This window comes from Equus przewalskii, chromosome 29 (assembly GCF_037783145.1).
Source record: "Equus przewalskii isolate Varuska chromosome 29, EquPr2, whole genome shotgun sequence".
Taxonomy (NCBI): domain Eukaryota; kingdom Metazoa; phylum Chordata; class Mammalia; order Perissodactyla; family Equidae; genus Equus; species Equus przewalskii.
Genome location: NC_091859.1, coordinates 36,020,415 through 36,159,054, shown reverse-complemented (window position 1 = coordinate 36,159,054; position 138,640 = coordinate 36,020,415). Strand labels below are relative to the sequence as shown.

At 53.7% G+C, this 138,640-nt stretch overlaps 4 protein-coding genes and 1 long non-coding RNA gene across 27 annotated transcripts; 3 read left to right on the top strand and 2 right to left on the bottom strand.

The window, feature by feature from the left end:
- The first annotated feature begins 1,745 nt into the window (after window positions 1-1,745).
- Window positions 1,746-22,149, top strand: DDX17 (DEAD-box helicase 17). 2 transcript variants are annotated; one of them, XM_070600019.1, is made up of 13 exons: window positions 1,746-3,437; window positions 7,619-7,769; window positions 8,445-8,544; window positions 9,179-9,312; window positions 9,616-9,681; window positions 10,924-11,065; window positions 11,428-11,588; window positions 11,676-11,848; window positions 12,191-12,301; window positions 12,549-12,610; window positions 13,840-13,899; window positions 17,850-18,086; window positions 19,045-22,149. In XM_070600019.1, exons 1-13 carry the CDS (start codon window positions 3,388-3,390, stop codon window positions 19,548-19,550), a joined length of 1,953 nt encoding a protein of 650 aa, XP_070456120.1. In that variant the 5' UTR covers window positions 1,746-3,387; the 3' UTR covers window positions 19,551-22,149. The 2 variants fall into 2 exon arrangements, with proteins under 2 accessions (XP_070456120.1, XP_070456119.1); XM_070600018.1 differs by having other exon boundaries at window positions 17,850-18,092.
- Window positions 22,147-33,691, bottom strand: KDELR3 (KDEL endoplasmic reticulum protein retention receptor 3). 2 transcript variants are annotated; one of them, XM_070600026.1, is made up of 5 exons: window positions 33,403-33,691; window positions 28,759-28,859; window positions 24,837-24,995; window positions 23,939-24,191; window positions 22,147-23,081 (listed from the first exon to the last, which is right to left on the bottom strand). In XM_070600026.1, exons 1-5 carry the CDS (start codon window positions 33,491-33,493, stop codon window positions 23,041-23,043), a joined length of 645 nt encoding a protein of 214 aa, XP_070456127.1. In that variant the 5' UTR covers window positions 33,494-33,691; the 3' UTR covers window positions 22,147-23,040. The 2 variants fall into 2 exon arrangements, with proteins under 2 accessions (XP_070456127.1, XP_070456126.1); XM_070600025.1 differs by lacking the exon at window positions 33,403-33,691 and adding an exon at window positions 29,767-30,041.
- A 9,994-nt stretch (window positions 33,692-43,685) lies between these two features.
- KCNJ4 (potassium inwardly rectifying channel subfamily J member 4) lies at window positions 43,686-66,970 on the top strand. Of its 4 annotated transcripts, none has more exons than XM_070600021.1 (3): window positions 43,955-44,083; window positions 63,720-63,904; window positions 64,813-66,970. In XM_070600021.1, the coding sequence occupies exon 3, from the start codon at window positions 64,852-64,854 to the stop codon at window positions 66,184-66,186; it is 1,335 nt and encodes a 444-aa protein (XP_070456122.1). In that variant the 5' UTR covers window positions 43,955-44,083; window positions 63,720-63,904; window positions 64,813-64,851; the 3' UTR covers window positions 66,187-66,970. The 4 variants fall into 4 exon arrangements, with proteins under 4 accessions (XP_070456121.1, XP_070456122.1, XP_070456124.1 ...); XM_070600023.1 differs by lacking the exons at window positions 43,955-44,083; window positions 63,720-63,904 and adding exons at window positions 58,035-58,244; window positions 59,289-59,702; XM_070600020.1 differs by lacking the exon at window positions 63,720-63,904 and having other exon boundaries at window positions 43,686-44,083.
- Window positions 66,971-79,226: 12,256 nt separating this feature from the next.
- LOC139080258 (uncharacterized) lies at window positions 79,227-89,913 on the bottom strand. Its single transcript, XR_011534600.1, has 4 exons — window positions 89,879-89,913; window positions 82,402-82,563; window positions 80,349-80,474; window positions 79,227-79,805 (listed from the first exon to the last, which is right to left on the bottom strand). It is a non-coding gene; the product is annotated as an uncharacterized lncRNA (long non-coding RNA).
- Window positions 89,914-93,802: 3,889 nt separating this feature from the next.
- Window positions 93,803-129,794, top strand: CSNK1E (casein kinase 1 epsilon). Of its 18 annotated transcripts, none has more exons than XM_070599755.1 (12): window positions 94,538-94,631; window positions 108,765-108,852; window positions 117,194-117,304; window positions 117,450-117,598; window positions 119,207-119,435; window positions 120,091-120,261; window positions 122,043-122,191; window positions 125,415-125,475; window positions 126,300-126,492; window positions 126,591-126,730; window positions 127,484-127,549; window positions 128,556-129,794. In XM_070599755.1, exons 2-11 carry the CDS (start codon window positions 108,777-108,779, stop codon window positions 127,498-127,500), a joined length of 1,296 nt encoding a protein of 431 aa, XP_070455856.1. In that variant the 5' UTR covers window positions 94,538-94,631; window positions 108,765-108,776; the 3' UTR covers window positions 127,501-127,549; window positions 128,556-129,794. The 18 variants fall into 18 exon arrangements, with proteins under 18 accessions (XP_070455861.1, XP_070455856.1, XP_070455870.1 ...); XM_070599751.1 differs by lacking the exon at window positions 94,538-94,631 and adding an exon at window positions 105,590-105,750; XM_070599763.1 differs by lacking the exons at window positions 94,538-94,631; window positions 125,415-125,475 and adding exons at window positions 105,622-105,750; window positions 110,142-110,265.
- Window positions 129,795-138,640: the final 8,846 nt, after the last annotated feature.

The following is a 138,640-nucleotide window of genomic DNA, read 5'->3' as shown; positions in this document are numbered from 1 at the left end:
AATTGGCAAAAAAAAAAAAAAAAGTCAAGAAGAGAGATTTGCTGAAGCAGGAGGGTGGTGAGAGGTTGGGGCCAGAATTTGGAAGGCCTTAAATGTCAGACTATGGAGCTAAAGTTGGGTCTTTAGGTCATGGGGAGCCATAGAAAGTTTTTAAGCAAGAAACTTACACAGAATAGCAAAATTGAAAAATGCTTAGTGAGGGTGGTATTCCATTCTTCTATGTCTCTCTAATACAGAAGTCACTAACACACATGTTCAATCAGAGTCAACAACTAACACCTCTGGGCCTAAATTTCTGCCTGGCAACAACTGGCTGGACAGTGAGACACCTACTTTAGATGGAGCCTGGCTCTCAAGTCCGTCAGGCCCTACCTGGTCTGTGTTCACCTCTTTAGATTAGCGCTCTTCAAATATTCCCCCACTAAGAAAATTCTGAGAACATATTTTAGGTTTTGGATGTACCACAGTTTATCCATTCACCCACTGAACGACTTCTTGGTTGCTTCCAGGTTTTGGCAATTATGAATAAAACTGCTATAAACATCTTTGTGCAGGTTTTTGTGTGGACATAAGTTGTCAAATTTTTTGGTAAATACTAAGGAGTATGATTACTGGAGCGCATGGTATGGTTAAGTTTTCAAAAAAAAGGATGAACTTAGCAAAGCATATTTTCATTTTTATCAACAGTCTTGACTGTTACTAATGAAATTCCTAGGTTCTCCGACCTCCCAACTTAATGAACAACTTTCTCTGTGTCTAGAAAAAATGTAATAAGCTTCAACCATTTCTGGTAGGAAGACATAGAGATTAGATCACGAATGAGAAATGCATACTATGGATTCACTTTATAATCAGAAATTTGTCTGCCAGAGGAAGACTAAAAGTTCACTTTTTCTGGAGGGCAGGATTAATCAAATAATGACAGAACTATATAATTACTTACTGTGTAAAGCTTTATGAATACAAAGGAGCTATGAATTGCTAAGACAGGGACCTGATCTAGTAGCAAAATATATTATTTCCCCCTGGGAAAATGTAGGGAGGGTTTCAGTGGACATACCTTACTCTATAAATAATGTATTGCTATATAGAGAGGCTCAGATTTAATTACTTGGCACATATGATAAGTAGACAAACCAGTTGCAATAACTCCCTCAGTGCCTACACAGTCTAAATCACAGTAGGAGCTTAACTGTTGGCCAACTCCTACCAGATTCATCCTTGATTCTTCCTTCTTTCCTATCCCACCCATCAGCAAATCATTAGCTCAATTTTCAATCAGACTTTTTCTCCCTTACTGGTTGCTATTAACCTGCACCAAGCTCCATCATCTCTTACCTGGATCACTGCACTAGCCTCCTAATTAATATGCCTGCTTCTGCCCTAGCTCACTACTCTTAATTTTGTCACTCTGCTTAAAACCTTCTAGAGATTTCCAATTTACTGAAAGGAAAAGATAAAGTCCTTACAGTGGCCTACAAGCCCTTCTTATTTCTGGCCTTCTCTGACCTTTCCTCCTACCTCTACTCCACCCACATTCTGCCGGGGGTTCTTTGCACTTGCTCTTTCCTTGTGTCAGCAAGGCTAGCTCCTTCGCTTTAAGGCTCTGCTTAAATGTCACTTGACCAGGAAGGCTTTCCCGGGACACCCTATGTAACACTCCATCACCGGCATACTCCCCCCTACCAGGCATACATACACTCTCTATCCCTTTCCTCTGCTTTATTTTTCTTTCTTTTCATCTTAGTTGGCAACTGCCTGACAAACAATAATTATCGTCTATCTCCCCCGCCAGAGTGTAAACTCCGTGAGTACAGGAACTCGTTTGTTCACTGCTGTGCCCCAGTTCCTAGCACACTGCTCAGTCCATCAGGCGGTCAACACGTGTCCCATGAATCTGATTGCCCATCTGAGTCTATGGCCCAAGAGACATCTGACCGGCCTGTCATGAAGCTCTGCTCCTTATGCTGCTTTCGTAAAAATTTGGGAAACAGAACAGCGTAGGAGACACCACATGCAGCCCCCACGAGGGCCCGCCGATGTCCCCTCTGATCCGTCTGTAGAAACAGAGATGTCGGACGAGCAGCTCGCGAGCCTCCCAGCGCAGCTGCGGGGAAGGCCGCGCGGGAGAGGGAGGCGGCTCCCAAGGAAGCGCGAGGTCGCGGCCTCGAGGGGTTAAAGCATGGCCCTAGGCCGCCACCTTTTGCGGGTCTCAAGGCCACCGCCCTGACACCTTTCCGTCTCGGGCGAGCCGAGGGCCTCCACGGGCTAATGGCGGCCGAAGGCCCGCGGCGGCCACCGTAAGAGGGGCTCCGCCCACATCCCGGCTCTTTGTTAGCCGACTGTGCTTGGCTGGGGCCGGCTCAACGTTCTGTTCAGAAAATGCACGTCCGTGGGAGCCGAGCGGAGCGGAGAGCGCTTTAACCCGGCCGGGAGGTCGTCGCCCGGCCAACTCCCGAAAGAACGGACACGGCGCATCCATCATGGCTGCCGGCGACAGCGCGCCGAGAGGCGACCGAAAGGAAATGGCGCCGGGCGCGCGGCCAGTCTCGGCAGGCCCAGGGCGGCGGGGCCGAAGAGCCGGCAGGGCCACGAAGGAGCGCCAGCCAGGGACCCCAGAGACCCTCTTGGGCTTTCGGCACCTGAAGGCCCTGAAACCTGACGACAGCAATATGGAGGGCAGTTATTGTTTCTGCAAAGAAACTTGCACAAGCATCCCCCGGTTCCGTCCCGCGGTCGGAACCCGGCAAAATCCTCTATTCTCCAAACAGAATGCGTTACGCACACTGCGCATCTTCGCAATAGTGGGCCGGCTAACGACGCAAAGAATGTTACGTCGCGTCGGAGGCTCTCCCCCCACCCTACGTTCTAGTTCAGGTGGCGCGAGAACTCTACGCCAGATCCGTACTTTGTTTTCCTTCTACCTACTGCAAAGTGCGGCCATCTCCGCAACTGACGTAAAATGCTTCCAAGAATACCCCTAGTACTCCGCGAAGCTCTTGGGCTATTCGAGACGCTGTTTACGTATCGCCTCCGACGTACGTAGCGTTAAGCTGGAGCAGGCTCAGCGCCGGCCGCCATTTTGTGCAGCCGCTGGGAAGGAAGGAGACGCCTAAACCGCGGCACTGCCGGGTTTGAGCGTAGCCAAACCTACCCACTGTTTTTATAACCCCGATTCTCTGTGTTTTGCTCCCGTCTCCGACGAGAGAGGCGGCGACGGTGGCGTCTGCGACGGGAGACAGCGCGTCGGAGCGAGAGAGCGCCGCGCCTGCCGCCGCCCCAACAGCGGAGGCGCCGCCGCCATCGGTCGTCACCAGACCGGAGCCGCAGGCCCTCCCGAGCCCGGCCATCCGTGCGCCGCTCCCAGATCTCTATCCATTTGGGACCATGCGCGGAGGCGGCTTTGGGGACCGGGACCGGGATCGTGACCGTGGAGGGTAAGGGGGGAGGAGAGGAGAGACCGCGTGGGGCGCGGGGGGGCTGCTTCCTGCGGAGCCGGCGCCGCTCCCGACTCCGCGCCGTGCCGGCGGCCTCGGGTGGGCCTGGCCCGGCTCGCTGATGACCTGGCGGGGCGGCGGCCTGGCGGCGCCCCAGCCGCTCCTTGCGGACGGCCGTCGTGGCGCGGAGGGGGCTGGCCGCGGCGGCCCGGCCGGGGCGGGCGTCACCTGATCCCCAGGCCTCCGCGCTCGGCCTGGAAGCGGGGGCTGTCGCTGCGGCTCCGGGGGGGAGGAGGAGGAGGGCTCCGAGGTCGGCCCGGGGAAATCTGCTCGCGAAATGGCCTCCCCAGTGTGAGCCGTCGCCCGCGGTAACTGTTCCCGGAGCTGGAGGCTCAAAGGCCGACTTGTAGTGTTAAAAATGTTCCTATCACTTTTAGTCGCCTTCTAACTAAACCGGAGGAAGCACAAAGAAACGAAATTATTTGCCATCAAATGGTCGTGTGTGGGGAGGGAGGGTTTTTTTGTTTTGTTTTTTTATTACTCCAGTCTTTTTTTTTTCCTCTAGTTGGACTGGAGCATTAGCTTCGCAGCCTAACCGGAAAGTTTTTGATTTAGTAGAACTGGTAGCTGGGTTGGACGTTAACAGGATTAAAACTGAAGTTCTCCCGGATGCTAAGATTCAAATCTTAATGTCGGTTAGACGAAAAAGTTGCTTAAGAGATCCATGTCGATTTATGCTGTTACTTTTTTGTAATAAAAGTTGTATCTCTGGATAAAAAAATAATGTGACGTCACTGATTAACGTATATATCTCTCTGACCATGGGCAGGATCCTGAACCTTTGCGAGCCTGTTTTCTCATCTGAAGATGGGGATAATAATTGCCTTTATTTTGCATTGTTCTAGGGAACTGGGATACTGTGTATAATTGTCTTTCTGTAGTAGATGGTCTTTAGTATTTTTTCAAAACATTTTGGCCTTTTGTGGTTGGAATACGCAAGTACCAGGCCTTGTAGTCACAAGCACCTCACTTATCACTTATTTTACAAAATAAAAAGGATTATTTGATTTATACCTTGTGAGGAAGGAAAATTTTTGATGTTAGTGTTAAATTTGGAGGGTGAGGAGTGGAATGTTTGCTTAGTGTTTCACAGTATATCTAAATTTGGAAGTGAATTTTGATACAACAGCTTAGGAAAAAGAACATTACCTAGTGGAGAATACAGTACAGCAGTGAAAAAGGAAAACCTTGCATCACCTTGGATGACTCACAAACATAGTATTAAGCAAAAAAGCAAATTGTGGCAGAAGGATAACATGTATAAGAATACCTACAAATATGGTGAGACTATGAAAAGCAAGGGAATGGTTAAAATTCGAGATAGTTGTGGGGGTTGTAAACTTGAAGCAGGCACATGGAGGTTACTAAGGTGATGGTAATGTTCTCTTTGTTTAACCGTAGGTGTTTGGTTTAATATTTCTTTTCACCATATATATGCTTTAGTAATAAAAATAAATTTGAACAGAGGAAAAAGTGAATTACTGATCCATACTTAGTTTGTCCCATCTTGATTCTCTGAGTATCAGGTGACATTAAAAAACAAAACTTTAAAAATTATTCATTTGGAACAAAAGGGCACTCGTAAAGTCTGTGCTCTACCTGTCTTTATCATGAAACTTCCTTTATGCTTTGCATTGCTGTTGTTTCCTTCTTAACTGAATGTTTTCAAGTGAAGTGGATTATTATTTTGCAAAGGGAATGGGTGAGATTACTATATGTACATTTACAGTCCAAAAATGGTGTGCATTGTACATTTTAACTAGTATGATTTGGCATGCTATTTTGCATGCATAAATCTTCCAAGTTGCATTTTACTTTATTGAAATATAATTGACATGTAGCACGTTAGTTTCAGGTGTATAATGTAGTGATTGAGTGTTGGTAGACATTGAGAATGGATCGCCACAGTAAGTCTAGTTACCATACAAAGTTATAAAAAAAATTTTTTCTTGTGAAGAGAACTTTAAGATTTACTCTCAGCTCTTTCGAATATACAATATTATTGACTGTAGTCACCATGCTGTACGTTACATCCTCGTGGCTTATTTCAAAGCTGCATTTATTGCAGTCAAATTAAACTGTATTAATTGTTGATGAAAACATTTCGTGAACAGCATAGTGTGCCAGGGCTTAAGGTATGTGCATCTTTAAGGGATGGCACAGATGTGCTCAAAAACCATACAAGAGTGAAAGCCTCTCAAATATTGAAGTCAGCATTAATTATGAAGATAGAAGACAGCATGTTTATAAAGAGCCCCATGTTTCAAATTAAATCTTTATAAAGTAGGGTAGTATGTCTTGGACAGTTAGCCAAGACAAGAGAGAGAAAGGAAGAACATCTTTTTTTCTTTTAAGTAAAGGTAATGAATAAGCCTTAAAAGGAACCTTACTTTCAAAAGTTTAATTTTAAAAGTTTAATTTGTTTAAGGTCTGGGATGTTTGGAGTGCAGCAGCAAGAGCATTGAAATGGCACCTTCTAGGAACCATGTAAATGTATATAGACTAGGCTGCCAATCTCTAGAAATTGGTCTGGTCCTTTTTATCTTATCTCTGATAAATGTATTCCTATGCAATATGCTTTTCCTGTTTTGAGTCCTCATTTGTCTTACCAATTCAGCAGTATAGAAATAGAATCCAAGTTCTGCCTATTGAATGTTAGTACTCACTGGTCCCAAGAAAATTTCCTGCCGCGAGTCTTTGTTTGTATTTAAAGAAATGCCTAGCTGGGTCTTTAATCCAAAAAGTTTAGGAATACTTGGAATGCCAGGAAATTGAGGCCCTTTAAAGTAGTTAGTACAGGTACTGCCTGTCGATTATCAAGTAGAGCCATCTGCCACGTGATGTTATGAGTGGGTTAGAGTGGAAGAGGAAAATTAAATTCGGTATAGTGTTTTCAAGGCTAAGGAAAAGGTTTGAAAATGTGCTGTATACTATTTGTACACCAGACAAAGCCCTACACTTTAGTAGGTTGCAATACGGAAAAGAAGACTATCATAGTGTTAGGATTCTTCTAGAAAAAGTAGAACATTTCAGGTCCAGCTAGTGGCCATATTTGTATTCCAGTTGAACTTGTCTGTTGTGAAAGATAAAGCAAAAATTCATTTTAAATCTGTTCGAGTTTTTAAAACTTTAAATAAGACACTGGTTTTTTTGGGTAAATTTATAATTAAATTAATAGCACTATCTGCCTAGGAACAGAGAGAGAACATGAAGGGGAAGGACGGGGTTGTAAACCTTCACTCTGGCTCCTCTTCATCAGTGTCAGCTGGAGTTGAAGACTAGCCCGCCGGTCTTTTAGGGGTGCTAGTAGTTTTCCTTAGCAGATTAGTGGGCAAAAGGAGTGCTTGTCTCAGTAAAAAGGGTAAGGGGTCCAAGAAGTTGTTCCAGGTATAGGGTGACTTGGTTGAAGTGTTTTTCTCCCTGTCCACGACCTTGCATTTAATTCAAGCTTACATTAATGTCTTCCCTTAACTCCATGTCTGAATATTACACAAGAGTAGAGGTTTCTGCTTTATTCAGTTTAGTGTCTCCAGGAGCACTTAAACAGTACCTGGTACGTAGTTGGTACCCAGTAACTATTTGTTGAGTGAGTACAATTATGCTAACTTGTACTGAGTGCTTACTGTGCCGGATACTGGTTTAAGCCCTTTACACGTACTCATTTGATGTTCACAGCAACCTCTGATGTAGGTGGTAGTAGTAGTCGTCCTTTACACAAGAAACTGAGATACAGAGAAGTTAAATGATTTCCTCAAATCACACTGTAAGTGACAGAATCAAATTTCATACCTTTTCTGATTCCATAATCTGGTTGTAATCCCCATGATATGTCTCTAAATATGAAAGCTTTTAATTTTTCATCATTGTGACCATCATGGTTGTAATCCCCATGATATGTCTCTAAATATGAAAGCTTTTAATTTTTCATCATTGTGACCTGTAGCAATATTGTTGGATAGTAAAGGAAGTTTCATGAATTTCACCTGCCTTCAAATAAGAGTAATATTCTTTTTGCAGAGAGCTGGTAGTATCCTAAGAGTCCTATGTTTTTGCATATTTTTTATGGCATATAAGGTATTTTGCTTTACAAATACTATAAACTTTACATTTGATGTTTCTAGGTTTGGGGCAAGAGGTGGTGGCGGCCTTCCCCCGAAGAAATTTGGTAATCCTGGGGAGCGTTTACGTAAAAAGAAGTGGGATTTGAGTGAGCTCCCCAAATTTGAGAAGAACTTTTATGTGGAACATCCAGAAGTGGCAAGGCTCACTCCAGTAAGTTCTTGCGGCGGGCGGGGGTGGGTATTTGTTTAACTTTTTTTCATACACAGAGTGAACCAGGTAGACCTATTAGCCAGAGTTTACTCAGATACTGCTGTTGCTGGTATATTTTACTCTGGTGCGGTGGTGCTTTCCTTAGATTCTTATTAAGACTCCTGGTGCTCATAAGAGGAACCACTTTAAATTTGTACCTAATGTATTGCTTCGTCCTCATTTGTTAGGCTTCCAACCAGTTTGTCATATATGATTTTAACTGTGTATTACATCTATGAAGTAAGTTAAATGGATTTAAAATGTTGCCGTTATTTACTCCTTTTGTTGTTTTTAACCTCATTATGATGGTTTTGGACTCTACCCTTGAAATGATTGCTTGTTCAGAAGAAAGTCTAACGGAAAGAGCGCCTGGTCCTAAGTTCTACATTTTCTCCCTCTTCCTAGTTCTGACCTCAGGCAAATTACTTACTATTTCTGGGTCTCTGTTTTCTTATGTGGAAAATGGAACTCTTATCACCTACTTCATTGACTCACAAAGCTGGGAGGATCCTCACACGTATTTTCCATTGTAATCATGGACTGGCTATGGTAGTAGTTCCGCTGAATTGGACCGTAAAGCTTTGTGTGTTTGGAATAACTTGCTTGCTAACTTGTCGTACCTGGTTTCCTCTGTAGTATGAGGTGGACGAACTGCGTCGGAAGAAGGAGATCACAGTGAGAGGGGGAGATGTGTGTCCCAAACCTGTGTTTGCTTTCCATCATGCTAACTTCCCACGTAAGTGTTCTTCCGTCCAGGATCGTGACTCTTAATTTTGATTGAGTGGTAAACATGGGTAATAGGCTATTTAAATAAAGGTTTTGACCCAGGCTTAGGATTTTGTTGAAAAGACAAGTAGAGAAACCTTTCACAAAGGTAATAATTTATTTTATGTAATTGTTTTTTCTTAAAACCTACTCAAGGCTAGAAATAAATGTTATGTTGTTGTATACTTTTTTTTTGTGCTCACCTTTCTGATTAGAACTTTTTTAGAGAGTTTTCATGTTCTCCTGGGGGTTTTGCCTTTCCTTTTACAAAAGAGCACAATGAAATTGTCTTTTAGCTGCATATAGTTTGAATTTGGCAAACAATAAGTACCATATGCCCACTTTCTGTTAGATACTTTAGGGGGGTAGTTTTTCAAGTTTTTGAGGGGAACGGTAGATGGTTTTGGCAGCAGCCCTCTGAGAGAGGGAGTAGTCAGCGGGTCAGAGAGAGTAACTAAAGAAAAAAACAACACTTCTCGTGAAGAAATGTAAAGATGGATAAATCTTGCCTTCGATAAGCTTAGTTTTTTGAAATTCTTTAAAAAAAAAGAATTTGGCTGTTTCCTTAGTTTTACTTAAAAGCAGTAACACCTGTTCCCTTACAGAGTACGTAATGGATGTGTTGATGGATCAGCACTTTACAGAACCAACTCCGATTCAGTGCCAGGGGTTTCCCTTGGCTCTTAGTGGTCGAGATATGGTGGGCATTGCTCAGACTGGCTCTGGGAAGACATTGGCGGTACGTTACCAACAAGGGAAGATTTTTAACATTGTGTTAACTTATGTTGCTATTCTAATTATCCCGTATGTTCTCAATTCTTCATAAAATTCTAATTCAGATAGTGTAGGTAACGTCAGCTTTTTTAGCTATATGACATATGTGGAAGCATTTTGTGTTCCAATTTACATTGCACATTTGTGTAACAGTTGTGAGTTGTTTTCACTTTCTTCTTTAGGCATTATAAATTCCTGTGATAATTTAGAACTATTAAAATAATAGCTTAGTTTTGGTATAAAGACTGTCATTCTTTTTTCCCTCCAGTATTTGCTGCCTGCTATCGTTCATATTAACCACCAGCCATACTTGGAAAGGGGAGATGGCCCAATTGTAAGTGTATTTTAGTTTGTTTTATAATTCTAAGAACAGCTACAATTTAATGATTTACTGTGTTTCAGGCACTGTGCTTTATGCACGTTTTCAGATTTCATTCTCAGGCCCTCCTTTCATATCTGGAAGTGCTATTAATCCCCCATCTTACTGATAAATCTTAGACGTGGTGCAGTTAAATGACTTGCCCAAGGTCATACAGCTATTAAATGGCTGAGCTTGAATTTGAAACACGCTTAATCACTGCATACTGTACCTTCATATTTGGGCATTTACTGTGCAGTGAATCCAAGTGTAGTTTTTAATTGCTTGGTGATGCTGTGAGGAACACAAAAGAGATAGGAAGTTGAGGTCCTTCCCCTGTGGATCTAAGTCAGGTTCAGGGTGTGTATTGTTTGTGGTTGAGTAATACTTATATAAATGTTTATATAGAGCTGTCCCAATTACGTGGTTGGATTATTTTCACTTAGGCTGTTTCCTGTAAGATTTGAGTAGTGGTCTTCAAACATTTTTAATGTACATTCTTACCTGTTTTTTAAAAATTGAGCTTGCACTTCCTATGTGTACTTAAAAACATGTACATTATTACTCTGTGTCTAAAATAATTACAAAAAGAAATAATATATTTGCATTATGTAATACATTCTATGTGGCTAATAAAGTTAGCTTTATTATCATTAGCTAATATCTAATGGATCAGTACACAGAGCAAAATTCATTCCTAATAGTGTATGTGATACCTGTTTCAGAGTGTCTCCATTTTGTATTGTTTTGGCCAACTGCTTCTCAGATTGTATATGAGTCATTGTTTTTGCCTAATGTGGCTGGCTAAGAGCTTAAACCAGAAGTCAGGAAAGTGTCAGCTCTGTTCTTTCCTTATTCACCTGTTTCTTACTAATAGTTAATCCATGGTTTTGTTGCAGGAATATTTTAGAGCCACTTGTTCATTTTGTGAGAGCGTTTAGTTAAAACTGGATGATACAATCTGTAAATCCACTTATATAGCACACATGAACTGTAATGAATCATGTGTCAAAAGTAAACCATCATTCCACATGCTAAATATTATTTTCTCAGAATTTTTTACCATACTCCAGTGTACTGTCTACACCCCTACCTTTCCAACCACTCTTCCACCTCCCCGTCACATACTTTGAAAGTATGTACCAGATTAGACAGTAGAGCACTTTTGTACTTTTTTTAAAATTTGGGATAAGTGTCTCAAGTGTGTGTTTGTTTCAGTGTCTAGTTCTGGCTCCTACCAGAGAGCTTGCCCAGCAAGTACAGCAGGTGGCTGATGACTATGGCAAGTGCTCTAGATTGAAGAGTACTTGCATTTATGGAGGTGCTCCTAAAGGTCCCCAGATTCGAGACTTGGAGAGAGGTAATTTTTTTTAAACTTCAGCATATGAGAATTACTAGTTTATCTCATTTTACCAATTTCTATGGATGAAATTGAAGAGGAAAACAGTAGGTTCTTGTAAAAAAAAATTCAGTTTTTTCAGCTTCTTAGAAATTCTCAGGTATGGTTAAAATGCTATTTTGGGAAAGTCAACATGGCTAGAGAGTTAAACTTTTTGGAGATTTGATGATTATACCTGTATTCTCCATAAATCATGCTTTTCCAGGTACTGTGTTAAAGTTTAGCTAGTGCTCTGCCACCAGAGCTGTGCTGCTTAGTTTCCTGAGGCTTGGACAACGTATGAAGTGTTCTTGGTTGGCTAGATCTTTGGTTTTCTTTTACAGGTGTTGAGATCTGTATAGCTACTCCTGGACGCCTGATAGATTTCCTGGAGTCAGGAAAGACTAATCTGCGCCGATGTACTTACCTTGTACTGGATGAGGCTGACCGAATGCTTGATATGGGCTTTGAACCCCAGATCCGTAAAATTGTTGACCAGATCAGGGTGCGTAGAGCTGATGATACACTATCTTTATGCCCTTTGCCTGTCACAGTTCCTTAGCCTAAAAGAAAGTCTTTCCTTTCCTGATAGCCTGATAGGCAGACATTGATGTGGAGTGCAACCTGGCCAAAAGAAGTAAGACAGCTTGCAGAGGATTTCCTGCGTGATTATACCCAGATCAACGTAGGCAATCTGGAGTTGAGTGCCAACCACAACATCCTCCAGATTGTGGATGTCTGCATGGAAAGTGAAAAAGATCACAAGTATGAGAGATTTCACTGTTTTGATAATGCTGATGAACCTTTCCTAATAATCCTCCAAAATTAAAGTGTTAGAGAAGCCAAGATTTTTTGAGGCCTCAGAACATTAAAAGCATTGCTAGCTTTCCATCCATTCTTCGTATCATTCATCAGAGCATTGTGGTTAAAGGCAAGGATTCTGGATCCTTAGATTTGAATCCCAGCCCTGAAAATTACCAGCTGTATAGAAAGTGATGAGAAAAGAAAGCATTGTAGCGTTAGGGGGTTGATATTGCAGCTCTACATAGCTTATGTATAGTGTATAGGGAGGTCTTCTCTGGGTGACTACATTGTTGTTGGTCTCAGGTTGATCCAACTCATGGAGGAAATAATGGCTGAAAAGGAAAATAAGACAATAATATTTGTAGAGACAAAGAGACGCTGTGATGACCTCACTCGAAGGATGCGCAGAGATGGGTGAGTGTGGCACCGAGGTAATTAATTAGCTTCAGGTTCAGTAGGAATTTCTAAATTGGTATTGCGAATGTCGTGTACTGTTTCAATAATGTTTGTCATATGCTTTGTTCTTTAAATGGACACAGTCATCTAGTCAAGTAGTCTAACATTCACGATTCCATATGATAGCACACCTTTTTTAAGCTTAGTTTTCCTGTTGTTTTTTTTTTTAAGATTTCTAAAATATTGGTCACTTTTCTTCTGACAGTTGGCCAGCTATGTGTATTCATGGAGATAAGAGTCAACCAGAAAGAGATTGGGTACTTAATGGTGAGTTCAAAGCTGAGCATCGTCCATATTCTGTTTCACAGATTGGTAGACTTTTTGTAAAGGACCACGTAGTAAATGTTTTTGGCTTTGTAGACCAAGTGGTGGTTCACATAACACTATTCACCTCTGCTGTTAGAGCACAAAAATGGCCGTAGACAATATGTACAGAAACGGCCTGCCTGTGTTCTAGTAAAACTCTGTTTGCAAAAACAGGCATTGTGCTAGATTGGATCCTCAGACCAGAGTTTGCCTAGCTCTACCATAGTTAATTGAATATTGGTGGCATTTCTAGAGTCTTTCCCTGTCGTTTAAGGTTAGTCATGCTGGCTCTTTACATTTTTTCACATCTTATATCACTTTTCCTTTATTTAATAAGTTCTTGTCTTTATAAATACATTCACCAGCCCAGAAGCTCCCAAACGCTATGCTTTTGGGATATTTATGGAGGTTTCATCATGTAGGCAATGATCAGTTATTAACGCAATCTCCAGCTTCTCTCCCCTCTTCCGAGGATAGAGAGTGGGGCTGTAACTTCCGAGCTTCTGATTATGGTTCGGTTTTTCTGGTGATCAGCCCCTATCCAGGAACTATCCTGGATCCCACCAAGTGTTACTTTATTAGAACAAAAGACAGTCCTATTACCCAGGAAATTCTGAGGGATTTAGAAACTCTGTGTCAGGAACCAGGGTCAAAGACTGATTTATTAGAACAAAAGATTCTCCTAGCATCTCTGTTTCAAGGGTTTTAGGAGGTCAGTGCCAGGAACTGGGCGCAGAGACCAATATATAGTTTTCTGTTATTTCACAGGGGGAAAGTATGGTTTCTCCTTTCCACATCTTTTAAATTTGCTCCTCCCACCCCTGTGGTGTGGAGAGACCCACTCCCCCACGTTTAATACTTTTGGTTTAGTTTCATTTGGGAGATAACTTTGGTGTCATAATTTAAAGGGAAAAAATTCTGCCCCGTGTTAGTTTTATTACAAATTGCCACACTGTTTTAATGATATTTCATTATTAGAGTTAACTTTTTGTCTGTTGCCCCAAAAGAAGTAGTATTTCCCTTCAATTTAAAAGAGCTTGACGTGTTCTAACACCATTGCTTGAAATTTTAATGTGGTAGTTGTAAAAAGGCCAAATAGCTGGGAATGTTTATTTAGTCATTTTCTTAAGATGTATCACTTAGCCTTGATTTTGTAACTTGGCTTTCATGGTACCACTCTTGTTTTGCAGAGTTCCGTTCTGGAAAGGCTCCCATCCTCATTGCCACAGATGTAGCCTCCCGTGGGCTAGGTTTGTATAGATAGGTGTCTCTGTCAATGGTATATGTATCTTTTGGTTTAAAGATTTGTCTGTCATTTCAAATTAGAATTATATATACATGTGTTTTAGATAAATATTTAGAAGGGAAGACTACAAAGTGTGAACCCCCTCTCCCCCCACAACTTTTTTTTAGCCTTGGTGTTTTTTTTTTCCTTTTTTTTTTTTTTTTTTTTATTCTTTTCAAAGTCTCTTCCTGCTCCTAACAAACAGGCTTTGGTCTGCAGCAAGGCCTAGGCATGACTGTTTCAAAAGTTAGAGGGAGAGGAGACATTCAGTTGAACAGCTCAGCTTCTTCCTGGTTTTATTTTATTTTCTGGCTGGGTAGAATGAGCCCAATTGAACCTAGCTATTAGAGGCTGGTTTCTTTGGTTATTCTTTTCCCTATACCAGTCTATCTATGCTAGATATGTATGGAGGTCCAATTCCATGAATGCTAACACAGTATATTCTTGGGATTTAATGAGTCCATAAATATTATAGCATTCCGCAATTAAGTCTGCGTTGCGCAGTTTTGTTTACTGAAGTAAAATTGGCATGGGCACTTGCTTATCCCCTCCTCCCACCCATACTGATAGCACTGATGTGCTGGCTTCCAATTTAAGGACTTAATTTGAAGCTGATCTTCTTGGAGTTTTTGACCCATTATGATTTAAGATATGTGGAAATATTTTGTGGTACTTTACCCCTTGTTCTGAGTTAAACAGGTCTAACTCAAAACTCTTATATTAAACGATGAGATTATTTCTGTCACAAAAATATCTTTAGATTTTTGGCAGGTATTTAATTTTTTTTGCCCAGTAAGGCAAGAAGTACCATATTCCCTTATAAGACTTAACATAAGGAGGACAAGCATTCAAAATGGAATACAAAAGTAATGAAGGCTTTTTATATGTTGCGCTCATCATTCCCTCCTTCAGAGGTGGTGACCTGCAGCCATGACTGAAAAGTGTCTCTGCCCTCTGAGGTCATGTCTGGATCTGTGCGGTTAGAACTTGGGCCTGTTGGGAGAAGAGGCTGAGGCCTGAAAGCAGTTTACATAAAAGCTTTCAGTGATCGTGGTTTTTAAACAGGCTTGCTATGTGCTGGTAGCTTCTTTGTGCATCTTGCCTAGACAATTAAAAATATTGGTTCCACGTCCCCTACATTTCTAAACCAAATCAATTGGCTACCATTAGAATAACGTAGACTCTTCATCCCACCCCCACTCATCCAAGTGAGGGGAGAGGGAAGGTACCTGAGTCTGTTTCTTGTTACTCGACATCAGTGCTTGTTTTGGGCCCCTTTGTTTGCTGCCTTGTAAAAATCAAAAGGAGGGGGAAAACCCACCAAAATGGCAGAATGCTGACCAAGGTCCTACAAGATCCTGGAAAGTGAAGGCTTCTACCTCATAGACAGGGGTGCAATTTTCAGCTGAGTCACCAGGCCTTTTTTCACTTCCTGTCGAGCGATGGCCTCTTAAATGTTCCCTTCAGGTAAGTTCTTGGATTCCCATAATTTTGTAATAGTCATCCTTAGGAAATCACTATTCCCTTTCCACTGGGATATTTTTAATTTTTCCTTTTTTTGTTTAAACTACACGTTGTTAAAGTAAAAGTATTGAATTTATTTTGTTTTGTTTTTTAACAGAAGCTTTGATATCAGCTGCAGATCACTGTACATGGCCGAGGCAAAATCTACATTGGCCCGAAGCAGCTCTAGATGAGCCTGTTGGCTAGTCTCAGTCCCTCCCAGTTAGTGATTGGAGATTCAGGCCATGTCATAGGGCTTGTCAGACAAAGAGTTCTTATGCTAGGCAGCTGGCCTAAACATTAACTTTTCAATTTCTTATCCTGCTACAGCATCTTCACTAAAGGCAGCAAGATAATATTGTGGCAGTGCACAATAACATCAGGGCAGGCTTGACTGGAGAAAAACCAAATCCTGCGCTTGCTCTTATGTGCCCTCAGCCAGCTCTATGTGTGCACACACAGGACACCTTTCTAGTGTGAAGAACTTGCACCATGTCTGTCCCCTATTGAACCCCTCCAGAAATACTCCCAAGTGTTAGTATCTGAACTGTTGACTCCAGTCCCCAGTGCTTTCTGCTAGGAGAGCACACGTCTGTGCATCCACCGCAGTAATTCACCTTGCTCTGCTGCCCATGGCCGTACACAGTGGGACTGACTAAGGAGCATTATCCTAGCTCTGAAGATGTGGTCATGGAGCGTAATTTCCCATCCCCCCATCTCATCCATCCTGGCCCTGTAAATTTTTGGTTTTCCTTTGTTGCATCAACGACCCTAGCCGGAGACTCACGCTGCCCCCTGTGATAACTGCCTTCTCGTCTTTCTGGTGTGATTTCAGGACTTTAGGGGTCAGTAAAGACTGAGGAGCCTTTATTGTAATAAGAAACAGACATAATGCCCCTTTCTTCACAGACCCTTTAACAACAGCTGAATTTTTTTTTTAATCATCTCCCCATGCCCCCTGAAATTAATCCAGTCTGGGCAATAGATGCAGTCTGACCCTTTGGATGTAACTTACATTTTTTTATTAATTATTTTTTTCTACAATCACCCCAATTATCCTTGGGGGAGGCGTTGGAGGACCTGAAATTTTTACCCAAACCCAGGTTCTCCGGCGCTTGGCAACCAAATGGGGCTACAGAGAAGCATCTAAGCCAGTTCACAGAGCGAGCGTGTGTGGGGACTTCTCACTGCCACGGACCCTTGATGCATGCTCCCCGCGCTCCAGTGGTCCCGTGTCAGAAGGCGGAGTTTTCGAAAGGAGGCCGCCAAAAATAAAAGGCAAAGAGACGGGATCGGCTGCAGCGGTTTCCCAAAGGAGGAGGGAGTGTGCATCGGTCTGGTAACAAACAGAGAATGTTTTTTAATTATTTATATCACAAAAATCTGTGTTTTATCTAGGATATTTTCTGAATATTCTTTGTAAAATGCAGATTTTTTCCACAAAACATTAGGATTCTTTGTTATATTCTTAAATTTGTTTGTTTAAGTAGGTAAAAATAGACATTTAGCTGAAAGCATTACACTAACATTTACATACTTGAAGCATTAGGAGGTTATTCAGCCCAATTCCCAGCAGTGGACAGAACATTGAACTTGTGTCTCAAGGTTTCATGGTTTTTCCCACACTCTTTGGCTGTTTAATTTCCCAGGTTACATAGACCATCTTTGTTAATTGAAGCAAGAATCAAGTTGAAGTAACCTTGAGTTGAGCAAAAAACCTCATTTGGCAGAGCTGGGCTTGGTAGTACAGTGAAATTTTAGTGTAATGTGCTCTTGTGGTAATTGAAAGGGGAAAGATGATTTGGGTGTTTCTGCAAAGGAAAATAGGTGTACTTGGCTCTGATCAGTTTTTTAAAATATAAGAGCAAAACTTTTTTTTAATCTAAATATCTTGATTAAGTCTCTTTTAAAACGTAGTCATAAGGTATATGAAGTTTCTTTTTTCATTTTGCTCTGTGACTGGTTTAAAGGTAAGTTTGTTATGTTACTGGTAGATTTTGCCAGGCTTCTCCCAACAGAGTAGAAGTGATTTGGCCTTGTAAGTTAACGGTGGTACCACTTTTTTCTACGTTCCAGTTTTGAAAAGGATAGAACTGGAATTTGCTGCAACTCCTGTCAGTGTATTGGTAAAAATACAGAGGAGGCGGGAGTTTGGATGGTTGAATGGGATTTCCTTAGGATTTTGCAGCTGATAAAGATGCCACTTCCTGTGCATGTCCCAAGAATCATTAATCCTCTTTTACTCTGTTGGGATGAGTCTTTTTTTGTTCCTATGCAGAGTGGTCACTAACTTAGTCTTCTCTCCTCTTGCTGTCATCTGCATTCGTGCTTCCCACCTGTTGTTGGCATGTCCTTTACCTTCTCTTTCCCTGCCACATCAACCTACACACTGACTCATCATTGGCTTTGAAGATGTGGAAGATGTCAAGTTTGTGATCAACTATGACTATCCAAACAGCTCAGAGGATTATGTGCATCGTATTGGCCGAACAGCCCGTAGCACCAATAAGGGCACCGCGTACACCTTCTTCACCCCAGGAAATCTAAAGCAGGCCAGAGAGTTGATCAAGGTGCTGGAAGAGGCTAATCAGGCTATCAATCCTAAACTGATGCAGCTGGTGGACCACAGAGGAGGCGGCGGAGGAGGGGGTAAGGGTAAGTCCTGGAGTTCTCCAGGTACTGCCAAGGTATCTTTTTTTCATCATTGTGTCTTGTTTTTTAATTCCTGTGAAACCTTTAAGTATGTTGCTTGCTAATAAAGGACAGTGCCTAGTAGGTTTTAGTAATCTCTCCTAAGTAAGACAGTGTGAAGTTTGGGGGCAGTGTGGTCAGGATTGTCCTACTTTTGCAGCAGAGTATTTGTGTAGATAACAATGTAAAACTGACCTTTGTATTTTGAAGTATATGGTGTGTATTCAGTATTGAGCTGAATTATGGTTGCTTTTAATGCCTTTGAAAGCCTCAGTAGTGTGATTTAATCTGAAAATTGGACACTTGCAAAATATACTAGAACCTGGGCTTCCTGACGACCCAGTTTGGTATTATATTTTCCTCAGCCTATTGCGTGTTGAAGCTCTGCATCAGGATCACCTAAGAGGTTTTTTAAAATACAGCTTTGTTTTTTTTTTAAGTGGCTTTGGAATTGAGCTAGGAATCTGAGCCTTTTTCCCTAGAGCTTGTGAGATGATTCTGGTGCAGTTAGGTCTACAAAGCAACATTTGAGAGCCACTGTGCGCTAAGAGAGGGTCCCGTCATGGTGATATTAGCTGCTTGTCATTTTTTTTTTTTTTTTTAACCTAAGGTAAGTCACCTAAACCTCTTTATCATTGTTCCTACATTTTAAAGATTGTGCTTCTTGGTAATCCTCAAATAAAGAAAGGACTGAAATGGTGGGAAGTTGGGTATCTTTTAATGTTTATCATTCTTTGGAATGTGTCCTGTTAAAGAGTCAAATTATGGGTATATTTTTTAAATACTGATTTGGAGGCTGCCCTAGCTAAAGATTAAAAAAAAATGTTGAATACTTTTGTACCTAGTAGAATTTTTACGTATGGTTATATTTGAATCCTGTATCTGGCATTAAAAATTCCTTGTATCCTCCCATCAGGAGGTCGTTCTCGGTACCGGACCACTTCTTCAGCCAACAATCCCAACCTGATGTATCAGGATGAGTGTGACCGGAGGCTTCGAGGAGTCAAGGATGGTGGCCGGAGAGACTCTACAAGCTATCGGGATCGTGGTGAAACCGATAGAGCTGGTTACGCTAATGGCAGTGGCTATGGAAGTCCAAATTCTGCCTTTGGAGCACAAGCAGGCCAATACACCTATGGTCAAGGCACCTATGGGGCAGCTGCTTATGGCACCAGTGGCTATACAGCCCAGGAATATGGCGCTGGCACTTACGGGGCTAGTAGCACCACCTCAACTGGGAGAAGTTCACAGAGCTCTAGCCAGCAGTTTAGTGGGATAGGCCGGTCTGGGCAGCAGCCACAGCCACTGATGTCACAACAGTTTGCACAGCCTCCAGGAGCTACCAATATGATAGGTTACATGGGGCAGACTGCCTACCAATACCCTCCTCCCCCTCCTCCCCCTCCTCCTTCACGTAAATGAAACCACTCAAGTGGTAGTGACTTGTGCAAACTTAACTACATTTAAAGGAGCGCTGTCTTTCCCCTTTTTTTCTCTTCCCCTTTCCTTTCTTTTTTATTTTTATTTTTTCCCCAACCATTGTGATTTGTCTTTCATGCAGGTTAGTTAGAATTCACTGCCAGGTTTCTTCTGCCCACCAAAATGATCCAGTCTGTAATAACAGATTTTGTAAAAAAAAAAAATATATATATATATATATATATACACACACACACACACACAGCCGACTGGAAGATTTCCCCCCCCCCAACTTCTTGCATGTTGAGGATATTTGAGCTATTTTTCATCTTAAAAGAAAAAGTAAGGTATTAGGCCCTTTTGTGGGAGCCCATTTTTTGTTGTCCTGAGTTGGGGTGGGGGAGGGTGGAGGGTTGAATTCTGCAGAAGAAGATGGCATCTTTGCTTTAAATTGCTCTCATTACTGGGTTAGAAAACCGAGAGGGAGCTCCCTGCACATTTTCTCTAATGCTTTTTAACATTTTTCACGCTGGAACAGGGTTCCTCAAGGCCTGATGAGTTTTTCAGACAGTGCTTTGCCATGTTGTTTTGGCTGATTGCTTGTTAAGTGCATTTGACAGTTTAAAAAAATTTCTAATTGGTTTTGTCTCCCTTACACCTTGCCTTTCCCCTTCCCAATTACTGAAAAATAACCGTTTTAGTGTCAGGTTAGAAATTGAATTGCTGAGTCTGAGTTTTTTAAGTGTATCTTTTAATTAAAAACCCCAAGTGTTTATTGCAATGGTTAAATGTAGCATCTCAGCATCTGGTGGAAGCTGCCTATTTTTCTTCCCCGTATAACCAGGGACCATCTGTGAAATTCATTTTCCAACCAGACAGCTGCTGTAAGCAGAATGAACATACGTGCTCACTGGAAATTTATTTTATTAGCCAGTTAAGTATGCATTCACCTGCAGTGTAAAAACGACCTTTAATTATAAACCGAATATACTGAATGGGCAAGTTTTCTTTTTAAGCTCAGTATCTGTAGAGCTAGAATAAAAGCAACTCTTTGCCAGCTAGTCAGCCCTTTTGGCCAAGTTATCTTGAATAAAGAATGTTAAGGGTTTATTAAGAAAGAACTCTTAATTGTGTTCACACTCTGTTCTCTGCAGTGCTTTCTAACAGCTTTGGGATGCAGGTTTTCCTCGGCATCCTTTTGCACTCAGCTTTGTTACAGGTAGGTAGTGCTTAAGAAAAGTGACAGAGGACTGAAGCCGGAGTCCTTTCGCTTTTCCTCCATCTGAAGGGAGGGGAGTTTGCCCCTTCACAATAATACTCTTTTCCTGAGACTTCGTGTAATAGACAAGCCTAGAAAGAATCTTCTGCTCTTGTTTTCACCATAACAGAACAGGGAGATCAGACAGCCCCAGAAACCTCTTTCATATCCACTGTGGGACTATTAGTTTTTTTTATGCTGTTACCAGTATTGTTCATTAATAATGTAGTTAAAGGAGGGAGGCTCCATTGCATTCTTTGGCTAAGGCCTGAGAGTGCTTGCTGGTTTGTAAGATCTAAATATTTGGGATTTTTGTTTTATTTTCCTTTTAAAATTCTTCAGGGAGAGAGAAGGGATTGTTTCTGAGGGGTTCTGAAAGTATGGTTGAATGTGCAACGTACAGGTAGGTTGTCAGCATAAGCTGAAATATATGCATGTAAGAACTTTGACATCTTTTTTGTTTTTTTTCACTTTCTTCTTTCTTAACTTTACTTCTCTTTTTCCCCGCCTTCTTACAGAAGTTGAGGCCAAGGGAGGATGGTAGGCACAGGAAAAACATGGCAAAACTGCTCTGTGTTTTCAAACCAAAGTACCCGCCCCGCCCCCCCCCCCCCCCCCAAATGTTGCCTAAGCACTGACCAGTCCATTGTAGACATTTCTTTCTACACCAAAACTCGTTTTTTGTTTTAAACACAGAGGTACTACCACAGGGGGTGTCCTCCTCTTGCAGGTCTTAAAAGCATCCCTTTGCAGGCAAGGTCTCTGGGCAAGCAATGGGTCTTTGGTCTGCTGCTTGCTTCCTTTTTTCCACCAGAGATGTTGCAATCATAAAGTCTAAATAACAGCATATTCCAAATCTCAAAAGCTATAGTGGCCTGAGCACAGCTGAGATCTAGCAGTTTTTCCTGTATAGCTCTGGAGTAACTCTTCTGCCTCTGTGTCTGTCACTTATGATTCAGGTTCTCTCTGCTTCAGAACATGAGCAGAAGAGTCCTCATCTGATGCTAGTTTTTGCAGTCATGGTGGAGACTCATTTAGAAAAGATCTCAATGTTAAGCTATGGGGCTGCTACTCCCCAATCCCTCCCTAACAGTTCATTTTGTGGACTTCTCTAAAAGATGGCTGGCTGGGTGGTTGGTGGCTTTTGCTTGGGATCAGTGCTCTATTCATGTCTGCTGGTCTCTGAACACATTCCTGTTGTGTTAAGACTTGAAAGGTTTGTAGATGTGTGATGTTCAGGCACAGGATGCTAAGAGCTATGTTACTATTCTTAGTTTGTAAATTGTCCTTTTGATACCATCTTGTTTTCTTTTGTAGGTATAAATAAAACACTGTTGACAATAAGGTGTGAATTTTTTATTGCTTAAAAATTGACTATAGTCCAAGGGTGGTCCTTATAAGTTTTTATTTGCTTCAAGACCAAAGTTGAGGATGTTGGATTGACTAATCACCTTTGCACTTAAAATGGTGGAAGGGAGGTGGGATTGATTGCTCTTAATGTAAAGGTTTGAATTAGAAAGCAGCAAGGCAGACTACCTGGTAGGTAAAGGCTTAGGTGTCCTTTTCCTCATCAGTAAAATGATCGTCATGCTGGTGGTACCCACAGAGGTGGTTATTTGGACCAAAGTACTGATTATGGGGCTACTGTGAGTGACAGTATGAATGAAGTCAGTTTTAAAGGTGAGACATGAAACTACTTAAATCTAACCAAAGGTGGTAAGTTTGGTTTGCTTGTGGCTTGAAGGCAGGTTACATTTCACACCTGTAGGCCATCACCTTTGTGGCTTGACTCGGTAAATTTGGTGGTCTCCTACCCAGGAAGTGAAAAGTGCCACAACAGCGTGCTTGGGATACTGGACTGTGGCCTTCCTTTGGGACATCGGCCGTATGCGCGGAGGTGTGTCTCTTCAGATGGGGGCTGACCGTTCCTTAGCCTGAGTCTCCCACTAGGCCCTTGGAGAGCAAGTTTATTTGACCCTTTCGAGGGTTTGTCACCTAAGGTTTCTTGATGTTGTGAGGCACCATATTGGTGTGATTGGCCCAGGTTTTTCATTACCTCTTGAAGGGAGATACTGATGAGAATGTCTTCTAGATGGAATGATCATGCTTTGCTGAGATCCACACTAAGCATTTTTCTGGCTTTGATTGTAACGTTTGGTCTGTGTAAGTCACCCAGGAGAACATTTCATGTAGTTTGCTCTCTGTCCTTGAGGTGTAGAACGTCTCTGAGGGCCCTCAAATTGGCATTGGAAGACTTAACTTCTTTCCTTTAAGGACTAGAAGGAAATGGAGATGAAATTGGAGTTTACCACACTGATGGAAGGACTCCTTCCTAACTTTGTGCATGATCTTAGTATCTCTAATGCCCAGCTCACAGTCAACAGTCAGGTGTTAAAGCCAAGGGGGAAGCTGCATTGCAGGTTAACTACAGACTCACTGACCCGTCTTGGTTGCTGATACCACCACCACCACCACTTCCCTCCTTAGGCCATAAACTTAGCAGGTGGCCTTTTCCACACCACACATGCAGTCCATCAGTCCTTCATAACTCCACTCAAGATCTGTCCACGTCTCTGTTTCCACTGAAGACCTCTTCCTGGACAGTTGGAGCTGCCCCATAACTAGTCTCCCTGCTTTGGCTGCTTGTTACCCTGCAGGGCATCTGGTGGAGTGGTTCTTTAAATGGCCTTCCAGTAACACTTTGCCATCAATACAATGCACACCCCTTATCCTAGCTTATGAGGTCCTCTGTGGCTGTCCTTGCTTGACCTGATTCACTCTCCAGGTTTATAGGCTTTTTGTTCTTTGTCACACCAAACTGGTTCCTGCCTTGGGGCTTATACATACGCTGTTCTCTGTAGAACGTTTTTCTCCTATATTTTCCTAACCAAGTATTAGATCAAATGTTAGCCCCCAGCCGTCTTCCCTCTACACACTGTGTGCACAGTAAATACAGTATGTTCTTGGTCTGTATTATTTTTTTCATGGCGCTTGTTTCCTGAAAATACTTGTTTTCTTCCCACATTAGGATGTAAGCACCACGAGGTGCCTCTGTTCTCTTCCACATCCCCTCGAATTGAATAGTAACTCCGTAGGCCAGTGCCAGCAACCACCCTGTTCTCCCAGCACCTACCTTTGGTCACATACAAGTAGAAGAAGTCACAGTAGAAGATGGTTTGTACTACTCCAGACACCACTGCGATTTGGTCATAGAAATTCTCGGTCTGGTACCGCCTGATCCAGTTAGCCAGGTAGAGTGCCCGGTACAGCCCAAGAAAGAACAGGTAGTGAGTGGTAATGGTCTCTGCCTCGCCAGTCTTGCTGATCATGAAGAGCTGGGGTAGGATGGCCACTGATTCCAGGTAGATGGAGAACGTCCAGAGGATCTGAGCCAGAGAGAAATGGCCAGAGGAAGCTGATGAAGGCCAAGAAGGGGACCATCTTTTTAAGAGAACTTAATTACCATAATACGTTAACGAGAGTACAGTGAAGCGAAAAATCACATTCTTGAAATTTTTAATAATTTTAATCGGTACATCATTCGACCCCTTTCTCTGTAAATGCAAAATATTTTTTAAAAGGTTCAAGTATGCTGCTCTCTTCACAACATAGCGTGAACATTTCTATAGAACACTGAGTTCAACACCCCGCGAGTAACAGCATCCTCCATTCCACGAATTCTAGGAATAAGATGCGCGGAACCCTAAAAGGACATCTCTGATACGGAGGAGAAACGGAACTCGCTTTGGTCAAATGTCTTCTGGGTGCTGGGCACTTGGCATACCTTAGCTCATGTGGCAGTGGTGCTGTGATGCCTGCTTTAAGAGCGTGACTGTCTAGACGTGCCCATTTTCAAGTGGAGCAGTGTGAATAGCTTGTTGCCAATTTCTAAACTTAGAACTGAACAGTATGTGAGTAATAGTCACAGTTGTAGCAGAAGGCGAGCCCAGTTGTTACTAAGGGTCCAGAGGGAAGAATGTTAGGGAGCATGTTTCCCTTGGGGTATTAGTACTCTGGGTCCCTTCCCTTACCTCCAGGGGAGTGAAATTGTAGTTCTCAAGGAAAGAGAGGCCAATGACTGGGACCAGAAGAAACTCCAGGCGGAATGTGTCATTCTCGCTGTCAAACGTTTTCCGAAATTTCCCATAGATCATGTACACCGTCACATAGGCACAGAGGAGAAAAACCACCTGAAAAGGGAGACGCATGGGAATCAATGAAGTCATTTCCCAGCCTATTTGCTGGGCTTCAAGGCCACCCTGAGTTGGGGCCTACCAAACTCAAGGGCTAGTGCTCTGCCTTCAAGTGGGAGAGGTGATATGTGTCCACAACTTCTCTTAGGTCAGTGGCCTAGAACCTGAAGCTCATGACCTTTCTGTTGAGTGACTCCATGCTTCTAATTGGGACTGATTGTGCTACCGTGAAGACTCATAGGCCTAGGAGAGCGTTAGGCAAAAAAACCGGGACTGGTCTTCGTGAGGAATTCAGCAGTGGTGTTCCCAGGCTTTTTTTTTTTTTTTTTTTTTTTGTAAGAAAGATTGGCCCTTAGCTAACATCCATGCCAGTCCTCATCTACTTTGTTATGGGACACTGTCTCAGCATGGCTTGATGAGTGGTGTGTAGGTTGGCGCCCAGGATTTGAACCTGTGAACCGTAGGCCACCGAAGCAGTGTGTGTGAACTTAACCACTACGCCACTGGGCTGGCCACTGCATCAGTGACTTGTGAGCATTCTTCCCCAAGGACCAACATCCCTTCAATCAGTTGATCGTCGCTCCTACAGAAAAGCTCTCTCTAATTACAGTAGCTGTCCTCCATCATATAAGGATTTTATGATCTAGCCTTTACCCTTCTGGGCCAGAGGTTCTCAAACTTGAATGTGCATCAAAATCACATGATGGCTGCCCTTCCCCTGCCCCCAGAGTTTCTGATTTAACAGGTCTGAGTGGGTCTAAGGATTTACATTTCTAGCAAGTTCCTGGGCGACGCTGATGGTGCTGGTCCAGGACCACATTGGCCTAGAGAACTCCTCTTTGTACTTCAAAACTCAGGTTACATTATTTCCTCAAATTCTTTTCGCACCAGAATGAAGCACACGTACTGTCACCATAGCTCCATGTGAAAATGCTCACTGCCGCCAGGATCGCATGTGCTCTGTCTACGTACAGTCTGTCTCCCCTGCGAGGGGAACTCCACAGGAGGGTCCGTATGCTGAGCACGTCTGACTCCCAGCCCCTAACTCGGGGCCTGGCACGAAACAAACGCTGGAACGAGTGCATGATTCAGTCAAGTGGTGATCACATCTGTGTTTCACGCAAGTGGAAACTAGCCTCTTTTTTTTTTTTTTTTTTGAGTGATATGCCAAAATTTTATTTGTAGAATCTTAGCACTGTCATTAAAGAAAGAATAATAGGGCCGGCCCGGTGGTGCAGCGGTTAAGTTCCCATGTTCCGCTTCTCGGCAGCCCCGGGTTCGCCGGTTCAGATCCCAGGTGTGGACATGGCACCACTTGGCAAGCCATGCTGTGGTAGGCGTCCCACATATAAAATAGAGGAAGATGGGCACAGCTGTTAGCTCAGGGCCAGTCTTCTTCAGCAAAAAGAGAGGATTGGCAGCAGTTAGGTCAGGGCTAATCTTCCTCAAAAACACACACAAAAAAAACAAAACAAAAACAAAAGAAAGAAGAATAAAGTAGTAACTGACTGTTGGAGCTATAAAGGACCTGAGTATAGCGGTTTTAAAACTTCTTCATCAGATGTTTTCCAAATATTTTCATCCAGTCTGTGGCTTATCTTCTCACGTTTTTTTTTTCTTTTTTTTATTGAGGTAACGTTGGTTTAGAACATTATATAAATTTCAGGTGTACATCATTAATATTTCAGTTTCTGTGTAGACTACATCATGTTCACCACCCAAAGACTAATTACCATCTGTCACCAAGAAATTGGCCTCTGAGTTTCCTAGAGCTCATGCAGCCATGCCAACAGCTGGGTCTGCAGTCCCTGGCAGGACTGCCCAAGGCAGACCCTTGGCTTATGGTTTTTGCTACTTGTGTGTTGGATTTAAGTAGACAGTGATTTTAAGACCTCAGACTGAAGTTGACACTGAGTTCAACACCTCGCAAGTAACAGCATCCTCCATTCTACCAATTCTAGGAATAAGTTGCCTGGAACCCTAAAAGGACATCTCTGATACGGAGGAGAAAGAGAACTCGCTTTGGTCAAATATCTTCTGGGTACTAGGCACTTTACATATATTATCTCATGTAATCTTCACAATAGCCCTGCAAGATAGGTAGGTAGGATTCCCCCCATGTAGCCTTTCTTCCTTAAAAACAGGATTCCTGTTAGACAATGTGCCCAACTAAAAACTATATTTCCCAGCTTCCTTTGCAGATAAGGGTGGTCAGTAACATGTAGATGGAAGTCACTGGGTAGAGTTTGGGGAAAGCACTTTAAAAAGGGCTTACCTAGCTGGCAGGCACCCTATTGCTAGTTCTCACCTTCCTCCTCCTCCCCACCTAGAATGTGATATGATGGTAGGAGCTCTAGCACCCATTTTGTGACCCTGAGGCAAGCTGGACAATAGCTATCACATTCAGGACCAGCTATATCATTTGCAGGGCCTCTAGTTCAAAAATTAAGAATTCCAAGATGGCAAGAGCAGAGCATTCAACCAAGCATGGGGCCCTTCTGAGCAACTGCATAGGTCAAACATCCATGAGTCCTGTCACAGAGATGACAGGGCAGAAAATTAAAAAGAAGCTGCCATCCCAGCCCTGGAGCCCCCACCTCCAGATTTCATCTTATGAAAACCATTACCTCTTTAAAATAATTTAAGTCTCTGTTATCAGAATCCAAGCAGTTACATCCTACTTTTCTGACTCTGAAACCTGGGCTCCTTCTTCTATGTTGCCTTAAAGAGCAGGATGGTTGGTTACAAGCTCAGAAGCATGACCTAACAATTACGGCCCAGGGCCTGGGACATCAGAGCGGAAATGAGAGATGCCCAGTTTCTCCTTCTGTGAAACGGCCGTGCTTCAAAGCAACAACTTCCCAGCACAAAATTAAGTCTGAACTGTTAACCTGCGCCACCTGTCCTCACCCAGCCCTCTGCCAGCATCCCCACCACCAGCGGGCAGACCTCGCCTGCTGAGCTCCCCACGCGCCCGCCTTCTGTCTGTCCTTCGAGTACCCTGAGCTCGTATCTGTCTTGGGGGTCTTTGCACAAGCTATTCCTTCTGCTTGGGAAGCTCTTCCTTCACACGGCTGGTTCCTTGTGCCGCTCAGATCTTGGCTTTCACGTCAGCTCTTCGGAGAGGCCCTCCCTGAGCACCCTCCCTGAACAGCCCCCTCTTCATTCTCCATCACGTAACCCTATTTTTAAAACTTTTTTTAATAATCGAAGGAAACATCACCCTATTTTAATTAGTTTTTAATTATCCCTAACCCTAAACAAAGTTTTTCTTGCTTGTTTTATTATCTGTCTCCCCACTTAGAATGTCGGTTCCTAGAGAATGGGAGCCTCCTCGTCATCTTCAGGTACCTGGCTCACAGCAGGGGCTCGATAAATATTTTTTGGATGGATGGATGAATGAGTTCTCTGAAAGCTCAGGGTTCCACGTTTGATTTTTTGTGTATTTTTTAACCATTACAATGGCTAACCTTTATTGAATGTTTAATATATGACAGCTATTGCATATTTATATTTATTTCCTCATTTAACCTTCACAACAAAACCCTCTGAGGTAAGTACTAGTATCTTCATTTTGCAGATGAGGAAACTGAGGCACACAGAGGCCTTGCACAAGCCTAGGTCCCGCAGCTGCTAACAGCAACAAGCCCAGAGTCAAACCCAGGTCTGCCTGGCTCCACGGCCTGAGTTCCCAAGCCTGCGGTCTCAGGGTTGGGGGTGCTCGGCAGGCCCCACCGCCACGGCCACCCATCCCCCTCACCTTCATTACTGTGTTGTAGATGGAGATGAAGTTGGTGAACAGGTCTAGGTACCTGGTGGTGAAGACGAGAGCGAAAAGGATCTGACTCTTCCCCGAGATACCTATGGCCAGATGGGGATAGAAGACAATGAGAACACCGACTGCCAGGCCCACACACCCTCGAGGAGCCCCGAGCCTGAGCTCGAAGGGCCCATAGAGCGTCCAGTCACACTTAATGACGACACCCTGTCCAGGGCACTGTCACTCTCCGACACTTAGGAAACACCCCTTCCAACTGGATCACTTGAGCCTGTGTTCCTCTCATTAGGCTGTAATCTGTCTCCCGGTCTCCAAATAAAGACACGAACGCCGCGTTCCCAGCGGCCTCTGGTGCGCCTGCCTCGGTTCCTGCTCTGGGGAGGGCGTCGGGGGGTGGTGTGAGCTGGGCTCGGTGGGGGGTGTCGAGGCTTCTCTTCGCTCCACCCGCAGAGTTCCACTGACAGTCCCCAAGGCTCTATCTTTTAGAGAACAACTCACTGATTTTACAAGGTGTTGATTCACCAGGGAGACTGGAGCAGGCGGAGGAAGGCACGGGGCCAGGGGAACATTCGATTTTATTTTCCAAATTTTAAGGATTAAAAATGCACTTTCTACTTATAAAAGTTACAACTATTTTTACCCTCTGTAAAACAAAAAACAGATAATACATGAAGATATAAATAAAAAACCCAGCAGTCACAAGAACCCCACAGCCCCAGTGTGCATCCTTCCAGATCTTCGCTGGCGCACACGTGCACACGACACATATGTGCACGCATATGACATGTACGGACGCATCGAGCTGATAAAACCGGGCTCATACTTTCCAGGCTATTTCCTGACCTGCTTTGGCCTCTTTCTTTTTTAACTGTTTATTTTGAGTAATTCTAGGTTTACTGAAGAGGCGCAACGGCAGTCGAGAGAGCTCCCATATACCCTTCACCCGGCTTCCTCTCACGCTAACATCTCGCATAATCACAGAACATTTACCAGAACAAAGAAGCTCCCATTGGTACAGCACTATTGACTGAACTCCAGACTTCATTCAGATTTCACCCGTTTTCCCACTGACGCCCTTTTTCGGTTCCAGGATCCAATCCAGGACTCAAAGCTGCATTTAGCCATCATGCTCCGTTGTCTCCTTTTGGCCACCTTTTTGATACATCATGGAGGTTGCTGGCCGAGGCCAGCGGATGCCCCGCCGCGTCTCCTGCCTTGTCAAGCCCACACCAGTCTGGATACTTCACCAAACCACTCCCATCAACGCCACCCACGGCTTTGCATCCAAAGGTCAGCTCTGTCCTCCGCCGCCCAATCTCAAAAGCCAGCTGAGCGCTCCATCTGCCTCAAGCCACACTCTTCCCCTGGCTTCCACGACTGTCCAGACTGCTGGCTTCTCACCTCCTCTGGTTGCTCCTGTCCTCCTTGCCACCTGGTCCTTGGAGAGCGACATTTCTTCTTCCCCGTCCCTGTGCCATCTCATCCCACATGCCAGAGACACTCTGGCTCTGGACTCTCCTCCGAGTTCTGACCTATATACTCCTGTCATCTCCCCTCGAACCCCCTCCTTCCCCTGTCTCCCCTCCTTCATAAATGCCACCATAGTCCCGTCTGTGCTCCAGCTAGAAAACTGAGGGCCATCCTTGAGTCTCTCTCCCCTTTCTTCCTCCCCCTCCATATTGCTCAGCCCCACTGCCCCCACTCCAGTGCCCCTCACTCAGCCCTGCCGCCCTACCCCAATGATCCAACTGGTGTCCCCAAGTCTGCCCTCGCTGCCCACTCCTCCCCTAATTCCACCCAGCAACCAATCGGCTATTTTTAGAATAAAATTCTGCCTAAAGTCCTTAAGTGGCTCCCAAATGCCCTTAAAATAAAGACCCAAATCCTTATCCTGGTTCGTGAGGGCCTGCCTGGGCCACTCCCGTTGCCTCGCCGGCCCGATCTGATCACTCCCCCCTCACCCCCTCCCTCCAGCCATGGTGATAGTCTGGATTTTATTCTAAATGTAAGGGAACGACTGGGGAGTTTGGCACCGAGAAGTGACATTACCTGATTCAGGGTCTGGGTCCTTTGTATGCCTGAACTGTGCCTTTTCTAACGATTCCTCTGGTGCTGGACATTTTGGGGAGGGGGACAATTTGAACCCCTGAGGATGAACGCCGCTGAAGCCCCTAACATTCTGGAGAGCGCTGGGGCCCTGTGCCGGCTTTCGTCCTCGCATGGCAAGCGTGAGCTCACCCTCCTCATCTGTGAGATGGGCAGCCTCACACCGACGCGCAGACTGACAGGACGAAATAGGATTCGGTGAGACCGTGGGCGCCTCCTTGCTGGGGGGGCTTGCTGTGGGTGAAGGAGCCCCCTCGGGGGTGGAGTCTGGGAGGCAATAAGGACCCGAGGCAGCTCTGCGGGCTGAGCCTGCTGCTCTGCCACCTCCCTGAGCCCCCTCGCAGAGGCCTGGCCAGGAGGCCCACAGCCCCATTAGGGGGGTGCAGGAGGCAGCCCTGGGGGTGACGCTGGCTACCCCCTCACACCTCACACGGTCTTCCCCACCCTCCCCTCTTTCCGTCCTCAGCCTGCCAGGCCCCCAGGCTTCGCTCACATTTTCCTGAGTGCTTTGGGAGCCCCGGCGATCTTGCGCACTGCGGTTTCCACGCTCTTCTGAAAGCAGTGATTAATTTCCACCAAAGCAAGCCGCGCAGGGAGACCCAGGACGCAGAAGAGAACAGGAGCTGCCGCCTGGCCAGAGTCCTTCGGGGGTCCACTGAGCACACTCGGGACCCGCGGACTGGGTGCAGCCCTCCCTCCCACTTGACGGATGGGGAAACTGAGGCCCAGGGTCACACAGTGAGTCAGTGGTGGAGCGAGAACGAAGCCCCAGTCTCCTGCTTTCAGGGCTGGGTCAGTGGGGGTCACCTCAGGGCTGACAGGGCTGGCATGCAGGCCCCTCAGCTCCTCAGATCTCAAGCAGGCCTGTGCCGATCCCTCTCCACATACACACGCCCCGCCACCCAGCTGCCCTTTTCCTTTTCCCAGAGCGCTCACTCCTCTAACAAACCCTATCATTTACTCGGTTGCTGGGACTGTTGCTTGTCAGCACTCTCCCACCGCTAGAGTCAGCTCCACAGGCCAGCATCTCAGTCGGCGTTTCACCCCACGTGCCTAGTCCAGTGGGATGGGGAACAGCGCCCCCTCCCGGTCGTGGCTGTTCACCGGGCCCAGGGCCGGCCGTGCAAGCACAGGGACAGGTCCCTTCCCCTTGCTGGAGCCTTCTGCCCCTGATCTCCCCTCTCAGCATCCCAGCCCACTTCTCCTGAGTGGGAACCTGAAGGGCCGTGAGTGCCTTTCTATCCGGAGACCCCAAACCTGAACGGCCTCCAGGTCTAGAACCACTGCCTCCGACTGACTTCACACCACCCTCCCACGCACCAAGCCGCCCAGGCTGGCAGCCTCCACACTGCTCTCTCCGCCTCCTCTCTCCACATAACTTCCAGAGTGACCTGCCTCAGGTCCCCTTCTGAGCCCCGTCCCCTGCTCACAAACCTTCCATGGACCCCCAGTCCCAACCCCCTAGCCCCTTCACATTTGGACCACCCACCCCCCTGGTCTCATCTCCTCCCCAGACCACCCCCGAATCAGGCTGCTCACCCTTCCCTGGACATGCCCTGCCCTCTGTGGCCCCTGGGTTTTACACCCCCAGCGCCCTCCTCACAGCACACCCCCTGCCTGGGCGAGGCCCTGCCCATCTGCCAGGAGCCAGCACAGAGCTGCTGCCTCCATGAAGCCTTCAGGGGTCTGCTCTCTGCCTCCTGGACCCCCACCAGGAGCCTGCGTTCCTCTCTACGTCCCGTCACCTCAGTGCCAAGCAGAAGGCCCGCGCCTCCGGGACACCAGCGGATAAAGATGGCTGCAGGAGGCTTGGGCAGCCTCTTAGGCACTGGGTCTGCTTGGCCACCGCCAGGCCAGCCCTGAAACTTCCCCAAACCCCCAGCAGGGCAGTCAGACTGCTGGGCAAGAGGAGGACCCCTCCCGCTCTCCCTGGGCTTCTGCTCAAGGGCAGCTCCATGCCCACCTGGGCTGGGCTTGTGCCCGCTTGCCACATCACAGCCGCCTGTGCCACGTGCAGTGGGGGAGGGAAAGGGGCCCAGCCTGGGAGGATGTCTGGGAGGGGCGTAGGGGGTGCAAGAAAAGAGAAGACTAAGAGTTGGGGGCCACTTCCTGTGTGCGTACTTCCCCAGTCCCCCCACCTCAAGTCCCCCATCCTGGCCTGAGCGGGAATAGAGAAAACAACGGCCTCAAGCGGGTGCTGCTCCTGAGGAGCCAAGGGGAGGACTGGCTGGAGGGAGTCCACTTCCTTCTCCTCCTCCTCTTTCAACTAGCAGTGGCGACGCCAAGGGTGGGAGGGAAGGAGGGAAGCAGGCGCAGCCCACCCTCCGTAGTCTTCAGGGTCCTCCTTCTCTGATGAGGTACGACTTTAAGTTTTCTTTGGAAACTGAGCTGTGCAAAAACAGTTTCAAGCACCCCCAAGCCGAAGCCCCCACCCTGAACCGATTCAGGGGCCCCCATGGGGTTGGCCGGCGGAGGTGAGGTCCCTCGGGTCGCGCGCCTCCCGCCGGGGGCGCCCCTCACCTGCGCAGCACTTGGACCTCCAGATCTTCCCCAGGAGCAAGATCATGGCCAGGAGGTGGCTCAGGTCCCCGAGGATACGGAACACGTTCATGGTCCAGCCCGCCGGCCCTGAGCCCGCGCGCAGGCAACTCCGGGGAACTTCGTGCGGGCGAGGCGGCTGCCACGTCCCCGGCCCTGGGCCCCGCGCGCCCCTGCCCGCGCCCCCGAGCTCCGCGCCCCGCCCGGGCGCCGCCGCTCCTCCCGCGCGCTCCTGGCCGGGCGGTGACGTGGCCAGGCCGGCCGCCGCCGGGGGAGCCAGGAAGCGCCCCGCCCGAGATCCCGCCTCCCGGCCCGTCCCAGCAACTCGGTCCCGGGGCGGGGCGGCCGGGCCAGGCCGGGGGGCTTCCGGCCCGCTGCCTGCCGCCCAGGCCACCCTGGGCCTGCGAGGTCCCGCGCCGGCGCGCCGGCTCCGAGAGGTGCCCGCGGGAGCCCGGGCCTCTGCTGCCCCCCTCGGCACCCGCGGTCCTCCCGCGCACGGCCTTGGCAAGCCGCTGGGCCCTCTCTGCCTCAGTTCCCTCTTCTGTACACTGGGCTAATAACTCCGGTGCCGGGGTGAAGGGGTCCGGCGTGCCAGGGCTGGGTATGAGCCTAGCAGGCTGGAAGCACCCCATCGACGGTGACCCACTGCTATTATCATCATCCTGGGGTTTGAACTGGTCATCCATCGTTGGGTGGGGAGAGGAGCTGGAGCCGGGTGCCCCACCCTCTCGCCTGTTAAATTGAACAGCCGCCTGGTCCCGCCCTGAGCTATCAGAGGTGAACAGTGGGATCAAAGTCTCTCAGGAGGGGAGTCAGCCTGCCCTCTGTTCCAGCCTAGGTGCTGAGTACCTTCCCCTCTTGGCCTCGGTGGTTTCATCTGTAAAAGGGGTTACTGCGAGTATGAAAGAGGCCCAGGCGGATCCAGGGCCCTCACTAGCGTCTCCCTCTTCTTGGTATGACAAGATGTTACAGAGGAGCACAGGCCAGGAGAGACTCCAGAGGCAAGCCAGGAGGCAGGAAGAGTGAAGGCTGAAGGACCGCCGGTGGGCAGACGTCCTTCCTGAGCTGTGTGGCCTGAGCAGGTGGGCCACCCGCTCTGGGCCTTGGTCTCTGCATCTGTAGGAGTGGACAGCATGAGGTAAGGGCCCTTACCGCCTCCCTCCTTTTGACCCCTGTAGCCCCTTCTCCCATTCAGGACCTTCACCTCTCCCTGAACTATTGGCATCCTCCCACTCCCACGCCTGGCCACAGACCACCAGAGAGGCTTTGCCACGGTGAAATCTGTCACTGCTGTACTCGTGACCCTTCCACGGCCCCCTCACCATGACTCCCAGGGCAAGGCAACCCCTTGAGACTCAGAATGTGGTCCAAGGACCAGCAGCATCTGTATTACCTGCTGGGAATGCAGAATCTCGGGCCCTGTCTGGACCTACTGAATCAGAATCTGCAGTGAAACAAGACCCCTGGGTGATCTGTGTGCAATGAAACTTGAGAGGCAATAATCTAAACAACACTAGGAGTGAGGTACTCTTATTATTTTACACCTGGGAAACTGAGGCACCGAGAGGTTAAGTAATTTGCTTAAATTCACACAGATAGTAAATATTGGAGCCTGGATTCCGACACATAGTCTGACTCCAGGGTTACATTACACTGTGGGTTGTCATGGGAGGTGATGAGCTCCCTGTCATGAGAGAGGGGTGAGTGGAGGGTGGGTGCCCATTTGTCAGGGACGCTGCAGTGGGAACTCCTGTCCTGGCAGGGAGATTGGGATAACAATAGCTACCAAGTGTTGAACATCCACTGGGTAGCAGGCCCGGGACAGGCACGTTAGTCAGAGTCTCTCTGTTCAGCCTCAGTCAGCACCCTCCGAAGCAGGCTTCAAATCCTCACTTTGCATTGAGGCCCAGAGAGGTGAGGGGCATGGTCCACGTCCCTCTGGGAGGGGCTGTGACGGGTTCTGAATGAGCCGCTCTGCTCCCTGCTCCCCCAGCCCTGCCCAGATGCCTCCCATCCAGCAGGTGCCCAGAGAAGGTGGTGGCTATTTAAGTCCCTCAGGTGTGGCTACCATTCTCCCTCCCCAACCAGCTGGCATCTCCTCCCCAGCGCCCACCTCCTCCCCAAGCCAGGGAAGGCACGTGCATTTGCCATTTGGTGAAACATCTGTCCTCCTGAGAAGCAGCCCCGACTGCCAGCAAGGGGCTGGAACAAGGCTGGAAGCCTGCTCCTTCCTCTGTCTCTCTGGGAGGACCACAGCGGAACTGCCCAAGGCCAGGGGAGGGCTGCAGAGGGACCACCATGGTAGCGGAGAGGAAGGAACCCAGGCTGGGTGGCCCCAGGGCCAAGATCCAGTCCTGGGCCTGCCACAGGGGCCTTGAGCTTGCCAGGTCCCGTCCTTGGGCCTCAGCTTCCCTGTCTGTTAATGAGGATAATAAAGATAGTATTGCCGGCTGATTACTCGGTCCTTCTTGCATCTGGCCTTCCCTATCTCCCTATGAAACTGATACTCCCTATGTCTCAAGACAGGGAGCTCATCGCCCCCATTTTGCAGATGAGGAAACTGAGGCTCAAACTTGTCTCTTGCTCCCCCAGGTCACACAGACCTCCTCTCCCCACTGCGTCCTTAGTACTCAGCCCTGCCCTTGTCACACCTACCCCATCTTCAAGGTGGAGTATTTTTCAAAGCTCCCAGTGGAGAAGTAGGAAAATGCGCCCCCACCCCCCACCCCCGCCTTGGTCTAGCCGGAGCCAGTACTCTGGCAGCCTGCTCCATCAGCTGATGCTGTCCCTGCTTCTGGCTGGTTCTGGGCAAATGCCTCACCCCTCGGGCCTCACTTTCCTGATACCCAAAAGGTGTCTGCTATAGGAGTGAACAGAGGGGGCGCCAGGAGGGGAAATTTCCTTCGTTCAAAGGGCAAGGATTCTTTTTTCCTCATTAACAAAGCAAATTGTACGTTCAAAGTCAGATTTACGGGGTAGAGAATGGGGGGCTTGCTTGATTATAGGGAAAAAATGCATATATAATCTTTTTTCTTCCCTTTGTTACATTTCACCGCTATATTGCATATCCTGCCAACTCCCTCAAATTCTGCGAGGAAGGAAAGTGTGGATGTAAAGTGAAAATCACGATCCTGAGGACACTCCACCGCTTAACCGGCTGCCTATCTACCGGCAGGGCCCTGGAAGGAAGGGGGAGCTATGCGTCCCTAGGGGCTGCGATGGCTGCTTCTGCCCTCGGCGCGTAGACGCTCCCTCGTGGAAGGAATGAACTCTCCCCAGGCAGCCCCGAGGACCCGCCCGGGAGGCGCGGACGAGTCCATTCCCTAACCGAGTCGGGGGACCAAGGGCAGCCTTTCTCTTCTTGCAGTTCCGCCCCAGGTGCTCGGAAAGCTCTTTCCTGGCTCGATATGTTTTGAGTGACACGCGGCAGGGCCAGTGTAGGGTCCCCTTTATACAGAGATGGAAACCCAGATTCCAAAACCTCTCCTCCACGTTCAGTTCCAAGTACATTTATTGAAGACCAGCTGTGTGCTGGGCGCCCTGCAGGTTGAACGTGGACGCAGCCTCGAGGAGACCCCGGGGCTCTGTGGGTGGCGGCTGCCTGTGCACGGTCGGACAAGGCTCAGAGAGACTACTCTGGGTTGCAGTGAGTCGCGAGGGAGTATTGCAGTTAGGAAGGCTTCAAAGGATGCCCTAGTGGGGTTTTGAAGGATGAGTAGGAGCTTGCCTCAAGGACAAAACCTGGGGGAAGAGGGTAGAGTCCCAGATAGAAGGAACTGCATGCGCAAAGGCGCAGAGATATGATACGACCCGCCTTGCCAGAGCCTTCTGTTAGTACCGCTCTTCAAAAGAGGCCAACGAACACGAAAAAAAGAAAAAAAGGAGAGGATGAACGTCAAGGTTAGACAGGCCTTTGTCCGAGTCTCAAGCCCCACCACGGACGAGCTGTCCAAATTTAGGCAATTTATTTAATCTCCTCGGGTCATAGTGTTTCCATCGGTAACCATCCGGTATAAACCAAATGCTAACTCCTTCGACTCGTTACCAGGGTCACAGTTAGCTAGGTCTCTAAAGCGCTTTGCAAGGAATAAACCGCGCAACAAACTCAGTCTCTTGCTCCCCTTTAGAGGACACGAGGCCCAAAGAGGGCCGGGCAAAGCAGAGCCGGGAGAAAACACGGAAATTCCGTGTCCTCCGAAGGCGATCACTCCCTCGCCGGTTTATTCCCGGAGAAGTGCAAAAAGAAAGGCAATGAAAAATAACCTCCCGGCCCCAGGAAGGCCGCTGGGGCGCTGGAAGTGTGCCGTATCTCGACGCGAGCGGCGGTACACGGGTTTATACATATGTAAAAATTCATCGAGCTGTGCTCTTAAGATAAATGTATTGCTGTTTGTAAGTCACCTCAATGAAAAGAAAAACATTCCTCTGGCCGCGATGCCCCCTCCCCGCGCCGCTGGCGACAGGTGTCTTTCGGAGACTGCAGCGGCGCTCTCGGCTCGCGGCGCAGGCCCGGCTCCCGCGCGCCGCGCTGGTCCTCCTGCGCCGCCGGCCCCGGAGGTTCCCAAGGCAACCGCAAGCCGCTCACCGCGTCTCCCGAGCGACGGGGCGCCAGCAAAGACCCGGAGCCCGGATCGATGAACCGGAGCACGGAGCGAGGCTGGAGGGAGACGGCGGCCGGCCAGGCGCGGAGGGGAGCGGCTCGGCGCCCTTCGTCCTTGCGCTGGCTTTCCGAGGGCAGCCGGCAAGCACCCCTCCCCAGCCCTGACTGTGGCCACAAACTGCCGCTTGAATGCACCCCTGGGGATTCACTCTCAGCTTTCCAGGTGGGGAGATGGAGGGCTTGGCTGCTCCCCAACGTCATGGGGCGAAATGAGGGCCAAAGCGGAGCCCTCGTGGCCTGCTTCCCAGCTTGCGCAGCGCAGCCGAGCGGAAGGCACGTAGGACTGGAGCTGGCACCTCCTCGTGTTCTGGTTCCAGCCCTGCTAGTAACTTGCCGTGTGGTCTTCAAGCCCCCTCTCCTGTCTGGGTCTCAGAGATGGGGACACTACCACCAACCTCAGAGCAGCTGTTACCAAGTATGTGAAATAGCGAGTGTAAAAGCGGCTTATAAACTGTAAAGTGCTGTGCACGTGTCAAGGACCATCACCGTTGTCACTCTGTTGCCTTCTTATCCTCATCATCACCCCAGCCCCAAGTGCAGCCTTGGTAAGAACCAGCTGCACCGTGAACCTGAGGCTCCGAATGCTCCGTGTCCAGAGGTTTCCAGTCTGCAGGCGGGAGTTCCCTCCCCCCATTTTCTGCTTCTGAAGGAATGGGCCAGGGCAGCTCTCCTGGGCACCAGCGAGCCTTTGGTCCCCAGACCACCCACTTAGAGGGGTCCACAGAGACATCAGCCTCCACCCACCCTCTGTACACCTGCTAATCTTCCACTCTGTGCTGGATAGCAGAGGTTCCCGCTAAGTGAGGATGTCTGGGGGGTCCCAGGACGTGGCCCTGGACAGAGCCCACGGGTAACTCACTCAGTGCCCTTTGAATGCTACATGCTGGGCATCTTTGGGCAGTTGTGCGTTCGTGTACTGTGAGGTTGTATATACATTGGTGTGTGTGTATGTGTACATGTGTCAGATATGCATACATTGGGGTGTGTGTGTGTGTGTGTGTGTGTGTGTACTTGGAATGAGTATTTAAGGATGTGTATGTAAATGTGTGTATTTATGGCTGTGCGGTGTGTGTTCGCAGGTGTGTGTTGTGTATTTGTGGCATATGTGTTTACCCATGCGTCTATTTGTGTCTTTCATGGTGTATATGAATAGCTAGGTGGGCATTTGTGGGTTTGTACGTGTGATGTGCACAAGTGGATGTGTAAAAGGGGGAGGTCTGTGATTGTGCATGTGTGGGAGCGTGCTGGGGGTCTTGGGTGCAAAAGCTCTTTTTTCCTCGCTCTCCCCTCATCTGAGTGACTTTCCTCCCCAGCTGAGGACTGTGGCTGAGGCCACAGCCATGCTCAGGCTAGCTCTTCTCCCCTCTGCAGACCTGTGGCTGCCCGGGTCTTGGACTTGCCTGGGTCTTTGGCCAGTGTGGGCATCAGGGGCCAGGGAGGGTGGGTGAACCTGGGGCCAGGGCTCGTGTGCCACCCCCTCCCCGCCTGGCCTCCTCCCCTCCCCACAGCAGGAGCAGCAGCAGGAAAGGTTGGCGGAGGGGGGCTATTTTGGGAGCGTCTCCTTAGCAACAGCTGCCACGGCCGTCTGTGGCGGTTTTTCTATAGGTGCTAAAATATTCCACCCTGGTGACTACTGAGTGCTGGGGGGTGAGTGAGGGGGGAACAGAGGGTGGGAGAGACCCCTACAGTCCTCTGTCCCCAGGGCACAGCCTGCTGGGATGGTCCTGGCTCGCTGGACCCCCAGTGCCCTTTTCCCCACTTCTGGTCCTCACCCCTCAGGGCTGCTGGGACTTGAGCATTCTGAGGCAGGCCAGCTGTGTCCTGGTCTAATTTCTTATCTAAGCAGCTGGGCAGCCTCAGTTTGTCCCATCTGTAGAATGGGCTGGTCTACTTTAAGAAACTCTCTTGGCCAAAAACCTCTGGGCTCTATGACTCTGGTATTTTGAAGTCCCCTCCCCTGCTGTCCCACCTGCCTGGCCCAAGTCCGCCTCCCCTCCGGCCCTCCCAGCCCTCTGCACAGGCTCTCAGGGCCCCTGTGGGACCAGGGAGGCCTGACTGGGCTCCCAGAGTGAGCCAGTCCGGGAGTGCTCTGCTGGCCTGGGATGACCTTTCCCTAGAAACTAGGAGCTGGTCAAATTCGGACTCGGACCCAGCTTACTCCCTGAGTGACCTGAGCAAGGCCCTCTCTCCACACCCCCATTCAGCTTCCCCCACACCCGCCCGGAACTAGGGGTGGTCAGAGTCTCCGCCTCCCAGAGCAATGAGAGGATTGAATGGGAGCGTGGAGAACGGGCAGGCAGCTTTGGCAAAACGTACAGATGGGCGAAAGTTTTACCATCATTCTCCATCACACTTCAGAGTGTCTCACCCTTCCAGAGAGTTTTCCCTGGCCACCCAGGCCAGACCACCCACATAACAATACAAACCGTGCCTCGGTTTCCCCATCGGTAACAAGCGTCCACATCATAGAGTTCTCGTGAGGATTAGATGAGACAATGGTGTGACGGCCCAGGACAGGGTGGGCTGAGAGGACCCGCTCAAGGAATGCCAGATCTCCTCGCTCCAGCCGGGGGGCTTCTGTGTTAGATGATGACAAACTCTATGTGCCCTCTGGGGACCCAGTCCAGACTATCCTGTTACGGAAGAGGCCTCTGAGGTCCACAGAGGTCAAGCAACTTGCCCAGGGTCACCCAGGTTCTGACACACAAGCCTTCTCCCCCCAGCCCCCACACCTGTCTCACATCCCTCCCCCTACCTCCCCACCCCGCCCCGCCTAGGGCTAGCAGCCACTCGAACACTGGAAGGGATGGACAATATCAAATTCTTCCTTTAGTCTTTGATCATCCTCAGAACAGCCCCTCAAAGGGTCATCCTCCCTTTTACATATGAGGAAACTGAGGCCCAGAGAGGAGAGGCGAGCTGCCATGCTGAGAGTCACACAGGGGTTGGATGGTGGAGAAAGAACTCTTTTTCCTGGGGTCCGTGAACCTCTCCCTGCCTGGAACCACCCTTTCTGCCTCTCCCCCACCTCCTCGCAGTCCACCCTCAGCCTCCGCAGGACCCTGCTTACGGAGGATGAGCAGTGGGGGCCCCAGGCTGCAGCCCCAGGCCCACCAAGGTGACATTACCAGATGTTTTCCCTGTGACATCACAGCCACCAGGCCTCCTCCTCCCCTCTCCCAGAAGTCACTGCCCCAGAGCCCCCACCCCTTCTTTAAAACCTGTGCGCAGTGACCTAGCGTCGGGTCTGACTCCACAGAAGCACATGCTCTGGGTCTACAGACGCGCCTGTCTGCATCTCCTCCTCCTTCCCGCCCCTCCTCCTTCCCCGGCACCACACAGTCTCAGGGCAGCCACCAGGTGAGGCCTCTGGCCAGGGGAAGAGACCACAGGCCATTTGCTTCCCCTGCATCCTCTGGCTTGGAATCCGCGGGAAGGTGACAGGCACCGGGCCCACATCTACTGCTGCCCTGGCATTTGGGTTGCTTGAGCTCCCCCATCCATTCACACACCGAGGGTTCATGCAACAGAACAGCAGTCCTGGCTGCTGGCCTGTGAGGACCCAGCAAGGCAATGAGGAAGAAGGGCATGGAATGGGGTGCACACTGTGGACATCTGCAGTGTTGAAGGCAGGACTGAGACGGGACGGTCAGGTCTATTGGGTACTTACTATGAGCTGTGCATTTCTTGTGCATCCACCTCACTGGATCTGCCCCTGTGAAGGGAGGGACGGTTAGGGTCCCCATTTTACAGACAGATTAAATAAAAAACTTGCTGAAGGTCAGGCAGCTCCTAAGTGCTTTCGAGCCCAGGTTGGCTTGACTCCCAAGCCCACTTCGCGCGAACCAAACTTGTGCCCAGGGCTGCATGAATGAACGAGTGGGTGATGAACGGCTTCTGCTGGGGCCTCGGGAGGCCTTCCCAGGGGAGGCGTGAGGAGGCTGGACTTGGACAGCAGCAGGAATTCTCTGGCAGAGAAGGAGGCAGGGCATTTCAGGCAGGAAGAACAGCACATGCAAAGGCAGAGAGGTGTGGAGCATCTGGTGTGTTCTGGAACCTGTGGGAATCAGGGTGCATGTGTGGGTATGTGGGGTGTGGGGTACGGCGGGGCCTGATTGCACACCTTACAGAGAAGTGGGGACTGGATCCCCTGGGGGAGGGTCTGCGGGGAAGGGAGACACTCACGGGGTTCGTGTGTTGTGGTTCCCGGGTTGGAGGCATCTTTGGGGGGTCAGCTTGAAGGAGGAGCTGGAGGAGACTTCATATTTCCATAAGTTCGCAGTCTGGCTTTGGGGTGCCTCAGTCTCTCCCTCTCTAAACTGGGGCTAGTCAGAGATGGCCAGGCTCCCAGGGAAGTTCTTCTGGCTATCTGACTGCAGGTGTTCGCTCATCCCGCCACACTGGAGGAGGAGTGCTTTGCCTCCCGCTTCCTCAGGGCGTTGGAGTGAGGTGACAGGATGGTCACGGAAGTGGCTGGCCCCTTGTGGGGTGCTGGGGTCTTCTCCCCACAGTTCCGAGTGTGGGGCCTAGACCTGGGCACACTCAGGGCAGGGAGAAGGGCGCCATCCTCCCTTATAAGGTCACTTGGGAGTAATGGGGACGCAGAGAACAAGAGACTGGGGTTTGGTCCGGCTCTGCCACCTCTGGGTGGCCTTGGGCCAACTTGTGACCCTCTCTGGTACTCAGTCTCACAGTCTGTAAAATGGGGCGGTGCTGCCTCGGTGATTGTGAAGTCCCTCCAGCAGGGCCACCTGCGTCTCCCGGAGCGGGGTGCGTGTGGAGGGAAGGGCACCGCGGAGGGGAGTGGCCCGGCGCCACCGCACCCGGCGCCACCGCACCCGGCGCCGACCCTCTCCCACCGCTGCCCTCCCGGGATCCTCTCCACCTGCCCCTGGGGGCTGGAACACCCGGGAGCGGATTCTCGGAATGGGTTCTGGGAGGAGCGCTCCTCCAGGGAGGAGGAAAACCCGGGCAGGATCCGGGGCAGGAGCGGGGCCGCGCAGCCCCCAGCCCCTGCCCCCGCCCCGCCCGACCGGCCGGTGGCAGGGCGTGGCCGCCCGGCTGGGCCGCGGGACAAGGGCAGGGCCGGGCCCGCGGGCCCCCGGGGCTCCCGGGCTGGGGCGCAGCCTCCGCAGTGGGGCGCGGGTCACGTGTGAGGAGGGGCGAAAGTCTGGCAAAGCGGGCGGCGGGCGGCGAGTTGGGAGTTCTCGGCGCGCCGCGGGCGGCGGGAGCTCGGGCTCCCGGGCGAGCCGGGGACGCGGCGGCGGGGCCTGGGTCCGAGACAGCGGGGCCGCACCGAGAGTGGGAGGGAGAGAGGGGCAGAGACGGGCAGGGAGACAGAGAGAGACGCGCAGGGGAGACAGACCGGGCAGAGGCAGAGGGAGGCAGGGGAGAGACCCAGAGGGCGACGGAGACGGAGACCCCGCAGGGAGAGACGGAGCCCCGCAGGGAGAGACGGAGACACTGGGAGAGAGACAGAGACCGGCCGCGGGGCAGAGGCCAGGGGGCAGGCGGGGCAGGTGGCGGCCGAGCCCGGGCCGCCGGCCGAGGGGTCTCGGGGCGGGAGGCGAGCGCAGCCGGGCAGGGAGCGGAGCGCAGGGCGGGGGACAGCGCAGAGTGACAGCGAGGGGACAGCGGAGGGCGGCGGGGGGCAGGCGCCTGCGGGTGGGCGGGGGGCGCGAGCGCCATGGGCCCCCGGAGCCCCGCGCTCTGAGCCCGGCAGGGCCCACGATGCTGACGCCCAGGCGGCGCCGAGGGCGCGGCGCGGGTCAGCGCTGAAAGTTGGGCGGCCCGCGGGGAGCGGCGCGGGACGGCCCCGAGGCGCGGGGACCCGGAGACCCGCGGACAGAGCCGCAGGCGGGGGAGGGGCCGGCCCGCCGAGTTCGCGGGGAGGGGGCGCCGGGACTCCCCTCTCCCCGCCCGGACGCCGCCCGCCCGACCGCGCCGTGGGATGTAGCGCCTGCTCGCCGCCTCCCGGACACTCGTCGGACCCTCCGCCCCGCGGTAAGCCGGGCCCGCGCCCGCCGCTGGCGCTGTCCGTCCGTCTGTGCGGCCGCGTGCGTGTCTGTGTGTCCTGGGCCGGCCGCTCTGGCCGCGCCCGCTGAGCTCCTTATCCCCGCCCGGGTTCTGGCTGCCAGGCGCGCGTTCAGCGCGGTCCGGCGACTCCTCCAGAGCCGGGGAGCCCTGTCCGTCTGTCCGTCGGGAGCGTCGAGGTCTGGGTTGCGCGGCCAGGAAGGAGGGGAGAGGTGGGTGGAAGGGGCCTTGACCTCCTGCCCCGGCTACGACCTTCGCCTGCTTCCACCCACCCCCAGTTGTCACGCTGGGTTCGGTTCAGAGGAGCGTCAAGGCAGGTGACTTGTGGCAAAAGGGGGGGGGGTCTCCTTTCCACCTCCCCAACTGCAGCCTGTTTGCATATGGTCCTGCGATCTGACAGAGGACAAAAGCCCACTTCTCGTCTTTGAGCACCTACTTTGGGCCAGATGACCCTAGAAGGGGTGGACGGGGAGCCGATCAGTGAGGCAGCTCACAGTTCCCGGAGGTGGAGGCTGCGCTGTGGAGAGAGGCGCAGACCGCGTTTCCCTCCCTAGGGATCCCCAAGGAAAGAGGTCGGAACAACCTGGAGCAGGGAAACTTCCCCTGCAGCGTGCTGAGTGTCCCCCACCGGCATCAACATCCTACTTCTGCCCCCAGGGCCCAGGCTCCAGGATGGGGAAGGACTCAGAGATGGCAGGCGGGAGCGTGGAGAGACTAGAGGCAGGGCCGCTGGCAGAGCCGGCAGGTGAGGGCCTCCAGAGCGCAGGACATCGTGCATCAGGTTGAAGGAACAGGGAGCTGAGGGATGGAGGGGGGCCCGGGGGCCATGCAGGCAAGGGCCAGAGGGAAACCGGACCCTCTGTGTGTGTGCATGTGTGTGTGTAAGTGTAAAATCTCTATTCTGTTTCTCCCCACATCCAGTCCTATGACCTCCAGAGCTTCTGGACTTTTAAGGGGCTGTTGGCAGGACTTTGGGGACCTGAGAGCCACACTGTGGCCCCAGCTTGGCCTGGGATGAGGGGAGCAGAAGGTGGAGGAGGATAGTGGGGTGAGGCTGAAGTGCAACATGGCAGGAGCAAAGGCTGCTGGCCGTTGAGCTGACCCATATCCGAATCGGAGCCTGGAGGGCTGAGCCTAGAACATTCCATTCTGTTCTCCACTAGGAGGAAGGGCTCTTTCTGGGGTTTTCCACACTGGGCAGTGGGCCTCATATATCCTCCATTCAGGCTCCTAGAAATCAGCTCAGCTACCTGAGGAACCAGCACCCTGGGCAAGTCATTTTCATCTGTGACCCTCAACTTCCCTATGAGGAATGAGGACACCACTGCCTGCCCCACTGACCTCCAAGGCAGGCCCTGGGCTCGCGTGAGCCTGGGGAAAGTAGATGGGAGTACGGACTCATTTTACCTTTGGGAAGATGGCTAGCTGATGGGCAGGGAGATGGTCTGAAATAGACGGCTAGCCAAGCAGAAAATCATCCAGGAACTAGAGGGAGGATCTGAGGCTGGGACGCTCTTCCTCAAGAACCCTTGGGTTCCCCTTGAAAAGGAAGCTCCTCTCCCAGAAAAAGCCTTTGGGGTGACTGGGAACACACAGAGCTGGCCTTGAGTTTCTGCTGGGTGACCTTGGGCAGCTGGCTTGACCTCTCTGAGCCTCAGTTTCTTCAACTGGAGAGTGAGGATGATGGTATTGACTTCTCTGGATTACTGCATGATTTAAAGATCTCTGAAAGCGGCTTGCACAATCCTGGAGCATAGTAGGTTCTTAACAGACATTTGCGGAACGGAGAATGAAGTGGCTCTGGGAGATGCTGCGAGATTTCTCAGCTTAGGATAAGAGGGAAGGGGAGGAGGAAGAGTGTAGGCTTGTAGGGCGGGCTGGTTCTTAATGTGGATCTGGGGGAGGCGGGGGCGAGTGCTGAGGGGGGTGTGAGGAGGAGGGGGCCCCTCCGCGGGGACCACTGAGTCACGAGGACATGTAAGCGACATGACAACCAGCAACATGGTAACCAGGAGACTAGCGGCGGTGGGAACTGGAGCTGGAGCGGTGTGCTGGGGGGGCTGGAGGGGCCGGGGAGTAGCCTAGCTGGTCTCTTAGAGTGAGGAGGGGAGGCCCCAAGGCCAGGTGGGCTGGCGAGGTGGGGTGGGTGGAGGCTAGAGTGGAAGGAGGGGAGGCGACTCAGGGTCTGCTGGGCAGGGGGCTTCTCCTGTGCCTCCCCAGGCTCCTCGCTCGCTCCTCTCCTCCACATCTCCACTTTTCGTGCTTCTCCCCCTAGGATGCCAAATTTGGCTCACGCAATCTGTCGTCTCTCTTCTGAGATTGGCACCGGGACCAAAGCTGAGTGCATTACATCACCGCCGCTCCCCCTGCACGAGGAGAGGGAGGGACAGAGGGCCGGGGGCACGCGGCCAACCCTCAACTTTCTTTCCTGTCTTCCTGCTCACTCTTCCCGCCTCAGTCCCAGGTGTCGGGGGCTTCTGGGAGCAGCCAAGCAGGGCCTAGAGGCAGAATAAGGGCTCCAGTCTTGGGGAGATCCCAAGGCTGGGGCAGGAGGCCAGACCATGCTGCCATCCCCCTGGCTAGGTAGGGCGTGGGAGGCAAGGAGCCTGGGTTCAGGACCCGGATCTGTCATTGCCTTGCTGTGTGACCTTGGGCGGCCCCTCGCCCCCACCCCGTGCAGAGTCTACATGTGTATAGAGAGCAGTTGGCCACTGCAGATCTTTGTGACTCTCCTGAAAACAGACACCCTTGAGTCCCACTGCTCTCCTGGGCACAGAGGAGAAGTCCTGAAGCTTGAATGGCTCTCTGTGACCTTGAGCAAGTGACTTTGCCTCCTTATGCCTCCATCACCTCACCTATAAAATGGGGACGCTAGAGTGCTCCAAGGCACCAGATGTGAAAGAGGTACTGAACGTGAAAGAGCGGGACAGGGGAAGAGACAGGGTCTCTGGCCCTGAAACCACAGACCCGCGGAGGCCCCATGGCTCCCCGCATGCTGGGCTGGGGGTGGGGGGCAGGCCAACCCAGCCACTGGCGGGGGCAGTAGAACAGTGTCTCAATTCAGACGGAAAGCTTGGAGCTTAAATCACTGCTCTGATGCCCTCATTTTGCAAAGGTGGAAACCGAGGCCCAGAGAGGGAAGTGGACGCCCCCCTCAAGGTCACAGAGATAGTTTGGGGGTGGAGGGAGCAGAGCCGAGGCCTGAACCCGGGGCTCCTGGCTCCCAGCCCTGCCTGGAAGTGGACAGGCGGACACACACCCCCTGTGGAACACAGTGGACAAGCCCGGACAGGGCCCAGGAGCTTTGAGTGCCAACTTCTCGCTTTGGCCTCCTCCTTTGTCCCTTCCTGCTCCCTGTCTCCCCCTCCCCACCATGCCTGGGCATTAGTCCCACCCCTCGTTTGTTCTATTTGAAGAGTTCCCTTTCAGGCTCATTTTAAAGCCCGTTTCAGGCAGTCCCAGGCAGGGACAGGCTGGATTTGGGGGTAAGCTGGAAGATTATGGCCCCTTCTAGAAGATTCTTAGAGCTGGAGTTGGAGAAGGATGGGGAACATCGGTGCATGTTTTGTGAAATAGTGAGCTCCTCATTCCCAGAGCTATTCAAACAGAACCAGATGAGTACCTGCCAGGGATCCTGACCCGGTGACTCTTGCTTTATGGGTGAGGTTGAATGACATCCCCACCTCCAAAATCCCAGGAGTCTTTGATATCCCCAGGAGGAGCTGAGAAGCAGCGCCCATCGCTTACCCACTTCCCAGCAAGGAAACTCACGTTGTCACCCCAGACATTGGGCTAGGAGCTTTTTGCAAATCCCTTCTCATTTAATCCTCCGAGCAACCCCGCAATGTCGAATTGCCGTCCCCGTGTTACAGATGGGGGAGCCATGGCTCAGAGAGTCTGTGTGATCCGCCCAAGGTCACGCAGCAGGGGAGTGGAAGAGCCTGGGTTTGAGGCTGGGCCAGGCTGGAACTTCCTTGGGAAAAGAGTGGAAAACGTCCCTCCCCTGGGCTGCGGCTTGGCAGGAGATGGTCTGTCGCCCCCACAGCATGACACCCCCTCAGGGATCCTCTGGGGGCCCCATTCTGAAGACACAGATCTAGTCATGCACCCAAGGAGAGAAGTCATTTTACAAATGGGAAGACTGAGGCTCAGAGAGAAAGAACGACCTTCTCAGAGAGTTAGATTGGGGCCTGGGCTCTGTCCCCTGCACCAGTGGGCAAGGAGCGGCATTTGGGCTGATGGTGGCCTGAGGTCTGGGATTGGGGGTGCAGACTGCTGGGTGGTTTGGCAGAGGACTGACTGAGAGAGTACTGGCTCTAGGCTGGGGCTGCGGGTGCGGAGTCAGCCTCAGAAACAGCAAGAGGAGAACAGGAAGGGAAACCAGCAGGGACAGCAGGTCCACCTCTGTCCTCCGTGGTCCTGCCCCAGGGCCACCCACAGATGTCAGTGTTATACAGCCTGTGAGGTCAGGGGAAACCAGAGAGTGTCTTGAAGCCAGCAGCCTTGGGTGTGGCTCGCTGTGTGACCTTAGGTCAGTTCCTCAGCCTCTCTGAGCTTGGTACATCCATCTATGTGACCAAGAATCTGGACTGAATGATCTATTTCCACAAAGTAGCTGCCATTGGGCTGTCATCTCAAAGTGCTCCTCCCATCCCCACCAGGACCCTGGGCCCTGGGCAAGGGACAGGCAGAAATCCTGGGGGTTGGCATAACCTTTCAGCCTCCTCGGGGACTCGGCCCTCCTCGGGGTGTGGGGAGATCTCCGGGCGCAGCCCTTCTTCTCCTTTTCATCTTTATTTTTCTCCTGCTCCCTCTTCCCCTCGCTACGTGGGCTGATCGCTGCTCAAACTTTTAATTCAGATGGTAATTGAAATAATAATATGGGCTGAGGCCCCTCTGCTTGTGACGCCGCAGCTGGTGGAGCTCAGCTATGAATAGACCTTGAGTCACACACGCGCTCCTGCCGGCGGGCGCGCACACGGGCGCTCACAGGGTGGTAGGTGGGGTGCAGCCTGGGGGGCAGGGGGGCTCGGGCTCCAGCTTGCTCTGGGTCTCGGCGCCCCGCTCCCAAAGGCCTGGGCCAGTTCTTCCCCTGCAGCCCGCCGTCTGGTCCTTGTGGAGACCCCGGAAGATGTGGGGCATCCGCAGTTCTCTCTGTTGACAGAAGGGGAAACTGAGGTTCGGCAAGGGGGAGTGATTGGCTGGAAGCAGGTGGAAAGTGACTGGGACCGGATCTGAACTGGTGGGCTCTGCCTGATTCCAAGACGCCTCTTCTTTTTCAGGACACACAGGCCGGGCAGATGGGTGAGAGGGATGCTGGGCTGTGGCCCCTGCCTCCTCCCTTTGCATCCCCGTGCCTCGCCTCTTCCCAACACACACACTTGCACACTCAGACTCTTATACACACACACTCTCTCACACGCACACATGTGAGCTGCTCAGATAGAAGTGCTTTTGCTTGGCGGCGGGGAGAGCTTTCCTCAGGGGTCCTGTGCAGGAAGGGGGACAGGCCCCCGGGGGCCAGGCTCTGTGCTGGGCCTTATGTTCACGATTTCACTTAACCCTCCCGCCACCCTGTGAGGACCATCACTCCCACTTTTCAGATAAGAAAACCGAGGCTTCGCGAGAAGCAAGCCTTTGCCGAGGTCCTCTGGCGGCCATCTGACCTCTGTCTGATCTCTGCGCCCTGTCCCAGCCTCCGTTGGGCCTCCTGGAGGAGGGAGGGTGCATCTCTCCCAGCCTGGGCCTCCCCTCTCTGTCCCTGCGACAGTTCCCCCATTCCTCCCTGTGGCTACCTGGCCAGTCGTTGGCCAGCGCTAGAGACAGCAGCTGGAACATCCAGCCGCAGGGGGACGGGGAGGTGAGGTACCCATGAGGGGCATTGGCAGGTCAAGGAGAGGATCCCTAGGGGCCTCCAAGAAAGGTGGTCCTCGTGGTCCTTGGTGTTCCCGACCCCAGCAGGAGCCCTGTGGGGAGAAGGCGGCGTTGTCATGGTGACCTGTCAGCTGGGAGCTTTGGTCTAGGCCTGCTCAGGTGGGCCCAGCAGGGGCCCTCCAGAAGGGCAGAGGGGAGACGGGACAGGGCACAGGGGTGCAGTTGGGCAGAGGTGCTCCCTGGGCCTGGGACGATGGAGAAAATGCTCCCGAGCTTTCCCCAGTGGCCCCAGTCTGCCCCTGTGTCTGATTTTTCTCCTGCATTCTGCTGGGAGACGGAGCAACTGAGTCCAGAGGCCACAGTGATTTGCCCAAGGTCACCCAGAGCTGGGGGCAGCGCTGTGGCTGGACTGGAGCCCAGGGCTCCTCCTGACTCCTCTGCCCCACGCCCTCAGGGCTGCAGACACCCTGTCCCCCTCTCTCTCAGACACCCCCTGTGTCTGCGGGGTTTGGAGGAAAGGAAACCTAGATGGCTCCAACGCCCTCTCCCAGGAAAATCCCCAGGTTGGAGAGAGGGGGAGGGGCAGCAGCAGGTCTGGGGTTGATCCCAGCTCCACCACTCACTTCCCCCGCATAAACTTGACCAGGTCCGTGTCCTCCTGGGAGCCTCTCTTTGCTCCTCTGTGAAATGGGGACAATCTGTGGTGATGTGGGGTGTGCCTGGCGCTTTCCTTTTGTTGCCCCATCTGTTCCTGGAGCCCACCCAGCTCCACCTGGGCTGCAAGGATGAGAGGGGACCTTAGCGAGGCCAAGGGTGTGTGCACCGTGGGGGATCGCTCTCATTTCACTGATGGGGACACTGAGGCCTCAGGGAGGGAGTGTGCCCCACCCCGACTTGGTGGCAGAATTGGCACCAGGTTTCACCACCTGGCCTCTGGGATGCCCCAGCAAAGTCTCTCTCCCAGCCTGCGCCCCGAACTCCCCGGAGGAGCCGCTCCCCGCTCCCCCCACCCTGGCCCCCGTAGGCCTGGGAAGAGGTCCCGGCCCACCTGCCCTGTGAGAGTCAAGGTGCTGCTCAGCCTGGGCGACAGATGGAACCGGGTCAGCGATTCGGGAACTCCGTGGGGCCATACAGGGGAGGAGGCAAGCACAGAGCTAGAGGGGTCCTGACTGGGGGTGACATGGGGGGACAGAGGGGGCTCCAGTCACTCTGACACATGGGCATCAGAGTCCCCCACAACTCGCTGGTTGGGGAGCTTACCGTCTCCCAGGGCAGCCCACTCGTCTCTAGAAGGTTCTGCTAATTGATTCCTGCCTCCCACTTTGCCCTTCCCTCTGCACCCTGAGGCCGGAGGGTCTCAGCTTGTTCCTGACAGGCAGGGAGGCCCACTTCCCTCGGCCCTCTGAGGTTCTCTCCTTCGGCCTCGGTGGTCCCAGTGGAGGCCTGAGGCTTGGAAAGAGAAGATGTATGTTCAGGTGTGCTTCGGCTGCTGTGTGGCCTTGGGCAGCCTTTCCTCCTCTCTGAGCCTCCATCCTCTGACCCGTAGGGTGGGCTTGTACCCCTGCATCTGTGGGTTGCTGGGAAGATCCCGTGAGCCTGTGAGTGTGACATGGCCTGTTGTTGACATGAGCTGCCTGAGTGTGACTCAGTGGCAGCTCCTGGCAGGTTTCCGGGCCCCCAGCCCCCACGCTAACTGGCCATCACGTTCTGATGCTGCTTCTCTGGCTGTCTTGGGTGTCAGCGCCCCACCTCCCTGCTGAGCCCTCCAGACCTGCCTGGGTGGGGGTGGGGTGCCTAAGCACCAGTGCCAGGCGGTGCAGCTGCAGGTCCTCAGGCCACCTGACCTTGGAAAGAGCCTCTCTCTGGCTGGGCTCCAGGGCCACCCCCCAAACAGGGGACAGGAGCTGGGCAGCAGGGAAGAGAGGGGACCGGGCGGGGCAGAGAGTGGGCCATGGTCTCACACTAGAGCTAGCCTGGGTCCCTGAGACCACAGGCCAGGAGACAGAGAGGGGACTGGAGAGCCCACCATGGGAGGGAGTTACACTCACCAGCTACACTGAAAGCACAGCGGAGCCTCGCTCCCCACACTCTAGTGGCTGCCTGAGGAGGGGTGAGCCCCTTGTCATGGGAGGTATGCAAGCAACTGCTGAGTGACACCTGTTAGGGGGACAGCAGTGGGTTCTAACACAGGGCCAGGGGAAGGGATTGGACGCAGAACCCAGAGTCCCTATTGTTTAGGACACTAGAGGTGACTCAGGGTCTAAAAGACTGTTCCAAGAATTCTCCCGTGACCTCCAACAGCTCCCCTAAAAGCCCATGGCCCAAGCGTGGTCAGTCGCAGCTTCAAAAGAAGCCCTAGGTCCCTGTGTCAACGCGTCCACAGCTCCTGGGCACCCCCAGCTCAGTGTTTTTCAAATTGCGTGCGGTCCTGACCCGTTCGTGGCTGTAAAATTGATTTAGTGAATTCACTACTTATTTTTTTTAAACTAAAAAAGAAAATCTCAAGCACTTTTCATGCAGTGAGGGTAAGTATCATTTTGTGATGCTCTTGCTTCAGCTTTTAAAATATATCTAGTGTATAATGGGTAGCGATGTACAATATGTCTGCGCCTACCCTGGGTCTTGGGCAGAAAGTTGGAGAGCTGGTGCCTGTGTGGAAATCCTGGGGGCCCCACTGACAGGGGCTCGGGTGTGCAGACTGCTCTTGTCCAGGATATAAATGCTGAGAATTCCCGGATGCCCCTGCTCTGTCCTCAGACCTCCCTTCCTTTGCCCAGCAGCCCACTTAGCTCCAGGCCCCCGAGCCCCACAGTCAACCACCCCGCGCCGGGGCCTGGGCCCCACTCTGCCCAACCTGGCCCTGGTCCAGCCCTGCTGCATCTCTGCGCTCCCCACTTGCCCCACATCTTCCTGGGGACCGACTCGCTACGCCCTCTGGCCGTGCAGACCCTTTGCCTCCTGTCCTCACATGCTGACACGCAGTTGTGTCTTGCTCTCTGCTCTTCCTCCAGCCCATAGTAGGCGCTCAATACATGTTGGTCCCCTCCACGTGACTTATAGAGCGCCCTCAGAAGTGAGGCGCTCTGCTGTGTGGAGACACATCAGGCAGGGGGGCAGATGCCGTTTCAGCTCAGCGTGTGTTCAGGGTAATGAATGAATGATGAGTGAGAGGAGCCTGAGAGTGTCTGGCCTGAGGAGCCCACTGGGCAGATGGTCAGAAATGGTGAGTAAGCACGTAGCGCTTTGCCTGCACGTAGTAGGCACTCTGATAGTGACGGTCACTCGTGGATGAGCAGGAGTGTCAGGCAGAGCGGGCCAAGTGCTCCTACGCCATCTCTGGCCCTTCCAGGACCTGCCTGCCCGCCCTCTGCAGCTGGGCCCTGCACATGCCCCCCCATGGACCCAGGACCCTGCGCTGAAGCCAGGATGCCCTGCTCACCCCAGGAGGATGCCAGGGGCTGCTGAGGAGAAGCCAAGGCCCTGTGGGAGGTCGAGGCAGAGGCCCGGGGCCTTGGATGTGCTGCCCCCACTCCAGTGCCACAGAAGGTCTCCTTCTGGTCTCAGCTCAGAGGCCACCTCCGCTGAGAGGTTCTCCCTGACTGCGGTGACAAAAATAGCTCCTCCTTGGTCACGTTCTGTCACATCGCCCTGCTTGGGTCCTTCACAGGGATTATGACAGGCTGAAACCGTCTCGTTTCCTTGTCAGTCATCAGATGTTTATTAAGCATCTTCTGTGCACCCGGCACTGGGGTTCAGGGTGAAGTGAGAGTCGAGGTCCCCGCACTTAAGGAGGCTGCCGATGGGCTTGGCCTGGGTCCCGGCATGCCACAAGGAAGAGTGGGATGCAGATGGGCGTGCCCAGAGGAGGCAGCCTTTGCATCAGGACCTGAATGGCAGGAAGGCTCGAGGCTGGGAGGATCCCAACCAGAGGGACAGCCAGTGTAAAGCCTCAGAGACAGGAGCGAACTTGGTGCGATCAAGGGACAGGAAGAAAGGCCCGCATGGCCAGGGGTGGGGGTGGGGAGTGGAGGGCGAGGTCAGAGAGGGCAGGACCGCACTGTGGGAAGCCTCGAGGGCACTGAACAAGGAGTGACATGGGGCCTCAGCCCGTGTGGAGACGGGACTGCGGGAGGAGAGGACGGAGAGGGAGGCGCAGGGGGAGGCTGTGGAGTCGTCTGGTAGTGATGTGGCTTAGAACAGGGAGGACTCTGCAGGCTGGATGGACTAGGGGTGGGGCCAGCGTCCAGGTCCTAGTCCGGAGGGTCGTCTGCCTGGGGAAGCTCCTGAGCCCCCAGTGGGAATGAAAATGACGGGGCTCACCCCCAGGGGGTCAGAGGACCAAAGGAGAGGCTGGGGCTTGGCCTGGAGTAAACACTAGATGTTGGTCCTTATACCACATTGTGACCCCCGGGCCTGAGTGACCCCCTGGGAGGTCACAGCCTGAGATGGGGACAGCGGGGGAGGGGCGATCCTTCTGTCCTGGCGGAGCTGGGTTTGATGTGCTGCAGACGCCAGCTTGTCACTGCTCCAGAGAGTGATTGGGGCGCTGGTATTTTAAGCCAAGGCCGAGCCTGGGTGCTGCGCGGGGCCCCTGGCCTGGAGGGCTCAAGGAGGAAGGCGAGGGCGAGGCAGTGGCCTCCGTCAGCGCTGCTAGGAGGCCAGTGGCTCAGAGGAGCCTCAGAGGGGTGGAAGAGGGGGTTGGGAGGTGACGGGAAATCACCCCCTTCCAAAAAAGGTTCTGCACTTTACGGTTTATAAACCTTTCCCTCCACCGTCACTGTTCATCTTTGCAGCATGCCTGTGAAGTGGGTGTTATTCCTCCCCTTTTTGTGGATGCGACTCAGAGAGGTTAAGGCATTTTTCCATGGCCACACAGCACATAAGTGAAGTGTTCTCAGTCTTTCTGGGATCACAGTCCCTTTTGAGGACCTTATGAATGCTATGACTCTTCTCAGAAAAATACACATATGTACACACTAATTTTAAAACTTTCTATGTGTCTTTTTTTCTGTAGGTAATACATTCATATGGTTCTAAAATTAAAAAGACACAAACGGGAATTCAGTGAGAATTCTTCCTCCCACCCCATCCCCAGCCACCTGCTTCCCCTCCCCGGAGGCTGCCAGTGTCACCAGTTTCCTGGGTCTCCATCCACAGACAAGCGCAGACAAGCAAATACGCGTATCTATAAATTTCTTTTCTCTCCTTTTTTATGCAGACGGTAGATACTATACTCAGCGTTCATCACTGTTGCCTTTTTTCGCTGAAGAACGCATCTTGGAGACCCACACCCCTCCTTCCAGGGCTCCCTCTCCCTTTTTTCTGGCTGCGTGGCATACGAGTCATGGATGGGCATCGGGCTGCTTCCAGGCTGGTCTGGGCACACGAGGCACCCGGCTATCTGCACGCGTGACTGGCTGCAGGCTGAGGTCCCGGGGTGCACCCGAGTGCCATAGGCAGTCAAAGTCACCCTGGGGTGGCCCCTGCTGAATTACCCCCTGCAAGGGAGGGAGCGAGCCTGGCGCGCGGCTGACCCCCTGCCCCACTCCTTGCCTCTCCCACGCCTCCTCTGAGGTGCCGCCTGTGGGCCCAGCAGAGAATCCAGGGCATCCTGTGTGAGTCGGGGAGACATCAGCCCCCACTGCCCAAGATCCTGGAGGCCCTCTTCTCTGCGCAGCAGCCGCAGCTCCTGGAGTCGTGTTTGTTGAGAGGCCAAGCGCAAGGCAGTGTGGGTGGGGGGCAGCGATCTCCACGCCTGCCGCACCCCTGGCTGGGGTGCTGGGAGGGGGAGGCAGCCCTGGGCTGCGCCGAGGGCCCCTCTGCTCCTGCCCCCCGCCCGCAGCTCCCCCGCCCCAGCACCTTGCCTTCTCTCTGCCCAAGAAGAGTCTTCACCCTTTCTGGTGGGGGAGGGAGGGCATCCGCGTGGAGCAGGGAGGTGGGCCGCTGGCCTCGGGTGGTGTGGGCTGGTCAGAGCTACCCGGGCAGCTCTGCTAAAGCTCCCTCTTCTCCGGCTTCGGGGCCCGCCGTCCAGTTGCCCCTCTCTCCGCCGCTTGGCCTCCATCTGCCGCGCCAGCTTCTCCTCCACGAGCAGGGGATGCCCGGGCTGGGTCTGAAGCCCTCTTCTCTTCCCGTCGGCCTTGTCGCTCCAGGAGAGCTCATCCGCTCTCACAGCCCAAAGCATCACCCAGGGGGTCGAGATCTTACGTGTCTAACTCCTCCCGGATCCCAGGATCTCGCATCCGTTGGATGTCTCCATCTGGATACCCCAAGGCCACGACACACTAGAACCTGCAGTGATCCTGGAAGCCGGTCCTCTTTCAGTGTCCCACCGCTACCTGATCCTGACACCCTTCCTCCCAGCCCCACATCCAGGGCACCACCACCCTGCGGGCTTTTTGTCCACAACAAGTGTCCCGGGGCAGCTCCGAGCCACCATCATTGCCAGCCTGGCCGCAGCGGTAGCCCCCTCACCGGGCTCCACTGTGCCCCCCACGGGGTCCTCACACACCTGTCCCAGTGCGCACTCCACACTGGGACAGAGGAGGCCTCCGAGGCCAGACAAGGGCAGGGGGTGCCCCTGGGACCGTACTGAGGATGTTATACTTCTTAAGCCTGGTGGTGAGTACTCAAGGGTTTATTGCATTATCCCTTATTTCTACTTAAAGATTTCCCGTGAAAATTTAAAAGACCAAACGAGGCAAAACACGGCTGCCCGCCGCCTGTTTCCATGGTCATGAGGATGAAATCTTCACCCCCAACCCGGAGACCTCATCCTGGGCAGCTCTCCCTTTTGCTCACTTCGCTCTTGCCACCTGGCCCTGCTGCTGATTCTTGACACACCAAACTCTGTCTGGAATGTTCTGCACCCCCCCTTTCACACAGACACACAATTCTCTTGACAGACTTGGCTCCCACTTACTGCTCAGGTCTCAGTTTAAACGTCACTTTCTCAAAGAGGCCTTCGGGGACCCCCATCCTACTAGAGCCCCTGTCGTCTCTCTGGCATCATGCTGTTTTTTTCCTTCCAGCCACTTACCACAATTTATGGCTGCCCGCCTGTGCAGATGCTCGTTACGGGCACAGCATCTCTCCCCAGCTGACCCAGAAGCTGGGCAAGTCCGCGGCCTGTGCCTGACCCGCAGCAAAGGTGCAGTAAATAGTAATTGAACGGGTGACCTTGGAGGAAGAGCGCGCAGCAGGCCAGATCCTCCGAAGCCACAGCAAGGCAGTGGGGGTTGAATCCCACCACTAGCGAGAGAGCTGAGGTTATTCTAGAAAAGGGAACTTCGGGGATCTGCTCTGCCTTCACATCCCCCTAGGGAAGAGGGACACTGTGTCTGGGGTGACCTCTTTGGTGGGGCTGTCTGGCCAACAGCAGGGGCCCCTGCGGAAGTGGCGAGCTCTCCATCAGGGCCGGGGCCAGGCGTCGGCAATGCAGCAAAGGGCACACTTGCAAGTTGGAGCAGTAGCTTTTGGGTCCTCCAGCCACCAGCTCCTGCCATTTGGCCCTGACCGGAAGGCCCGGCTGGACATTTCGGGGGAACCTGCTTTCTGAGCCTGTTCACCTGCTGGCTGAGTGGTTGGGAGGGAGAGGGGGTGCAGAGCGGGAGGAATGAGCCAGTTCACCCCACGCTGCTCAGAGCCCCTCTGGAGCTCAGTCGCTTGTGTGCCTAGACTCTGGCTGGACCCGAAATGCAGGACCTGGGTCCTGGCTCCAACTTGTCCTATGACTCAGTTCCTCTTTTCCCAATAGAACTGACCTCACAGAACCTGGCACATAGTAAGGCTTGATAAATGTTTACTAAGTGGAAGAAACATGTGATGTGACAATGTTTCTTTGAGGCAGGAGAGCAGCGTGTCTAATGAATGTGCTCTGATATTGACAGCCTGTTTCCAAATCCTCACTCCGCCGCTTACAAGTTGTGTGACCTTGGGCAAGTTGCTGAACTTCTCTGTGCCTTGGTTTTCTTACTCCTAAAGTAGGGATGATAATGGTAGCTTCCTCTGAGGTCACGGTGCGGGTGGCAGGAATTGATCAGTGTGAAGCACTCAGAACAGTGCCCGCACAGAGGAAGTGCATACTGAATTCTCTGTGTGGATTTCGCAATGTCACACCGTTGGCCAGTGGGGGAGGGGCTGGACCCAGGGTCCAGAAGAAGGCGTGGGGGAGGAACAGTGTTGGCTGAGCACCACTGTGTGGCCTGCACGTCTGTGACAATCGACAAGCTGCTTCCAGCCCTCACGGCCACCCTGCAAGGTAGGGATGACGGTTCCTCTGCACGTGAAGACGCCAGGCTCAGGGAGCTCGAGGGACCTGGGGAGCCGGGCAGGACCGCCCACTACCTGCCCGCCCTGTGAGCGTCTGTCCCCTGCTCCCTGGCACTGGTGCGGGAAGACACGCCGGGCAGGGCCACGGGAGGGGTGTGGGCGCTCTGGGACGCTGCATCTGAAATTCCGGGGAGGCCGAGGGAAGGACTGTTCGCCCTTGGGAGTGATTCAGACCACTTATCAGTCACTTACTCTGTGCTGGGCATGTGATGTGCACGATCCATGTATCCCTCATTACAATCCTATGAGGTAAGGACTGTTATTAGCCCCGCCTAAAGATGAGGCGTGCAGGGGCTAGAGAGGTTAAGTAACTTGCCCAAGGTCACACAGGCAGAAAGTGGCACAGAGACTCCAGAGTCAAAGGCACAGCACTGGGAGGGGAAGATGTGGGCTCTGGAAATTCATGAAGAGGCGTCAGTCAGACCTCCCTGGGTCTGAGGAGCAGGACCAGGCCTGCAGAAGGCACAGGCAGGAGGAGACACCCTGCCACAGTTTCCCCCGGCCCCAGATCCAGCCTCAGTTCCCCTTTGTTCTTTGAGGAGCACAGCTCACCCGCCTAGGCCTTGAGCCCTGTCCCTCTGCAAAGCCCTGTGTGTTGGAGCTGAGAGGGCCCCCATCCAGGCCCCGGGAGGCGTCAGTCAGAGCTGGAGGAGGGCAGGCCCTGGGCCCTCATGGGGCTGGGAAGGGGGACCGTGGTGTTCATTCCTTCCACGTCCCCCAAGGAAGTCTTCGCACCCTCTCGAACCACTTGGGGTGCACTGTTAGCCCATTGCCCTGTGGGTGCTCCCTGTGGGAAAAGAAGAGTCAACCCCCCACTCCAGGCCCAAGAGGGGCTCAGGGATGGGTGGGCTGATCAGACTCAGGACACCCACTGGATCACCCGCCTTATTTCAGACTCTGTGCTGGGCGCCTTGTTTCATCACATCTTCCCAACCCTCCTAGCAGGGAGCAATTACGGTCGCCCATTTTGCAGATGGAGCGAAGGAGCAGCTGACTGGAGAAGTTAGTGGTGGAGCCAGGACTTGAAGCCAAGCTTCCTGACTCCCAGTCCAGTGCTCTTACGTTGCCATCACCATCATCTTCATCATCACCATCATCATCACCTTCACCATCATCATCATCTTCTTCTTCATCATCATCTTCATCGTCATCATCTTCTTCATTATCGTCATTATCATCACCATCATCATCATCATCTTCATCATCTTCATTATCATCATCATCAACCTCATCATCATCTTCATCGTCATCATCTTCTTCGTTATCGTCATTATCATCACCATCATCATCATTTTTTGCATTTTACCTGTAATGCCCTGTGGGACCCTCAGCCGATGTCTCTATTCTGTAGTGGGTATCATGTTCGCCTCAACAACGGCCTGGTGAGGTGGGTACTGTTATCATCATCTCCATTTTGCAGATGAGGAAACTGAGGTCCAAAGAGGACATGCTAGGAGGTGACAGAGCTGAGACTGAGAACCAGGTCTTGCCACCCAAACACGAGGGTTTGACCAGCACGTATTTTCATAAAGTTGGACAGGAGCCAAGCGGTGCAGACAGACAGTGAGGGCCGGGGGCTCAGCAGGGCTGGCGGCTGGCAGGGCAGCCAGCGAAGGCTTCAGAGAGCGGAGGGCGCTTGGGCTGGCCAGGGCAATGGTGGGAGGCACAAGGGAATCCTGGTGGAGCGGAGCACGTGGGGACCAGAGTGATCTGAGGACCTGGAGCCAGCTAGGCCTGAGTCAGAACCCTGGCTTTGTCGCTTCTGCTGTGTGACCCCACCCTCCTCTCTCCCCCCACCCCTCTGCCCCAGCCTCTGATTCTTCAGCTGGGAAGAGAAATAATAACCCTGCTGTTGCTGTCATAGGTGCTTAATAAATACTTGTTAAATGAACAAAGGATTGCAGTGACGCTTCAGCGAGGCAGGCCAGGCGGTGCCTGGCAGAGGGCTGGCACTCCAGAGTGTTCGATTCCTGAGAATCGCCACAGAGAAGGACAGCGGATTCCGCTGGGCCCCACGGCTGAGCTGTGTGACCTCGGGCAAGTCACTTCATCTTGCCTGTTGTCCCACCCAATAACAATGGGATGCCCAAGGGCCCTGCGAGCTGGCGCTGGCTGAGTGCTCCCTAAGTGTGGCCTTCTGGCCCCTCCCTCCTGCTGTCCAAGGGGCTGAGAGCAGGCCCCATCCGCCCCGGGTCTCAGTAACTGCGGCTGCTGTCTGGGGCCGGAGGGCCCGGCTGAGGCGCACCTGCGGCTGCCGCCGTCGTGTCTCCCCTGAGTGGTGAGGGTGGGAGCTGAGAGATTTGCCCTCACAGCCCACCTGGGGTGCTGGAGTCCACCGAGGCTGCCACTTTATCAGCTTTTCTTTTGAGAAAGGAGTTATGGGTAAGGAGGGGGCGTTTAGGGTCATAAAATCCAAGGGAAAACCTAAGAGGTGGTCTTCCTGCCCCCTCTGGACCCCTGTAGGCAGGGCCCAGCCCTCCTTGACTCCTCAGCAAGGGGCAGATAGCGAGGGTGCCAGCAAGTGGACGGCCCTGCTGGTCACCTTCACTGTCTCCCTGAGGCCCAAGCGTCCTTTACCAGCTGCTGATTCACCATGCCACAACCCTGCTCTCGGCCTCAGTTTCCCCAGTTGTCCAGTAAAGTCTGGACTAGAGGCTCCAGATTGTGGATCTCCACAGCACAGCAAAATTAAAAGAGAAAAAGAATTTGGTAACCGGACCAGCATTGTCAATCCTTCACTTTGGCGAGAAAGGACATTCCGATTTTTAAAAGCAGCCAGCATCTCCCATGCCCATGATTCCCAAAAAGAAAGAAACTTTGCTGTGAAAAGAGTCCCAGGATGTCCTCTTCGAATAAAGGACAGCGACTGGAGGAAGAACCAGGCGGGCAGTGGAAGGACTTTTGAGGTGACCCAGCAAGGCAGCGAGAGAACCTGGCCTCCCAGAGCCTCCAGCCTAGAAATGTGCTGACCGCTCTCTCCTCCCTGATGCTTGCAGGGCACGTTCGGAGCAGAGGAGTCGAGAGCTCCCTCCCTCCCAGAAAAGCACAGCTGAACTGCAGCCGATACAGGTGCCTAGACAACCAGAGTGCTCGCTCGCTCGTTCTTTTAGTAAAACCTCCACATCCAGAGGAGGCTGGCACGCAATTGTCAGGCTGGCATGCAGTTATCAGTGCCTCTCGCCCCCTTCTGCCTCTGTGCCCCTTCCCTCTTTCACTTTTCCTTCCGGCCCTTGTGCCTTGGACAGGAAGCCCCGTGTGACAAACAAGGGAAGAAAATCTGGTCCTCTCCCAGTGGTTGTCACATGAAAGCACAACGCCAAGCTTCGTACTTATCACTTTTGGGTCCCAGATTGTGTGGGTGCGGGCGGGCCTGTCGTTTCAGCCGAGGGAGTCCTTGGTGACGGGAGTGTTCTCTATGTGAGCGGGTCCCTGCGACGGAGGGCTGGGGGCACTGGCTGAGGGTCTGGACATGGGCTCCTTGGGGCGGGGGCAAGAGTGGCGGGTCTGGGTGGAGCACCTGTGCCTGGGGCAGCTCTCCCAACAGCCCAGGAGCAGACGCTTCTGAGCATCACCCGAGCTAAGACAGGCGAAGCTGTCGGCACAGGGGCTTGGCAATAGTTGTTGTGACCAGGAGAGGAGGTGCAGGGGCAGGGGATAAGCTGTCCCCCACCCTGGGCTGCCATGTGGGGCTCCTGGGGATGGGGAGACGGGGGTGGCAAGGCAGGGGCTGGGGGTGAGCACTGAAGTTGCAGGTGTGAGTGTGGGGGTGGGGACACGCGGAGCCTTGGGGCTGGCCCTGGGGCACGGGGCTTGGCTGCGGCTCCTGTCGCTTCCACTCATGAATGGGAAACAGTGGGCCGTGCTGGTGAGGCGAGGACCAAGAGTTTATAGCTACGCGGGATGGTCTCCTTCACCCCTCATCCCCAGGGCCCTCCTGGAGAGGGGGCCCACGAACAGCCCTCTCCGGCAGCTCAGGATGCAGTCCCAGGGCAGGTCCCGTCCCTTTGACAGGAGACTAGGGCCCCCAGCACCCTGGGCTCGTGTTCAGCCTTGGGCAGGGTCCTCACCCAGCAAGGGCCTCAGTGTCCTCGCTCACCAAAGGCCCAGGTCGCCATCACTTGTCCCCCCAGCCTCTCTCCCAGAGACCTGTGGAGGGTGAGTCCAGGTCTGCTGGGGCCCTCTCTCCCCCAGCCCCAAACTCCACCCCCACCCCCTCCAGGGAGGCAGCCTCTCCCCCCAGGAGCACCTTGACCTTCCAGGAGCGGGAGTGAGGAGACAGGCTCAGGGCTGGCCCACCTTGCCTCTTTCTGGGGCCCCTAGCAAGTCTGTCCCAGCTCTGGGCTTCCTCGGCCTCAGGCATAAAATGAGGGTCTTAAAATCAGTGGTCTTCCATTCCTTCAGGCTCTGGTTCCTTCTTCGGTGCTAATGCAGGCACTCAGGACAGTGGGACAGAGCGGAGCGGGAGGCATTTAGCGAAGGAAGACCTCCCTGAGAGCTATTTACAGCCTAGAATGTGCCCCTGGCCCCCAGTGCCCTCAGGGCTGCCACCTGGAGCCCTGGCTTTGGGACTCTAGGGGAGGTGGCAGAGAGGGTCTGGCACTCCTAGCTAAAGCTATGACCTCTTGAGGGCCAGCATTGCACACCCATGTTACCCGTTCAGACTGATGGGCTCGCTAGTCCCATTTTCCAGATGAGGAAACTGAGGTTCAGAGCAGCCGAGTAACTTGCCCCAGCTACATGGTGGATCTGGGACTTCAGTTCCGGACTGTAGGATGCAGGGAGCTCCTTTTAAGGGAGGAAGGGAGAAGAACCCAGAGTCGGGGTGGGGTGACGGTGGGAGGGGGCGCAGGGCTCACTCTCCCTGGCTGAGAGAGGGAGTGTCTCCGGGAAGAGGCTGGCTCTGAAGCTGTTGATCTCTAAATTACAGCGTTGGCGCGCACCGGTTGCTGCGGCAACCGAGTTGTCCTGAACTGGGGGAAGTGTATAAACATTGCCACAGATGCACAATTAGATCAGGAAGAAGAATAGGACAGAAAATAGAACTTCCAGCCTTACATAATTCTGGGCCAAAACGTTACCGGGAACCCAGACCCGGGCCCAGCCCTGCCAGCCGCCAGGGCGCTGGGCAGCACCATCTCCCTCCTGGGGCCCCCGCGGAAAGGAGGGGTGGAGGGAGGCTCCGCCCGCCACGGGCCCAGCTGGTGTGCCCGCCACCCGCCACCCGGTGGGGTGCGGGGCCGCCTCCACGGGCACAGCTGGGGATGCTGACAGGCGACAACTGCCTCTCACCAGCTTCTCCCGCTCCCGGGAAGCGGGAAGGAAGGCAGGAGGGCGACTGGTTTCAAACAAGTACTTACTATCTCCTCGGGTCCTGTGAGGTGGAGTTTTGATCCTAATTTTACAGATGAGGAAACTGAGGCTCAGAGAGGTGAAGTGAGTTGTCCAAGGGGACAGAGCTCGACAGTGGATGTGTCTGCCTCCCCGACTCGGGGTCCCCACACCATGAACTCATCAATGTTGACAGCACCTGGGAGCTGAAGAGTTAGACACACCTGGGTTTGGACCCACTTACAAGCTGTGTGGCCTTGGGTAGGTCATTTCCCCTCTCTGAGCCCCTGTTCCCTCACCTGTGACATAGGAACAGCGATGCCTACACAGGAACCAAAGCTGGGGGCTCCCCTTCCTCCATCATGATCACTACCAGTGGAGTGTTCACCTACCGCTGCTCCCAACAAGTTTGGGGACAGGACAGGAGCCAAGGAGAGGCTGTGGGTCCCAGCACTGTCCAGTCACACTTTCTGCGAGGATGGAAATGCCCTATATCTGCTCTGTCCAGTATGGTGGCCATTTCCACCTGTGGCTACTAAGCACTTGAAATGTGGCTAGTGCAGCTGGGAAACCAAAGTCAAAATTTGACTTAATTTTAATTAAATGTAAGAGCCACTGGTGCCCAGTAGCTGCCGTTTTGGACAGCACAGGAGAATGTCCAGCCCCCGAGATCCCAGATGGCAGAGGCTGAAACCAAGGCGGTGATAGGGGACCAGAGCATTCACACCTCCATCTGCTTGGGGCAAATGGGACAAATGGTGGGAGGGTGGAGCCAAAAGGGCATCAGGAAGCTCCCAGAACAGAGGACAAAGGAGGGTTGGAGATGGGCAGAGTGAGGGGCTGGGGCTGGGACCTGGATCCTGGTGGCCTCAGCTTCGGGTCCCACAGACGCCAATCCTGGAGCTGGGATAGCCTCAGAGGCACTGACATAGGCCTCGATACTCCCTCCCTGTCAGAACCCCCTTCACTGTCTCATTCTGTCCATGGGGCGGAGGAGGTCTCAGGTTCCAGTCTAGGCTCCTCCCCTCCTGAGCATCCCTGGACAGGCGCCTTGCCACCCCTCACCTGGGTGCCCCCCTGACCCGGGTGCCCCTGGGCTCTGGGAAAGGCCACCCCCACAGCAGCTCCTCACTCCCCAGCCTCTCACGTATCTGCTTTCTCCTCCCTAGGCCCTGCGTCTTCCCAGGTGACCACGCCGGCTTCAGGACATGCACGGGCACAGCCGCAACGGGCAGGCCCACGTGCCCCGGCGGAAACGCCGCAACCGCTTTGTTAAGAAGAACGGCCAATGCAACGTCTACTTCGCCAACCTGAGCAACAAGTCGCAGCGCTACATGGCGGACATCTTCACCACCTGCGTGGACACGCGCTGGCGCTACATGCTCATGATCTTTTCCGCGGCCTTCCTCGTCTCCTGGCTCTTTTTTGGCCTCCTCTTCTGGTGCATCGCCTTCTTCCATGGTGACCTGGAGGCCAGCCCAGCGGTGGCTGCTGCCGGGGCCCCGGTGGGCAGCGGTGGGGCTGCCCCGGTGGCCCCCAAACCCTGCATCATGCACGTGAATGGCTTCCTGGGTGCTTTCCTATTCTCAGTGGAGACGCAGACAACCATCGGTTATGGGTTCCGGTGCGTGACGGAGGAGTGCCCGCTGGCGGTCATCGCCGTGGTGGTCCAGTCCATCGTGGGCTGCGTCATTGACTCCTTCATGATCGGCACCATCATGGCCAAGATGGCTCGGCCCAAGAAGCGGGCGCAGACGCTGCTGTTCAGCCACCATGCGGTCATCTCGGTGCGCGACGGCAAGCTCTGCCTGATGTGGCGCGTGGGCAACCTGCGCAAGAGCCACATCGTGGAGGCCCACGTGCGGGCCCAGCTCATCAAGCCCTATATGACCCAGGAGGGCGAGTATCTGCCGCTGGATCAGCGGGACCTCAACGTGGGCTATGACATCGGCCTGGACCGCATCTTCCTGGTGTCACCCATCATCATCGTCCACGAGATTGATGAGGACAGCCCGCTCTACGGCATGGGCAAAGAGGAGCTGGAGTCGGAGGACTTTGAGATCGTGGTGATTCTCGAAGGCATGGTGGAGGCCACCGCCATGACCACCCAGGCCCGCAGCTCCTACCTGGCCAGTGAGATCCTGTGGGGCCACCGCTTTGAGCCCGTGGTCTTTGAGGAGAAGAGTCACTACAAGGTGGACTACTCGCGCTTCCACAAGACCTACGAGGTGGCCGGCACGCCCTGCTGTTCCGCCCGGGAGCTGCAGGAGAGCAAGATCACCGTGCTGCCCGCCCCGCCGCCCCCGCCCAGTGCCTTCTGCTACGAGAACGAGCTGGCTCTCATGAGCCAGGAGGAAGAGGAGATGGAGGAGGAGGCAGCGGCCGCTGCCGCGGTGGCCGCGGGCCTGGGTCTGGAGGCGGGCTCCAAGGAGGAGGCGGGCATCATCCGAATGCTGGAGTTTGGCAGCCACCTGGATCTGGAGCGCATGCAAGCCACCCTTCCGCTGGACAACATCTCCTACCGCAGGGAGTCTGCCATCTGACCTCCGGGCCCTGTGCTGACTGCTTCCCACAAGAGCCTCTGCTGGGGGTGGGACGCCAGGACACCCCTCCACACTCAGGACAGAGCTGACCCTGGTTCCCTGGACCTTCTGGAGGGAAGTGGGGGCTTCAAAGACTGGGACTTCAAAGTCCCTTCCTACTGACTCCAGAGTCCAGGCCTGGGAAGGGCCAGGATACCCTCCACCCTGTCAGCCCGGGTCCCCAGCACCTACCCACTGGTGGCTTGGGGACCCCAGACCCACCACCCTTTCCCCACTGACCCTTCAAGGACATGCCCCCTTTGCTCTCAGAACCTTGGGGAAGGCGGCTGGACTGCTGGGGGGTGGGCATCATGGTGTTCTGGGGTGGGCAGGGGGTTCATCTCAGGGGAGGGAGGGAGGGGGGTGCGTTTCTTTTGCATGACTGTGGCCTGTTGCTCATGACTTTCTTTTGTAAATATCTATAAATGGAGAGAGATGGAGGCACCAAACCCACCTTCCGCATTTGTACCTGCAGGACGCGGGGATGCGGCCCCTCTCTGTGCACCCCTCCTCCTCCCCCCGGCCCGGCAACCTAGCCCCTCCCCCGCCCCTGGCTGCTCCCCGGAGCCCTCAAAGCCAGCCATCTTGGCCCCTGGATGGTGGTGGGTCTGAGCGCAGAGGCGGGACCCCAAGGGGCAGGATGAGGGCCCATCCCTTCCTGTGGTCCCTCTGGACCCCCAGGCCCAGCCCAGACTGACAATGGAGTTTGTAACTATATATTTTTAATAAAGTATATGGTCCATTAGGGGTAAACTGGTTGAAGACGGAGGGCTGGGAAGAAGAGAGAGAGACAAAGAGAGAGCAAGACAGACCAACGCGACGTGAGTGGGGTGTGTGTGTGTGTGCCCGTGTGTGTGCCCCTTTCTGAGATGCTGACCCTTGGAGGGAACCTTATTCCCTGCCGTCTTCCTTCCTGGGAGCCAACGGGCAGGATCCTGAGAGAGCGTCAGAGGACCTGGCTTTGAGGCAGAGCTTTGCTGCTTACTAGCTGTGTGGCTGCCAGCAAGTTGCCCAGCAGCTCCTGGTCTCTGGTACATCATCTGTAGAATGGGATGAACCATACCTCCCTCCCAAGAGACGATGGTCATGACAGCCCTGTGTGGATGTCCGCCAACCCTCTATAATTCAGGCGGAAATGGGAAGGGCCCACCTGGTGGACACCCCTACACACGTGCACACACACGGGGCTGGGCCGAGGGAGTTGGCTGCGATGGTGGGAAGGGCTCTGGGGGGCAGCTGGGAAACCTGGTCATAGTCAGACTTGGTCCCTGCTTCACTGTGGGACCTTCGGTAAGTCCCTTCCCTTCTCTGGGCTTCCGTTAGCCTGTGCTGTGTAACAAATCACCCCAACACTGAGACAACTGCGGCTTATCCTTTCTCAAGCTTACATGGTTGGGCTGGGGGGTTCCTTGTCTGGTTTCTTCTGGACTCGCTCCAGAAGCTTTGCTCAGTGGGAATGTCAGCTAGGCCGTAAGGTCCAAGATGGCTTCCCCCACACGTCGAGCTGTTGGCCTGGCTGTTGGCTGGGGGGCTTCGGTTCTCCTCCAACAGGCTACACCAAATTCCTCCATGGCATCTCAGGGCAGCTGCTTAAGGAGGTGAAGGCAGAAGCTGTAAGGTCTCTTGAGCCTTGAGCTTGCATGCCGTCAGTTCCACTGCATTCTGTTGTCCAATCCAGGTGATGAGGCCAGCCCAGATTCAACGAGACCCCACCTCTTAGGAGTGTGGGGAAGTCACATTGCAAAGGACACACACGCCAGGGCGGAATTGTGGGCATGCTTGGTAGTCTATCGTGGAACCTTTGAGTTTGAGGGTTCCTTCCAGCCCTAACTCTATTCTACATGCCAACTGTGTACCCAACATTTGGGGCGTAAGGAAGCAGAGGGCACCCTCCCTGTTCCCAGGAGTCTTCTATGCAAAGATGCCAGAAACCTCAGGAAATACAGGGAACCAGCAGGCAAGCTCACCTACTATGAAGGGCTGTGGGCAGCTTTGTGAATGACCACATCTCACCAGCACTGGCAACATTTGGCCATTTGGGTCAATCACTGTGCATCCCACATGGTTTAACTGTTTACCGAAAGAACCTGAAACCTGTTTCCTGGAGAGAAAGAGGCTGGTCTGGGATCCAAATCACCCAACAAATAAGTCGTCATAATGTCTCTCATTTGCACAACACCCTTCACACCCTTTAGTTCACCAAACTCTTACCAAACCCCAAGAGGCAGGTAGGACACAGATTTGGTCTCAGATGAGGAAACAGAGGCCCACGGAACTAAGGGCCTTGAACCAGGGTGAGGACTGTCAGAGACCCCAGGGCCTGCTTCCCCTTCACTCCTGGCCTCCCTGAGGCAGGGGCTCCGGGAGGGGAGGGGCTGCCTCCTTTCCTCCCCTGCCCTCCCCACCCCACCCCACCTCACCCCACCCCATCTCCCCCCCCACCGATTTCCCAGAGTGCACCTGTGACCTCAGGGGCCTTGAATAGCCTACGGGGGGCCACTCAGCAAGACAAAAGTGCAGCTGCCCCTGGTGCCCCTTTGCCAGGGAGAGCACCCCGGGGTCTCACCTCCTTCCCTGGCGGCTCCTCAGAAGTGTCCCTGCTCCCAGCCCTGCAGGGCCCTGGGAGTCCCTCCCCAGGTCTGGCCCTCTCCTGCCTACTTCCTTCTCAGGGATGCTTTTGGCCCTGGTAAGCAGCAGTAACTAAAGAGGACCTCAGGCTCAGGCGCCGTGGACTCAGAACCTTCGACCCGGAGCACATCTTAGAGGTTGGCCAGCCCTGAGGGCAAGGGTGGGGGGTGGGGGGTACGTGTAGAGCCCATCCTAAGAGGGCTCCCATCCAGAGCGACACGTGGGCACTTCAAGGTCCCCCTCACACCTTCCTTGGCACCAGGCTACCACTCCCTCAGACGCTGTGACAGTGGCTCCTTTAGGAGGCCTCTCTCTGCTAACATGCGAGCATGACCAGGGACACGTAAGACAGCAAGTTTTGACAAGGGTCCGAAAAGCAAGGACTTTCTGCGGTGCCAAAGTGGAGTGCCAGTGTGGGCTCTGGGAAGGGCACGGGGTGGGGGCAGGGTGCTGAGCACACAGCTGCAGGCGGCTGGGCCCCCCCCCCCCCCCCCCCCCCCCCCTCCGGGCTCCGCTGCAAACTCCTGCTCGCTCTGCTCGCTCACTCACTCGCTCGCTGCTCGCTCAGCGCTGACTCACCTTCCCTCTCCCACCTGTTCCCCTTTCGCAGCCCTCCCACCCGCCTGCCCCCTCCCCTGCTGCTGGCAGGCAGCTCCTCTGATCTCTCCCTTCGCTCCAGGCTCCTGGGTGCTGAAATGGGGGGGATCTCTTTATCTGGGGTCAGAACCTTAGCTATCATGGAGCCTGGAACCAGGGAAATGGGCTGGCTGAAGGGGCCTTGGAGAAGCCAGCAAGCCCTTCCTCACCCGTCTTCCCTGCAGAGCCTGGAAGGGGAGACTGCACCTACTCTGCCCTGCCCTCTCTCTTTCCCCCCCACCCCCTGCAGTCACAGCCCCGAGGGAGCGGTGGGCGGCAGGAGAGAAGGAAGCCGGAGAAAGGGAGGAAAGGGGGAGGGCAGGGAGAGTGAGAGGGTGTGGTCTGAGGAAGCTGAGAACCTCACCCTCATCGACCTGAAACCCACCCGTCAGGCCTAATTCTTGGAGGTTCGTCTTTGCTTCCTTCCCGCCAGCTTCTGAAAAACTTATTTTCCTTATGAATGCAAATTGCTTTAAGGAAAACATAGGAAAGAACCTAGAAGGCATTCAACTCAGCTGTTTCCTGCACCGCATTCTAGCCTTCTCTTTCTTGCTTCTTAGACCCCAGGCTGCGACCTGGGGTCCCTCGTGCTGTGTCTGGCTTTCCTCACTGTAGTTTTTCTCACTGCTGACTTTTCTTGGTATTGATGGATTCCACATATTTCCCATTTGGAATGATAACATAATGTTCATAATATCATAGAGTTCAGCAGGCCAACCCCTCATTGACAGGCAGGGAAACTGAGGCCGACAGGGGCGTAACCTTGAGGCCCGCTCTCCCGGGTCACAGCCCAGTGCCCTTCCCACTTCTGGACACAGGACCACGTACTTAATTCATGGGGTCCATCACAAGATGAAAATGTGTGTCTTTTGTTCAAAAGTCCAGAAAACTGGGCCATTGAAGGCACTCAGATATAAAGCTTTTTCCTTCCTTCAGACGACCTGCCCTGCTCATGTGCATGCCCCACTGTCCCACTGGACTTCACTCACAGAACACACGTTCAAGGAGAAAACTAAGAATTTCAAGCCAGAGACTACAGAGCATTCAACCAAGCTGGGGTCCCCCCGTGAAGCCAGCCTCTGATGAGCTCTGCTGGCCTAATGCTTCCCCCCCCCCCCAACCCGTATCCGAGTCCTTCCCCTCCTGTATCCTGATAAATTCCAACTCTTTTGCGTGATGCAATGCTGTGATCAACATCTTTGGGCAGTTTTTTTGTTGTTTTCATTGTTTTCTTCTTGTGGCTGTTTGCTTGGCTAACTACTAATAGAATTCCAGGATGTTTGTCAGACTCTCTCAAAATGCGACCCCCAGCATCTGAATCTTTCCACAAGGACTGTGTAGACCTGAGTTCCAAACCAAGCTCCCCCTCCGCAGCTTTCCGATGGGGCTGTCTGACGAGCAGTGAGCACACGTGAGGAGGAACGACTGGCACGGGGGCACAGTGACGGCCATGGAGCCAAGAGCACTGGCAGTTACGTGCATATTTATAGAGAGAAAAGGTCACAGGTGCGAGACCCAGAGGGTCCCAGGTTTGCATTCTGCCTCTACCACTTACTAGCCATGTGACTTTGGGCAAATTGGTTGATGTCTCTGAACCTGTTTCCTCACCTGTAACAATGGGCCATTCATATCCATCTCACAAGCTTGTGGTGTGGATTAAATGAGATCTCATATGTGACCAGGCATGGCATGGTGTCGGGCACATTATTGGACCCAAACATATGGGAATTGCCTTCCAGAAAGGATTTTGATGGCTTACCATATGAGACACAGATGATCTAAAAACTGACCTCTGAGCTTCCTGGCAGCTGTGCAAAAAAGGAAACTTGACAGATCACTTAGCTCTCAGTATATGAGGACTGGGAGGCCACAGAAAGCTTGGGTTCTGACTTACTGTGTGCTCCTGAGCAATCTCTTCCTTTCTCTGAACTTCATTTTCCCCATCTTCAAAGTTAGACACTGGACCTAATGACCTGCTGAGCCCTGAGACGTCTGACAAGCTGGGGTTCTATTCCTGTGTCCTTTAGAAGATGGCAAGAGGCCCTGGGGAAATGGTGGGGAAGGACAGAATTGGAACTTGGCAAAATCGGGAGGATGCTCAAGTCTATCTTTGCTCCCTCCCACAATCACTGGCAACCTCCAGGGCCCACCCCTCCCTCCATTCGCGGCCTCAAATCTGGTATAGAAATCCCCACACAGGCGCTGTTGGAATGCCCCCAGGCAGAGGCATTTGCTTGGCTCCTGGTCATCAGCTCACACATCAGCCCCACCTGCTACAGATTTCAAGGGGCTCTGTGTCATTCATTCATTCCTCACGTGACAAATATTCGTTGAGCTCCTACTCTGAGCAAGGGTCTAGGAGAGCGGATCCAGTGCTGAGCCAAACAAGCAAAGATGGAGTAGGGTCGGGGCCCCCAGCCCTTCAACCCTGGGCTGTGGCATTGGCAAAGAACCCTTGGCTGAGAGTCCTGAGGCCTCTGGCCTGCGCCCTGCCACCAACGCCGGGTGGGACCGTGGGCAATCCCTGCCCCGGCTTGGGACAGCCCCCAGGGCTCCCTGGTTACACTCACCATAGCTGTCCACTGCAGGTACCACGGCAAAAGGGCAGGTAGGCCGGAGCCCCTGCTGCATGGAGGTTGTTGTCAGCTCTCACAGTGCCCGCAGGGGGAGGGAAGCCAAGAGGGGACCTCCGGGGACCCCACGGACAGAGGAAAGACGGGCCCAGGAAGGGGGTTTGAGATGCCACATACAGGGACAGGCGCAGAGCCCCATCCAGAACCCGGCTCCTGACACCCCACCTGTCACTAGGATTACCTCCTCCTGGGATGTGGCCCCTTGAAATGAGGGTCTGGAGGTCAGCACCTGCCCCTTGTGTTCTGGAGCCTTCCCTGCCAAGCAGAGCAGCAGCTCAGCTCGCTGTCCTCCCCTTCTTGGCTCCAGGATCTTTCCAGGCCTTTCTGAGCCCCCTCTCTCCTCCCCTCCTCTTGGGCCTCCCTGTCAACACCTGCTCCAGGGGCTTACGGGCGAGTCCACAGAGGTGGGAGAGGGTTCAGGGAGTGGGGAACGTGCTGGGAGGAATGGAGGAGACATCATACCCTGATGTGAGAGCAGGTGACAGAGACAGAGGGGCTGTGACAGAGATGGGCAAGGGGAGAGACACAGAGACTGAGAGAGACAGTGATAGAGTCAGAGACAGAGAAAGATGGAGAGAGACAACGGCTGAGAGACAGAGGCCGACAGGACAGAGAGCAAGAGCAGGCCAAGGGGAGGCAGAGGGAGCCTGTGAATGGACCAAGAGAAGACCTACACAGAGTTCTAGAGGGAGAGAGACGCTTGCTCACTGAGTCAGAGGCGGAGAGCAAGAGGTGCGTGGGGTTGGGGAATGTGGATGTGGAGGGGCAGATGGCGGCCTCCCCCCACCCCCAAGGCCTGGCGTGTCTTTGGGGAAGCAGCTGGATGCTCCAGGTTCCCAGGATGGAGAACCCCCCAGGCCTGCATCCAGCCAGGCAGAGAGGAAGGTAGAGACCCCTCCCTGTGGGCTGTGGCTGAGTGAGGGGCATCCTCGAGGAGAAGGCTTGGAGGGGCTGAGTGGTGGTGGGGGCTCCATGGAAAAACCAGAGAGGCCGAGGCAGCCTTGCAAGTGGAGCTGCTGACAGGGAGCACTGCTGGGCAGTTTGGGGCCCCCATGGCGCTGCGCCCTGCTGAGGCCTTGCAGGGCTGGACCACGAAGCCACTAAAACCCAAGTTAGAGCCAAAGAAAATCCCAGAGGCCAGAGGGGACAAACAAGCTCACACCCCAGCTTTCTGCAATGGGGAGAGGGCTGCTGCCACTCCCTGCTCAGCAACAGTGTAACCCCAGCCTCTTTCCTCACCTGCAACAGGAGGATGTGGACGTCGGCCCCTGGAGCCACGCTCAAGCCCCTGCAAAATGGAGACAGGTGGCAGCTCCATTCCAGGCTGTGAGATGGCCCCCCACCCGCCATCCCCAGCACAGACACCCCACCCAGCCTCTTGTTACAGTTTGAGGGTGATCTCAACAATCCCTTACCTGACAACATAACAATTAAATGCCTACACTTTACAGGTTACAAAGCCCCTAAGCTTTGATTTCTCATTCGACTCCCCATCAGCCCTGTGAGGGGATTCTATTATTATCCCCATTTTACAGACATCAGAGAGGCGACTATCTTACCCAAGGTCAGGCAGCCACTCGGCGCTTTACCCCAGGCTTTCTGGCCTCACAGCTGCCAGCGTTCTAGCCCTGCGTGGCGGAGGTTGGCTGATAGGAGAGGGGGGAGGGAAGGGGGTGCATGTAGGGGGAAGACAGTTGCCACTGGGGGCCGAGCCAGGAGAGGAGGTGAGGGCAGCAGGCTGAAGATCTGAGGCCTTTCCCTGCAGGCAGTGGGGAGCCCTGGGTGGTCTTGGAGCAGAGGAGTGAGTGATGGAGGAGGCACGCAGGAAGCTGCATGTGGTGGCTGAGTGGGCTGGAGTGGGAAGTGGGCAAGGACGGGAAGCTGGAAGCACAGAACAGGCAGAGTGACAGTCAGAGGAGGTCCGGCCTCCACGCAGCCTTTGAGTCTCCTCCAGGGGGCCCCCGAAGGAAGCAGGACGGAGCAGCTTTCTGGGCTGGGCAGCGAGACAGGAGGAACGGGGATGCTGCCAGAGGAGCCTCAGCAGGGGCGCAGTCACGACGGGGAAATGGAAGGGATGGATGGCTCCCGTCTTCTCCATGACAGGTGAGGGGGGGAGGACACAGGCAATTGAGCACTGCGAGAGGCAAAGGTGGAAACCCACGGAGAGGATGGACAAGGCTATTTATGGCGCGGTCCCTGCAGGGAAGGAGTGAGGGGAGCTGCAAATGGCCTTGCTGCCCCAGCAGCCAAGAACCCAAGAACCCAGGGGAAAGAAATCAGCCTTTGGCTAAGGAACGCCCAGCGACATTGCTGCCTCAGGAAGGAGGGCGCGGAAAGGGCTGGGCTCTGGAGCCCACAGCCTTGGTGAGGGGCCCCGTGGTGCCCCTTCCTCCCTGGGCTGTCCTGGGTGATCTGCTCCCCTTCTCTGGGCTTCATCTGTAAGAACGACATGCTAATGACAGTCCCGCTTTCACAGGGGTGACAACATGTGGACTAAAGGGCATAGTGCACGCAGATCCCGCCACACAGTGTCAGGCACGGAGGCGGGGCTCACCAACGCACGCTCCTTCTCTTCCCTGGAGACAGGCGGGCCTCACTCCAAGACCTGGAGAATGGGCTTGCTGGTGGTGAGGCGGGGGAAGGCGGGCTTGGACACCCCACGCTGTCATCCTGGCCGCTCTCTGTCAGCCTCCCAGGAAACACGTCTCAGAGCATCAGGGCTGGAAAGGCCCTTTGGGACCTGACCCCGTCTCCTCGAATTACAGATGGGCAGACAGAGGTCGGGAAAGGAAAAGGGATGTGCCCGCGGTTTCATAGTAACTCGGATGCCCAACCGAGGTGGGAACAGCTCAGGCCCAGCCCGTCTCTGCCTCAGGCCCGGCTGTGAAATGAGGTGACAGGGATCCTGCCGGGTGGGCTCAGGCTCACGGAGCTGACGCGCAGAGGGCCCGGCACATGGGAGGTGTTCAGAAAACGGTTGAGCCTTCTGCTTATTGAGGTCACACTCAGGAGACCGGACGCCACAGTGGTGAGGAGCATAGTCTCGGGCGTCATCCAGACCCAGGCTGAAGCCTGGCCCTGCCGTTGCAACTGTGTGACCTTGGGCAAGTGACTTGGCCTCTCTGAACCTGTGTCTGTTCCTCTGTAAAATGCGGGAAGCCTCAGCTCCCGCCTCACAAGGCTGCTGGGAGGGCAGAGGGAGGCAGGGTCTCAGCATCAGGCCCCCAGCCCCGGCGGCTGCGGCCCTCTCCCTGCTCTCAGCGCCCCTGGCCTCGCACGCCACCATCACTGCCCACACCTTGCCAGTCCCGCGTGGGTGGAGAGCCTGGCCTTGAAGAGACTGAGGCAACCTCTCCCATCTGGCAAGGAAGTGACTCCAGCTCACCTCAGGCCCCCGAAAGAGTCCTATGTTAGCTTCCAGCTCCTCCACGGAGAGGCCCAGAAGCAATGCGAGGGCGTCTGGCTGCTGGGGGCCTGCACCGGCGCCCCCAGCCCTCCCCCATTCTGCCAGGCACTGTCAACCTGGGCCCTTGGCCTTCCTGCCTCCTGGTAACCACCCCACGTCCTGGGCACCTGAGGCCCTCTCCAAGGCTGGGCTGCATGCTCCTCTGGGCTCGACTGCAATTCCAGCTCCAATTGAGGGGCTCCACTCCACCTGGGCACCGTTTCTCCCCTAGGGCCCAGGACCATCATGCTAATTAGGATCCCCAAATTCTCCATTGGGCCTTCAAGCCAGTCCATGTTTCCACAGCCCCATCCCAGAGAAAGCAGTTCTCCTGAGGGCAGAAGGAAGGAGACAGGACTGCTACATTAGGAGTGGAGCCATTATTCACTCAGCCCCAAGGAACTTTCTCCCCAATGCAGTGGACTGTTTCCTACCTCAGTGCCTTTGCACTGCGATTCCCCTGCTGGGATGCCCTTCTCCTTCATCTCCAGCTGGGACTGGAACCCAGACTGCCCGGATCCGGAGTCCAAGCTCTCAACCACTCCATGGTCCCTCTGGAAGAGCATCGAAGCGAGGGGCAGCACGTGCAGAGCGCGGCCTTATGAAAGAGGGGCTGCTGTCAACAGGCGGAAGGTTTTTGGTTTCTGGAGGCACTAGGGGACTTCCCTCTTTCCCCTGTTTTACAGATAAGAAACAGGCACAGAAAAGTGAAGCAGCTTGCCCATGATTATACACTGGCGAGGGAGGCAGCTGGAATTGGAGCCCTGGGGTCTGTTTCCAGAGCCGGCACCCTGCACCCTGGTGGCTGCCCCTGGGCAGGGGCTCAGAAGAGGCTTGCTGGATGAGGAATTGAATGAATGCACTGATGGATTCCAGCCCACAGGCCCACTGCTCGCCAACTGTGCATCTCTAGGCAAAGGGCTTACTCCTCACGGCTGCCCACCTGTCGGAGTGGAGCTGAGAACTTTCCTGGTTGAGGCAGGGAGTTGGGGGAACCCACATCTCAGGGGCCTGCAATCCCCAGATCCTAGGTCTGGTGAGCTAGTGTGGGGAGAGGGTGGAGACGGGCAGGAGGTGGCCTTTCTGGGCAGCGTGGGCAGGGAGAGGCACGTGGAAGGCTGGGGTGCTTCGGTTGCATCCTGGTGCACAAGCCCATGGCCAGGCAGCCCCTCTCAGTCAAAGATGAAGCCAGAGGCTCAAGCAGCGTCTCCAGAAGCCCCGGGCTCCAGGTTCACAACTGCTCAGTTTCTCAGCAGGCAGGAGAGAGTCTCTCCCAACAGTTCCAACCAGAGTCCCAGAATCCAGCCTCACTGGAGCCACACGTCCACCCCTGAGTCCATCCCCGTGGCCAGGGGCATGGACCACTCTGACTGGCAGGCATGAGTCGTGGGCATGGAGAAGCTTCTTGTCTTAATGGGAAACTGGCAACCTGGGGGGTGGGGGGAGACCAGAGGAGCCGAGAAGGAAGGAAGGGAGCCAGGAGCCAGGGATGGAAGACAACAGCCGGGCAGGGAAAGTGCCCCCTCTCCAACTTCAGCTAACATCTGGTCAGGCGCGAGCACAGAAGCCTGAGTCAGGCTCTGCTGGACTGTGGTGACCTCGGGTAAGCCACACCTCGTCTCTGAGGCTCAGCTCTCCTGTGTAAGATGGGGGCAACAGTAGCAGCAACCTCATGGGCCGCTCCGACAGTGTAAAGGGCATTAGGCTCTTTGCTGATGGCAGTGGTTTTTTTCATCCTCATTCTTCAAAGTTCACCTTTCAGTCGCATGTGTTGACCCTAGCTTGGCATCAGACAGCTGGCAATGCCCCTTTCTAGCCATCATCTGCAGTGGCCCCACTCCTGCCCTGGGAGGTACTGGCATCCCTGTTTACAGGTGGGAAAGCAGGCCCGGCAGCTAGAACGACGGCCCAGGTCCCTCGGCTGATCAGAATCAGGACCTCACCTGGAATGGGAAGCCCGAGTTCCTCCCATGACAGCAACTGTTGCTTGAATTGGATAAACGTGGGAGAGGGAACAGTTCTTCGCTTCAGTTTCCCCTGCTGCCACAGAGGAAACCAGAATGATCCCCTTCTCCCCTCCCTAGGGAAGTCCACGCCAAACAAGCGGTTACTAGGAATTCTTGCCTCACCTGCCCAGGGCCCCCCGCGCCTTCCCCGGGGCCCCTGTCCCACAGCGCCGCCCCGTGGCGGCCTCGGGGACGGCAGGCTGCGGGCGCCGGGCGGACGTGGCCCCTCGCCGAGCCCCACGCGGTACCCCGACCCCGGCGGGGAGCCCGGGCCCGCGGCCCGCTCGGTCCCTGAGGCTGGAGCCCTGCTCGGTCCTCTCTCCGCCTCGGGACCTGCGCATCCTCACGGCCCGCTGGCGCGAACACGCGGAGGGCATCGGCACCCCTCTCATCAGACGCTCCTGCAGCACCGCGAGGAGGGACCCGCCCGCCCATCGCGGGCGCGGAGACCCAGCCTGCAGGCGGAGGCGCTCCGAGGTCACGCATCCAGGAAGGGGCGGGAGGGTGTTGAGGCGGGGAGGGAGGAGTTGGGGGCGGGATTTGAGCCTAGATATGACGTTGTCCTCAATTTTGTTTGGGGCACTGGAATTTGCAAAGTGCTTTTCACAGCCCCGGGGCCATTCGGATGAGACTCGCGAGCTGCGCTGTCCCACAGTAGCCGCGACCCACACGGGGCACCTGCAATGTGGCCGGTCCGAGTGGAGATGTGCTGTAAATGTAAAACACACACCGGATTTCAAACGCTTAGCACGTGAAAAGAGAGTACAACGCATCTCAATAATAATGTTTTTTATTGGTTATATGTTAAAAATGATAATATTTTGGATATACTGGGTTAAATAAAATATATAATTAAAATACATTTTTATTTATTAAATATATTTACTAAATATATTTTATTTTATATATTAAAATATATAGTTAAATATGTAATTGAAATTTTCTGTAAGGAAAATTCCACCTGTTTCTTTTTATCTTTTTACATAATTACTAGAAAATGTAAATTGACACGCATTTGTACAGGACAGTGCTAGACGAGAGAGACAGCCCGTCTGGGAGGGGGCCCTGGGACCTGCATTTAACAAGGTCTCTTCGAACATGCTGCAGACCATGAAAGTCTGAGTTGAAGCTTCGGGAACCTGTCTGGCTTATTCCTACTACAGCTCTCAGGATCGGGCATGGGGCCTAGCAGAGACTAGGTGCTCATTAAATGTTTGCTGAGTGAATTATCTCCTCCAAGGCTCATGTAGGTAAGTAGAGGAGATAAGACATTTTAAAAAATAGTAACTATGGAGTTCTGTGCACCAGCTAAAAACCAAAAATTGACTTATAGGTACTAAGAGGAAAGACGGCCAACATATATTGCTAAAGAATATTATCTATATAATCCCATCAAATAAAATATTTTTATATGAAGGACAAAGGACCTGGTTTCTTCATCAAATTGCAAGGAAAATAAAAGAGAAAGAGTAGGAGCCTGTACTAATATAAATGTAGTCTGAACGAGACTTAAGAGACGTTGGCCAATTATACACTCTCACAGGCCTTATTTAGATCCTCACTCAAACAAGCAAATTGTAAAAGATGACACTTGATGATGTTAGGAAATTATTGTTATAGGACAGTAATGGGAATTGGGTTTCTTTTTAGTCCTTTTCTTTTAGAGATACTTCTTAAATATTTAGGGATTAATTTATATGACGGATGAGAGCTTCTTCAAAATACTATTGGATGGGAGAACAAATGGAGATAAATATATTGATTTGGTGTATATCTGAGCTGGTTGATGGGTACGTGGGGGTTCATTTTATATGGTTCTGTAGTTTTGTCTATATTGAAAAGTTTCCATAATATAAATAGTTTTAAAATAAGAAATCAAGTCACCTCTCACAAAGGCCAACTGGTAGTTTAGAAGTGATTTGACCCAACTAAGAGGAAGAGAGGGAGACAAATATAAATTGTCCTTCTTTATCTGGAAAAAGATCAAAATCAAAAGCTTTATCAGGGGCCGGCCCGGTGGCACAGCGGTTAAGTGCACAAGTTCCGCTTCGGTGGCCCGGGGTTCGCTGGTTCGGATCCTGGGTGCGGACATGGCCCCACTTGGCAAAAGCCATGCTGTGGCAGGTGTCCCACATATAAAGTAGAGGAGGATGGGCATGGATGTTAGCTCAGGGCCAGTCTTCCTCAGCAAAAAGAGGAGGATTGGCAGCAGTTAGCTCAGGGCTAATCTTCCTCAAAAAAAAAAAAAAAAGGATTTATCACTCTGTTAATAACAGACAAACTAGGCTTCAAGGCAAAAGCATTATTAGAAACAGAGAAGGAATATATAACTCCAAGAAGACGCAGCAATTCTAAACTCTTATGCACCTGGTAACATAACCCAAAATATACAAAGCAAAACAAGGAAAAATTAAACCCATTATCATAATTAGAGATTTTATCACAACTCTTTCAATGACTAATATATCAAGGATAAAATAATAATCACTACGGATATAGAAGATAAAAACAAGACAGATATCCAATCTCATTAGTAATCAGAGAGATGTAAATTAAAGTCACAATGAGTTGGAATTTTATTCCCACTAGCTTGGAAAAATTATAAAGTTGAACAGTTGCACATTTGGCAAGGATGTATGGCTCTGTGGGGATGCTCATGCATTATGGGTGGGAGTAAAGATTGGTTCAGTCTCCTTGGAAAATAGTCTAGCCTTGCCTAATAGAGTTGAACATGCAGCACACGCAACGATTTAGCAGTTCTCATCCTTAACTCACTATTTAAGAATAAATGTGTGGCCGGCCCGGGGACGCAGCAGTTGAGTGCACACATTCTGCTTCAGTGTCCGGGGGTTCACGGGTTCGGATCCCAGGTATAAACATGGCACCACTTGGCAAGCCATGCTGTGGTAGGCATCCCACATAGAAAGTAGAGGAAGATGGGCATGGATGTTAGCTCAGGGCCAGTCTTCCTCAGCAAGAAGAGGAGGATTGGCAGCAGATGTTAGCTCAGGGCTAGTCTTCCTCATAAAAAAAAAAAAAAGAGAGAGAGAGAGAGAACACATATATGCACATGTGGTCGATCTGTAGGAAAGTCAGAGGAGGGAGGGCGGCAGCTGTGGAAGGCGCAGGGCTGTGTTTCTAAGGCGTTGGCAGTTTTTCTGGATGTGAGTACATGGGCGTCTGTATTGTTTTTCTTTAAATTGTATGTCTTTTGCATGTATATCTTATAATAAAAATGCTATGTCTACATATTTGCGTACGTCACATCTGTATATAAGTGCATAAGAGGCTGGAAGCAGACCCCAGACGGTTCGCTGGCTCTTCCTAGACAGGGTTATTGGGGTGGTGGGGGGAGGGAACGCATATTTTCTTCAACATTCCTGGATTATTTGCATGTTTCTTCAGTGAGTGTGTATGACTTGGGTAATTTTGGAGACCCGATTAAAGCAAGTGAAGCAAAACAAAACCCAAATGACCTTCACGCAAGCAGAGTGGAGGCCACGGCGCTCTGGGAGGCAGGTCAGTGGGGTGCAAAGAGCCGCCACTTTCTGGTGAGTCACGTGATTTCTCTAAGGCCCAGTGGCCTCGTCTGTACAATGGGTCTAATGGGGTCTGGTCTCCTGGGGTCTCTGGAGGACTTGGGGGGTGAGATGGACGAAGGGCCTGGCCCAGCCCTGGGCACACAGTGGATGTTCAGTCCCCGGGGACGCTGGTGAGAGAGGGAGGGATGTTTGGCGAGTTTCAAGGAGGAGGATAGAGAGTGGGGACTGGGAACAGACGTTCAGCTGGGTGGGGTGGGGAGGTGACGTGTGTGCCAGGCCTTGGGGAACTAGGAGAATGTGGAGGTGGAGTAAAAGAATGACGTATTTGGCTGGGGATAGGGAGTGAGGAGGAAGGGGGTGGCCGGGACGGGGGATGGGCGCAGTGCTAGGGGATGGGGTGGGGAAGGGAGAAGCTTTCCTCAAGACACAGCAGAACAGAGGAGGATGGGGCTAACAAGGGCATCATTTGGAACCAGAGATGTCATGCAAATATATGCAAAAGACCATGCAAATGAGCCCAGCTGGTGGCCGGTGGGAAGAGGATTCAGCTATTGATTTTGTTCCCAAAGTGTGGTCCAGGGCCACCTGTGACAGAATCACCTGGGGAACTCATCCTGGTCCCTCCGCCACCCCCAGACCTGCTGCTTCCATCCTCTGGGGCTGCAGCCCAGGAGTCTGCTTGTTTAAGGAGCTCCCCAGGTGATTATTTACTTCCACATTCATTTATTGAACGTGCACATGGTAGTGCATAATTATAACACATTATAATATAATATATAAACATGCAAACACAAAAGTAAGACTCCCTCCCTCCTCATTCTCCCCCTCCATGCCCAGAGGCAACCACCGTGCCGGTTGGGGTGTGTCCTTTTGGAAGCTACTCTTCACGTTCCTGGGTGATTCAGCCTCCGTCCTTTCAGATCCACAATGTCTTGGAATCTTAGGGTGATGCCTCTGGGTCACTCATTTGTGACTTTGTTCACTCAAAATTCGCTAGGAGCCTGCTGAATGCCAGGCCCATGCCAGGCACAGGGGAGACCCCAGCCCTGCCCCCAGGAGCTCACACAAGATGGGGAGCCATTCACAGGGAAGATATGAGGGCATCCTGCCTGTGAGAGCGTCTACACCCACAGCACCTCCCGGACCCCTCCTCCTGGCCTCCCCCACTCCTCCAGCTCAGAAAGCCCCAAACAAGCTCAGCACCCCCGACCCGCCTCCTCCCGGGCACTGTCCAGTCCCATGGTCCCCGTCTCCGAGCAAAGTGCTCAGCCGGCGTCTGCCCTCACCAAGCTGCATTCGTCTCTCACAGTTCTCCAGGCTGGGAAGTCCAAGAGCAGGACTCCAGTGCATTCCGTGTCTGGTGAGGGTCCACTTCCTGGTTCACAGACAGCCATCTTCTCGCTGTGTCCTCACATGGCAGAAGGGGCAAGAGAGCCCTCTGGGGTCTCCTTTATAAGGGCAGTAATTGCATTCATGAGGGCTCCACCCGTATGACCTAATCACCTCCCGTAGGCCCCCCCCAATACCATCACTCTGGGGGTTGGGGGACACAAACATTCAATCCATAATAGTCAGGTTCGGCTCAGATAACACCAACGGCCCGGAAACAGGGGCACATCGCAATCGCAGGTGCTGACCATCCTGGCTGGTTCTGTCTGGGAGGCACGGGGGGTCTCAGATGGTCACTTGCAAACTCTGGACCAATTGCTGGTGGAGCAGAGCACTGGCTGGGCCCCCGCCTTTCTGCCCCCAGCTTCGCCCCCACCCGACCCGCTCATTCCTCTCACATTCACCCAGGATGGGTGCATGTCCAGCCTGGTGGGGCCCCCGCCTGGGCTGGGGGTTTGTCTCCGCACCAAAGAGGAGACTCGGAGGGTGGCAGCTCCAGCACACAGTGGGTGCCGGGCTGAATGTCCGAACTAAGTCCATAGAATGAAAGCTCTGCCCTCACCCGAGGGGCGTGGAAGGGAGCTAAGTGGATTCCAGCCCCAACTGTTGTCATCCTCACCCCACTGTCACTTCTGTTGCCAGAGTTGGGGGCCTTTAAACGAGATTGACTTTAAAACATAATGCATGTTAAAAACTCACTTTTTTACTTAAGTTTATTTTAAAAGGAAACTTTCTCTCCCCACCATCAGTGGAAACCATGAAGCTGCCATGTACAGAAGGGGAGGTAGAAATCAATAAAATGAAATCTGCCAGTGTGTTTCTACTCCCCAGGGGCTCCTGCCGATCGGTGCTGGGACGAGGCCCAGCCGTTACAGGGAGGGTCGAAAGTGGTGTCCCCTCACTGGTACTTAATGGAGACCTTCTCCCGACCCCCTCAGAGGGATGGTGAGCGCACTGAAGAAGGAAACTGTGATGGAAACTGTGATGAGCTTTGCTTCCTGCTCTGTCCATGGATCTCCAGGGTTCTCCTCCCACCATTGGGAGGTGCATTTCCATCCCAAACTGCCATGGAGGGGAGGGATGGATGGAGGGAGGCCGGCCCGGCACACTGGGACAAGGCGCTGGGCTGAATGCTTTTTTTTTATAAGGAAGGTTGGAAGATTAGCCCTGAGCTAACATCTGCTGCCAATCCTCCTCTTTTTGCTGAGGAAGATTGGCCCTGAGCTAACATCCGTGCCCATCTTCGTCTACTTTCTACGTGGGATGCCTACCACAGCATGGTGTGCCAAGCGGTGCCATGTCCGGACCCGGGATCCGAACCGGCGAACCCGGGGCCACCGAAGCGAAAAGCGGACGCTTAACTGCTGCGCCACCGGCCGGTCCCTGGGCTGAATGTTTTAGACACCACCTCAGTTAATCCTCCAGGCAGCCTGTAAAGAGGGGTGTGTGTGAGTGCGTGTGTGTACGTGTGAGCCAATTTCCCCCGAGAACAAGGAGGCGCAGAGAGGTTAAGGGACAGCCACTGAGCGCCTGGAACCCGCTCCAAAGCCTCGCTATTTTCAGGCCAGCACCTAATTCAGCCCTGGCCTCCACGGCAGGGCGCTCGCCAACACTCAGGGCCACCTGTCGAAGTGACCCCGCCTCCCAGAAGCGTCCTGGGTTTCTGCTTGTGAATGACCGCGTTCAGGGCCCTCCTCGCGGTCGCAGGCGAAGGCCCGAGGGTTTCAGGCGGCCGGCCCGCCGTCTCCCGCCGGTGCGCCGCGGTCCGCTCCGCGATTGGCACGGACAGCTCCGCGCCGCGTGACCCGACCTGGAGGCAGCGCCCTCGGCGGCCACACGGGGGCAGCAGGCGAGCGCCCGCCGCGCCGCCCGCCGCCCGAGGTCTAGCCTGGGCCTTGGAGGGAGGGGGCGCCGGGGGCCGGGGTCGGAAGGAAAGGGGCAGGGGTACGAGGGACCTGGGCCTGGCTCTGGCCTGGCGCTGACTCCACGCTGGGACCCCGGACCGGCCGCCTCACCCCAGGAGCCTCAGTTTCCCCATCTATCAAATGGCTCAGGCCGTCTGCAAAGGCCTTCTCGACCCTGAGGAGCTTTTGTGCCTGGTGTCCCTGCTCGCAAGGCGGCGGCCTGCCTCGGTCTCACAGAAGCCTCTCATGCCCAGGGAGAAGGAAGTGAGTCCCCTGACGTCCCACCTGACTCCAAGCCCAGCTCCGGGGCTGTGGAAATCCCCGCGTACAAAAGGGGAAACTGAGCCCTCTAAGGGGAGGGGATTTGCCTGTGCTCTCACACAGAACAGGGCAGAGTCCAGGACACAACCTCCAGAGGGTCTGCCTCAGTGGGCCCGGGCCCTGCTGCCCGGGATCTGCCTCCCACCGGGCCCCCTTCCCACATCTCCTTAAGGCCAGCCTAACACAAGCCCCTTCCATCTCCCTCAGAAGGGAGGACACAGCCGCGGGTGGCCTTTGCCCCTCAGCACAGCCCCACTCACATGCACAGCACAGCAGCCATAAGAGGCAGATGAAGATACTGAGGTTCAGAGTAGGTCAGAGGCAGGGCTGGGACCTGAACCTCCCTCTCTCCAGGCCTGTCTGCACCGCTGAGCTGTCCCCTTCCCTCTCTCGAGGCCTGTCTGCACCGCTGAGCTGTCCCCTTCCCTCTCTCGAGGCCTGTCTGCACCGCTGAGCTGTCCCCTTCCCTCTCTCGAGGCCTGTCTGCACCGCTGAGCTGTCCCCTTCACATGTCAGTGCAGGAAAGGAGGGCTGAGGGGATATTTGCTGAGCTCCAGCCCCAAGCCTGGCCCCGAGTTGGAGTGTGGTCCTCACTGGGTGCTCCGGCCCTTCTGAGAGGCAGCAGCATCGCATGTGCGCCCCACTCACGGATGAGGAATGAGCTGTGGGCCCCGAAGGAGCGAGCGGACTGGGATTTGAACCCAGGTCGGCTTGGCTCCCGCAGCTCGCACTGAGCCTAGGGTCTGACCTTTCTCTGGGGCAGGGGCCCTGCAGGCTGCCTCCCTATGTGGCCCCAGAGCCCAGAGCAGCAAGGGGAGCGGGTTCCTGGGGTCACCTGGGCAAGTCAGGCCACCTCCCTGTGTTCCGTGTCCTCGCCCTCCCCGGCACCAAAAATAAACACTGAAGAGACCTTCCGGCCAAGTCGGGTAGCATGTTCCAGCCAGTGCCCAGTTCTGTACCCACAGAACGCTAACTCCCCATCCTCCCCTCCCGGAGCCCGGAGCCCCGCCATCCTGCTTTCCATGCCCGTGAACCTGACTCCTCCAGGTGCCGCCTAACAGGGGGAACCATACAGCCTGTTTCTCAAAGCTCAGAGGACAGGCCACCTCCTCTGAGAAGTCTCCCTGACTCCCTGACTCTGGTGATGGCTGCTCAACAAGGTGAATGTACTCAGAGCCACAGAACGGTACACTTAAAAATAGCTAAAAGGCAAATTTTAAGTTATGCATGTTTACCACAATTAAAAAATTATTTTCATTAACAAGAAAAAAATGAGCAGGAATTGGGCAGGCAGAGTAGGGGAAAGAGAGGCCCCCAAAGTTGTGGAAGAGGAGGGAGAATGTGGCCCCAAAATGCAAGGACATTGACATCGGGGCAGAGAATGCAAGAGGGGGAGGAAGTGGGGCATTGATGGGGACAGGCGCAGGACACAGCCCCACACGCTGCCACCTTCTTTCTCACCATCATCCAGGTCCCAACACCTCCACCCCAGCCCGAGACCCCACTCCTCCCCACACAGCGTCCCACTGGACAAGACACTCCAGGCTCCCAAGACCTCTTGGTCACCATAACTCAGGGAGTCTCGGGGTCTTACACTCCTCTGTTCCCTCCCCCAGCTGCCCTCTGGGAAGACCCTCAGTCTGTGTTCTGCTCAAAACCTCCTGGGACCCCGTGGTCTACAAGACACCATCAGACACTTTGGTCTGGCGTCCAAGGCTCCTGGCCCCTGCCCTCCCTGGCCTCTCCCATCACTCCTCAAGGGTTGCTAGGCCCCTCGGAGTGCCAGATACCACACCCTCGCCCACCTCAAGGAGCCTCTGCTCCGGGAAGTCCGTGCCCGCCCCTTCCTTCCCTCGCTTCTCGTTGTTACCCTCTCTTCCTCTAGGAAGGTCCTCTCCCATCCTCCGAGGTTGACCTTCCCTGTACGCCTCGCTGGGGCTCCTTCCCCCAAGGCCCTGTGAGCTGCCACAGGGCAGGGTCAGGTCTCCACCATCTCCAGGCCCTTCCCGGTGCCAGTGCACAGTAGGACCTCAGGCAGATCTGCTGAGAGATTGCCTCAAAGCAGCCTTCCTATCACCCTCTTAACTCAGCAGGAGAAGATAGGGCTGGTAGAGAGTCAAGAATCAGAAGCCCTGGGTTCCTGCCCTGTCCAGATTTGCTGTGTGACCTCAGGCAAGTGTCTCCCCTCTCTGGGCTTTGGTTACAACCTTCTAGGAAGTGTGGCCTCAATCTGGGCAGTCAATCCCACAGGACAGGCTCTGTCAGAGAGTAGAAAAGGCAGGTCAGAGGGAGTCATCAAGGGCCACGACCTGAGGGCGAGGCACAGTTGGTGACAGGGCTAAGGCCGTCATTCCCACAGTGGAGTTTTCTGGGTGCCCACACTCACTCACACACTCCCAGAGCGATGCCCAGCACTTAGCTGAGCCCGCCCTGGCCTGCTGGAATGTCAGGGAGGGGCCAGAGCTTCGTCACCACCGCCACCACCATCCTCTTCATCACCACCTCATCTTCATCACCACTGTCATCCCCATCATCATCAAAGAGTTCAAAGAATTTCCTCCTCTGGAGCACATCTCTGGCCCGAGACAAGTCCACTCTCTGTACACACAGTGGGCTGGACAAGAAGACCTTTCCAGACCCCTGGAGAGGGGTTGGAGGGAAGCCCCTCTGACTTTTTGTCCCTGACCTCCTCAGGGGTTCAAGAGAGGGAAGGGACCCCACTTTACTGAGCGCCTGGTGTGTACCAGGCACTGGGCTTTACCTCCATAAGCTCCATAAGGATTCTTTCCCCACCTTACAGATGGGGAAACTGAGGCTGCGAGGGGTCACGGTTACACAGTTGCAAGTGCACGAGGGGGGGCTTAAACCCGAGTCTTCTCACCTTCAGTTAGTTCATTCCTCTGCTTCCAGGCAAACAGAAAAAAGAACAGAAAAGTCCACCCTCTGAGAGCCTCTGTCTCAGCCCGCATGTCCCCTTGCCCTGCTGATGAGCCTGGGCTGCCAGGCAGCTGCAGCTCGTTAAGAGCCAGGCTCTAGGGCCTTCCTGCCCGGGTTCAAAGTCAGCTCTCCCTCTTACCAGCTGCGTGACCTTGAGCAAGTCACCGACCTCCCAACACCAGTCTCCAGCCGCGAAGTGGGCGTCTAACAGCACCGGCCCCCAGGTTGGTACTAACTGGGTCAGTGCGTGGAGAGCAGTTAGAACAGAGGCAGGCACACAGCGGGCGCTCAGTAAGTGCTGCCCAGCAGAGTTGTCATTTTCCTGCCAGGCAGACTGACCCTGCGCCTCCTCACCCAGCCCGTGCACCTCCTGAGAGCAGTGGGCTGCTGTCCTGCGGGCCCCTGCCTGCATCCGAGGCCCAGCCCTGGGCCAGCCCCAGCAGGCCCTCAGGTCTGCTATGATTGAATGGGTGAGCCCACATCGCTTCCTCCTCCCACGACTGCCGGCCACCTCCTCCCCTCCCAGGACTTTGTGGAATCTTCCCTGACCTTCTGCTGCTGCATCTCACGGCTCAGGCCTCATGCCCTTGGAGCCTAGATGCTCCCCAGCCCTCATCCCTCCACCCGTACAGCACAGCATGAGGCACCCCCCCCCCCTACAATTTCTCCACCACCCTGCACACCTCCTGGCCTCAGCCCCTCCCTCCAGGAGCCTGGAGTCCTGACCTCCCCTACCCGCTGGCTGTGGGATGTTGGGCAAGGCCCTGCCCCTCTCTGAGCCCCAGGGATGTCAGCTGTAAAAGGAGGGAGAGAACCCACCTCTTATGGGATTGCTCTGAGGAGTAAAGAGAGATGGTGGACAACTCTTTGTAAACTGTAAAGGATGGTGCACTTTGGAGATTTGCATTACTGGGTAGACGCCAGGAGGAATGGGAGTGGAGAGATGGAGGGCTTCTGGGTATACTTCCAACATGGGTCGGTTAGAACCCCCTCCCCTCTCACAAAAGCGCTAAGCTGAATGTCCCAGCGAAGTGGGAGGGAGGCTGCGGCCTTGGGATCAGAAGGCCTGGGGTCAATTCAGTTGAGTTCATTCCCACCCTGGCCCGACCCCCTGCTCTGGGCCAAGATCTGTGCCAGGCACTGCGACCCAGCTGAATCCACAGCCTCTGCCCCAAAGAACTGAGAGCCCAGTGGGGAGACAGTTCTGGAAACTCTTCACTACCACCCAGTGTGAACCAGGAAGCCAGGCTATGCGGTGGGGGAGGGGGAACCAGAGGAAGTGGCCCCAGGGCTGGCCTCAGGGGGAAGCAGCTGCTGCATAGACTGAACCTGAAGTGGTAGGAATCTCCATGCCCCCCAGAACAGTCTGGTAAATTCTAGAACAGCTTCAGAGAGGAGGCAAATTAACTCTTGAAAGAAACTGCCATAATTCAATCGAAAAATAATCCTGCTAATTTAAAGAGCTACTTAATTGAATTTCTTTCCAAATCCAGGCCTATTCAAAAAGCCAGCAAATCCAAAAGCCTACTAAATTTAAAGTAAATTCCCAAAGAATCCAATGGACGGGCCGGTTGAGTCAAGTCTCTGATAAATCTGGCTGGATTCATTCCAGTCCTATGACTGTTCATTCAATCAGCTTATCCTTTTTTTTTTTAATAAAATGTAATTCAGGCAAACAACAGTCCACTTTGGTCCAATAACCAGAAAGTTCAGGATGAAGAACGGCCAGTGCCAGTTAAATGAGAAATCCGTCATGCCTGCTGGCCGGCTGCGGGTGGCATTGTGTGGTGACAGGGCATGTGGGGGGCCATGAGCCTTGAAGTGAAGTGGACATTGACTGCCCCTGCCTCCCCAGGCTTGTGCGCTTGGGGTGTCATTCTCCAGTGCTGAGCCTCAGTGTTCACAACTGAGAAATGGGCAGGTGGCTGTGAGGATTAAATCAGGAAACCAAGGAGAGTGTCCCACCGATGACGTCCTCCTGGCCCCTGCCCGCCTCCACCCTGCGCCTGGTGGGAGAGGAACCTGCAAACCCTGTTGACCCACAAGTCTCCCTCTCTGTAAAATGAACCTTTCAACTTTGAATGTAATTTTTGCAATGGAAAATATTTTCCTGTGGATCGAAATTCAAAAGTTACAAAGCGGGTACAGTGAAGGTCTCCCCCATGCCTTCCCCCGCCACCCATGTCCTCTCTGGAGGAGACAACCGCCTTACCAGCCTCTTGTACCGCCGGCCGGAGATACTCGTGTGATAAAAATAGAAAAAGAGGGATGCATGCGTGTTCTTTCTCCTCTCTGCCTTTTACATAAATAGCCACCAACTCTATCCTCTTCTCTGAACCTGCCTTTTTTTCACTGAACAATACTTGGTGTAGATCTTTCTCCATTTGTACATAAAGAGCTTCCTCATTCCTTTCTACGGCTTCATTGTGCTCCATCAGATGAACGTTCTATGGTCTGTTTTATCAGCCCCTATTGACAGACATAAGTTGTTTTACACACACACACACACACTGCTATGGATAACCCTCTTCACAACCCATTCCCCCCACCCCCGTGCGGTTATATCTGTAAGATAAAATACGTGGATGTGGGATGCCAAGGGCAAAGGACGTGTGCAGTTGCCGTTTTGATCGATATCGTCACTGCTCTCCTCAGGGGCTGCGCTCACTTACTCTCCTGTGGATGGAGGAGCCTGTTTCCTCAGAATCTTGCCATCAGCGTGTTACCAAAACTTTGCATCTTTCCTCAATTGACGGATGAAAGGGGAATCTCAGTGTAGTTTTAAATTGCATTTTTCCTGTTTTGAATGAGGCTGCCATCTTTGCCTGAGTTACAGAGACCTTTGTGTTTCCTTTTCCGTGAACAGTCTGTTCATATTCTTTAGTCATTTTTATATCATATAGTCGGCATTTTTCTTATTGGTTTCAAGGTGCTTTTTTTATATTAAAGAAAACATGATTTGCAAATATTTTTCTTCTGGACCTTTCCAGAAACATTCTATGCACACAGAAACAAATGCATATATATTACAATGGGCACTTTGAACTACAGTTTGCTGGAGGGTCTTTTCAGTCAATGGTCCAGGTATCTGAGGGGGATCCCTCCAGGCAGAATCTTGGAGCTGGAGCTGAAGACCGGAGCTGGTGGCCTCTCTCCTTTCTGGGGTGGGAGCTGATGCCCCCAGGTCCAGCTCCATCAGTTTTTCTTGGGCCTTTGAGGGCAGAGACCATACCTGGGTACAGCATCCAAGCCTCATAGCTCATTGAACACTCATCTGCAGACTCCTAGGCCAGGGCTCTCTGCACTCCTCACTCTGTAATAATGTCTGCATACTCTAAGCATGTGACGGCCAAGCCACACCCTCTCTTCCTCCATCCCAAGGGCAGACATTTGTGAGACTATGTCCATAGTGAGGAATGGAGCCTTTGGCCATAGCCCAAATCACACCTCAGGGCTTATTCATGCGGTGGGCTCATTCCTCTGCCTTTATTGCCCATGGCAAGCTCCTACACATTCTTGAAAGCCCAGCTCCAGTGGTGCTTCCTCTGAGAAGACTTCCATGACTCCCATCTCTCTCTCACTCTCTTTTGTGGTTCTGATCACCTGTCTACGTCCAGATTTACCAGAACAAGAACTGTGTTTTCCCATTTCTCTGTCCTCCAGCATCTCCTGACGGGAACTACAAAATGACTCATCGAAGGCAGGTTCCTTTACCATTTTGGGCCTTCGTTTCCCCATTTGAAAAGGAAGATGGCAACATGAAGCCAGCCACAAAGGGCTGTTGAGAGGATTAAATGAGTTGGTTCATGTAAAGTGCTTTCCAGTGCCCGGCATAGAACAAGGGCCCAATATGTGGCAGCTGTTGGTTATTACTAACCCTGTGACCTTGGGCAAATCACTTCTCTTCTCCCGTCCTCGCTTTCCTTACCTACAAACTGAGGGTGAAATAGAAGACCTGGTCCTTGATCATCAATGGATGCTGAATCCACTGGGTAAAATGTTGATGGAGAACTTTACAACAGAAGATGAGGCTAACGACACCTAAAGCCACTGGGTAACCTCAACATCCCTAAAAGGTGGGACGACCCCACACCCTGTGGCTCCTGCTACGATGTCCTAGGAAGGACACAACATCATCTATGAAACACTCTTGATAAAATAGTTGAATCCAAATCACATCAAGCCTCCAGCTTCAAGACTCCACATATAATTACCAGTTGATAGGAAATATGGGGGATAGTGGAGCATGTTAAAAGACACCACAGGGATGCAGTCAACCAAATCCAGACTAGGAAACTCGGTCTGGAATATTATTCAGCCATTAAAAGGAATGGAGTACTGATATAGGTTACCACATGGTTGAACCTTAAAAGCATTTTACGCTACGTGAAACCAGACACAAAAGGTCACATACTGTATGATTCCATTTATATGAAATATCCAGAATAGGCAAAAGACAAAGTAGATTAATGGTCATTGGGGGCTGGGGGCAAAGAGGGCAGAAATGGGGAGTGACTAATAGTGAGTATGGAGTTTCTTTGTTGGATGATAAAAATGTTAGGGAATTAGATAGATAGTGGCAATGGTTGCAAAACCTTGTGAATCTGTTTAAAGCCATTGAATTGTACATTTCAAAATGGTGGATTTTATGGCATGTGAATTTTATCTCAGTGAAAGACAGAGAGAGAGAGGTTTATAAGAAATATCAACCAGATATAATATATGAGCCTTGTGTGGATCCTGATTCAAACAAACCAGCTATAAAAAGACAATCAAATAAAAAGACAAATTTGGAGACAAATTAGGGAAATTAGAACATAGACTACATATTAAATGATCTAATGAAAGAAAGGGTATTACTTTTGCCAGGTGTAATAATGATATTGTGTGTTTCTTGTTTTTTTAACAAAGTCCTTATCTATTAGAGGTAATTACTGAAGTATTTACAGGTGAAATGATATGATCTCTGGAATTTCCTTTTTAAAAAATACATGTGGGGGGATGGATGAAAGAAGAATGGAAAATGTTGATATTTGTTGAAAATTAGGGATTGGTATATGGGTTCATTAGACTATATTCCCTCTACTTTTTAGCGTAATTTAAAATTTTTATGACAAAAGGTAAAGCAATAAAGGGGTTGACTTTTATTTTCTTCTTTATATTTTATTGACTTCTCCAATTTTCTATAACAAATATATATATTGCTTTTATAATCTGAAAAATATATTAAGTTTATAAAAATAACCAATGAAGTTAGACTAGCTGACCTCTCAACCTTGGAGCTTGGTCTCTGGGAAGCTGTGTCCTCCCAGGGTCCCACCAGTGCCCAGCCAGCCGCAAAGCCTCCTGGTTGGGAGGGAGGGGCTCACCTTGGGGAGGAGGGTGCGCTGAGACCCTGTGGTTCCCTCTTGAAGCTGCAGCCCAAGGATGGACAAACCCTCTCCTTGGTTCCCTGTAGCCCAAAGGTGGTTGGTGGCCCTTTTAGCTTGGTGGCTAATCAGAAGGCTGCTTAAGAGCCCCTCTGGCCTTGAAACGGAGAGGCCTGTGTCTGACCCTTTCTACCCGCGTGACCTCAGGAATCAACCTCTCAGACCTTGGTTTCCTCATCCGTAACAGGAGGAAAACAGTATTTCTCACCTCAGGGCTATTGCAAGGATTATGCGAAAGGGGCTTATCCTAGATTATAGTAAATGCTCAATTAAAGGGAACGTTTTTAAGAAATAAAGGGACTTTATAAAAGTGACATAAACCGATTAGATGAAAAGCAGGAAAACAGAAGGATAAAAAACGAGGCTCATAGTGCCCCCACCCAAAAATAACCACAGTGAACATTTTCTTTCCAGGCTCTTCTTTTCTGTGCATAGAATTGTGTTTTGTTTTTAAATACAACTGCAGTCCTGCTGTCATCACACATTTACGTCCTGCTTTTATTCTCTTAATATTTTAACGTATTTCCTCATATTATAAGCTGTTTGTAAACATAACTTTTAATGGTTGAGTAATATTCCATTGTGGGTTGTGCTGTTCACCCACCCCACCCCCGCAGTGGACGCTTAAGACTAGTTTCGATTTTCACCCTTATGAGGAACTCCGTAATGAGTATGTATTCTGGACAACTTCCTTAAGATAGATTTCCAGAAATGGAACTGCTGGGTCCAAGGGCAAGCACATTTTTTAAGTTCTTGGATGGGTGAAACCTATTTTGGCCCCCTCCGGCAGGATGGCATTTTCAACACAGAACTTTGCCAAATATAAACAATCTCAGATACTGCAAAGACGGAAACAGTTTCCTGACTACAGGTGTTAGATGCCAGGACAACTTTCCTTAACCCTCAAGGGCTGGGATCACACTTCTCAGCCACTCACCACCTCCCCCCCGTTCCTTAGCAGGAAGCGTCGGAGGCAGGGTCTGGAGCAGCACAGGGCGTGGGATAAGAAGAAAACACTAGGGGAATCAAGGCTCCCTCTGTCCCTCTGGAAGTCAGTCTTTACTCCAGGTGATTTGAACCTGGAATCCGAGGCCCGGTTCTGTGTAAACCAGGGGTGGAGGTGGGGAGGTGAGGTAGGGAGTGGGGGGGGGGTCCCAGCTCTTTCTCGGATTCTCACAGGGATCCTGGTTCTGGAAGAGTTAGAATCTCCCCTTTCAGTCCGCCCACCCCCAAGGGCCACCTTGGAGGTTCCCTTAGGCAGGCCCGGCTGATGGCCGGTGGACCGGCTCACGTGGCTCCTGCGCGTCGGGGGAAGTGTCGCACGCACCTCACCCCGCAAGCTTGAGAAGCACGAACCCCCGGGGACCCGGGAAGCCGGGGCGTGGCCTGGAGGCCGGGGCGGGGCTGGATGGCTGACGTCACGACCCCGCCCCCGGCAGGCTTCCTCCTCCCGGCGCGCGGCGTCCTCGCCGAGTCCTCACCTGGAGGGACAGGTGTGCGCATCTCGCATCTCGGAGGCCGACCCGCGAGTGTCAGGTGAGCGTCAGCAGAAGCTCCTACTTGGGGCTGGGAGGAGGGTCCGGGGTGGGGGTCCTCACTCGACGGAGAGCAGACCCTGGTCAAAGAGAAGGAGCTGGGCGTGAGTCTGTGGAGGAACGCGTTGCTCCCCAAACTCCTACCTTGTCTCTTGGTCATAGTCACGTTGTCCTGAAAACAGGCTTTGGAGGGATTTGACGGAGACGACGCTGAAGAGGAAACAGCAGGTTTCCAAATATTTCAACCACAAATTTATTATTTTTTTACATAATATTTTTTCTTCCTTGTAAAATATGCAGTGATTGACTATCTGGCAAAAGGAGACTAGCAGGAAAGAAATCGCCCATGCTACCAAGACACAGACAAAGCCACCGGGGCTGTTTTGGTGTATTTCCTTTCAGTCTTTTTTCTATGCACAATCATTTTAGTATAATTTGATTATACTGTATTTACAATTTTTGTGTCTTGCTTTTCAAAACTCTCTTAACATTGTGTCATAAGCATGTTCTTGTGTTGTTATTAGTCATTCGTGTATATGTCATCATTATTTTTAATGGCTGCATAATGTCACATTTACATATTATTTGAGGGATGGGCCATAGTCAGGTACCATTCAGAACACTTGAAGGAAGGGTTTGAGAGGGAGACGAGGAGGTGTAATAGAAAAAACGTGGGTCTGGGTCAGACAGCCCAAAATCTCTGCCTCCAACAGTGGGACCTTGGGAAAGAGCTCTGCTCTGTCTAAGCATCAGTTCCACATCTGGGAAGTGCATACATAAAGCTACTTCTCCAGAGTGTTGTGACGATTAGGTGAGCCAATTTATGTAGAAAATCCCCCACCTCCCCCACCCCCAGTTCTGGCAGAAAAATGGTCCCTATGTTTGTGAGTTTGAAGCAGGAATCTGGACCAGCCGAAGCTGCTGAGGGACCAGAGCAGAAAAAGAGCTGGGGAGAAGGGGATGGGCTCTTGGGAAAACCCTCAGAATGGAGGTGTCTCTGGGTCCGGGGCAGGTGGGCACGAACCAGCAGGCATGGTCCACATCTGCTCTGTGTGCATCAGGCACAAACAGGGTCCCTGAGGCGGGGTCGTGACCTCCAGACCCCCAGATGGGTTCAGCTCCTTGGGGTGAGCTCCTGGAAGCACTTCTGAGTGAGGGGATTGGAAGAAAAGTAGGAGGGGAGGCCGAGATGGAGCTGAGCAATCAACTCCTTGTACAGATGAGGAAACTGAGGCTCAGAGGACAGGTAATTTGTTCGGCATCCACACAAGGAGCAGTCACAGAGCAGGTTTGGACGCCAGGGCGCCTAACTCCCCCAGGGGTCTCTGCGCCAGAGACTACTTGATGTCAGGGAAGGAGGAGGTCAGGGGCGAGTCATTGGCTGTGCCTGAACCAGGCTAAGGTGTGCCTAGAGACAACAGGGCCTCCGTTTCCTCATCTGTGCAATGAGGATAACTCCCCACCTGCCTACTCGGTACCTGCTGCCAGGCCCATCCATCGACAGGTAGCAGAGCCTCCTTCCAATTTTAGGGGCCTGTTCAATTCCTGGTCGTACACCCCACCCACCCTGACCCCTCATCTTCTTGACTCTCTGGCCATCTTCAGAGGGGGGCCTGGGTAATGGTCAGCTTAACCAGACAGGCCCCTGTGGCCGTGTCTCACTTAGGGTGGGAAATCCACACGCCCCTGAGCCATCCGTTTGTAGACCTGGGAGGATTTGCTCTGTTCTCCTAACTTGGCTTTCGTGCTCCCGCTGGATGAGAAAGGGCTCTGTGCCCTGGCGGCAGCTCCTAAGGGTCCAGAAAATCTCGTAGTGGGGGTCTGCAACTCTCTGGGACTGTCTCTTCCTGCCAGGCCTCTCACTCCAGGACAGGAATAAGGACGTCACACTCCTCTAGCAATTGGGTGTCTGGGGTCTCTGATGTTCCGAAACAGAATTGGGGACGTAACCTTCCAATTCACAGAAAACTGGAGATGGTCCATTGCATAGTCACAATTCTGAGTCATTTAGAATGACAGTCAGCCCCAGGACCCGGAATCAAGTCCCTGCCTTGGGCCTGGGAATTGACATTTTCTGAAACATCCACTCCTCTGCCACTGGTCCATTCAAGAACCTGACAGCTAATACTTATCGAGGGCCTCACTGGCCAGCCTTTGTTCTAAGTGCTTCAGAGCGATACTGGGAAATGGGTCCACTATCATCCCTGTTTTACAGATGGTGAAACTGAGGCACAGACAGGGTAAGTAAGTTGCCCAAGTGGAGCCAGGGTTCAATGCCAAGGGGTCTAACCCCATCGCCCACCCCCGTCACCCCTGCACGGGGCTGCCTCTTTAGCCTAAGATGGCGTCTGATTTGATACATGTCAATTTTCCCAAATACATCTATGTCGTTGTCTTCTGCCCGGGCCATCAGGACTTTCTGGGAGAATGCCCACACTCTGTTGATGTCCCGATCCCTGTCTTAACCCTGGTCACCCTGATTTATAATGACCTCTTCTGGGTTCTGGGTCTCCTAGAGCAGACACACTCCGCCAGGGCAGGGCCCACCACAGGGCCCAGGCCAGGCCCGGCTCTGCTCCCTGTAACTGAATTAATAATAACTGTGTCTCTCATCCAGGTGTCAGGCTCGGGGCCACGGGCTTTATGTCCATTGTCTCTTTTCATCCAGTTGAGTTGGGTGCTTTTGCCACTCCCATTTCTGAGATGAGGAAACTGAGGCTTAGAAGTTTCTGTAAACTCGCCCAGCGACAAGCCCAGAAGTAGCCAATTAAGGATTTGAACCCAGCTTGTTGAAGGAGGGTCTCTATCCCCACTGCCTGTCAAGTGAGAACTCATTGCAGGGGGCCGCAAACGCTAATGCAAACTATGGTTGCATACCCCATCTGTGCAAATATTTTTGAGCATGCATTTTGTATTCAAATGTACATATATTTGTCATAACTTAGGCATATATGTTCCCCTGTGCTACTGGGTGCATTATAAAACATACGTTAAAATGGAATATCTGGAGTTTTGGGGTTTTTTTTTGAGGAAGATTAGCCCTGAGCTAACATCCATGCCCATCTTCCTCTACTTATATGTGGGATGCCTGCCACAGCATGGCTTGACAAGCGGTGCATAGGTCCACACCCAGGATCCGAACCGGCGAACCCCGGGCCACGGGGCAGAACATGTGAACTTAACTGCTGCACCACCGGGCTGGCCCCTAAAATAGAATATCTGGAAGGCTAAGATGAAAAACCAAATAAGAATACCAATTCCAGTTTTTCCTTCCCACCTCCCAGTGGATCACTTAGTGAGCTTCCTGAGGGGCTGGTACCTCCTCTGAAGTCAGCTACGATAGTGGTCACCAGAGTCCCCTGGACGCTTCCGGAGTGGGCTAGCGAACTCATAGTGTCCTGAACGGTAAGGATGTCATTCAGTGGGGCCTCAGATACATGGGCAGGTCCCAGCTGGCGTGCACCAGGGGAGATAAAGGCAGATTAGGGTGCAGTCCCCAAGGCAGAGGGAGGCTCCAGAGTGGGCCTGGAGGGGTCAGTTGGAGTCCTTGGTAAACTTTACCAACAGTAGGTCAGATTCTCTTAAACTCTCAGCCTTGGGTTTTACTTGTAAAACGGCTGGGGTGATCCTCTGCTCATAAGACTCTTGTGGAATTGAACAAGGTCTGATAACGAGTGCCCAGTGTGGGGCCTGGCACGTCATCTGTCCAACAAATACTAGTTTGCTTGTTCTCTCCCTCTTCTTCCCGTCCATGTGGAAAATTCAAACTGTTCTCAGCAAAACCAGTAGAGAAATTCATACTTAGCTGCTTGGGGTTAGAGACTCCACCTGCCTTCAGCCTTCTCCCCCCAGGGAGGGGGAGCCCAGAGGCCATTTGACTGGTCTCCCCGCCGCGGGCCCCTGGCTCAGAATGTCTGAGGTTCCTTCCACGGCATGTCCACTCCGGCTGTTCCTCCTCAGCCTGCGGCCGTCTCTCCACCCTCCAAGTCTAGCCACCTTCAAGCCCCGCCTCCTCCCACCCTCCCCAGGGATGACTCCCACCTTTCTCCGTAGAAGGGGCTTAGGGGGCATCAGGGTTAGAAGGGGGCTGGGGACTTATCTGGACACTGTATTTGTGTAGTGCTTCCCATAAAGTTAAGAAAACCCAGGCGTGCATCTCATAGAACGCCCCAGGTGGCGGGTGAGAGGGGTGGCTTGCCACTCCTTGGCGCCTCCACTGACGCCAGGCCACGTGGATCCGTCCTGTGGCACCAATTGTCCAGCGTGTTCTCTCTGGTGTCGTTAGTCCATCTTTCCTGTGTGTGCACCCAGCCCCCGCAGGTGGGTTGTCAGCTCCTGGGGGGCAGGGTCCAGTGTGGCTCTCTCAGGCCCCGTGAGGAGTTGGCATCAGGAAATGTTTGTGGACAAACATGTGACTCGGCAAGGAGATGATGAATCGCACCAACTCTGCTGAGTTGAGAAGTGTTGTTGTGGGAATGGGGACTATTAGCCGTGGCCATCATCACCATCCCCTGGCCCGGCTGATGAGCGCTTGTGTGTCCTGGGTGTGAGATTCCTTCGGTTCCCAGAGGATGGAAGCAGCAAGGTTTGGAGAGGGTTGCCAGCCATGCAAACAGAGAGGTTGTGCCCAGCAGAGGGGTCAGGTGAGCCCAGAGGGGTAGTGAGGTGACAGGCCAAGTTGAAGGAAGATGACGTGGCCCTTTGGTGAGGCTGGGGTATTTTCAGTGCTTCCTGTGCCTATGGGACATGGGACAGGTGTTCCTAGCTCCTCTGAGAGTGAATTCCCGCCGAGAAGCCCAGCAGCATTAGGAATCCCCAGAGAGGTTTGCCCCAGTGGAGGTGGGAGGGCCGAGAGCCCACCAGAGAAGGGGGGGGATGGGGAGAAGCCACAGATAAGGCCTGTCCCTGAGGGAAGGCTGTGTGGCACTGTCTGGCCCAGGGATGGAAAGTGCCAGGCCCTGCCTCCCCCTCCCCCCACCCCCAACGACCACACACCCATGGCAGAAGTCACGCACTGCACAAGTGTTTATGGGGCACACATTACCAATTGAGCACCCAGAGGAACACCTATAGGAGGGTTTCTTTCTCTCGGAACTTGTGTTCAAGGGCATTAAAAATAAGCAAGTTAATGTTTTCAGCCTGTAGTAAGTGCCATAAAGAAAATAAAGCAGAGCAATCCAGTAGAGAGGGACAGAAGGAGGGGGGCCCACTTAAGATGGTGTGGTCAAGGAAGGCCTCTGTGAGGAGGCGACTTTTGAGTCGTGACTTGAACCATGAGTGGGAGGCAGCCATTTAAAGATCTGAGGGGAGATAATTCTAGGCAGAAGGAACGGCAAGTGCAAAGGCCCTGTGGGGTGATGAAATGAAAGAAGATGGGGGAGCGAGGTTTGACATGGAGTCTGAGAGGAAGGGAGGGGCCAGATCATAGCAGGCCTGGGAAAGAATGTAAATTTCACACTAAGGACAGAGGGGGCCATTGGTGAATTTTCGGTAGTTGAGGGATGTGATCTCACCAGTTAACAGACCGCTATAGCGTCTGAGTGAAAAGCGCACACGGTGAGAGGTGGCTGGGTTCAGAATACAGCTGGGAGGAAGAGCTGATAGGAAATGCACTGTTCTGAATGGGGGGTGGGGGGGTGGGGAGAGAGCCCTTGCCACCGAGCGAGCTGATGTGTGTGAGCTGAGGATCTTTCTCAACAGAGCGCTCCGGATGTAGAGCACACAGAGCCCTTCCCCACCAGGCCAGTTCTTACTCTGCAGATGGGGAGACTGAAGAAAGAGCCTTCGAGGTCACCTTGTCCAGCCCCCCAGAGAGGGGCTGTGAATTCTTCAAGGTCCTGCTGAACTGCAGTGGCTGACCTGGGACTCGAACCCGGGCCTCTGGGCCCCTGGTCCCCCACCCCCACCCCCACCCCCACCTCTCCACTGAAGACAGAGGAGGAGGGAGGCGCCACTGCCGGGAATGACCTGGCCAGGCATGGCGGTGTGGGGGGGTCACCTGGGAGAAATGTCTAAAAGCAGTGGAGTCTGCAGAAGCCAGGGCCATGGTGCCAACTAGAGATGGAGCACTGCTCCAGGAGCAGTCAGGATGGGTGGAACATTGTGGAAGGGCCTGGGGGCCAGGAGCCAAGGCCTCGCTGCGTGAGGAGGATGCACAAGGGCAGCAGTCCCGGGCTGGCATCCCTGAGCAGGACCACTTGGAGCAGAGCCCGTGTGGGCCGCTGACCCTCAGCGGTCTTGGGAGAGACCCAAGTAGCCGCTGAGAAGAGGAGGACCCCAGAGAAACTTCCTGCAGGGGCCTCGTAGAGCCAAGATGATGGGTGAAGACAGAGGGTGGGCAAGGCCAGCGGCTCACCTGGGTCCACCCAGGTTTGCCCACCTGCAACCCACCCCCCACCTCAAAGGGGCTGCTGGTGGCCCCTGCAGGGCAGGTGGAGCGAGGAGAGAAGAAGCTGGAGATGCAGCCTGTGGTGCTAGAAGTCCAAGTCCAGGTTTTACTCCCTGTCTGCTCCTCAGAACAGTAACAGTGTCAACATCTTCCTCTTACTCGGGGCTGCTTCTGGGCCGAGTTGTTTTTGCGCAGGATCATCTGTGTTATCTTCATTTTACAAACGAGGCTCAGAGAATTTAAGGAAGTTTCCTGGGGTCACACAGTTAAAAAGCAGCAGAGTCAGCACTGGAGGCCAGTTTCTTAACCACAGTGTGCTACCGTCTGGGGCCTCCCCTGTGACCGTGAGCAAGGCGGGCCTCAGTCGCCACCTGTGAAATGACGGCGTTGGAATAAATGAGCCCCATGGGCCCTTGCGGCTCTGGGCTGGGGCCCAGAATTGCTTCTCCGGTAGAGGGGCTCGAGGTCCTGAGGGAGGGGGTGGGGAGTTGTCTTGCCACTGCGTTCTCCGCTAGCCTGGGCAAAGGGGTTAAGGGCGCTGGCTCCGCCAGGCCCTCCCTCCACTGAGGGTAGATGTGAGGGTTGAACCAGTCAGGGCAGGTAACATGTCTCGTGGAGGGCCTGGCACACAGTAGGTGCTCAATAAATGTGGCTCTTCACATTTTGTCAGAGACAGTGGAGGCTGTCCCTTCACAGTCGATCCATTCACTCATCTCGCAAATATTTGTTGAATACTTCCTACGTGCCAGATACTATTCTTGTGTGACGCAGTGGTGCCCCCAAATAGCATTAACTCCCTGTCTTCGTGCAGCTTATATTCAGTGGAGGATGCCAACCAAAACAAAATTCAGATACGACCCTGTAGAATATGTGGCATGGTGGTCAGTGCCAGGAAGCAGAGAAGGGGGAGGCAGTGCCCTAGGTGGGCTGCAATCTTACGTCAGGAGGGCTGCAAGGCCTCCCTGTGAAGGCGACTTGGGAGTCAAGACCTGAGGGAAGTAAGGAAATGAGCCTTGTGGATATCAGAGGGAAAAGCATACCAGGCAGTGGGAACAGCCAGGGCTAAGGCCCTGAGGCTGGAGGACAGCCTCAGGGGAAAGCTTGTGTAGGGCGTTTTAAGGCCCCTCCCTGATGTGTAGTAAATCCTTGGTGCCCACAGTCAAGACTCAGGCTGCTGATCCCTTTGGGAGACACTGAAATCTTTCTGCCCATGTTTGGTTTCATGGCAGTATCATCCTCGTGGTCTGGCAGTTCCAGGACTGTCCTTGAGATCCCCAGCCCCATGCTCTAGGGTGCCAAGGAGACAGGTACAAAACGTCGGACTGGAAAGGTGCTGGGGGAACCGCTCCTCCTGACCCGTGCCGAACAGCTAAAACCCAGGGTGGGACATGTGAGCTGGGACTTCACTGACACCTATTGTTCCAGGCCTGATGGCATCTTCTGGGCCAGTGGGTGGGTGGGTAGGTGTGCAAGGAGAATGGCTAGGGGTACTTAAGCTGGCCACACCCTTGGGCTTTAAAGTTGGGAGTTAAGTCCCAGGAGGAATCATTGAGAACCTAGTCTGGAGAGAGAAGTCAGGCCCAGAGGCTGCTAGAACTCAACAAGATTTCTTTCCCTTGGAACTGCCTCCATTCCTGGGTTTTGTCTCATGTCTTTTTCTCCTTAGAGCTGAGCTGCATAGCTCCTTTGAAGGACCCACGGGCTGGTCTTCGAGGGCAGGAGGAAGGAGAACTCACAGCTCCTCAAGGACAGGGTGTGGGGAGCTTTCTTCCAAGGGAGGGAGTGGGTGGGACAGCGGGAGAGACAGCAGGAGAGACCCCATTCCATGGGGGCAGGAATGGGTCTTAAGACTGGTCCGGGTTACTGACCAGGATCTTCAGTGGGGCTCCTGGTGGTGGTTACAAATTTTGGAATGGGGAGGGGGGCGAGTGACAAGATTGGGAGGGGCATGTGGGACATCCTGGTGGTTAACGTGTGCCCTTAGGCAAGCGCTGTTAGGAACCTCGGACTCCCTGTCTATCAACCAAGGGAAAGAAGAGAGTAGGATTAAACGGAGAACCACCTCTCCGAGGGCCAGGGGCTTAGTAGGTGCTGCAGATGCACAGTCCCTTCCTGGGGAGGGAGGGCCCATAACCGGGAACCAGGGCCCAGGTTGGAAGGTTGGGATGTTGAGAATTGTTGAAGAGCAAAAATTCAATGCAGTAAATTTAAAGATCTATGGCTTTATTCAGCGATTCATGAATAGGGCAGCAGCCCCTCCAGGAAACAGACAGGAGCTCGGAGGAGTTGTACAAAATGGAAGATTTTTACAGGCAGACAAGGATGAGACAAAGAGGTTAACAAAGCTAGTATTTCAGGCAAGATCACTTTCCCTTAGGGGAAGGCTGGGGGTCTTCTCAAGCAGATTACCTCACTGCTGGTGTTGACCAGGAAATTCCAGACTGATTGGTTTAAAACTCCACTCCCGGGAGAGGCAATTAGGGGAGGTATTAAGTCTTGGTGGGGCTTAGCCTAAACAACTCCATTTTGGGCTTGTTGTTTCTTTTTAATAGGATGGAGGACACAGGGGTGCATTCCGCCCTGCTCCGTAGTGCCAGGGTCCCTCTGCCTGGGCCCCAGGCCTGGGCCCATTGTCTCACTTGAGGAGAACGTGTGGCCGCAGCAAAGGCTGGCATCCCTGGGACACCGGGAGCAGAGTCTCGGGGTTCAGGGTTGGGATGAAAACAGACGACGAAGGGAAGGGCGCTGGTGGGGAAGTGCGGTGGCCGACTCTAGGACAGGGCCACACTCGGGGACTTCCAGGGGACGAAGGGAGTCCTAAAAATGGGTCAGAGAAGCTGAAGTGAGGCAACAAGTTGGGGCTCTTGGGCTGTGACCAAAGAGGGTAGCTGCTGCTAAGGCCGGCTGAGCGTGGCCAGGGCCCAGCAAGAATTTGGGTCCAGAGTGGCCAGTTCTCCTGGTGCTTCAAGACAAGCTGGGGCTATGTATCCGTACTATGGTATCTTCCCATCTTAAAACATTGGGAATCAATTAACAAAACAAAATTAAAGAACAGCAGAAAAAAAAAACCCCTGCAGGCCAAGCAAAGCCCATCACCTTGGCTGGTGACCCCCCTGCTCCAGCGAAGGCAGCACTGAGGACAGGTCCCCAGTTGACTGCTGCAGACCTCTCCTGGGAGAAGGGTTGTCTTCACTCTCCTGCTCGTGGAAATGGGCTGATGATAGACTCAGCTTCTCTGAGACCATTGGGAGAAAAGAGCCATCTTGCTGCGCTGTGTGATCCTTGGCAAACCCCTTCCCCTCTCTGGGCTGTGAAAGAAGAACCTGGTTTGTGGGGCTCCTGCCAGTTTGGACAGTGTGTGACTAAGTCCCTCAGGCTCGAGGGAAGATGCAGTTATTATGGAAGTGACTCTTCTCAGGAACCATGCTTCCGGGATTGCATGAGTGTACTCCGGCATTTTGTGTCCACAGTCACAGCTGTGTGTGTGAATGGATGTGTGTCATAATTTGGAGCTCTGCATGGCAAAGTGTAAATATCATCTCTTTAATCACTCTGCCCTGGGACCTTGCACTGGCCGCTCTGGAAGCCGGTAGGAAGCCTTCATTACTCCTCCCAGTGACCTGGGGAGCCAGGCGTTCTTCTTCTCCATTTGTAGTTATGGAAACTGAAGCCCAGAGCTGGGAGGTGACTAAACGTGCACCACTCTGGATCCTGACTCAAGTGTTGGTTCCAGGGCAGCGTGTGGGGTCCCTCAGTAAACGAGTGAGAACAGGATTAGGGTTTGAGGGTCTGCTCTGTGCCCACCACAGTTTGAGCTGCTGGAAGACGGATGAGGGAGAAGAAAAGGTCTCTGCCTTTGATTGCTCCACGGCAGGAGAGGGTAGCTGAGCCCAGGCCACCCCTCCCCCCCCCGCCCCCCGGGGCCTTCTGTCAGCGTCCTTCCATCTCTTGCTGTCCTGGGAAACCGGTGACCCCTGAATCAACCTGGCCTGTGTTCTCCGCAGCACTCGGAGAATGCCTGAAGGCGGAGCGAGCCCCCAACTCTCAGCATTCTCGGGTGGCAGTATGGGGCATATCCGCTGGCCTCGGAGGGGGCCGCTGCTTTGGGTTTAGAGGAGAGACAACCCGGCCGCGGGGAGAGGAGGCTTTAGGTCTAGAAAACTCCAGCTTTCTGCGCGCCCTCCTCCTCCGCACCCCACCCAGTTGTGTCCACCTGTGCCCTCGACCGCATCCGGGCATCAGTGCCTGTGTGTGCTCCCCGGCCCCACACTTGAGCCCGCGCTCCCGCGAGGCGCTCCCCGCGGAGCTGGGGAACCGTGTTTGCCGGCTGCGGCCCCCCGGCGGCCCCGGGCGCCGAGGGCGCGGGCCCTTTAAATCCTCCGGGGCGGCGGCGGCGGCGGGCCGGGGATGACATCAGCGGGCGGGCCCGGGGCTCAATGGGAGCCGGCGGGGGCGCGCCGGGCGGGAGCGCGCGAGCCGGCGGCGGGGGCGGGCGGGCAGGAGGGCCCGGAGGAGGGCGGCGGCGGCGGCGGCGGCGAGAGCCCAGAGCCAGCGGCCGGCCGGGCCGAGCGGAGCGGAGCGCGGCGGCGGCAGCGGCGGCGGCGGCGGCTGGGCCGGGAGAGGCTGGCGCGCCGGGCGGCTCCGCGAATCCTCCGGCATCCGCCCCGGCGGGCCGCCCCCGCCCGCGGCAGCCCCCCGAGCAGCGGCCCGGCACCGGCGCCTTCCCGGCGGGGTAAATATTGGGGGTCCGCGGGCCCGCGGAGGGGCGCAAACCCGGGGGGAAACGGGGCTCCCTCCGCCTCTTTGTTTTTGCGCGAGAGGGAGGGGAGGGGCGGGCGGACACACGCGCGGCCGCGCTCGGGGTGGGGGGCAGGCCGGCCCGCCCGCTCGGCCGGCGAGGACAAAGGCGCGGCTGGGGACGAGGAGGAGGAGGAGGGTGACTATCATTTTGCAGGCTCGCCGGGGGGAGGCCCCCGACCGGCCCGCCGCCCCCTCCCCCAGCTGGACCCTTCCAGGCCCAGCCGGCCGCGGCGGCCACCCCGGGCTGTGCTTTGGGGACGCCGAGGGAGGGGGCTCCGGGACTGGGGTGCTGCGGGCACCCGCTACCGTGCATTCGGGCTTCTCGGCCGAACCCCGGGCTTCTGCACGCTTCCCCGGACAATCGGCTGCGCCCCCCCTTCTCTCTTGGCTCGGGACCCCGGGACCTGGGGGTCAGCAAGGCTGGTCCCGCATTGGATGGGGGCGCCGGGGGGCCCGGAGGTGATGGGGTGTGCGGTCACCCAGCCACCGATTCTGTTTTCCTTTGTCGAGAGAAAGAAAGGGGTGGGGGTTATTTACCAGATCGGATTCTCCCATGTCTGCGTGTGGGAATCCGTGTTTTGCAAGTCTCTGTGGAACAGAAAACTATGTTTGTGCTGGGTGTCTGGCGAGAGGGGACTGCCGGGCGCCTCTGCACACCCAAACTCAAAGCGGGGTGAGCCCCCTCCCCAACTTTTCCCCTAGTTCTCTTGCATATTTTCTTCTTGGTGCAGGCGCCCTCGGGGAGAATTTGGGGAGAGGGGAAGGGAATCCAGAGGGTCCAGCTTGCCCCCAATAAATGCCTGTTTGGGGCTGCTCTGCCTTCGTGTCCAGGGTGTCCCTCCGATTTTTATTTTAATGGTCCAGTGACAAGGGCCCTGGCTGGAGGGGGCAGGGAGTGAGAAAGCTGCCCTGCTCTGTGCTGCTTGGTAGTTTGTCTAATTTTTTTAACCAACTGAAACTCCGGAATCTCCATGTCCACCTTTTTTTTTTTTTAACTTCATTTACAGCCCGGCACCCCCCCCCCCCACCATGGAGAAGCAGCACAGAGCTGGAAAGCCTCTCCCAGTCCTGACTCAATCCTTTCTTCTCTCCTCTGGGAGGGGGGCTTTTTGGGGGACACTGCTGGCACAGCCAAGGCTCTGCTAGGGTCCGACCTCCGAGTGTGGGAGAGGCCATGTGGGGTTTGGGTGGCCAGCACAGAGCAGTGGTGCCCACCTGTGGGGTCATTGCTGGCACCCCCTCTTCTCCCCTTCCCTGCCCACAGCCCGGCGGGTGGGGGGGGCTGGGGGTCATGTGCAGTGTATTTATGTAAGACTCCCAGGCGGAGGGCACGGTATTTATATAACCCGGTGTAGGTATTTATGTAATATAGGATGCGGGTATATTTATGTGCCTTTCCTAACCTGCGGCTTTCCCGGCTGCCATGTGTGGTCTCTGAATTGGCATTGGCGGAAAACGGAATGGGGGTGTGTGTGTTTGTGTGTGTGCACACCCGCTGGCCCCCCACCCACCCCCTGTGGAGCTCACAGTGTGTGTCTGCTTTTCTTCCTTCCTTTGGAGTGTACACACAGGAGAGTGTGTGTGTGAGGTGTGTGGCATGTGAGTTCCCTGCAAATGTGGAGTGTGTTCTGCTGGCAGCCATGGTCCCTCAGCTGGGACCTGCCAGGCGTGTGGGCAGAGGCCCTTGGGTGAGAGCCCAGAGTTTGGCCTGCCCGGGTGGAGGCTACTTCCTCGTGGCCATTGGTGAAGGGCTTGGTGGCAGCTACCCCGGAGCTAGATGCTGGGGCTGGATGTCTCTCCTGTGCAGGAGCTACGGGCTCCTTGCCTCTGCCGAGGGGGCGAGCTGCAGCCTGACAGAGTGTGGAATCAGTCTCTGCCCTCCCAGGTGGGTCTGGCTTTTAGGGGTCGCACTTGGCATGTGGAAGCGGCAGAGCCCCTGTGCCTAGCACAGCTGTTTTTCCGTCTTCCTGTTTTGCCTCCTGCCCCTGGCATGAAATAAGTGAGTCCTGTTTGTGAGGGTGGGAGGCAGCCAGGTGGGGCAGCGGGATCCTAGTGTGGGTCCTAGGTAAGGAGACTCTGCCACTGAATTGTGCTGGGGCGTGTGGGGCGGGTGGCATGGCCTCTCTGGGCCTGAGTGCCCTGTCTGCAGAGGGAGGCCCCTCTGGGTAGTTTTCTACACTAGCCCTCTTGTAGACACTCTGAGATCTTAGGGGTCCCCCATCCCTCCCCGTGAGTTGGGGAGGAGACCTCTCTCCTGCAGGGCACATTGCAAACTGGCAAGATCTGGCCTCTGGGAAGACCAGGCCACACTGGGGAGGACTGCCCTCCACTTGTTGGTGCTAGAAGCCTGGAGTGGAGATGCGGCGGGGGGACCCTGGCATTTCTGAGTCCTAAAGGGCCTGTGGAGCCCCTTTGGGGGTCTTCCATTCGTCTCGTCCTATCCCCTGGCGATTGGAACTTGCTGGCGGTTGCCATGGTAGCACCCCCAGGATGATCAGCTCCTGTGTCCCCCCTTTCTGTCACCCCCTTTGTCCTTGATTTTCTTTTCAGGGTCTTGGCCATTGTGACTGGCCTGCCCTTGAGAGGCTCCTGTTGGAGGGTCCCCAAATGAGTGCCCCCCGCCCCCAAGGTGCTGGCTTGGCTGTTTCTTTCCAGGCCTGGTCTCCAGTTCCACCTTCTGCCTGGCCATGCAGGCACCTGTTCTAAGCTTGCCTCAGCTATTCCCTACGTGAGTTGGGGGGTGGGGGGGGGTCACCTGATACCTGGTTGCCCCCAGGCAGTACGAGGTCAAATCCCTTCCTGGACAGTGGGAGGGAGAATGTTGGTCTCCCAAGGTCCTTGTGGCTTTGCCTGGCCTTTGGTGGGGGCAGGCTGGGGTCCAGCAGCCCATGCCCCTTTCCCAGCTCCCTGCTTCTCTGACCTCAGTGTGTCTGCTTCCCTCCGCAGCAAGAGTGAATCATGGAGCTACGTGTGGGGAACAAGTACCGGCTGGGACGGAAGATCGGGAGCGGGTCCTTTGGAGATATCTACCTGGGTGAGTGTTCCTGGTTCCAGCTCAGTGGTTCTGGAACCTGTGGGACAGCTCTGGGGACAAGGAAGAGGAAAGATGCTGAGATTTGGGGCTCTGAAGTTGGAACTTGGTTCTGGAGCTTCGGTGGCATGCTTTGGTCATTTTGTCTCCAGGGCCACTGCAGGTGGCAGGGAAGCAGCAAGTTGCGGGGGAGGCAGGCACAGGGGCTCCTCACACAGTCAGGGCCAGGCGGGGTTCCCACTTGCTGCAGGCTGGCCAGAGGGGAGTATTTTTAGCTCTGCTTTCCAGCAGCAGATGACATGGGTCTCTAACTGGGCGTGGGAAAGCCCAGGCTGAGTTTGTGCCCCTGTGTCTAGCCCCCTGGGAGAAGGATGCTGGTTGACAGAAGAGGCCTGGGCTACTGCTTGATCCCAGCTAGGTCCCCTCCCTGTGGTCCAGTCTACTGGAATTCAGCCCAGGCACATTTTGGAGTGACGCAGGTGGGGAGGGGGGTTCTTAGCTTTTAGGATCTCTCTCCGGATGTGCTTCCTGTTGAAAGTCTGAGTTTGTTCTCATGTTGTCATTTTAAATGCACTGCTTGCATCTTGCCCCTGTCCTCGACCCGGGAGAAAGGGGGCCCTTGCCTTTGAATGCCGCCCTCTCAGCTGCCGGAGGGACAGAGTCAGGAGTCCCGGCCTTCTCGGGCACGTGTTGGTCTGGAGGGGAGACACTGTGTTGGTCTTGAATTGGAGTTGTTTGAGCAAGGTGGCTCGTGCCTGGGGTTTATCCTCATTCCTGTCCCGTGCCCTTGGAAGCACCTCTGCCTCTGTTTCCCTCTTTGGAAAAGGAGAATAAACCAGTTCTGTCCAGGGCAGAGGAAACTGACAAGTCAGTGTGCCATGCTTGTGATTCAGAGCTCGGGGCTTCTCTTACCTGGTGACCTGGGTCCCTGCGCTCCTGGGGCATGGCCTCTGCTTCAGTGAGCCACCCCCTCCCCCATCCGAGGGGACAGGGAGCGGGTGCGCACCACTTGGTGCCGGGCGGGGCCCCGTTTCCCTGTGGTCTCCCCTCATAGCAGCCTCCAGAGATGGAGCCGTACTATTCTCGCTTCACACGTGAAGAAACAGGCAGTGTGGCCATTTGTCCGCCCGAGGTCTCTGTCGAAAACTAGAGAAGGCAGCCTTTAGACCCACAGCCATCCACGTCACTGAGAGAGTGTAGAAGACAGAATGTGGGAGGGTGACCTGTGGCAGACCCAGGTTCCAGACCTGGCCTTGTGCAGCCACTCTGCGCTCAGTGTCCCCGTCTCTCAGGTTTACATGACGATGGTGCCTGGCTGACTGAGGGCTGCCTTGAGGCACCGATGAAATGACGATGGGAGAGCATCACGTCAACTGTACAGTGCCGGGCAGATGTGCACTTCACTGCAGGCACCTGGTAGGTTACCCTCCTGTAAACGCCGTCAGAGCTCAGAGCAGAGGGAAGAAACAGTGCAGGCTGGAGCTGTCTTAAAGGTTTCCTCTGTGGCTCCAAGCTCCTTCAGGGGAGGTGACACCCCAGTGCCCAGCAGGTGGCTTGGCTGCATTGGGTGTTCAGAGAAGGCCTGTCGCATGAACCAGTGAGGAAATGAGGGTTGTAATGTGCAAAGGCCTGTGAAGAGGCCTTCCTTAGGGCAGGATAGAAGAAGGTTGGGGTTTGGGGGCAGGTCCAAGTTCAGGTTCCCAGTGTACTTCTCGTTTGCTCTGTGACCTGGGATAAGTCACTTTCTCTCCCTGAGCTTCAGCATTCCCATCTGTGAAAGGGAATACTTATCTTCTTATTGTCTGAAATTGGAGTGGGTATCAATGACCCTTTTACCATGGAGGCTCTTGGGCTTAGGACTGAAGCCTGGAGCCACTGGCTTGAAGGCAAAGGGCGTGGACAGGCAGCTTTGGGCACAGATGCACACCTGCTCCTAGACAAAACCTAGTCTGGAGCTAACGTCTGCTACCAATCCTCCTCTTTTTGCTGAGGAAGACTGGCCCTGAGCTAACATTGTGCCCATCTCCCTCTACTTTGTACGTGGGACGCCTAACACAGCATGGCCTGCCAAGTGATGCCGGGTCCACACCGGGGAGCCGAACTGGCAAACCCTGGGCCACCGAAGCAGAACGTGTGCACTTAACCACTGCGCCACTGGGCCGGCCCCATAGGGCCTTCTTTTTGCAGAAGGGAAACTGAGGCCCAGAGAAGGGGAGGGGCAGCCCAGGGCCATTCAGAAAGCCAGTGTCTCTGGTCTGTGTGGTGGGACCTCCCTGGAGGCAAGGCTTCTGCTAATCTAGTAGTCATCTAGTTCATTTTAAAAACTAGGTCCAGATTTACTCCTCTTTGTACAGGCTCTGGAGTAAATTCTACAGGGTTTAGGTGCCGGCCTCTCTTTTACCAGCTGTGTGCCCTTGAGCACATGATGACCTCGGCCAGCCTTGGCTTCTCCATCTGTGAAATGGGGTCGTGAGTGTGCAAAACATGTGCACCTTCTGGCCCAGCAGGAGTGCTTATGTGTCCCTGCCACCCGTCGGTCTCGGTTGGGATTTGCTGCTGTCACAGGGTCTGGGTCTTCTCGGGCTTGAGCGGGGGTGGACAGCCAGTTCTCCCTGACTGTCCAGCCTTCGCCGGCTAGATGGGCATTGGGGCCCTGGCCTGACATCGTGTCCTGCCAGCTCCTTCCTGGGCCCCTGTCTTGCTGGTGTGGGGAAGGACGGTGGTGATTGGAGGGCCTCCCCGGCTGGCCTCGCTGGCTCCCTTTGTTCACAGTGCTGGCCACGTTCTTGTCGCTGGTGCCAGTGCCAGGGCCTGACTCCAGATGGCCTCTGCAGGTGGCCTGGGCGCGGCCTCCAGGCCCTGCTTTCCAGGATTGACTGAAGGCAAGCACATTGTGGCTGAAGCTGCAAGGCCCACAGCTCCTCTTCGGGTCCCTCTGCCCCCTCCCCTCAGCATCATAAGGGGACAAGCTAGGAGTGGGATCTGCTTTGTTAGGGCCTTAAGTTGGCTGCCTGCGGTCCAGAGGTGGCCAAGCCTGTCCTACTCTACCAATCAGCGGCCGTGCACCTAGGGAACTCTCCAGACCTCTTAGACTCTGGTCCTCAGTTCTAAGTGAGGAGGGAACGTTGCTCCCTAGCAGGTGGTTGTGGGGGGGCTTCATCCCCTGCTTCCCGTCCAGCCAGGTTCGTGATCACGTCTGTGTCTCTGTGGGGGGGTCCGAGTGAGCTGGCATGTCAGGTTGGTCACCTCCCTCCCACCCCTCCCAGAGCTTCCCAAGGTCCCAGACCCTCCAGGGCTGGCCAGGTCCAGGCTCTTCTCTGTGTCTAAGTTTGTTTTTCAGACTGGCCCGTCACCTCGTAGGACCCCTGTATCTAACTGATGGGCCCTCCCACCACCCCTGCCCTGACACTTGTCGCTTAGTCAGAGGTATGCTTTCGTGCTCCCACTGAAGGTAAACTGAGCTGCTCCAGGGTGGGGCTGCCTCATCTGGTCCAGGGCTCAGTATGTGTCTGTTGATGGAATGAAGGAGCTGCTAGGGAATTGGAAGAGAGAAAAAAACAGGGCTTTGGAGACTAAGTTTCAAATCCTGACTCTGCCCCAACCAGTTCTGCGTGACCTCAGGCCAGTTACTTAACTTCTCTGAGTCTCAGCTCAGTAGTTGTGAGAATTAAGGGAGATCAGAGAGAGGACTGGCAGCTTCCTGATAGAATTCAGAGGGAGCGAAGGGGTCTGGTGATGGTGGGACCCATTGCAGAAGGCAGCTGTGGCAGCATTCTTTGCTCCATGGGGGTCAGAAGACTTTGCCTAACTGCTTATGTCCTTGTCCCTGGGAAGTTGTGTGGCACTTAGTCATTGCCGTTTGGTGTCTCAGTTTCCTCATGTGTCAGACAGATACGAACAGTCGTGTCTGTAGGAGGCGGTGAGAGGTCACAGGGCTAGGGGGTCCTCCTGCCTCCCCCTCCCCGTCTCGGGGAAGGGCCTTCTCCCCAGGACCCTCCTCCCTGCACATGTCCACTGCACCCTCGGTGCTGCCCCTCAGTGCTGCAGGCCCCGCCTCCGAAGTGTCGCTGGCTCTGCCTCCAGCCTGGGAGGCGCCGTCAGCTCTTGTCTGGACAGCAGCAGCAGCCTCCGTCTGGGCCCCCCCTCCCCCTCAAGTCCTCTCCAGTCCCTTCTGAAACCCCAGTGGGTCTCGACAAGGGGAAGGAGGGCCGGACTTCGTCCCACAGGGACATTTGGCTCGGTCTGGAGACATTTTTTGGTGGTTTCAACTCAGGGATGGGGGGGGATACTACTGGCAGCTCGTGGGTAGAGGTCAGGGGTGCTGCTAAACACCCTAAAATTCACAGGACGGCCCCACAGCAAAGAATTGTTGGGTCCCAAACATGAATAATACAGTGAATGAGAAGCCCTGTAATGAGGCGTCTGGCCCTGGCCCCTGGAGTCTTGGGCTCACCTCCCAGATCTTAGCTCAGCGTTTGAGACCCTCTGGTCTGTCGCTTGCCCGCCTCTCCCACTGTCGTCTTCAGCTGTCTTGGGCTCCACCCCGCACCAGGCCACTCAGAGCTCACCGCACCCTACTTGTCGGGCCTTTGCACATGCTCTGACCTTTGTCTGTCTGGCACAGTTGTGCTCACACTTTGGACCCCATGCAGCCTTTCCTCCCACTGGCCTACACATGGTCAACACACTGCGGGCTCACCTCTGAAACCCAGGGGCCCGCACTTACCAAACCTAACATTTGTTGACACTTACTTTATGCCCGGCACCTTTCTAAGCCTGTTTATACCTCAGAACTACCTAACGAGCTACATACTGTCATCCCCCGTTTACAGATGGGGAGCCCGGGGCACAGAGGGGTAAAAGGACTTGCCCAAGGGCCCCGGTTAGGAGGTAGCAGAGTCCAGATCTGAGCTCTGGAGCCCAGCCCTCGCCATGGCATCTCCTGCTCCTGCGCCAGCTGGGAGATGGGGCCCAGCCCGCAGACTCCAGGGAGCCCCGGTTCCCCTCCTGTGCCGCCTCCTCCCTGCACCCCAGAAATGTGTGCGCCTCTCCGCAGTGATGAGTGTTGATGTGTCAAAGCACTTTACAGTTTGCAGAGCACTTTCTCGTTGCTCACTGGATTTGGTAATCTATTTTATTTTTTTAATTTTATTTTATGTGGTTCAAAAATGAAAACGCAAAACCAAAAACATGCTAAGTGAAAGAAGCTCATCACGAAAGATCACATATTGTGTGAGTGCGTTTATAGGCAATGTCCAGAATCATGGAGGCAGGAAGTAGATTCGTGGTTGCCTAGAGCTGGGGGGTTGGGGGAGATGGGGAGTGACTCCTGAGGGGTACGGGTGCGTTGGATGGTGCGAATGTTCTGTATTTGATTGTTGTGTTGGTCGCACAGCCTTGGGAATACACTAAACCCACTGAACTGTCCACTTTAAAGGAGGAATTGTATAGTACGTGAATTACATCTCAACAAAGGCGTTAGAAAAAGTGACAGCACGTAACATGGTGTCCAGTGAAATGTCCTTCTCCCCTCCCCGCCCTGATCCACCTCAACCCCCACCCCCAGTCTTTACTGGCGTCTTGTGTTTCTTTTCAGTGTTTCCTTATGCAGATACAACCAAGCACACACACACATTGTATCCCTACCTTTTTTTTTTTTTTTTACTGAAAAGAGAGCGTAGACTACATACTGTTCTGTGCTTTGCTCTTTCACTTCCTGTATCTTGGAGATCTTTCCACTTCTGCACAGAGAGAGCTTCCTCATTCTTTTTCCATTGTGTTCCAGTTTATGGATGGGCCATTCTTTATTTGACCAGGCCCCAGAACGATGGCCATTTGGGTGGTTTTCAGGCTCTCGCTGTTGCAAACAGACCACAGCAGGCAGCCTGGTCCAGACCTTGTTTTGCACCATGTGAGGTTGTCGGTAAGCTCCTGAAGTGGAGCTGGTGGTGCCCGATCGCCCTCCCACAGGGGTTTACTGGTCACACCTGGACCACCGGGGGGGAGTGCCCGCTGCCCCTCAGCCCTGCCCACAGACAACGTGTATTCTCTTATTGTGGGACGTTGGCCAACCGTAAGTGGAAAATGGCCTTTCAGGATAATTTTAGTTTGCATTTCTCTTATAAGGAGGTTGAGTATCTTTTCATATGAGTGAGCCATTTTTATATTAATGATTTCTCTCTCTGCTATGTGTCTGTCTGAATCCTTTACCTCCTTTCCTGTGAGTCGTTGGTCTTCTTCCTACTCATTTGTAGAAGCTTGTTATACGTTAGCGATACTAACTCTTGGCTGCTGCTAAGAGAACGAGTGTGTATTTCTTAGGACTTTGTTTCTATTGTTTTTGCCGTGGAGAAGGAATTCCTTTTTTTGGAGGGGAGGGAGCCTTTTTTTTTTTTTAAACAGCTTCTGGATTTTAAGTCAGGGATAAAAAGCCTTACCTACCCCAAAGTTGAAAGGCAATTTTCTCTTCTTTTCTTCTAATATTTCATTGTTTTATTTTTTATTAACGTTGAGTAGACACAAAAGAATACATATTAAATACGTGCATGTTATGAGGCACCCTTCCCACCACCCAACTGGAGGACACGCCAGTCACTTTGAAAGCCCCTGGTCCCCTCGCCTGCTTTCCCCTCACAGAGGTAACCACCATCTGACATTTTAGATGATTCTCTTTCATTACAGAGTTTTAGCACGTGTTTATATCCCTAAACTATAAACATTTGTGTTGCGTGTTTCGAAATTGAGACAAATAGAACTGTGGCTGTGTTCTTCTGTCTCTTCCTTCCTCTTTTTTTTTTTGAAAATTGAGGTGAAATTCGCGTAAGGTTAACCATTTAAAAAATACGCAATTCAGTGGGGTTTAGTATGTTCACAGTGCTATGCAACCACCATACCTATCTAGTTCCAAAATATTTTCATCACCCCGAAAGAAAACCCTGGAGCCATTAAGCAGGCACACCCCATTTCCCCCTTCCTCCAGCCCTTGGCAACCACCAGTCTACTTCCTGTCTCTAGGGATGTACCTATTCTGGGCATTTCATATAATGGAATCATAAGGTATTTGTCCTTTTGTGTCTGGCTCATTCACGTCCGCGTGGTGTCTCTGAGGTTCATCGATATTGCCACGTGTATCAGTACTCCGTCCTTTTTTATGGCTGGTATCCTATTGCATGGATAGACACATTTGGTTTATCCACACGTCCGTTCATGGACCCTTGGGTCGTCTCCCCCTTTTGGCCCTCGTGCATGGTGCTACTCCTTGCTCTCTTGTTCTCAGTGTTAAGATGCTGGGAGCTGCTGGTTGCTGCCTGCAGCCGTCGTCTGTTGCTTTGCACTGGCCCATGGCCTGCCTCTGTATGACTGCTTTACCATGTAGCCATTCATCTCGTGTTGGACACGTGGGTCACTTGTTCCTGTGTATGTTCTTGTGTCTTCCTGGTGCTCATGTTCCTGAAGGGCGTATACTTGGCAGTGGACTTGGTGGTCAAGGGTTTGTGTGTGTTCAGCTTTGCTGGATAGATGCCAACCTGGTTTCCAAAGTGGTTGTGCTAGCGTACACCCCATCGTTTTTTTTTTCATACAAACTTTGACTCTACTTGGGAATTTTTTTGGTGTATGGTGTCAGCAGTGGTGTCTTTTCTCAGATGGCTCGCCAGTTGTTTCAAGGACATTTATTGCGTAGCCCCATCTTCTCCCCTGATTTGAGGGGCCAGCTTTATCCTATCCCTGATCCTTCAGTGCTGTGTCCTCCCCTCGACTTGCTGTCTCGTCTGTTGGTGTGCTAAGACCACACTTTTGTAATTACGGCAGCTACAGTCTGGCCCTGAGAGGGAGTGCCGTCTCAGCCTAGCCCCTAGCCCTCCAACTCTGCCCACCTGTTATTACAGCTGGGGAAACTGAGACAAGGCACAGTTTGGATTTGGGTCTTTCTTGTGACTCCTTGAGACAGGGTCATGCCCCACCTCGTTCTGTCCTCTGCAGCCTGATAACCCTACTGATGTCACCTCTCTCCAGCTCAGTGGCTCCCACTCTCTAGGACAAAGTTCTCCTCACTGGTCCAGTAACCGTCCCCCTTGCGTCTGGTCCAGCCTGTGGTTCTCTGAACCATCCGTGGGTCCTCACTCCTTCCCCTTCCACGGGCTGTGGTGCTCATGTTCCCCTCCCACCCAGGTCGCGTGGGTGCCGCTCTGCCCACAGCCCCCTCCGCTTCCCCTAGATACGGTGTGGCATCTGTGGCCTTTCCAGCCTCCCCCAAGGGGCGCTGGGCCGCTCAGGGTCAGACACTGAGTTGGTCCCTGCCCGGCCGAGGGTGACCCCGGGCCCTTGCTTCCCCTGGCCCTGGCAGGTGCCAACATCGCCTCTGGTGAAGAAGTCGCCATCAAGCTCGAGTGTGTGAAAACGAAGCACCCACAGCTGCACATCGAGAGCAAGTTCTACAAGATGATGCAGGGGGGAGGTGGGTACCGAGGGGCCCCAGGGTGGGGGGCGGGTGGCCTGTGGAGCTCTCTGCGTGCCTGCATCCGTGCCGGCCAGGGCTGGGCCTGGGGCTGGTCTGGGGTCTCGAGGGACTGCCCCTGACAGCCTCGCTTCCCCGCCGGCAGTGGGAATCCCGTCCATCAAGTGGTGCGGGGCCGAGGGCGACTACAACGTGATGGTCATGGAGCTGCTGGGGCCCAGCCTCGAAGACCTCTTCAACTTCTGCTCCCGCAAGTTCAGCCTCAAGACGGTGCTGCTCCTGGCCGACCAGATGGTGAGTGCCCCACCTCCCCACCCCGGCCAGGGGACTGTGGGCCCTGCCGGGCTCGCGGCTTCCCTTCCAACCTCTGCTTCTCTGTCGTGCCAAAGGGCACAGGGTACCAGCCCTGCCTTCTGCCTCTGGAGGATGCCGGAGCAGGAATCAGTGACAGGGACATAGGACAGGCCGGGTTCCTGGACCCAGGACCAGGGGACCTTCACTATCAGCTGTAGAATGGGAGGAGGGGGTTAAATGCAGATTCCCAGGCCCAGCTCCAGACCTGCTGGGTTGGGTTCTCCCAGTAGGGCCTGGGACTGTGCCCTTGGTGATTTTAAAGCCTCTGAGCACGCAGCCCTGGGTCCTGTCCCAGTGTGGTGACTGTAAGTGAGCTGCCGAGACTCTGAGCCTCAGGAGCGAGTCTTCCCTTTCCTGGTTGACGTGGGGTCCAGAGCAGGCGCCCACTGAGGAGCGACCCTTAGGTCCGAAAGCCCTTTATAAACTCAAAGGAGGGAAACTTGAAGAATTTAAAAGCATAGAATTTGGGGCCTAGAGTAGTACGTGGCGATCTTGTTACGCGGGGGTCTGGGTCTGCGGCTCGCCTGCAGACAGTCTGCAGACATCCTGCAATTTTAGGCGAAATGTGCGTGTGCAGAGAGGTCCTCAGAGTCTCGGGGGATGTGAGACCCAAACAAGGTTTAGGAAATATTCAGCCATCCAAACAAAGCCTTCGATTTACAGAAGCCTGAGGCCCAGAGACGGGACTGACCTGCCAGAGGGCCTATCGTGTACATCTGTTAAAGTTTTTAACAAATAGTTTAAAGGGAGAGAAGGCCTGTGTGTCTGCCTGACTGGTGTCTTCGGGAAGCCAGGGAGTGGATCCTGTCTTTCGTGCTCTTTCTGTGTCACCCCTGCCAGGTTTAGGCTTCCCTGGTGCTCCCTACCCTCCCCTTTCCCCCAGTCTGGTTGCCAGAACCACCTTCGAAATGCCTTTCTGACTCTGGCTCCCCAAGTCCTGTGAGGGTGTAGAGCCAGGCAGGCGAGACTACCTTTTGTTTTTCTTTTTGCCTTTTTTTTTGTTTTGTTTTGAGGAAGATTAGCCCTGAGCTAACAACTGCCAATCCTCCTCTTTTTGCTGAGGAAGACTGGCCCTGAGCTAACATCCGTGCCCATCTTCCTCTGCTTTATACGTGGGACGCCTACCACAGCATGGCTTTTGCCAAGCGGTGCCATGTCTGCACCCCGGATCCGAACCAGCAGACCCCAGGCCGTTGAGAAGCGGAACGTGCGAACTTAACCACTGCCCCACTGGGCTGGCCCCAAGACTTCATTTCTAGATCTTGCCTTTCTGGGCTTTATTTCTAGATCTTGCCGTTAGCTGTCCTACCTTGCTCTCCTCCTGTTTCAAAGCAAACTTGTTGAACTCCTCCTTCAGAATTCTTCTCTAATGTCACTTCCTCCAAGAAACCTTCCCTGACCTGCCCCTTGAAATCATCTTACATAGTTGCAGGTGCATTTTACAGCGCCAGCCCTCAGCCCCTAGTCCCGGGCCTGGCCCAGAGTTCTTGGGCAGGTCCCTCGGTGGAATGCTTGCTGAATGATTTGCTGCCCCCTCCTCTCCCCTAGATCAGCCGCATTGAGTACATCCACTCCAAGAACTTCATACACCGAGACGTCAAGCCCGACAACTTCCTCATGGGGCTGGGGAAGAAGGGCAACCTGGTGTACATCATTGACTTCGGCCTGGCCAAGAAGTACCGGGACGCCCGCACCCACCAGCACATCCCCTACCGGGAAAACAAGAACTTGACTGGCACTGCCCGCTACGCCTCCATCAACACCCACCTGGGCATCGGTGCGTGAGGGAAGCCGGGAGCGAAGTGCACCCACAGGCTGCTGGCGGGACCCTGGCTTTCTGCAGCCTGGGTTTATTCCCCGGAGTTGCCACAAGTCGGGTCCTCCCCTTCACAAGCAGAGCTGCGGTGTGCCGAGCCCCTTCACATGCCGTGCTTCGACCCCGCGGCAGCCATGCAGAGGGCGGGGATGGGGCCCCATTCTTACCGGGTGGGAACCGCAGGCTCACAGGTGTAACACAGGTTGCTTAAGGTCGTGCACTTAGCAAGTACCAAAGACGGTTATGACCCCAGCCCTGTCTGATGCCACAGCCTGTGCCCTTTCCACAGCGTGGGCCAGGCAAGGAGGCACTGAGGTGCCTGCTATATAGTTGTTGAATGAATAAGTGCCCGAGCTGGAAAAAACTAGGCCCAGGTTGTATTGAAAAAGCTCAGCCTCAGGCCCCTTCTCTGTAGAAGAGGGTAATAACCATGCCTGTTTGTAGCCAGGTCGCAGCAAGCCAGCATGTGATAAGGGGGGGCGTCATGCTGGGTGCACAGGGTGACTGGTTCTCCTCAGTCAGGGGCATGTCCTAGAGGACGGGGTCCCAACCCGAGTGTCCAGGAGCCCAAGCGGACCCCACGCCTCACCTTGTCCTCGATTGACTCTCTGTGCAGAGCAAAGCCGTCGCGATGACCTGGAGAGCCTGGGCTACGTGCTCATGTATTTCAACCTGGGCTCCCTGCCCTGGCAGGGCCTCAAAGCAGCCACCAAGCGCCAGAAGTACGAGCGGATCAGCGAGAAGAAGATGTCGACGCCCATCGAGGTCCTCTGCAAAGGCTACCCCTGTGAGTAGGCCGGTGGGGAGGTCGTTAGCCTGGGGACCCCTGAGGCCCTTTCTAAGGGGAGGATGAGGCCACACAGAGTCCGTACTGGGCTACCACTGCCCCTGGCGCCAGAACATTCGTCGCGGGCTCTCTGTCGCTGCTCGGGCGCAGCTGGCAGGCCTGGCTGTTACTTGCTGAGTCTGAGGAGACACTCTGGGCCGTCCTCCTCCTGTGAGTCTCCTTCACTCAACAGAACGCTTCATTCTGACACTTCCGGTCACGAAATGTGTGGGGTCGCCCCCGACCCCCCAGCAATTCTCTGTGACGTGAGCTGGGTGTCCTACAGTTAACTCAGTTCTGATGTTACCTACCTGGAGACAGCCTCAGCTCCTGCAGGTTCAGGGCTCAGTCCCGCAAGACTCTTCCCACCCCACTGGAGACAACAACCGCAAGTCTAGGTCCGACGGGCTATAAATGGGGCTCCCTGACCCCCTCAGGCTTGATTAACTTGCCGGAGCGGCTCACGGAGCTCAGGAAAGCACTCAGGTTTACCATTGATTAAAGGATGTGACAACGGCTACGGATACGCAGCCAGATGAAAAGGCACAGGGGGAGGTCTAGGAGGGTCCTGGGCGCAGGAGCTGCTGTCCCTTCTGTCCCCATGGAGCTGGGGTGTGTCACCCTCCCTGTGTGGATATGTTCACTAACCTGGAAGCTCCTGGAGCCCCATTTTATTGGGACTTGTGTGGTGGCTTCATCACGTAGGCTTGAACCAAGGTTAGCTCCGTTCCAGCCCCGTCCCCTCACTAGGGGAGTGGAGGAGGGACTGAAAGTTCCGAGTTTCTTTCTTTTTTTTTTTTTGAGGAAGATTAGGCCTGAGCTAACTACTCCCAATCCTCCTCTTTTTGCTGAGGAAGACTGGCCCTGAGCTAACATCCGTGCCCATCTTCCTCTACTTTATATGTGGGATGCCTGCCACAGCATGGCTTGCCAAGCAGTGCTATGTCCGTACACGGGATCCGAACCGGCGAACCCTGGGCTGCCGAAAAATGGAATGTGCACACTTAACTGCTGCGCCACCGGGCCGGCCCCAAGTTCTGAGTTTCTAATCATGGCTTGTTCTCCTTTGAATGACCAGCCCCCACCCAGGAGCTCACCCAGGGTCGCCTCATTAGAACAAAAGAAGCTGCTAGCGCTCCTGCCACTTAGGAATTTACAAGTGTTTTAGGAATTTGTGTCAGGGGTGGAATCAGAGGCCAAACATTAGAATAAGAGGTGCTCCTGTCACTTAGGAAATGACAAGGGTCTCAGGAGCTCTGTGCCGGGAACCGGGGCAGATACCAGTACATAGATTTTCCATTATCTCACAGAGGCCCTCTCCCGCCCTTGCTTGTTGGTAGAGAAGATGGAAGCTTTCCTCCGGTGGCTTAGGCCATGTCAGGGGTTCCGTGAGCCTCTGGGCTGTCCTTTGAATTTATGACAGCTCTTGATCTGCCGTCTCCATGATCCCCAGAACCCTTGGCAAGAGCAGGTGAAGAGCTGTGAACTGGGGCCCTGCGGCTCCCGCTTGCTCTTTGTTCCCTGCTCTTCATCTGTTCCTGTCGAGTCCAGAGGCTCTGCTCTCCAGCAGGGTGGCGTTATCACCACAGGGAGGACCGTAGCGCTGTTCTCTCTCCATCTCGCCCCGTCTTAGATTGAGAGTGTCCGTAGGGACAGTGAGTGGGTAGGATGGCTCTGGCTGCTGGGGACCCTGCAGCGTGGGCCTCACAGTGGCCTCTTCTGTCCCCTGTAACCCCCACCAGCTGAGTTCTCAACATACCTCAACTTCTGCCGCTCCCTGCGGTTTGACGACAAGCCCGACTACTCCTACCTGCGCCAGCTCTTCCGCAACCTCTTCCACCGGCAGGGCTTCTCCTACGACTACGTCTTCGATTGGAACATGCTCAAATTCGTGAGTCCCCTGGAGGCCGAGGCGGGCTTGGGGGCCTGGACGGGGAAGGCTCTGGCTCAGGACGCCAGGGTGACCCTCTGGTGGGCGGGGCTCCCGGAAAATGGGAGCTATGAACTGGACAGTGCAAGAGACCTCACTGGGGTCCCAGAGCCCCCGCGCTTCCCCCACCGCAGCCTCGTCAGTGCTGCCGGCACGTGCCACCGTAGTCAGCAGGGCCCAGGCGGGGCACTGCCTCCCGTCAGGCCCAGGAGGACCTGGCTGGGCCTCGAGTCCTTCCTGGGCGCCTGTGGCAGGGCGTGGATGGCTTTGGCGGGCCCCCCTGCGGTCTTGATCACTGTCTACACCATCCTGCTCTTGCTCTGCACATCCCAGGCGGCCACCTTCACTGCCGCCCCTCTCGCCAGCCTGGACCCATTCATTGTTGTTTCTTTCTTCCTGGTCATGGGACCCTGGGTCTTGCTAGGCGGCTGTTCTGTCTCCCTCTTGTGAGGGTCTTGGGGTGGGGTAGGGAGAAGCATTCGTCGGCTGTACCCAGAACTCTGGAATCTGTGAAATTGTGTCTTGTTTCGCATCTCTTCTGGAAAAGGGGCCTTCTTCGAGCCAGGCTCGGCCCCGTGACCGCGAAGCTATTGCACTGCCCTGCCCCCGCCCCTGTCCCTGTGCTGGGCCCACGTACCCACCCACATACTGGTAAGGACCCTCCAAGGCCTGGCATTTCTAAGATTTACCACTTGGCCAGGTGAACACAAAAGACTGAGCCTGTGCTGTGCTCTCTGTCCATTCCAGGTGCCCGGCGCCCCTGGGCACCCAGGGCCCTCCAGATAGGCCCGTGGAGGAGGTGGAGGAGCTGCCCCCCCCAAACTACTGGCCTGTGGTCTGGACTCCAGGGCCCCAGTTCTGATGTCACCAGGTCTGCCCAAGCCCGTCGGGGCCAGGCCTGAGGAGGCGTCCCTTGGTGTGGTGGGGGTGCCGTGGAAGAGGGTGTGGCGGAGGAGGCCCTGCCATGAGACGCTTGGAGATGCAACAGCTGCCTGATGGACAGAGCCTGAAGGAGGGGGGATGGTCACTGCCCTGGAGGGGCCTGGTGGGCGCAGCACCAGGAGCAGCCTCAGCCAGACCCCACGCGTGGCCTCTGTATTGAACCTGAACTCATTAAATGCCCCCACATGTCCTGTACTCATCCTGGTGTGCCTCTCCTTTTGTAGCGGTGCTCTCTGCCCGCTCTGCCAGATGCACAGGACAAGGCCTCGTTCTCCTGGACGTGGGGGTTGGCACTTGGTGTCATGTCCCTCTTCTCTCTGTGTCTCAGACAGTGGGCTTAATACTGTTCCTTAAGGTGGGACCCTAGGGGTGGGGTGGGAGATGGGCAGTGGGCTACCTCTCACCCAGACCTTTTGGCTAGGAGCACGGCCAAGGCCGCGGGCCAGCTCCTCTCGTCACAGGGCATTGCTCAGGGCATTCGGGCCCTGGGCACTCGCTCATCTGGGAGGAAAGTCGTTTCCGGAGTCTAGTTCTGTGGTGGATTTGGCTCTTGGCCATACAGCTCCAAGAATGGGTTTTGTGTTGTCTAGGCCTGTGCCATCCAATATGGTAGCCACTGGCTACATGTGGCTTAATTTAATTAATTCAAATCAATCGAATCTGAAAATGTCGTTCCTCAGTCACATTTGCCACATTTCAAGTTCTCAGGGGCCACGGGTGCCTGGCTAGTGGCTGCCATATGCAGCAAGGCAGATGGGAACATTTCCATCATCACAGAAGCTTCTGTGGGACAGTGCCACTCTGGATGGCTCATCACAGAGCATCTCATGGGACCATCCCGCCAACAAGATCTTGTCTCAAGCCAGGCCAAGAGCACCCTCCACGCTCTTTGCTGGTACTCTGACCCCTTCCTGGGGTCCCCTTTTAGCCAGGCTCTGGAGTCAGAAGCTGAGCAGAAGTGCCCAGCAACCTTATGCGGCACTGATCTCTGCCTTGAAGGCCGTTGGACTGGATATGTGAGCACCTTTGACTTCATCACCACGTGGTGGAAGCATCTGCAGACATGCAGTGGGGACCTTCCACACTCTCACCCCAAGGCCAGGCCCCTCCCACGTCACCCCTGCAGAAAGCCTTCACCAGCACCTGCCAGTAGACTGGACAGTGCTGGGCACCGTGGGCTGCAGACTCTCCTGTGGGAAGGGTCTCATGCTTGCCTGAGAGCTTCCCTCCTTGGAGTGGCCACCCCAAATCATTTGGCATCAGGACCCTGGAATCCCGGGATCCCTGGAGCCTGGGACACTGCTCGCAGCACACGGAGCCACTGTGTTCCAAGGTCCAACCAGCCGGCCAGGAGGAAACTCAACACAGCCCAGGACGTGTCCACACGACATGGGTGGTGCTTGTGTGACTTTGATGTTGACCTTTTGTGTTTTCTTGTGGGCAAATAAAAGCCAAGAGACCTCCCTGGAGTGCGTTTCTTGAGGCGTCAGTTGGGTTGGATGGAAATATGGAGAGTGGCTCACCTTCTGCCTCGGGGCTGGCGTTGGCTTCAGCCTGCTGGGGTCACAAAGGGCAGGGGATCCGGCCCTCAGCTCAGCCGCTGGCCCCGGGGCTGTGCAGCTCTGAGCCAATCACTTAGCCTCACTAAGCCTCAGTTTCCTCAACCAGGGAATGAGTTCATATGTGCCTTGCAGGGTGGATGTGCCCCTTGCCTGCAGAGCTGTGATGAGCGGGTCCTCCAGCTCCTAGTGCACAGGTTTTGCTGTGCTTCTGGCTGAGTTGCTCTCTGCCAGCCTGTAACTGAGTGGGTGTGAGCCCAGGGAGGACCAGAGGTCAGGAGGTGGAGCCCTGGTGGTTCCAGGCCTGCCTGGACAGGCTTGTGGGTGGGAGGACTGGGGATGTGCGCCCCTAAAATGTTCTGCTGAGTCCTTTGGGGATGCAGAGAACAGGCAGGACTGGGTAGCAGAGGCCTAGGTTCTGACCCCAGTCCTACCCTGAGCTGTGTGACCCCAGGCAGGTCATGAGGGCTCTCTGGGCCTCTGTTCCTCACTAGGATTCAGGGATCATTATGATCCCCAGCCACTTCTTCCTCGAGTTGCTTAAAGGCAAGGGCCACCCCTGCTTCTCAAGGACACCGGGCCTTCTTGGCCAGTTTTCTGGGAGAGACACAGGGTTGCAGGAGCCTGAACCCCATGACCCGTGAGCAGGCCCCAGACTCAGCCTGCAGCTCTCTCCTCCACAGATGCGGCCCCCCTCATGCCAGCCCCCCGCCCTTCCCTGTGGACGACCCCAGGACCAACTAGGTAACGCGGCAGGTGCTACTCCCACGCCGTGCTCTCCTCTCTGGGCCTTTCTCCTTTCCTCCTGCACAGGGGGGTGGCAGTGGCTGGAGGGCAGGGCCTCTGGGGACTCATGCACCCCTTCTGCCCCAGCCTGCCTGCTGGGCCTCTTTTTCCTCCATGGGGCATCTAGCTTGTTTCTTCTCCAGCTTCCCCAAGCTCTCGTCTTGTCCCAGGGCAGGCAGCATCTGTGTGGGTCCCCTGAACCTCCTGGTTGTGGCCCCCACAGCACCTGCCAAAAGCCATGGCCATGGCCAGGTCCAGGGGCAGGGGAAGAACCACATTTTGCAAAGATCCGCCAGCTGGGCACTGGGAGACCTGTTCAAGTCCTGGCCCCTTCAGCTGGCCTTCTAACTTCCTCTCTGGGCTTCTGAACACCTGCCCTGCTCTGTTTAGAAACCTTGAGGAACCGAGAGCTTCTGGACACAGGGGCCCAGGTTGGGAGAGCCAAGGAGCGCCCTTGGTCATCCCCGGGGCATTAGTCCTCCCTGCTCCAATTCCGGCCCCACGAGACCAGGGCAGAGTGACCTCCTGCCTCTCAGATCCAGCTTCCTCCTTCCTCTGGGCGGCTCTGTGGTTTGTTTCTCTATGCTTGTGATCGGGGGTCATTTCCAGGCCTCTTGGGCTCCCAGCTTTGTGGGGAAGAGGTTGGACCAGGGGGTTTCTGAGATGCCTCTTCCCTGAGATGCCCACCTGGCCTCCCTCCTGTCTCTGCCCGGCGGGAGTCTTGGATTCTGGAGCACCCTGATCCTGAAGGGCTGACCAGGTCTCATCTTGCCTCCCCACAGGGTGCAGCCCGGAACCCCGAGGATGTGGACCGGGAGCGGCGAGAACACGAGCGCGAGGAGAGGATGGGCCAGCTCCGGGGGTCTGCGCCCCGGGCCCTGCCCCCTGGCCCACCCACGGGGGCTGCCGCCAACCGGCTCCGCAGTGCTGCCGAGCCTGTGGCTTCCACCCCAGCCTCCCGCATCCAGCAAGCTGGTGAGCAGGGACCTCGGGCAGTGGGCTGGGCCCGAGGGAGGCCGGGGCTGCCCAGGCCCTGGACTCTGAGGGTGGCTTCCCCCTGCCTTGCCCTCCAGGCAATACTTCTCCCAGAGCGATCTCACGGGTCGACAGAGAGAGGAAGGTGAGCATGAGACTACACAGGGGCGCGCCCGCCAACGTCTCGTCCTCCGACCTCACTGGGCGGCAAGAGGTCTCCCGGATTTCAGCCTCACAGGTGAGCTGCCCCCACTCCAGCCCTTCTCTGCCTCACAGCTGAGCCAGAGACCCCGGGCTGGCGTCAGGCCCCGTGGTTCCCTTCTTTCCTCTCTGCTGATGCTCTCTAATAACCTTGGAGCAAGCCCCTTCTGTTGAACAGGGACCTGGCCTCATTCATCCTCTGTGGTCTGATTAGCCCCGTTGAGCAAAGTCAGGAGTAACTTGCCCCAGCAAGTGGTAGAGCTGGGATCCAGCCCTCCAGCCGGGAGCCCAGCCTGGTTGGGCAGCAGGGAGCTCACAGAGGAGGGGCTCATGGTCCCTGCCGAAAGGGAGTCCCCCCATGGGTGCCAGTCAGCACAGGAGTGAGGGGTGGGTGGATCCTGTCTGGTGGCCCCACTCAGGGGCCATATTTGGACTAGGAAAGTTGGGAAGGGGGACTCTGTGGTTGCCCAGGGAAGGCGTCCGGCAGAGGTGGGCAGGAGACCTGCTCTGGTCCTCCTGCCTGCGGTGGAGGAGCCCCATCAGGACACGCTGGGAGGCGGGAGTCTGGCAGTCCAGTTCCTGTGTGGCCCGGAGCAGCAGCTGCTTTGACTCTGGGCAATCTTCTTATCTACAAAGCAGCGACGTCCTAGGGTCATTTGGACCACACACCCTTCCGTTGGCTTGAGGGGCCTGGTGGGGGCGGGTGTGGAGCTCCACAGTGGGGAGAGAATTGCCACATTGCCATTGGCAGCAGCTTATTCCCCTCCCCCCGTTTGCCTCCCGCTCAAAGACGAGCGTGCCATTTGACCATCTCGGGAAGTGAGGAGGACCCGCCATTGGACCAGTATTTGCTTAGGTGAGTTGATGTGTGCTGCAGACGCGGCCCGGCTGTGTGTAGAACCCCACGGCCCCAGGGGGAGACCAGTGTGTGTTGTGGAGGGGTGGGGGGAGTGGCAGATGGTGCCAGGGATCCCCAAAACCAAAGATCTTCAAGGGACATTAAAACCTCAGAGCCTGCCTGACTGAGGGCCAAGGCCTCCTCTGAGCTGGCCTGGCCCGAACTGGTTAATTTCTGCTGGAAAACCCTTTCTCTGCCCTTGGGCCAGTCCTCCATCCCCCACTCTGCCTTCACATTCTGGAAAGTTGTTTCCTAGCAAAGACTGAGCCCAGGGGGCCCACACCTTGACACCCCCTCCCCACCCACCTTAGCCCAGTCTCAGCCTCTGGGCTGTTAAGTACATTAATTCATGCAAAGCACTTAGAAAGGGCCATGAACTTAGGAGTTTCTCTGCTGTCAGAGAAGGTCCTCAGTGGCCTCCACAAGCACGGGAGAGGCCCCTGGCCAGTGTGAGCCTGATGGGACTTCCAGGCTGCAGGTGGCCTTGAGGGGGAATGTGGCAGCTCTGGCTTGGGGACGGGGGGCATGGCAGGGGGCTCTTGGGTGAGGCGAGGTCTGAGCTCCCTGGGGTATTTGTACATGGACAGGCAGCAGTTCACATTTCAGGGAGCTCAGCTGACTTGGCCGCACACTAGGACATCCTGAGTATGATTTGCTTTGTGGAAATTCATTCCACAGTTAGAGCTGGGACATAGAGCGGGGCTCACCTTCGTCAGATCTCAGGCCCAGGAACCAGTCCATCCCAGCAGGGCAGGGCAGATGTGTGGCTGGGGGTGACTGTTCACCAAGATGGCACAGGAGAGAGAGATTCTGCGTCCTACCCGTGAAAGTCAGGCACCTGCTGTGTGCCCCAGAGAGGGACCCACTCAAAGACTTGGGACAATATAGGAGCTGCGGCGGGCTGGTGGATGGGTGGCCAGAGGCAAATGAGGATCTGATCTGTCTTCTTTCTCCCCCTTTTTAGTGTCTTCACTGTATTTTCTTTTAAAAAACAACAACAACAAAGATGGGAAAAAAAACCACTCAAGAACAAAAAGAAAAAACCCAGCACAAAACCGACGATGGATTTTGTTTCTTTGATTTTTCTTTTCTTTTCTTTTTGTTTTTTTTTTTTTTTTGCCAACGGTAAAAAAATGGGATGCCCTCAGCACAGAGGATTCTTGTCACTTTGCATTTCCCACTGCCCACAACCTTTAGGCTGCCAAATGCTCCCAGACACTGTGCTACACGTGCCGGACGCCGAGGCCTCACCCCCGCCGACCTGACGCTGGCTGGGAGGGATGCGGCCTTCCTCCCCTGCCATCAGGAGGTGGCCTGAGCGCTGCGGGGATGATGTGGTTGGTCAGAGGAATGGTTTGGCTGGTTGCAGCCAAGTCCCACTGGGTGCTGTCTTGAGCCTCAGGACCACAGGAGACAGGCACAGCCCCCACCCCTTCAAGGTGACGGTGGCCGGCTTTCTGTGTTGGGCTTTTTCCAGTGTCCCCCTGAGTGTCTGGGTCCCTCCTTTGCCTCTCCATGGAGACTTGAGGAGTGGGTGGCAAGGCAGTAGGGCCGAGATTCCCTGTGTGCGTGTGTATACGTATCCGACCTGTACCTCCCAGGACAGCAGGTGCCCCACCCCACCTGCCAGGCTGAATTTCTGTTCTCATCCCCTAACAAGGACACGGAGGTGGGCAGTGACCTCCACATCCCTCAAGAAGGGCGCAGAGGGTCCTCGCCACCACTGACCCCTGAGACTGTCATCAGCCTGTGGCAGCCCCGTTCCCCTTTCCTGGTCATAGGGCAGAATCCGTGGAGACTACTTCCAGAAAGCATGTGGCTCCTGGGTTATAACTTAATCTCCTGGTCCTGGGGTCACTTGGGGTCCTCTCCGTGCGTTCTTCCCCCCTGAGGAGCCTGGTTTAGGGCTGGGCACAGGACTTATCCATCCCGCCCAGTTAACACCTGTTTTTACTTTATTTTTGTTTGTTTTCTCCATGTGTGTATTTCCTAATTTATTTACCTCTGTTTCCCCTTTTTTCTTTTTCTTTTTTTTAATTAAAGAGCAAAGCTTTTTATTACTTTGTAATTTAAAAAACTGAAAAAAAAATACTGAAGAACTTTGGGGGGAATTTTGTACTTTTTTCCTGTGTAAATATTGGACTTTTTTGAGCTTTATTGTGGTTGTTAATTTGAAGTAATAAAGTAGAAAAGGATAAAGTGACGTGGGCAGCCCTCGGTCCACCTCTTTGCTCTGGGCGGGGGGGGGTCTCTCCCCTACAGACCTGGGGGCGGGAGGCCAGGGACACTTGGGCAGTGGTTGGCACGTCCAGGGCTGCTTGAAACCAGTGCTTCAAAAACTACTTACGAAGCCCCCAGGGGCCTCGTTGGAGTGCGGGCTCTGACTCAGCAGGGCTGAGGTGGGGCCTGAGTCTGCATCAAACTCGGGATGCCCAGGCCCCAGGACCACACTGAATAGGAAGATTCAGAGCATCACCACCTTAGCCGCCTGAGCATTCTGAGACGGGTCCTGCTCATCTCCCTGCCTTCGGGTGGGGAAACAGCACAGAGCCAGATGACTTGCCCAAGGTCACACAGTTCTGCCCTCGGATCCAGGACTCGGATGCCACCGTCAACTGTGGAGCCCGGCGAGTGAGGGCACTAGAGTGGGATTCCAGTGCTGGCTGTGCCATAGGTGACCCTGGGTGCTTCCTTCGGTCAAGCCCTGATAAACGGGCAGCCCTCAGCCTGGCCTGCCTCTGTCTCACCAGTCTATAAAAGGATTTGTCTGTCAGTCTGCATTTAGCTAACAGTTGACTTTTCTACTTCCCATTAACTCAAGACCCAAGAGCCACTGTTGCCCCAATCTCCATCCACAAACGAGCAAAGCCACCTGACCATAGGTGAGCCTGGGGAGGGGCTGAGGGCTCTGAGAGGTTCCCCTAGGGCATTTTGAGGTCCTAGGCATAGCTCAAAACCCCTATAATTAAGGTCACTTCCAGTGCTGACATTTGAAGACCCTCTGACCCCACAGCCTGGCTCCGACCTGCTGAAGGGTCTCCTGCTGGCCCTCGACGTGAGGTTAAGGCAGAAGTCCTTGTGTGCAGCCATCAGGGATGGGGGTGTGTTTCTTAAAGCCAGGAAATGCCAGAGCGCCTTTTCCAGGGAGACCTGCCGAGGGGCGGGTGACCACAGGGCGTTTGGTGACCCAGCGGCAGCCCCTCCGTGCCCTGCCATCAGGAGCTTTCAGGCAGGACGTCTGACATCAAACACTAAGTGTGAGGTTACCAACTGTGGGCCTGAGGGAGCTACTCTAATTTAAAAATCTTTATGTATGTTTTGCAGTGAAAACTAGTTCCTAATAACACTAATGTGTTATTTGTTGTATCCTACAATATATGTAAGTTTCAAAATCCCCATTTTAATATTACTACTAAAAGTGTACCTATGGAGTAAAGTACTTTTTTACAGGTTTTTTTTTTGCCTTTATATCTCACTAAAGATGTCTTTTCAGAGTACAATACCCAGAAGTAACTTGAAGTTTTCTCTGTGCGATTATTTTATTAACTTTAATAATGAGTTAGTGCATTCTCCCCCTTTTTGGTTTAATTGTTTTGGGAGATTTTACCTACATGAAGGTCAAGCTCTATAAAAAGTTATAATCAGGGGCCGGACCTGTGGCCGAGTGGTTAAGCACTCCACTCCGCTGGCCCAGTGTTTCGCTAGTTCGGATCCCGGGCGCAGACCTAGCACCGCTTGTCAAGCCATGCTGAGGCAGCGTTCCACGTACCACAACCAGAGGCACTCACAACTAGAATATACAACCATGTACTGGGGGGCTTTGGGGAGGAGAAGAAGAAAGATTGGCAACAGATGTTAGCTCAGGTGCCAATCTTAAAAAAAAAAAAGAGCCTCACTCCCATCCCTGCCCTTGCCGTGTTCCTCCCCAGGGCCTCACCGGTTTTGGGATACTTTCCTGTGTTTCTCATTCAGGGAGCTAATGCATATGTGAGGGGGTGGTGACTGACAGCCTATGAGGAAGTGACATTTAAGCTGAGGCCAGAGGGGTGACCAGGATGCGTCAACCATGTACGCAGTTTATTTTTACTAAGTACGCCAAACAATCGTCCGGAAATTTTGCCCAGACTGGAGGGGCGAAGCTGCCGCTTGGTGAATCATTTTTATTCCTGCAACAAACAAACATTGACAGGGCTTGTGTGGGTGCGGGGTGCCAGGTGGAGTGGAGTGCAGGGGTGAGGGGCGGGGAGCACAGGGTTGGAGTCCAGAGGGCTGATTTAGCCCCTTTTGACCTTGGGCATTGGCTGGGTCTCCGTTTTCTCCTCTGTAAAGTGGGAGCGGTCATACCTGGGTCAGAGAGTTGTAAGGTTAAATAAAATCACAGATAAACGCGAGGGCTGAGGTGAGTTGAGGGCTCTCTGTGCCAGGGCCTGTTCCAGCCCTTTGCTCATAACAATCCTATGAGCTTGGCGTATTATGGTGCCCACTTTATGGATGAGGACACTGAGGCACAGGGAAGAGTGCCGGACTCCACAGCCCATGCCCTTAACCTTCACTATAGCCAGGCACTCATCAGTGTGCAGCAGTGCTAACTACCCAGCCTAGTCCGGGGAACGACGCAGCCTAGCAGATGGCTCATTCCAACCCAGAATCCAGTGAGAACCAGGGACAAATGAGGGAGGGAATATGTCTGGTGCCATCAAGGAAGCTGTTTCAAAGATACTTGACCTGAGCCTTGAAACATGAGTAGGAGTTTGATGGGGACAAGGTCGGAGCAGGTCATTCCCAGCAGAGGAAACAGCACGTGTAAAGGACCAGATTTATGATAGTTTGATATATTCGGATAGTTCCAAGCACAGAGGGCGAGGGAGGAGCCCCACAGCAGCCGAGGCTGACGGAGGCAGAGGCCAGATCCTGCCGCAGGGGGGAGGAGTCCCGAAGGCTCTTCCGCTCCCTACCTGCAAGCAGCTCATCCTTCTTGAGCCCTGGTTTCCTTCTCTGCAAATGGGGATAATCATGCAACGGAAGCTGTTATTCCCCCTCAGCCTGACACTCAGTGCCCACTCTCCTGATTTCATCCACCAGCCTACACTGTGGGGAACCATTGATTAGGGGAGAAGGCACGACGGATGTGAACTTGAGGAATGCGAATCTGGCAACAGTGAGCAGGGAGACTGGAGATGGGAGAAAGGAGGCAGACAAGAGTTAGGGAGCTATGGTCCCAACCCAGCCAGCAGGCATTCAGAAGGCGAAGATGACTGAACCCGTTTCAGAACACCATCTATGTGTCTATTCTTAGCCGACTGAGAGAGAGGGAGGAGTCAGGAGGCGCTGAGGTTACCAGCCTGGGGCCTGGGAGCACAGCAGGACCAGCGACAGAAAGCTAACGCGGGGGAGAGGCGCGTTCTCGGCGCCAAACCAAGGAGGGGCGGCCGGCGCGGGAGGAGCAGAGCTGGGAGGATGGTGCATCAGGGAGGAAGGCGGGGCCAGCGCTCTCGAGGCAATAGGGCCGTAAAAAGGATGAGGCTGGCGAAAAGAGAGGTTCCCGCTGACCACTTCCCCCTAGTTCCTTTTTGTTAAAAAAAATTAAGGTATAATTTATGTACAGAAAAATGCACACATCTTAAGTGTATGGATCCATAGCTTTTTGCCTGTTTCTGTGTACCGTACCTGTGTAATCAGCACCTGATAAAGATGTAGGCGATTGTTAATACTCCAGCCAGTTCCCTCATGCCCCTTCCCACGCAATATCACCACCACCCCTACCCAAACAGGACCCCACTCCTGAATCCTAGCAACACGTGGCCTTCTGACTCTGGGAGGAGAATCAGAGCAGGAGGTGAGACGGGAGGGAACGAGCACAAGATGCCCTCAGGAAGAGGAAGGAAAACCTGAGCCAGGACACTTTGGGGGGGGGGGGCGAGTCACGGGCAGAGGAGGTGGTTTCGAGGGTCGAAGAGGTCTGCAAGTGTTCTGAGGAAGGAGATTGAAGGCTGGAAGGCAGAAGGTTTGGAGGAGCAGGGAGGGGAGGGGACCCTCGGAGAACTTGGTCAGGGACCAAAGGAGGGGTGGGCTTCCTCTGAACTTGGTTCAATCTCTTCCCCTGCGCTTCTTAGCACCTGCAAGAATACAAGTCCCTCGTGTCACTGCGCTGGTCCCTCTTGGCAGTGGCATCCCCTCTCCACTCCTACCTGCGTGTTGATGCCCACCCAACCCAGGGCCTCCCATGGGGCAGTGGATCAGGCAGGCCCCCGCGGCCAGCTCCGACGGGCCCACTCCAGCATAGCTTGAGCAAAGGCGAACGCCTTCCCCTCCCGAATTCTCTCCCTCCCCCTTCCCCTCCCTCTCCTCCTCCCCCGGTCTATGCTCTATTTCAGAAACAGATATGGAACAGTTGCAGCTAAGCATGCTGAGCCCACGTCACATCCTCTTTCCCAGAGCCTACAGCACAGGCACCACAGGCACACGTCTGATCATTCAGAGGAGTAAACACATTCCAAGCTCCAACCTCCAGCTGCCCAGTCCCCAGACATCTACGACTCTCGCTCAAGCCACACTTCTCCGGGGCCTGTTTCCCTGCTGAAACGTGGGACAAGGGGTCTGGTGCACAGGATAAGTGTTGCCATGGTGACCCCGAGCCACCTTCCCCTCCTCTTTCTCTGGCCTGCTCCTGCCACCTCTTCTTTCACCCTAGCATCAAGGCACCGACAGCATTTCTCTGTCCTCTCAGCTGTCCTGTGTGAGGCCACGTCCTACGGCCTATTGAGGTCCAAGAAGCTGCATGTTCAGGGCTTGGCTTCACTGAGCCCGCACTGTCCATGCAGGAGAGGCTGACGGGATGGGAGAGCAGTCCAGCCACCTGGTGGGGTGAGGAGAGCAGAGGGCTCAGCCCTGGGGTACTGCCCCTTTAAGGAGGTCCCAGTGGGAACCCCCAAAACAGATACTTGCAAACAGTAACTTGGGCTCCTGCAGGCCCCTGAGAGAATGGCATCTCAAGCAATTATGCCTCCCAAGGCCTTTCATCCCAGCATCTTCAAAGCACCTATGCTTAAGGAGCGGCCCCTTTGAAGTCATCCCATCCACGTTTGCTGAGTCACTGCAGCTCTGAGACTGGGACACCCAGGCCTCTTGCTTCTTGTCCTCCTCCTCCCCTCCCTCTCATTAATGCCTCCCTGGGAAAACCCTGGACCCAGCTTCCACAGCTCCCTGCCCGCCCCCTGGCATGCGGGTGGACCTGCCTTTCCCAGCAGCAGCACTCCAGGAGAGCTGGCCACAACCTGGGACTTTGTAAAGAATCTGAAACATGTTCCTAGCGACTCCAAGGAAACTGGCAGTAACTCCTTCTCTTTGGCCTGTTTTCGTTTGCTTGTTAGTTTGTTTTGGCTAGGTAAGTTTGAAGTGGGACTCATGTCACCTATGTTGGAGGTAGAGGTGTGTGTGTACATGTGTGTGACTGAGAGAGACAGAAAAAGGAAGCTCCTTCTCTCTTGTGTCTCCAGCTCAGGCTCTTTTCACAGCAACCCTGGAAATCATCACCCACCACATCCCTGAGTCACACCCCCCCCCCCCCAGATGGTGTCCCCAGGAATGGCCTTATTCTGAACGTCCCCACCTCAGCAGAAAAGGCCGTGTAGGGGAGGAAGACATTTCCTCTACCCACTCTAGGTCCTTCTGGCCAGCCAACAAAGTGAATTCACATGAGACAGAATAACAGGAGAAAATCAAACAAAGCTTTATAACATGTACACATGGCAGAGACCCAGAAAAACTGAGTAGCTCATCAAAATGGTGGAAGCTTTCACCTTAAATACCATCCTCAGCTAAAGACAGAGGAGGATGTTGGGGGCTCAGGGAGTCAGTTATGGGAGGTTACCAGAAAAGCACAGTAAACAAGTGTAAGACTATTATGCAGATTTGGGTCCTTGCCTTCCGTGCTGACGAGAGTTTCTAGAGATAAAGTCATCTCCCTTCTTCCTGGTACAGAGAGGGAGACACCTTTACAGATGGAGATTTCCTCTACAAATGTAAATGTCTCTTAACAAAGGGAGAGCAAATTGTACTTTCCAGAGTTTCTCTCCTGTCTGCAGTTTCTAAAAGTAACCAGCCCAAAATAATCCTCATGCCAAAGAGACATATCTTGGGGTGACCAATTCCAGTCCCCCACAGCTGCATGAAGTTGGAAGCATTTTCTCCTGCTGGCTGATTTCCCTAGTCCCTGTAGGGGCTAATGTGGGTCCTGATTTCATTCACAAACATCCAAGATGGCCTCCTGGGTGCCAGGCTGCTCTACTGTGACGTTCACCAAGCAACACTGCCTCTCCGTGCCTCAGTTTCCGTATCTGCTAAATGGCAGTCGCTGCTGATTGCTGAGATAATAAAGAGCTTAGTACGCTGCCTCCCACAGAGTAAATACTCAATAAAGAGTTGTGAGGAAGATGATGAAGAAGAGGACACTACTGCCAGCTCCTGTGTATCAGGTTCTGGGAACGCAATGAGGATTAAGACCTAGTCCTTGTCTGCCCTTGGTGTCTGTGAGCACCATTCTCCTGACTTCCGGAAATTTTCTATGCATTTTAAATCATGCACACACACAGACACACACATAAATATACACAAGCATATATATTTGCATAAATGGGATATCCAGTACTAACTGTTCTGTATGATATTTTCTTTCTTTCACTTAATGACACACCTCTGGGGGGAACCAACGTTTTTTCAGAGACCTGAAGGAGGGGTAGGAATTAACCAGGGGAAAAGGAAAGGGGTGGAGGTGGGAGTGAGGAAGAACGCGTCCCAGGTGACGGGAACAGCAGCTAGGCGCCAACGACAGAGAGAAGGTGGCTGCTGGAAAGAGAACCGTTGATGGCAGCATTTGAGGGAGGTTTGCTTAATCAAAATCGACCCAGTTGGGCTGTTGATGTTTTCAGTTCCAAACAGGACTTTCAGAAAAGGCCTTCTTACTGTATTTATTTATAGATATTAAAAACACTCACCGAGTGCTTGTAACGTGCCAGGCCCTGTGCTAACAGCCTTACTTGTGATATCTTATCTAATCCTCCCATCAGTCCTGAAACTACCCCCCTTTTACAGATGAAGAAACTGAGGCTCAGAGAAGCTAAGCAATTTGCCCAAAGGCTCACAGGCTATCCGTGGTGGAGCTCAGATTCGAATTGGAGGTTCGGCCACTGCACAGGCTTTAGCCACCTCATCCTTATGGCTCTGTTCTAGTTCCGGCCACCTCCGTTCTGGTTGAGGTCACATTTCAGCCCTGTCCCTGATCTTCCTTTCTGGGTGACCCTGAGAGAGCCGCTTAAACTCCTTGCTGCTGAACGTCTGAGGTGTTTTCCTCCCCGGCGCTCTTTCCTGGTTCTTCTGGTCTTGACTCCCCATTTTCTTTAAGGGAGCCTCCACTCCCTCCCAGTACGTTTGGTTCCAAAAGGGCTGACTCCACCCACGGTCTCCAGGGGTGGGGCCTTGATCTAGGCCTGGCCAATTGGAGCACTGCATGTCCTGGCCACACCGATTGGCTCAGAGATGGGAACGTGACCCAAGATGGACCAATCAGGGGCAATCCTGGGACACAACTTTCAGAATTCTCTGGAAGGAGGTACTGTGTTTGCCACTGGAGGGAAGGCCGCTTGGGAATGAGGCCAAAACACACACACACAGAAATAGTGTCCCGATGACTATGTGTGAGGCCTCGAATCGAGCTCTGCGTTGCACTTCCTAATGGAGCCCATAAATTCTCTTCCTCTGTTTATCTTCCTTTGAGTTGGGTTTCCGTCTGTTGAAGAGTCTCATTCAGGTAAGAAGTTAGTTGAGCCTTCAGCAGTCACATTGCATAGACAGCAGCATGATCGTCAGCCGTGTGCACAGCACATACTGTGCCAACATCTTCATACATGTTTATCAGGACAGTCCTACCAGACGGGTCGTTCTTACACTCCACTTACTTCTTGATGGGGAAACTGAGTCTCAGAGAGGCAAAGCCACATGCATAACGTCATACTGATTGGAAGTAATGAAGCTGGGTCTGTGCTCTGGCTGCCACACCGCGCTGCCTCTCCAGGGCACCTGGCCAGGGTTCCCACACTATCCTTAGGGACAAATGGGAGACAGAAAGGCCCCAGGAAAATGGATCCAGAGCGCTCTAGGCTCTGGGCCACTCATCAGCTTGCACCACGGAGGCCGCGGCTTTCTTCTGCACTCTTCTACCAGCCCCTAGGAGAGCATTTTGGACGCAGAGGATCCAACCTGGTCCCTACCCTTGAGAGACTCCGTCTGGAGGGGAGAGAGATGCATTCAGAGGAGATGTGAGAAGACAACAGAAAGGAACAATAAATCATTTCTTTAAATAAACTGTTTTCTTATTTTGAAAATATTGCATGCTTTTTGCAAACAAATTTTGGAAAAAAGAGAGAGTGAAGGTAACTGATATTCATAATCCTGGGGCCTTAGGAGGACCCACTGTTAACATTTTGTTGTATTTCCTCCCAGTTTTTTTTTAAGCATTTTTTTTTTTTACAGAGTTCAGGCTAGGCTGTCATGCTAATTTATTACTGCCTTTTTCATTCATTATTATTCTTAATCATTTCCCCATGTTATTTGAAATATGTAAAGAGGTTATTTTAACAGCTACACAATATGCTATTGTATGGATCTACCATAATTTACTCAACTACTTTTCGATGAGTTTCAGGTTATTTCCAAGTTTTTGTTAGGGAGAACCTAATTAAAACAGAATGGGGGAGGGGAGGATGGGGGAGCTGGGGATCAAGAAGGAACCAAAAGATGAGGTCTGATTTGGTCTTTGAAGGAAGAGTAGCTGTTTGCTGGAGGTGGAGGAAGGCATTCTTTCTTCAGTAGCAGTGGGCAGCTCTAAAGGCGACTGGTGTGCTGGGAACTGTTATAATTGCCCAGAGGTAAGGGACCCGAACCAGAGCAGTGGCCTCAGGCATGGAAGGTAGAGGACTGGGATGTGAGTGGCATCTCTGAGCCTCAATGGATGGGTAGATACATGGAGGATGGAGGCGACAGAGAGAGCAAGCT

What these genes read in the sequence shown, in the direction of transcription:
- DDX17 (XM_070600018.1), top strand. Translation starts at nt 3,388, where the DNA reads ATGCGCGGAGGCGGCTTTGGGGACCGGGACCGGGATCGTGACCGTGGA. An exon ending in AAGTGGCAAGGCTCACTCCA is followed by an intron (nt 7,770 to 8,444) that starts GTAAGTTCTTGC and finishes TTTCCTCTGTAG; the next exon opens with TATGAGGTGGACGAACTGCG. An exon ending in CCATCATGCTAACTTCCCAC is followed by an intron (nt 8,545 to 9,178) that starts GTAAGTGTTCTT and finishes GTTCCCTTACAG; the next exon opens with AGTACGTAATGGATGTGTTG.
- KDELR3 (XM_070600026.1), bottom strand. Translation starts at nt 33,493, where the DNA reads ATGAACGTGTTCCGTATCCTCGGGGACCTGAGCCACCTCCTGGCCATG. An exon ending in ACAATTTCACTCCCCTGGAG is followed by an intron (nt 24,192 to 24,836) that starts GTAAGGGAAGGG and finishes TCTCTGGCTCAG; the next exon opens with ATCCTCTGGACGTTCTCCAT. An exon ending in CTACTTGTATGTGACCAAAG is followed by an intron (nt 23,082 to 23,938) that starts GTAGGTGCTGGG and finishes ATTTCCTTCTAG; the next exon opens with TCCTTAAAGGAAAGAAGTTA.
- KCNJ4 (XM_070600020.1), top strand. Translation starts at nt 64,852, where the DNA reads ATGCACGGGCACAGCCGCAACGGGCAGGCCCACGTGCCCCGGCGGAAA.
- CSNK1E (XM_070599755.1), top strand. Translation starts at nt 108,777, where the DNA reads ATGGAGCTACGTGTGGGGAACAAGTACCGGCTGGGACGGAAGATCGGG. An exon ending in TGCTCCTGGCCGACCAGATG is followed by an intron (nt 117,599 to 119,206) that starts GTGAGTGCCCCA and finishes CCTCTCCCCTAG; the next exon opens with ATCAGCCGCATTGAGTACAT. An exon ending in CTCCCGCATCCAGCAAGCTG is followed by an intron (nt 126,493 to 126,590) that starts GTGAGCAGGGAC and finishes CTTGCCCTCCAG; the next exon opens with GCAATACTTCTCCCAGAGCG.